This window comes from Neoarius graeffei, chromosome 13 (assembly GCF_027579695.1).
Source record: "Neoarius graeffei isolate fNeoGra1 chromosome 13, fNeoGra1.pri, whole genome shotgun sequence".
In the NCBI taxonomy this organism is placed as follows: domain Eukaryota; kingdom Metazoa; phylum Chordata; class Actinopteri; order Siluriformes; family Ariidae; genus Neoarius; species Neoarius graeffei.
The window spans coordinates 59979863-60124041 of NC_083581.1; the positions used below are offsets into that span (position 1 = coordinate 59979863).

Here is a 144179-nt window from a genome sequence, read left to right on the forward strand (position 1 = left end):
ATAGACACAGACAACCATTCACACCTACGGTCAATTTAGAGTCACCAGTTAACCTAACCTGCATGTCTTTGGACTGTGGGGGAAACCGGAGCACCCGGAGGAAACCCACGCGGACACGGGGAGAACATGCAAACTCCGCACAGAAAGGCCCTCGCCAGCCACGGGGCTCGAACCCGGACCTTCTTGCTGTGAGGCGACAGCGCTAACCACTACACCACCGTGCCGCCCTAAATATGTCATATTTTGGAAATTTTTCCACGCATCGCACCATTTTTTTAATTAGATATCAGGTGTCTTTATTCTGTATACAGTAGCTTTGTCTGATCATTTGTACTTCACAATCTCTTAGTCATTGTGTAATTAGTGCAAGAAATGACTCCAACCTCACATTCAGATGGAATCATTTTCACAATAAATGCCGCCATAGATTTTTCTCATACATATATTATAGTGTAAAATTAATCTGTTTGTTAATTAAATCTGTAAGTTGCCAGTGGAAACACTGACCACTGGGATGTCAGGTGAAATGGCAAAACAAAAAGAGCGCATTTTATTTGCACATACAGTACCAGTCAAAAATTTGGACACACCTTCTAATTCAAAGTTTTTCCTTATTTGTATTAATTAAAAGACACTTCATGTGTTAAAGTAATGATGGATGTCGTTTCTCTTTACTTAGCTGAGCGGTTCTTGACATAATATGGATTACTACAGTTGTGGAATAGGGTTAGTTACTGTATTTTTATTATTTACTATTTACTGTTTGATCTCAAATCCATTAAGAAGGCAAGAAATTGCACTAATTAACTTTTGACGAGGAATGCCTGTTAATTGAAAAGCATTCCAGGTGACTACCTCTTGAAGCTGGTTAAGATAATGGCAATAGTGTGCAAAGTGTCATCAAGGTAAACAAGAGCTACTTTGAAGAATCTAAAATACAAAACATATTTTGTTTTTTTTAGCACTTAATTCCACATATGTTCCATCTGTTATGTCATAGTTTTCATGTCTTCAGTATTGTTCTACAATGTAGAAAATAGTCACAATACAGAAAAACCTGTGAGTCCTAACTTTTGACTGGCACTGTATGTAACTTAATTCTATCAACATTGTTTGACCACCAAAGGTAGTGAATATCACATGGATAACATTTCATAATGTCATGAGGAACCAAACCACCTTTGTACTGACTGGAAAGTTGATCAGAGTTGACCTCAACACTCACGCTACTGGGAGGGGTGATGTTAACCATACGGAAAGAACCTGGTGAAGGTGCATAGGAATGTCCAGCCAATTTAATTTACTAGTATTCATTTGTACACACATATAATGAATACACATATAATGAATCTAATATTTGAATTTTTAGATTACGTTCGTAAAATAAATCTGTCTCTAACTCAGAAAAGTTTGAAAACTCCTGGCACAGAAACATGCAAATAAGTATTAGTGAAAAAAAATGATTGCAATTGTATTTACAAAATATAGGTTTAAAGCAAGACGGCTTTTCGAGTTCATAAAATTGGTGAAATTTAGTTCCCTCTGAAATTTGGTCATTGTGATATATGTTTATTTCTGTAATATCTAAAAAAAAAAAAAAAAGGTCATTCTGTAGCTGGGAAGTTATTTAATTTGAGGGGATTCCCTAGCAAATAATGTGCATGAAATCGCTCACTTCATGCAGTCAAGCAGACAGAGAAAGTCCGGTGTGCGCATGCATAGGCTTACCTTCATTGTCTTCTTCTTCATCATCTTTTGGGTTTTACAGCAGCTCGTATCCACAGTGTTGCATTATTGCCATCTACAGGTTTACCTTGACCGTGCACTGACAGTTACATCATTCTGCCGCTAAATGAACAGCTGATCGTGCTCGCTGACCACTGATATTTATTGCATTTCCTTTCCTTTGTATATAACATAACGTCTTTTCTTCTCGCTTTCCGTTACTGTAGTCGGTCTTTCAAGTTTCATTCACACACTCACGTCCTCCATTTTTCTCTCCTGTCTCCAATTTGTATCCCACAATGCCTTATGTGAACAGGGAAAGCCCACCACGTGATTCATGACATAGTATCTTGAATTGGGTCATGGTGAAGCAGAAAATATAGGGGTGAATTTAGGGCCACCTGGCCCTAAATTCATTAATTGTTCTATTTAAAAAAAAAACTAATAAAATTGGAAGTCTGTGATTCAAATTCAGTAGCTTTCAGTCCACTAAACAAAAATAACTGGGTGTCGGGGGAAATTCTTTTTATGACCTACACTTGAAAAATCTGAAAGCCAGTCTACCTTTAAATGATTTATACTGGATTAGATTTCTCGTGGCAAGTTTTACCTGATTTTTAAAGGATTCTTTGTGTGTGTGTGCTAAGTAATCCCTAAGAGAATATAGTAAACTGTTTGTATTGTCTATATCTGTATAAAAAAGTCACTTGGGTTGTGTTTAATACCTCGTTTATGCTGTGTAGCAGAGAGCTGTGCTCTCATCCTGCCCCTTGTGTCCCAGAGCAGTGTGAGCCAGTGGCTAAGCCTCCAGCAGGAGCAGGCTGAATTCCACCAGTTCACAGCAGCCCTGCTCTTCACTCCTACTCTTTGTGGCTCACAGTGTGCAAGGGGCCAGAAGAATGCGGCCAAAGGCAGGCGGGGCCCAGAGCTGCTGCCTTGGACAACTTCAATGTTAATTTCCCTTTCATCTTGTGTGTGAAATTGGTGCTGGTGTGGCGCTGACCTCTGGCATTATGAGGTCAAGTGTTGAAATCTGATGTGTGCCTCTCAGACAGACTGGAATCACACTGACAATGCTCAGAGATAGATGATGAGGAGGGCAGTGGGAGAAAGCAGGGTCACTTTACAAGTTCTCTCACAGTATTATTGAGGAAATGTGGCTGGATTTCACAAATGGAAAAAAAAATACACATCGTAAAATAAGAGCATTGTGGTCAGTCATAAAGACTGAATATATTTTTTTTCTTCTATCAGAAAACTACAGTTATTTACTGACTACTATAGTAATGATCCAAAGCAAAAATCTTGAAAAATAAATGCAAAAACTCTTTATTGTGTTTTCACCTTTAGTGTGCTTTAGTGTGTTTTTGTATAAAGAAGCAAAGCCATCAGCATGCATCCTCATATCGTTCATAGTCTCTAACTTTTGAATTACATGCTTCTCCTGTGATGCTGTCTGCAATTCGCTACAACTTCTAAACTCAAACACACACGCTAGCATTTCTTATAAATATATTCATAACTATAAACAGAGTAATAAATGCAAGTGAAGAGTGGAAGTAAAGAGAAAGGGAATAGGGGAGAGAAAGAGAGAGAAAAAACATCAGAGCAGATCACTATTAGATATGATTTTCTAGATAACGCTCAATAATTTGGCTTTTACAGATAACTCCAGACGCTGGCAGGCTGAACAGTGTCAATTTACTGTTTGTATTTTTCTTCATCTTTTTTATGTTTTTTTTTTTATCTTGCCTGTTGAAGGGCTTTTCATCTCTGCTGATTTTCACTCTTTTATTCCCAGAAGGTGAGATCACAATCCAGCAGAAGGCAAAGCGGCATGCTTTAAAGCAACGGGCAAAAAAAAAAAAAAAATACAAATATTTCAAAATGTATTTCATGGTAATTATGTCAAGTTTCATGGCCTGAGCAGTGCACTGAGGCACCGCCTAGATGCCTTAATTTGTATAGAAATTGTAATCATTTGTTCATTTCAAGGTGAAAATTGCATTTTTTAATTTAAATTGTATCCTGCGTGATAGGCCATTATCTAGCAAAATTGTCTCTGTGTATTAGAGTCTATGCCCAGGCGTCACGCGTGTTAGGTGCTGACTGGTTTTCAAAAGGAGACTTTTATGCGTGTATCTCCTCATAAAAATGCGCTGAGGCTTGCGCATTATTCAGCGTTGCAGGTCATTTCCATTTTTTGCTATTAACATGAATTAGTCTGGAAGCTAAGCAGTTTTCTAAAGTAAACATACAAATAGCCTTCATGATTTATGTCAAACTCATGTCTCGCATCGACAAGCCCACCTTCAGTTTCCTTTTTTTCCTCTCTCAGGTGAAACGGAAAGAATGAGTGATAGGATGCAGGACATGAAACGGCCAGCGAGAGAGAGAGGTCGAGGTCATTCATTCAAGTGTGGATTGCTCTCATGCAGGAGAGTGAGACTTTTCACTAGGGTGTGTTGAGTGGTTTTGAGAGTGAGTAGCGTTAGCAAGACTTCCAGTTTGCTCACAGCTTAATTTTGAAGTGATGCTGGCTTGTGGAGATTAGAGACTGGGGGCAGGGAGGGGCACATGGAGGAGGCTGCCTACGGAATAGCAGGGTTACTATGGAGGACTATAATCTTGTATTCCAGTGCCTGGAGACGGCAAATGAAAGGCTTGGCTTAAGAGGAAAAACTTCCTGAGAATTGAAGGGAGGAATAAAATTGTCTTAGCCATATTGACATCGACAGTGGCGAGGAAAAAAAAAACTCCATTGTGTAAGAGTATAATGTGTCAGAAAAAAGGAACATATCTAACAATGGTTTGGGTTGAAAAGATACATTCTTTTGCAGTAACAATCTCCTACTAAGTAGTCGACTTACCAATCCAGGTTATTAGGCAATCATGCGATCTGTCGGTGTAAGCTGATTGTGGGAATGTAGAATCCCCTCAGTAGAGATCAGACAGGCAGGCTCAGGTACATAATGTATCCTGGAATAATTATGGGATTTAAGGAGATGTTAGGCTTTGTAAGTGCTTTCTTTGTGACATTTTCAGTGGTTGACATAGCACAGTCTCTACAACACAATAGCCTGAGGCTCTGTTCAAGAGGAGGGCTGTCAGACTTCTTCAGACATGTTTTAATCTATTCATACCTTGTGGCATTTTCTCCCTTGTAATGATAATGTTTCGGTGACCCAAAATACTGATTATTAACTAAACATCAGGCCTTTGAAATGCTTTTAAATGTGTTATGTATTCTTTATAATAAGAAGAATAAGAATCTGTAATTATTATTATTATTATTATTATTATTATTATTATTATTATTATAAGCAGTTCAGTTTTCTCCTTTTTTTAACTATATATTTAACAATTATTCCACTCAATCTCGTCGTACATGGCTTATAGCCGATGAGGCGCTATGCGCCTCGTCGGCTATAAGCCATGTACGACGAGATTGAGTGGAATAATTGTTTTGTTATATCCACATTTACTGGATTTTGAGAAACAGAGCATTTTTATTTTTATTTTTTGCAAATTCCATGAATAAAAACTTTATCCAAAATGTCCAACAAAATCATTTCCACTTAACAAACAGGCAAAATGACAGTAGCAATTTGGGAATGTTATCATAATTATTCTTGAAAAATTAAAAAAGATACGTCCTTACCATCAAATACTTTCATTCCATGTTTTGTTGCTCTTTTGTATTTTGGGAGGTTTTGCTTTAGAAAAAAGTTTTTATTTCGTCCTCGGTTGGTTCAGTAACAAGTGCCGTCATTTTGTTTTTCTCTACTCACGGTATATTAGCTGATAGCCTAGTAGTAGAGTAGCCAATCAGAGTGTGCGATTGCTCGTGTGTGTGTGTGTAAAATATATATTATGTTAACACTACTGGATTATTTTTCTCCTGAATATATGGTGCACCATGACCACTGCTGGTGTAATTGGGCCCTACTTTTTTGACACCTCAACAGTGACACCAGACGTCTACTTACAGATGGTGCAGTAGTACGCCATTGATGAACTTCCATGACAGATCCAATTGGCGGGGCATTTCCAACAGGATGGTGCACCGCCACATTTTGGCCGTACTGTTCATGCTTATCTTGACCACACATTTCCAGGTTGATTGATAGCTTGCGGTGAACTGTTGCCGTGGCCTCCACACTCCCCTGATTTTTACGCCCTGTGATTTCTGGTTATGGGGTATGGTGAAGGAGCATGTGTATAGCAGTAAAGTTCGTGATATCAATGACCTCAAGGACAGAATAAGGACTGTGGTATCAGCTATTCCCCATGAAATGTGTGTCCGGGCTTTAAATGGTACTCTTGCTCGCTGGTTTTTGTGTGTTGAACACGATGGTGAACAGGTTGAGACCGTCCTGTAAATCATCTTGCACATATGATGTATGTTTTGTGAATAAATGGTTTCTACCATTTAAGTGTTAACATAATTTTGACTAACCCTGTATAGATAATAGAAACAACAGCAGCAACAAGTTATTATTATTATTATTATTATTATTATTATTATTATTATTATTATTAATAAAATAATCCTGCATAATTCATCATTCAATTTTCCATCATTCTCACTCAAATTCTCATTAGGTGTGTGTGTGTGTGTGTGTGTGTGTGTGTGTGTGTGTGTGTGTGTGTGTGTTTTGTTGTATTTGCTGTTCCCTGTCTCTGTTTTTTAATGACATTTCTTAAACACATGATAGAAAGAAATAATTTTTAAACAACACAACAGCTGTTTTCTTGATAGCAATTTTGCTCACATGTGAAATGACTTTTTATGACAGCTAAAATACCATGGACAGCTGAATCATAAAGAGGGACTCCTCAGCTCAAAACCAAATACCAGTGACATTTCATCATCGCACGCAACTGCTGTAGGATGCACAACTGGCTCCTGACGGACTGTTCATGATACATATTTTCCTGTAATTCTGATAATCACAAAAGGAATGTTTCTCTGTGGTGTTCAAGGTGTTTGAAGAAGTGGTCATCGCATTGCTCACTCTCCAGGCTCATGAGTCTCAGGCCATAAACAGCACACATTGGCATGTGTTCAGAGGCCTTGTGCTCAGGCGATGCCCTCATGGTCAGGTCCGAGGCACATGGCCTGGGGCTACTGAACCATTACACAAGCCTTCTGTGAAGGCAGTGGCACTGAAGCATCTGTGTTGTGACACTGCTTTTAAGCTCTTCTTTATTCCCTCATAGCTCGGCTCAATTACTGCCAACTATTTTTAGTATCTTAAATCACTCTGACTGTCAAGATGCACTTGACTTCAAATATGCTGAAAAACACTGCATTGTGGAGAAGAGGATTAAATCATGATTGCTGTTTGTAGCGAGATCAAACGGCTGTATGTATGTATGTATGTATGATACATGCCAATAAATCTTTCACCCCTTTAAAATGACAGTTGAAATATCAGTGATTAAAACATACATGTAGGCTGTGTCAGCTCTGCATGTGCTCGGGAAAATATGTAGTGGAATATTAGTATGGGAATTGGAAGTAAAAAAAAAAAAAATTACCCAAGATTTTCAACAACTGCTAATGTATTATGGTTCATGCGAGCAACATAATTGCAGAAGAATTCACAAAGAATTGCTTGTCCAGTTTTCAAAACTTTAATCAATAACAGTGCTACAGTAAAGACACCAACAGGCTGAATGTAGGAAAACCAATACAAGTTCCCATTATGCTATTGTTTCATACAGCAGAATAAATTATGCCATGATAATATACATACATGCTGAACAGAAAGATAAAGCAAATTACAGTTGCTTAAGAAAGAACTATATAGGAATGTGACGGGGGGGACTGATGCTAGAAAGAAAATGTTGGAACTCATATAGTGCTTTCAATATCCAAAAGGTCGACTGTGTTAGAAATGAGTGCTACACACTAAAAACTTTTTACAGTCCTTCTTTATATTTATTTCTTCGTTTATTTTTTACAAAATATTTGAAGTGTTAAATGAAATGCTATCAGTCTTTAATGGCACATGGTCACGTGCCTGAGGGAGTTTGTCTTGTTTTCTGTTTGTCCTGCCATCTATTCAATTTCTGACTCCTAATATATTGGTTCTAGAAAACCACCACCTTCATTTCACCTCATTATAACGTCCTGACGGAATGGTGTATGTATACATCCAAACTGTGGAATGAGATGCCAAACAAGACAGGAATAAGCATAGGTCCTGGACAGCAGATAAATATTATTCTTGGCTCATCATATATTTAGTGGTCTTTTGGTTGATGGAATGATTTGTAAAGAGTAAGACACTCCATTATGGAGAGACGAAGGGAACAGTAAATTCAAACCACTAATTATTTATGTGAAGTAAAATTACTTTCTTTACATTCTTTACATTACATACTCGCTGCAGTTGAAACAAGAAAATTTATCAAAAGAGGGGAAACAGAATGCATTATATTAAAATGTACGCATTATCATTTCTGGTCACTCCACCCACACTTTCTGTTTCATACACAACAAATTCGCCCTGTATAGTATAATACGCTTCATTCTTTTCAGTGACCAGTTATCAACAAGTGCTATGACATTAGTGTAGCTCAAATATATGCTTGTTACTGCAATATGCACCAAAAGAATGTGTTTTCAAAGGCTGTTACAAAATTATGGCAGTATTTAAATGAAAATTGCGAGGTCATCCCATTTTTAACATTTAACTTGTGAAGTATCGAGACTGCATACAACAAAAAAGAAAGAAAAGGAAAGTGCAAGACAATGGTGGAATGCTAAATAATACACTGTATAGGTCCCAAGACATAGTAAAGTCATGTTGTGGAATGTAGCACCTTGAAGTAATAGAGACAATGTTTAAAAAAAAAAAGAGAGAGAGAGGAACTATACTGACTGTCCTGACACAGCTTGAAAAGTACCATGTTTTTGTAAACTATTCCACATTACTATAAGCTCATAGTGGTAATACGTAAATGAAATGGGTGGGTTTTTCAATAAAAACCTGCATTTAATGCTTCAGGAATGCAATATTATCTTACTGCATTTTTAAAAAAAAACACAAATAATACTGATAAACGTCTCTAAAACCTGCTTATGGTGTAAATCAAGGGGTCGCATTAGGACTGTTTTCATTTTTAACTGTTGTGGTGTTTCTTTTTTTTTTTTCTTTTTTTTTTTTGTGGATAATCCATGTGGGAACAAAGGGGCAAGGATTGGAAACTCTTGGTGTCCTTTTTGACCAGACCTTCCCAGAAGACTCCGCTGAGCCAGACACCCCACTGACGGGTCCAAATCTCTCTGGCCATCAAACTCAGATTAAAAGGTCAAATAACCTGCAATGCGGACAACCTGAACTGCTACCAGCCTCTCTGTGTACGTGTGTGTGGCTGAGAAACCAAAAAAGGCAAATATAAGATGTAAACAAAATGTTCTAACAATAAGAACTGCAGCAGTAATAGAAACAACCACAATCATTATATCAAATATAAAGGTAATACCATCATTTTAAATCGTATTAAATTTTAACATGGACCAAATCATGTCCAAATAGGACCGTGGCCTGTGTGTTAACATTTACTGCTGAGATGCTTGTTTTCCCCTCCGAAATCCTGAAAGAGTCTCTTTGTGGAAATGATCACTGGGGGACGAGAAATGGGATGGACAGGGAGAGAGATGAGAAGTGGCACTATAGTGTCTGTTTATTAAATGGCTTTTGTATTCACTCAGCCATAGGTTAGGGGTCTAAGGCTGTCTATGAATTTTGCTACTTCTCTTTTCTCTCGCACAGCACAGTGGATGGAGGGATGCTGGTGAAAAAGAGAAGTGATGTTCCAGAGGACGAGTCTGTCAATAGGCCTGGCCCGTCTCCACTTGTAGCAGTCCCAAGACGGCTGAGTGTTCCCCGAGCTTCATCCTCCTTTGTGTGGACAAGCTGACGTTCTTAGCCAGGTAGTCTACGGCAGCTGCAGGGAAAAGCCAAACAACAGGGATGTCTTTAGGATATGAATTCTGAGTCCTAACATCTTGCAGTTATTCAGAGCAGAATTATTCAGAGCATCTCTTGACTACTAATATGCAGCTGATGGTTGTTTGGGGAAATAAATGAGCCACCTGTTCCCTGCTGTCATTCACTCCTGTCATACAGAGTTTTCCTCTGGGCATCTCTTATTATCTCTGTCATATCGATTCTCTGCATTCCACACGCCATCATCTAGTATCAGATCTGGACATACATGGCATTTTGAAAGCAAGACAATTTTTGCCACTTCCTCTTAAGTAAGCTTATGAAATTAGAATGGCACTGTGGCACAGCGGGTAGCATTGCACAGCTCCAGGGTTCCTCTCGCCGCAGTTTCCTCCAGGGCTTGATTCAGAGTTTAGCTTACTGTCTGGGGGAAGCTATGGCCTAATGGATAGAGAAGCAGCTTTGAGACCAAAAGGTTGCTGGTTTGATTCCCTGGACCAGCAGGAATGGCTGAAGTGCCCTTGAGCAAGGCATCTAACCCCCAACTGCTCTCCAGGCTGCTCTGGGTATGTTGTACATCGCTCTGGATAAGAGTGTCTGCTAAATGCCTGTAATGTCATGTCATATCTGTATGGAGAGTCTGTACAATGTGCACGTGGGTTTCCTTCACATTCTTTGGTTTCCTCTCATCTCCCAAAAACAGGTGGCTTATTGACCTGACTGCATTGTGAATGAGTGTGTTCATCAGGCTCATTCATAGTCTGTTTCCTGTCCAGGATAGAGCGGTTACTGAAAATGAATGTTATTTACAATCACATAAAATTGATATGGATAATAACTCTTGTAATTTTCCACAGCAAGTGCAATAATGTACAGAGGGGGGAGATTTCTGTGAGATAGGTGACCTTATACACCCAATCTGGTGTGACTAGCACAGCACTGGAGGGCACAAGCTCTTTGGGCTGATCCACAGATATGCTTTGCTTGGTGATCTTTATCAGGATCATGTGTGAGGACTAACCTGCACACCCATCCAGGGTCAAAAGGTGCAGAAAGTCTACCTGAGACTGGAGTATTGATCAAGCTTATACTTCATAAGGTTTCGATTTAACCGCAGAAGCCAAAAACATTAAAAGCATTGGGTTTGTGTAAAAAGGCAAAAGGAACTGGACAGGAGGTTGTGAGGACAAACTAACGGCAGTGTTGAGCTAGTGTAGCCTGGGGATAAAACCAAGGAAACACCAATTAACCCCTTCTAGCTACTTCCCATTTAAAACAGAAAAACTACCCAGGCCTCCCTCGATGCTTAACCCATAGTCAAAGTGGAAATGGGTATTATTAAGTTAGCACAAGGCTGGGCTAGTGAGGACTTTCAATGTAATTATGTACACATAAAGCCTCATTTGAGCCCTATTTTTAAAATTAAAAAAAGAAGAAGAAGAAAGTGGAGCAAATGGTATATTTATGAGCCATTTAAGACGTTTACACACAATAATTACTGAATCAAAATGACATCTGTAATCACAAAGGCTATATACCTGGACAAGAGGAAATAAAAAACAGAAGCCTTCATTATTAATGATCAAAAAAAAAAAAACCCTCTCCCAGTTATGAGAATTAGCACGTTGGCATTATCTGCTGGCCTGTCAAGTGTGTCAGATGCTTGGCAGGTCCTTTGATATCACTGGCTGGTGAAGGTAATTTTCACCTCTCCTGCTTCCTTTGTGGTGTGTAGCAGCAGCAGGGTGGGGCAGAAAGATGTTAGACGTTGCCAGGCATCTGTCAGTGTGACAGTAAGTGAGGTTTAACATGCGCTAGCGTGTGTTAGCATGCGGAGAACTGAGCCTGTCACGAGCAGGCAGTGTGCACGGTAGCAGGCGCATACCTGTGGGTGGGCCAACTGTCCTTACTGTAGATGCTTAGCCTGACAGCTGGCAAAGTAATCACCAACGATTTAACTCTGTGCTCTCTCTTGCTCTCTTGTCGGAACCCTTTTGCTCTCTGTCATCCCAAGTTTACTCTTTAAATCTGCCGCAAACATATACTTTGTCTCACCTCTTTCTCCAAGAGATGCTCTATCTGGCACTTCCAGGCACGAAACACAAATGAAAACACACTCATCTCCTGGCAGCATGCACACGCTAAGCTTCCATTTTCCCCAGTGCATTTTTGTGAATAAGACAGGTTTTCTCTGGGACAGGTAAATCCCTTTTTTTTCTTAATTTAATTTTTTAATCACTTCATTTATGTTAGAAAGATTTTGACCTCAGAGTAAGAGTTCATGCAAGAAGTTCATCCTTCAAGCATGGATTGGAAAGAGGTTGCATTTGTGTGTTGTTCATTATTTTGGTTACACTGATGAGGAAAATATACATTAGGTATTTCAAAGTAAATATTTTACAGTTAGATTACTAGAAAACCAAAATCGATAGCCTGGGTCAATGGGATGTCCAATATCCACTGTTAAAAACCTTAGGGCTGATTATGAGTTTGGGTGGGTGGGTGATGTACTCACTCTGGCCATACTGGCTGTACTGGTAGCCAGCTGTGACAGGGTCCACACTGTAGCTGGTGGAGCTGTAGGTGGGAGGGCAATAGGATTGAGATGAAGCCAGACTTTCTGCTGTCTTGATGGGCTCTGAGCGCTGACTGCAGCTTCCTGAGATAGGATTGGAAGCCTCGAGTCCACTGTGTAAGGGTGAGATGGAGAAGTCGTGCTGCGGCTGAGGAGCCATGGTGCTTGGGTTGCTCAGGATGCTCATAACCTGCAGGAATGACAGATTTGGCTTACGATCGACACAACCCTTTATTTCACGTTGTTCACTGGATATTACAACAAGCTCGCAAGGTACAAGGCCTCAGCATTGGAAAGGGTTAAGTGGATGTACAACAGCCGCCTTTCAGGGCATCCCGAGGGAGTGTTTGGTGGCTTGAAAACAGCTGTCAGAGTAAATAACACAAATGGGTAAGATGGAGGATGGAGAGAAGGGACCAGAAAAAGAGACAGTATATGCACAGTCCAGGTTTGTGTGAGCTGAGGCTGACTACATAACAAGCTCTGAGGGAGGGTTTAATCAGAGGCCTCCAGCCATCAGACCTCATGAATGATTAAAATGTTTCAAATAATAGATGCTCACATTAGGCATCCCCGGAGACCAATGCCAGCTTGGAGTATTGGTCTCAGGGTGCAGGCTATCATTTGGGTTTAACTTAATATTTGTCGCAAATCAAACTGTACAGAGTTCTTCATTCTTGCTTTGTCCAACCGATCACAATTTTAACCCGACATAACCATGTTCTCAAAATGTCAGGGGGAACTTGGCTGGAAGGAATATGAGTAGAATAAATGGAGAAAAATGAATAAAGGAGGAGGAGAGAGGTGAGAGGTACTGTAGGAAGGCATGGGGTGGGGGTAGGAAAGTGCACACAGAGAGAGACAGAGAAAGAGAATAGAGCTACTTGTAGAAGCTGCTCTGTCTGCCACATGCTCCCCATCTACAGGCCGACACAAAGCATCCTCCTGAACATCAGGTTCCCGTTGCGTCTCGTTACGCCCCACTGGCCTTTGGCCATCTCAGGCCCCAGCCTGCTAAACCAATTAGCCCTTCACAGGGCTGCAGAGAGCAAAAACCAGGCCCACATGCGCAGCTCTGACAACATCCATGGGCTATTTGCAAAAGGTCCATACAACCTGCAAGTTCATAAACTAATTTTGAAAACTTCTCTGCGTTAGCCCAACCAATGGGCATATGGAGAGGTTAATGCAAGACCTAAACCTATAAGTTAATTTAGTTTAATATCCTCCACCCAAAGGTTACAGGAAAACTTACATCGGTGGAATTATATTGAAAACATAAAGCAACAAGCAAGTTCCTGGTGTGCATAGAGGAAGGAGGATGATTGTGTGAAAGTGGTGGCCTATGGGCGTCTCAGTCTCAATGACGTTGCTGAGAGCTGAACCTCATGTATGGGGCTGTGGGGTCGTGCCCACTCATCCGATCGCCTGACCGAGGGGAGTAGAGAGGTGGTGGTGGGGGGTTTCAACATACAGATGAGGTTAAACCTGACTGAGCATTATGTTCAACTGTTTTGTATTCCTATTCTTTTAAATAACATATAATTCCACAAATAAATCCCTACTACCATTATGAACTCCAGTTATATACGCTTTTTAGTTTTAGAGTTGCATATTTTTTTTCACAGGATATCAACTATAATAAAGTCGTGAAACCCCATAATCCTCTGTGTTCCCTTAAACCTGCATTTGGGTGTAATTGGAGGTAATTTTGGGTAATAGCAAAGCAGCAGCGTGTGTATTCTCAAACTCTCGGCAGGAGTGGAGTTTTAATCAGATGAGCAAAAGCTGCAGCACAACGGGTGTCGAGGCAGAATGCCGGGGCGAGAGCTGAGAGAGAGCGCCGGGCGTCTGACACCTCTATTCAGCCCTGCGCTTAAGCAGCCTGTAACCTCGGTGATGGCATTATGCTTCTGAAAGATAAATTATTCAAATCTTCAAATTTAGCATAACCTTATTGACATCAATTAAAGTGGCGAACGGAGAATATTCCAGCATGGCAAGAGGTAGTGAACAACTTTGAGCAGGATCAGAACAGGGTAAGGAGAAGGCTGTGAGCTCAGGCTTCTCATCATGCCCAGTGTGCTGGTGCCAGGCGTGTCATGGGGCACAGAGCCAACCAGATGAAATTAGCACAGGCGATATAAAAGCTGCACAATAAGCCCGAAGAAAAAAAATCAGAATCACCAAGACAGGCTCTGTTAGACGCATTTACACTCAATACAGTCTTCACTGCCTATTACTGGAAAATCATTAGAATAATTACAAGAATCACTGCTTTTTAATATTATAATGTTACATTTAACAGTTATTCCACAAAATCTAATCATACATGAGCTGATAGCCAACGAGGCACGTAGCACCGAGTCGGCTATAAGCCATGTACGACGAGATTGAGTGGAATATTTGTTTTATTCCATCTACATTCACTGGATTTTGAGAAAGAGAGCATTTTTATTTTTTGCAAATTCGATAAATAAAAACTTTATGCAAAACGCCCGACAAAATCATTTCCGCTTAGAATGTAAACAAACCGGCAAAATGACAGGCGCAATTTGTGAAAAATGTGGTAATAATAATTCTTGAAAAATAAAAAAGGATACGTTCTTACCATCAAATACTTTTATACCATATTTTGTTGCTTATTTTTTTTATTTATTGGGGTTTTGCTTTCAAGTAGAGTTTTTATTTCATCCTCGGTTGGTTCAGCAACACGCTCCACCATTTTGTTTTTCTCTACTCATGGTATATGAGCTGATAGCCTAGTAGCAGAGTAGCCAATTGGAGCATGCGATTGCTCATATCCAGTGAATGTGGATAGAATAATTTCTGATATTGAATATAGCCATGATAGAAAAACAGTATTAGATGTGGAATTTGAGACGAAACTGAAGATGAATATAAGATGACCTAAGATGGTGAGGAATGAACAAGGTCAAAAGCTTGTTCAGGCTGGAGGTTATAATCTATTACTTCCTGCTGTACTCCCATCACTAAGTTAAAATCAATATTCTTTCCACATGTGTAACCTTCGTGGATCTGATATGGAGGTGGAAGGAAGCGAGAACTTTTGTCAATCATGCTTGATGGCAAACAGCATCCCCGGGCAGTAGAGCTCTCAAACCCCATGAGCTCTAGGTGACAACTCAGACCGTACTTGTGTATAAACATGCACATTCTCTCTCTCTCTCTCTCTCTCTCTCTCTCTCTCTCTCTCTCACACACACACACACACACACACACACACACAAATACAAGGCAGTCTGAAACACACTAAACTTTATTCCTTTCAAATTTTCCACCCCTACAACCCTCCAATCTTCTCTCTCTCTCTCTCTCTCTCTCTCTCTCTCGCTCTCTCTCTGCAGTAGCTGGGTTTTCACTCCTTTCATTTGGAGAACTGCAGGAGTAGATAATGCCATGCAAGATCCAGTTTAAAAGACATAGCTCCAGGCATCCCTCTTCTCTTACCCTACTCTTTCCTTTTACTGAGTGATTTCTCTCCAAATAACAATAAAACAATAATTAATGCTCTAAAGTCAAGGCTGTGGCTTTGTAAAATGTAAAATTGGAAAACGATACAATGTGCATCCTTTCAGATTAATGAATGGTGCGCTCATTTTTTTTTTTTTTTTAATTTCCTTAACTGTCAAATTATAATTTTTGTCTAACTAAATGTTTGACGCAGGTTTATTTCTTGTTGAATTTTATTAAGTGTAACACAGACAGGCTCAGGCTTAATGGCACATGACTGATATGACAATGTTTCGTTAGTCCTTTCTCTTTAAAATGAGAGGAATATTAACTGAAAGTATAGCTTCCCATGGTAAAGCATATGCTTCCTTTATTCCAATATTACAAAACTGGATTGCAGCAAAAATAATTTTTGAAGAAACCCCCCCCCCCCCCCCCCCCCCCCCCAGAAAACTCATATTAGTTATCGTCCTTCAGGCAGAATACATAATAAAACTCTAACTATGCTTTTCCTTCAAACGCTTTTACCAACCGAGCACTTTGAATAAATGATGAACAAATGGCCTAAGTAGACGATGTAGGAGGTTGTCGCAGGCGTGGGTGAGCACCCTGCAGAGCTCAGTGCTACAATGGCGTTAATGATAATAAAGAAGGCCATAAGCATCTTCACAATCGGCCTGTCCACCTGCTCTGCATCTCCTTGCGCTCAAGCAGAGAAGAGGACAGAGACAGGCAGAAGAAAAGACTCGAGGGGAGGAGAGGGGGAGACAAAAACTCCTGGAGGACTGTGCTTGCCCGAGGGTATGCCTGCCTGCAGAGAAGATAGCACTTCTCTGTGTTAATTCTTCAACACACACACACACACACACACACAGACAGGCTGGATTTGCAGGAGTGTAGGAGTAGGCTCACATTTCACTCAGAGGAAGATGTTGTGTAGCCAAGCAAGGGTCATCTGTACAAAGAGCAGCCTTAAGCAGCACACAAGGTGTGAGAAGGTTATCTCCACAGCACAGAGCTCTATCCTCCCTTTATCTACATCCAGACACTTTATACCACACCCACACAGACTCTACACGACCGAATATGTGGAATGATCATTTTCAGTAGAAATATATTTTAAAAATGACACACCTCCCAAAAGATATGGGATTTGTCGGATTAGGACGCCTGACACATTGTGCTCCTAAGAGACACAAACACAAGAACATCTCACTCATATACAGCGACATTTCGTTTTCGGCAGGAATATCTGATGCAATGCAGCTGTAATTAAAGCAGAAAATAATGCCATTCTCCAGCAGGCAGATGCATTTCAGAGAGCACCCATAATCCTTCTGCAAATCCCAACACCCCCATCTACCAGCAAATGATCTCAATTGGAAGGACTGTGTGCAAGCAAACACATTTATGGCCAAGAAATGTAAGATTCTGATGTCATTTCGGTCTGATCTGAGAAAATTTGAGGGGTCATTAGTCTTAAAGGAGAACCAAAGGCAATTTTTTTATTATCAAAATTCTATTTATCTCATTTTATTAAATATAGGAATGCATTTTTGATAGCTATTTTGTCACCGCTATAGCAAGTTATGAGTGTTTGAAATATGCTCTGTAATATATCAGTCCATATGTCAAAGCGATGGCCATAAACGAGATGCGCTGAGACCTGTGCGAGACATCGTAGGATGGAAATAAAACGTACAGCAGAAATCAAAGTGACCAACATCTGCCAACGTTGTCAAAAGATGCGCGCGCCCTCTTTCGAATGCTGATGTAATCAAGCCGGAAGTTTTGTTTGTTTTGATAGCAGTCAGGAAAGTTTGAAAAAAGTAGGCAGTAATCATCATTTAAACTCATTTTTGTGCAATATTTCATTTGGAAAACAGTTTTCAAAATGGCGGCACTGACACCTGGCTGACACTTCACGTTTCGAAGTCTCGCACAAGTCTCGTGAAGATCGCACAGATAAGTGACGCCTGCCGTGGACCAAATGAACTAAATTCAACATGGCTGAAAACCAAATAGGCTGATGAGTATAATATTTAATTGCAATTAGTTGCCAATACGAGTCACGATATAAGGTTACTAAAACCGAAAATGTAACTGAATAACACGTTAATTAAGAAATAAAGCAAGTTTAAAAATGACTTCAGGTCTCCTTTAAATATCATGCACTATGTAAACATCATGTGAATGCTTACCGTAGATTGGAATGTGGATTAATGAAATTAGACTTAGCACTGGTCTGACGCAAATGTAAAGAAAGTACACGAAGCAGCTATATCAGCCATATGACAACATGTGTGTCCACTCTTCTTTTCCTTCCTGATATCGGACTCAGTCACTGAGGTGGTCATCTCTCAGAGGAAATAAACCCAGTTGCATACATTCAATTAACTGTTTTGTCATGGCTGGAGCTAATTAGAAGATCCATCCTCCGTCTCTCTTTCATGAAGTCAATATTTCCTTCACTCTCTCTTCCTCTAACACAGTGGTAGGGATCAGATGACAGAGATGATTTCTTCCCTTACCCATGTGTCATTGCATTAATGGGCCACTGCACATTAATTGAAAGTGAAAAGGGGCATCAGCCAAAAATAAAAAATAAAATACCCAGTGAGGGGACAGGGGTGATACAGGAGGAAAGGGGGAGAACGGTTGGTCTATGAAATAGACAAGAAGGAAATAAAATGAGACGAGGGGGAGGAAAAGAGGAGAGAGGCGCTTAGGGAGACTTTAATTGTTTCAAATTAGGTACGTGATTGACAGTGACAGAAAGTGGGCACTGACAAGCTGGGCCCTGATGAGAACGATTAGCATGCAGCCAAACAAGCTGTCACTTTTAGCAACACGTTAGCTATGGGAAATACTGGGCATATGGCTCTTTTAACCCTGTATGGTAACACAGCCTACTAACAGACTTAATCCATGACTGATGGATGAGGAAAGACTGGGTGGTCACACCATAGGGCATAATTCATACCAACTAGATGTGACTAGGGTTACAGTATGAGGTGAAAACTGATATTTTTATTGCATATTGTAGCAGTCACATGTCTACATGGACCAGCAAATGTTTAGCTTGAAATAAAATTTGCTCATATTTCCATATTCATAATGTACTATAAATGCATTTTTGCACAGCTATGTATGCTCTGTAAAATATTTATATGTAAACTTAATTATGTGTAAAAATATTTATAATGTAGGCATATCAGGTGAAAATTCAAATTCAATCCAAATTGCTTGAAACGGCTCTCACTGAATACAGAATTGAATGCAGAACAACATACTTTTTACAGAACTAAAATATGTTTATCTGCTCTTGAGACATTACAAATCAAAGATTGAAAAAAAACAGCTTAATTTTTAGAAAAATGTTGTAATATTATGTATGAGGATCACAAGGTCCAAAATGAGCCTCATTAACGAATGAGATCAAATGTTTTTTTCTTAATAACTTTTTTTATTTTTCCAAGATATTCACATGGAAATTGGCAGGCACATAGATGGTTGTATACTGAATACAAAGTTTGAAAAATTAGTAAAAACAAATTATGCAAATTAGCCTTTAATTTGTATTAATTATGCTGAATAGGTGAAAAAAATATCAAATCGGTACACTCAATAAAAAAGTAATGAAAGAATATTTCTATTACCGTCTTTGTGCTCTGTAGGCCTTTGTATTTCTCAAAAGTAGGACCTACTAGTGTTTATATGAAGGAATATAAATTATTATTTCGATTAATATTCACAGCTTTCAAGGTGAACCTTGAAAAAACTGTGTGAGCCACATCCAATAAACAATCCCAGTTAATTGAATTGAAATTGACACTCGTGTTTCTGACTTCTGGTTTTTTTAAATATCATTCCGACCACTAAGATCTCAATATTTTTCATCAAAACAACTTCAGTTACATCCTAAAATGGTTATTTATTTACATGAATCAGTTTGATTTGAAAAAAAATAAGTAGGTAAAGCTATGAAAACTCACTTCAAAGTCTCCTGTGAATCATAACATTAAAAGTAGCTGACGGAAAATTTTGCTGAATACTTCATCAGAAACAGTGAGAGCGAGAGAACATCCCTATAAAAGTTATCTGATTGATATTCATGAGTAATCCAGTCAGAAACTGATCAGGAGAGAGAGAGAGAGCCTGAGCACTTTCCCGTGACTCAAAAAGCACCAGCGGTTTCCCAACATACGAGAGCAGAGTTTTTACTTTGTTGTACCAACTTCAACCTGTCATTACTCCCAAAGTACTGAATAGAGGTTAACAAGATAAACTTCTTTGGAAAGCAGAGATTATAAGCTTTTTACTGATAGTATTCACAATAGAAAATATTCAAGAGTTAAGCAATGACAGATTTGGAAACTAAAATGAGTGTCTGCATGCACAATTTTCACAGCACGGCCAGCGAGCATCTGATATGCTTATACAAAGCATTATAAATGCAGGATTCATAGCAACTACTACGACGTATTAGGTAAAATAAAGACCTTTCTATCCCCTCAAACATAGCAAATAATGCACTGCAAACATCATCTTAGTAGCAACAGCACTTCCTAAATATCTTAAAGTGCTACGAGGCCTCTCGCTAACCAAAGGTTAATGCACCCTACTGGGTTGATGTGCAGGGCAAGAACGCACTGCAATCCGATTACTTTTTCCAATATGTTTGCAGCAGTGTGGGATGAATTCAGGCAGAGGAACAAACATCCCCCTCTGACCTCCAAGCTGCTTCAGTCTGTCTGCTTCGCACGGCCGCCTCTGCTAAATTAAACGATTGCTTAAAATGATTTCATAAGAGTGGATGGGAGGGCAAGGCATGGTAACTGGCTCCAAGAATAATGCAAGGTGGAGGCAGGAGTGAGGGGGTGGTGGGTGGGTGGATGGGGGCTGTTTGCTATAAACAGCAGGCAGCAGGCACAGTGAAGAATGTCAGGTCAAATTGTTCTTGACAGTGTTAATATCGGCACCTCATAGAGATAATTACATGTAAATAAACAGTGAAATAACTCTCAGCTGGAGACCGGGAGCGAGAGCAGAACAGTTAGCGGAGGCCAGATGGGGACTCCAGCAGTGCTTAGTGTGGGGAAAGAGAGATAGTACAGCTCAAGCGTGTAGGCCATAAACCTATTGTAGCAATATATATATATTTTTTTTTTTTTAAAAACCACAACAAGCATCCAGTGATACGATAAACCATCTAAATCCAGTCAGCAAGACTGAAATAAGGAAGACTGTAGTGAAAAGTTAGTGGTTTGTAAGGTTGTAATAATAATCACAGATTCACGCCTGTCAGGATGGTATCTGGAACTAACACACTGCATGCACACTGAAGCAACCTTCCACATGGTGGCATGTGCACATCCATAATTGTTGTAAGTGCTTTCCTACTGTTCAGACACAGTAACCCCACAAACTACCCTAACAAAAAAAAAAAAGAAGCAATATTCTTAATATTAATTACTGAATGTTCTGAATTTCACTGTATTTGAACAATGATGATAAAAGTATTCATATTCTAACATTACATTCTTGACATTACTTCTTGTTGATATCATTATAAACACATGGAGATGCAATAAAATATTTACAGAGCTCCTGTAATTAGCATGAAATGGCCATAGATGAAATCTAGGATGAGGAATCCATATAGAGCACCTTGATGGTATCCTGTGTATATATATATATATATATATATATATATATATATATATATATATATATATCCTGTATATATATATATATATATATATATATATATATATATATATATATATATATATATATATATAAAATATAGGATATTACCTGGTTCCACAAAGATATGAAGTTTATCTTCAAGTGGTGAACATACTCACGAGTGAGCGAAGCAAATGAGTGAAAATATTTTCAACATGAGAAGATAAACTTCATATCTTTACACTTCCATGTAATGTTGTTTATATTATAAGGACACATACACACACACACACACAAAAAAACACAAGTTAATGAAATGAATTTTAATTTTGAACCGGTTCGCCATTTTGACAACGTGCATCTAGTCAGCGGGAAAACATTGGGAGCGACATCATCAGAGTGAAATATTAGGAAATATTCTATCCACATTCACTGGATATGAGCAAATTCATGCTCTGATTGGCTACTCTACTACAAGGCTATCAGCTCATATACCATGAGTAGAGAAAAACAAAATTGGTGGAGCATGTTGCTGAACCAACCAAGAACAAAATAAAAACTCTACTCGAAAATAAAACCCCAAAAAATACAAAAAAAAAAAAATATATATATATATATATATATATATATATATATATATATATATATATATATTCCATATTTATATTTTTTATTATATTTTATTATATCCATATATTTTTATTCCATATATATATATATATATATATATATATATATATATATATATATATATATATATATATATATATATATATATATATGGAATAAAAGTATTTGATGGTAAGAATGTATCTCTTTTTCCCAAGAATTATTATTATCGCATTTTTCACAAATTGTTGGTGTCATTTCGCCGGTTTGTTTACATCCTAAGCAGAAATGATTTTGTCTGACATTTTGTATAAAGTTTTTATTGATCAAATTTTCCTAAAAATAAAAATGCTCTGTTTTTCAAAATCCTGTGAACATGGATAGAATAAAACAGTTATTCCACTCAATCTCGTCGAACATGGCTTATAGCCAATTTGGCGCTACGTGTCTCATCAGCTATCAGCTCATGTATGACTCGATTTCATAGAATAACTGTTAAATATGTCACTCAGATCCGTGATGTATTTCGTATGAAAAATGCAAGTTTTTCAACACGAGAAGATAAACTTCATATCTTCAAGCCAATGTGTGATGTTCTTTTTATTACAAAGACTAATTCACAAACAAAAAGTACCCAAATTTATCAAAACAATTCATCAATATCCTCACGAATGACATATAGAGATTGATGTCACGATTTTGGTTCTCAATGTCCTGGATGTAGCTTGTATGAAAAATATGAGTGGTGTATTTCTCAGTAAAACACTCGTTTCCATATAATATAAGTATATATTATCTATATAACTCAAGAACTTGTGACATACAGAAAATACATCTCATGGAAAAAGCCATAAACTGCACTGATATGTCGGTAACCATTCAGGAAGACAACAGCAAAAGTAATCTTGTGCCTTTTACAGTAATAAGAAGTAGCCCTGAATCTTACATCTACTTTTTAATGCACGTGATGTGTAATACGCCTCTTTTAGGATTTGGTGAAATTTATATAAGCCACTTGTATGTGATAAATATAAATTGCATTCCAATATATATTTCTTATTTATCAGGATGCAACAGCTCACTTTTTGCAGGATATATATCACACCCACACAATCACCCACACTCTCGAATTTAAAGAGTGGTTTCACTGTTCGCTGTGGACTTTCATCTACGTATGGGGAATAATGTACACTCTCCAGGAAGAGATGGAGAGAATGACAGAGCCGAGGACAATGAAAGGGCAACTAGAGAAGGAGGCTAGAAGACAGATCACTGAGGGAGCATTTAAAAAAAAAGTGGAAATACTGCAAAGAGGTATGAATAGAGGAAGAAGGTGATGTAGCATCATATGAGAATTTGAGTACAAAACAGTCATCACGTGCAATTTCCTTCATCAGACATGTTGTCAGCCTATCATTAAGACATCAGAAATCTCATGAGAATGCTGACTATGCCTGCACTCTAAAAAATGATTCTTCAGCCCAGTAAAAATTGAAAAAGAGAAGATTTTACCTAAAATGCTGTTATCTGAACTCGGCTCAATTAAAAGAATAAGTACAGCTCATTATTTTGTGTTAAGCGTCTTTAAGATTTTGCATAACCATTATCATTTTTAGCAATACCTACGTTCAGGAGATTTGGGAACACTAAACTAAATATTTTTGAGATCTTCTGACACCACACCATTAGACCATACTCCGTCAGCTTCGAAGCATTTAGAGCGTTTTCCACGACACCGAAAGTAAGAATTGCATAGGTAAGAGCACATCAGACTGTTAATTTTGACGTAATGTTTTACAGGGTGTTGTTTATCTCTATCAAAAGGTGTTTTGACTGCAAGGCTGGCTTGGCAGGGAACATGAGGCAGCCTCGGCTAGCAAAGTGGAGCTAGCGCTGATAAATTAGCAAATCTAAGTGGGGTCAGTTTTTCAAATAATTAACTCAGTCTTTTACCAGAGATGTTCTTAAATACGACCGTGTTAAAACTTCTCGGGTTTTATTTGTTTATATCGTGAAGTCGGTCAGTTTGCACGTATGTGCTTTTGCTAGTTAACAGTACTGTTGATCTAGTTTTCTGGACATGATGATTTGAAAGTTATTAAGTCTAAATGAAACAGCTTAATTGTACTGGCTGGAGAAACCCATATTTTTAAGTAAATACATGAAGTGAAATTCAGATTTTTTTTTTTTTTTTTAGTAAAGTTAGTTTAATTTTATGTGTAAAAATGACCCCAAAATGTATACATTTTCTACATAAAATTATGGATGCAAAAATGTTGCACTAATTTTTTAAGTAAAATCAGCTCATCAATTTTTACGGTGTGCTTGCACTGTATATTGTACATAATATATTGATATAGCCTTCATTCAACAGCTACTACAGAATGATTTCGATAGAAATAAACCCTTTAAACATTGGGCCACCAGTACAGCCCACAGCGTCATTACAATCCCATAGGGAGTCAGTCTGTGTGACCTGAGAACTCTATGGGCACGAATTCCACTCAGTCCGAGTGAAAGCATATAGAGAAAGAACATGTGTGAGAGAGAAGGAGGGAATAAATTTGTGCAGAAAACATTCTGCCAGTGGGCATGATTTTTAAATTCTCTGATTTTTTTTGGCAGCTTCCAAGCAGGTCTCATCTTTTTTTTTTTTCTTTCTAAAGCTGCTTACTTTTTAATTCTTGCCAAATTGAAACAGCATCCATATTTAAGACAAGTTTTAATTAATGAGCATTTTCCTTCCTTGCGCTCAGAATATGGGAGTGATGTAAATATGTGTATCTATTACGCCTTTTGATTTGTGGATGAAAAACCGTGACAGCTTTCCGGTGAGAAGTTTAAAACACCACTAACTGGAGACAAACTCGCCCACTGACATGCAGGTGCACAATGTCTCATCAGAAAGATGGAAGCTACAACATGAGCGGCCAAAACTCAATCATACAGAATTTCGTTCTCTCCCTATACACCCCAACCCCCAGCACATAACAGTTTCCTTTTTGGCAACCCCTGTGCGGGCTTCTTAAATATAATTCATCCAGTTTAAAGTGGCAGCGGTGCTAATGGGAGAGGCGAGCGAGGTTTGAGTCCCCCCTCCCTTATCTCTAGCTGACAGTTGTCAGGAATCACTGGAGAGGCCTGGGCTAGTGTGTGTGCGGCTCAGGCGCTGAGGCCCGGGGATACAGATCAAAGGGAGCGCGGGTGAACGCTGCTCTGCCTCTGATCCCCCAGCGCTGAAACCCAGCCTAGGCACTCTCCCTTCCCAACATCAAATGCTAGCCAGAGTTCCTTCATTCCAAAACACAAATCTTCCTACTGCAAAATTACATTCTCTTCTACCACATCCCTCCTTTCCTTCCACATCTACTGCAAGTCTCTATGTATGTTTATTCGTCGTTGTTGTTGTTGTTGTTGTTGTTGTCTTTTTTTTTGGGGGGGGGGTCTGTGACAGGTTCCTTCCTGTATGGTGGATATAAATGTTTCTGAGAACAAGAGGTTTAATTGCATAAAATGTGGATGACTTGCAGCATTTATTTCACACTTTATACACATTATATCGCACCAAACCCTGAACTTTTATTCTAATCATTTTTGTACTTTTAGAAGAAAAAAAAAAAGATTCAAGTCAAAGGGTAATTGGGTTAGATGTTAAACGTTAAAGGTTAGAATCCTACAACAGTGGTTTGTATCAGAGAGGGTTCAAAATAAAAACAGAAATAGTATTACAGTAACAAGACCACAACCGTAAGTACCAAGGCAGTCTCTGTGTCTTCTAGGACGTCAGGAAATTGAACTTAAAACAATATAGTGGAAGTATGGAAGAAATTATTAAGAGCAATAAAAGTGTGTGGGTCATACCATGTTTTCCAGAAATGTAGTGAGAAAGTGCATACTTGGCAAAGGCTAAGTGTTATGCGTGAGCCGATAGCATGCACCTGTTGGGGTAGTGAGCCCAGTAGGATTAGGTTACAGTCTGGCAAACCGCCACCTCTTTACCATGGAGCAGACGTTTCCCTCCATTCCACCCCGCTAACAAAGTGGTCTGTCTGCACCTCAACAAGAAAGTGTTGCCCATCTGTGTTTCAGCATGGACGTTCTCTATGGCAAGAACTTCTGAACAAGGCACTTCCACTGTTACAGCAACCACAGGAATGAGGATATCAACTTCTTCATGGCATGAGTCAAGAGAAATGTTGTTTAATACATTAAAGTCTCATTCAGATATGTCATAACCATTTCTCTTTTCAAGAGGACACATGTTAAATAAAATCAGTGGGCTATTTTTTTTTTTTTTTTTATTTTGACAAGAATAACTTTGGGGTACAAAGTTTACTCTGAAAGGACTAATTTGCTGAGATATTGCAAAAAAAACACAATTTAAATAAGACCAAAGGCTCGCTGACATTTATATAAACTGGTGACGATTGACATGAGAAACTTCAATAAATGAGTGTAGGACTACAATGAGGGCATATTAAACAGCTTACATGCTACCATGCTCTGCGGCGTGTATAAAGGTGAGCGTACCCAAGCAACTGCAATTTTCAACCAAGATAGCAAGACAAAAAAGTCTATGTGCTTTTGAATGTGGGAGCTTTGAAAAAGCTCACCTGGCAAATGTTTTAGTAGGAACAGTGAATAAAATGACATCTATGAGTAAATAGGACTGAAAATTGTTAACGAGCATGCACATTCAGTGACCCTGATGCTTGTGCGTTAATGTGATGTGTAAGGAAGAACAGCAGAGCGAGTATTCTTAAGTTGCCAATGTGAATGCAAGACATAACCAGATTGTCAGCTAGAGCAATCTTTCTACAGCTACATAGACAAGGATATAGTAGAAGTAAAACACTGGCTAAACTATTCATTAAATAAAAGAATGTGCATTTGAGAGTTCAGGGGATAAAAAAAAAATCCATAGGCATTGGTCTACAGAGACAAGGGAAAGAGAACGGTAAAAGTGGAACTGGTGCTGCTGTTATTTAAAAGGCCTAATTTGGCTGGCATGGCAGTACTTTGGGTCCACTTCTCCTCTTAGAGGGAAAACACTGCAAATCACTACAAAGTTATTCTAACTGATCACCTTTATCCTATAATGAATCATCTATTCTGATGGGAGTGGTTTCTTCCAGGATGACCCCACCCCCATTCACAGGACAAGAGGGCTGAACAGCACTCAATTGAGTCGCAACCCAATTGCACATCTATACGAGTTTTCACAGTTCTCTCCACCACCATCATCAAAACACCTTAGGTGATGAAGACTTGGGGTTCATCCCTTTAGTGCAATTCCAAAAATACCAAGGTGCATTGATGCTACGCTGTTCTGGTATCTCGTGGTGGCCCAAGACTTTACTAAGCGGCTTCATGGTTGCATGATTATTGAAAGACACTATTCATGATCCCTTTCATTTGTCTGTACATCCCTAAAACACAACTACTAAAGATTTTCTTTGTTTAATGCAAGCAATTTATTAATTTTTATCTATTTATTTAATATTAATAAATGTTTATATGCACAGTACCAGTCAAGTTTGGACACACATTCTAATTCAGTGTCTGTTTAAAATACACTTAATGTCTTAAAGTAATAATGGATGTCATTTCTTTTTACTTAGTTGAGCGGTTCTTGACATAATATGGATTACTACAGTTGTGGAATAGGGCTACATTACATTACAGGCATTTAGCAGACACTCTTATCTAGAGCAATGTATAACATACCCAGAGCAGCCTGGGGAGCACTTGGGGGTTAGGTGCCTTGCTCAAGGGCACTTCAGCGATTCCTGTTGCTCCAGGGAATCAAACTAAAGACCTTTTGGTCCCAAAGCTGGTTCTCTAACCATTAGGCCACGGCTTTCCCATGTATTTTTATTTACTGTATTTTTTTTATTATTTACTGTATTTTTATTATTTACTGTTTGATCTCAAATGCATTAATAAGCCAAGAAATTAATCAACTAATTAACTTTTGACGAGGCACATTTGTTAATTGAAAAGCATTCCAGGTGACTACCTCATGAAGCTGGTTAAGATAATGCCAATAGTGTGCAAAGCATCAAGGTAAACGGTGGCTACTTTAAAGAATCGAAAATATGAAACATGTTTTGTTTTTTAACACTTTTTTTTTGTTTAGCAAATAATTCCATATATTATTTCATAGTATTGATGGCTTCAGTATTGTTCTACAACCCCAACTCCAAAAAAGTTGGGACACTGTAAAACGTAAATAAAAACAGATTATGAAGATTTGCAAATCATGGAAACCCTATATTTCATTGAAAATAGTACAAAGGCAACATATCAAATAATGAAACTGAGAAATGTTATTGTTTTTTGAAAACTATATGCTCATTTTGAATTTGATGTCAGCAACATGTTTCAGAAAAGTTGCAACAGGGGCAACAAATGACTGAAAAAGTTGTGTAATGCTAAAAAAAAAAAAATTTAAACCAATATGTTTAACTGGCAACAGGTCAGTAACATGATTGGTTATAAAAAGAGCATCCCAGAGAGGTGGAGTCTCTCAGAAGTAAAGATGGGGAGGGGTTCACCTCTCTGTGAAAGACTGCATGGGCAAACAGTGCAACAATTTAAGAATAACGTTCCTCACTGTAAAATTGCAGAGAATTTGGGGATCACATCATCTGTGGTCCATAATATCATTAAAAGGTTCAGAGAATCTGGAGAAATCTCCGTATGCAAGAGACAAGGCTGAAAACTGACATTGGATGTTTGTGATCTTCAGGCCCTCAGGCGACACTGCATTAAAAGCAGACACATGTCTGTAGTGGAAATCACTGTATGGGCTCAGGAACACTTCAGAAAAACATCATCTGTGAAAACAGTTCATTACTGCATCCACAAATGCAAGTTAAAACAAAATATAAACAATATCCAGAAACACCGCCAGCTTCTCTGGGCCCGATCTCTTTTACGATGGACTGAGGCAAAACAGAAAATTGTCCCGAGGTCTGATGAATCAAAGTAGAAATTCTTTTTAGAAATCATGGACACCACATCCTCCAGGCTAAAGAGGAGAGGGACCATCCGGCTTGTTATCAGTGCACAGTTCAAAAGCTAGCATCTGTGATGGTATGAGGGTGCATTAGTGCACATGACATGACAAAATCTGGGAAGGCATCATTAATGCTGAATGATTTATACACATTTCAGAGCAATATGCTGCCATCCAGACAAAATCTTTTTCAGGGAAGTCCTTCCTTCTTTCAGCAAGGCAATACCAAACCGCTTTCTGCACATATTAAAACTGCATGGCTCTGTTGTAAAAGAGTCCGGGTGCTAAACTGGCTTGCCTGCAGTCCAGACCTGTCTCCCATTTAAAACATCATTTAAGACTATACTTTCAGGGATCATTTCTATAGTCACCCATTTAAAACATTTGGTACATTATGAAGCACAAAATATGACAAAGGAGACCCCGAACTGTTGATCAACTGAAATCGTATATCAGGCAAGAATGGGACAACATTGCTCTTTCAAAACTACAGCAATTGGTCTCCTCAGTTCCAAAATGTTTGCAGAGTGTTGTTAAAAGTAGAGGTGATGCAACGCAGTGGTAAACATGCCCCTGTCCCAACTTTTCAGAAATGTGTTGCTGACATCAAATTCAAAATGAGCATATATTTTTCAAAAACCAATAAAATTTCTCAGTTTCAACATTTGATAGGTTGTTTTTGTACGATTTTCAGTTAAATATAGGGTTTCCATGATTTGCAAATAATTGCACTCTGTTTTTATTTACAGTTTACACAGCGTCCCAACTTTTTTGGAATTGGGGTTGTACAATGTAGAAAATAGTCAAAATACAGAAAAACCTATGAATGAGTAGGAGTCCAAACTTGACTGGTACTGGGTTGTTTTTTTCCCTTACTAGGGCCGTACAGTCTATAATTTGTCTATAAATAATGCAATATTGGCTTTTTCAATACTGATATGGTAGAAACCAACAATATGTAAATTAGTATTCAAATATACTACAACATACATGTTGCATCATTGTGTTTTGTGAACATCCAGAAATGTTTTCTCTGTGTTTAAGTTGATAAAATAATAATAACAACAGTAATAATTTATGTTAGCCCTGTGATGACCTGGCGACTTGTCCAGGGTGTACCCCGCCTTTCTCCCGTAGTCAGCTGGGATAGGCTCCAGCTTGCCTGCGACCCTATAAAACAGGATAAAGCGGCTAGAGATAATGAGATGAGATGAGAATAATTTATGTTCACTGAATGCTGGATTAGTAAAAGAGATCCATTTCTTTTACTAAATCTAAACTACGTCACACTGCAAACACACTGTGTAGCAATGTACTTGCAATGTGCTATTTTTGTTCATATTGTGCCACTACAGTGCACTAAAGTTGTGTTGCTGAAAATGGAGCAGAAAACGATGATGTAGAAAACCAGAACATACAAATACTAATGTGTTCTCTGTATATCTAAAAAGAACAGACGTGTTTTGGTGTTGGGAGGCACTGCTGGGTCTCTTATGGCCACTGACTCACTGTGTGATGGTTGGCTGAACTATGATACTCCTGTCATAAAAGACATAATTTTTCTCACAATAAGGGCCTAATGGACTTGCCACATGTGCCATGTGCAGGAGGGTGAAAGGGTAAAAAGTGGAGGGAGGTAACATTCACAGCATAGAGATGGAAGGGAGACAAACCTCAAGCATACTCCAATTCTAACTCAAAGAACATGAACAAGACTCCTTATTTTAATCATTTGTTGGGTTTACAACAATTTTACGTAAGTGTCAGATTTACCGAGGTACAACTTTGAATATGGATTCGATTCGATTTCAGCCGAGAAAATATTAAACAGTGTAGAATGCTATCTTTAGTCCAGTGACGATATTGATTCAGTATTTTCAGCTGCCAAATTTATCCTTTATTTTCTCCTGTAAAATGTTTAAAAATGAATTCTAGAGTATAGATTCACAGTGAATCTTACTTTCCAATCTGTTTTATATGCATCTTGATGGTATGGTGGCAGCAAGTGGCACTAAAACGTGTGTGAATGAGGGGGTAATTACAGACAAATAAGGCACTGAATTTCAATTTCATGTTCTGTTCCTTATACACCATTTCAATCTTATTTTATGCTTATTAGTCCGATCTTGCTGCTTATGGTGGGCAGAACTGTCCAATGCTGGTGCATAATTGTATATAATTTACTTTTTACCAGTGATTAGCATCAACATAAGCCATTTTTTATTACTGAGGAATTAACCACAATCAGAGCGCTTCTTTCAAACACATATTGTTCATGAAAGAAGTAGGACACAAGGCAGAATACATGAAACATCCTGTCATGCAAAACCACACGAATGGACATAAAGCAGACATCAGATTCAGAATAAAATAGAGCTAAATTTGCTGTATGTACTGGCTTCATGTGTATAAAGAGGCAAATGCTCATGAAAGAACCCTGCACAAGCAGCGTCGAGGCCCGCCCTCATCTCAGCCACACTGATTCGTTTGTTACACTTAATTCAAGCATCTTGACTTTCTTAAACATATATTAACTCCGGAAAATTACTTGCATACAATTAGATGAATAGGCTAATTAGTTTGGAGCGATTATTCCTTTTCTCCGTGAGCCATGGCACTGTTCTTTCCCCTGCTTTCATTATGCAGCAGCGGATTTGTTCTCTGCAGGGTATCCACTATTGTTTCAAATTGAAGCTTTAAAGTATTTCAAAGCAAACTATTATTGATTTTTTAATTATGAGAACGTGTAAAAGAGAAGAAAATTAATAACAAAAATCTTATCTTCAAAACACCTAGACGGGAAAACACAAGGGAAAATCTTTTGCTATCTAAACGCTACTTCTTTTTTTCTTTTTTTTTAAAGAATCTCTTTCACACCCAAGAGACGCATTTAATCACAGCACAGACATGGCAGCATACAAAGCGCACTCTCTTTTATCATCACAGAGCTCTCGTAATTCCACTTGAGAAACTCCTTGACGTCTGTCTATAGAGCGGAATATTTACACACTTTGGTCAATGACCCTTACTAACCTGTGGAGAGAGGCCATTGTTGACGGGGTTCATGGGGTTGCTGGATGCTGACTGGCTCATGAAAGTGTCAGTGTAGTTGGAAAAGCTGTGCCGATTGGACGAGAGGCCGTAGGCGGTGTTGCTTTCACTGGAGAGGCTGCTCTGATGCATGGTGGAGGGAGGCAAAGGCTGCGGCCGGTGCACTGTGCTACTGCCATCTGCACAAAACATTGATATCATGAACATCTTCCTTGCACATATCATGCCAGCCTCATATTAAGGGGTTGATTTTGGAAACGTACCCTGCGATAGCGTGCTAGCAGTGTAGCTGGGGTCAGGGAGCTGGTATGTGGGCAGAGTTGGCATGCCTGTTGCTGGAAAACCTCCTGGTAACAGGTGGTTGAATGCAGCAAGTTGATTGGCTCCAGCTTGTTTGCGCCATCTGGCTCGTCTATTGCTAAACCACACCTGCCAAAGGAGAAGAACAAGAAGAAGAACTTAGTCATATAAACCCTTAACTTTAAAATTAAAAAGGATAGTTGTAGATGACAGGAAAAGTAACTGGTGTTTAAACAGAGAGACGAAACAAATTTAACACAGAAATTCACAACTTCAGTGGTTCGTGTTGGGAATTTAAAATTAGAGCACTGCTAATAATCTGTCTATGGCAAGGGGGACAAGACCCTGCCCCTGTGTATGCAAAAGAGTGAATGACATTGCCTTTGAGGGGCCATTCTTCAGACTTTAATACACTGGCAGCGCAGTTAATCTACTGTTGTTTTTCAAATGTGCTCGGCCATTGTGAATGGTGTTGAAAGAGGGGGACAATAGCTTCCCGATGAATCGGACACAAAGAGTGGGTGTCCCTTTTAAACAGCTCCTTCAGAATGATGCTTTCAGCCAGGACATTGATCAAGGAGCTCGAGCAGACATACTGTATGTGCACACACTCTTTATCTGTTCCTGACAGCCTGTTTGGCTCCTTTTGAAGCTTTGTATGTAAAAAAGCATTTTGTTCGAGTGTATTTTTTTTTCAGCTGCACTCTTTGTAGCAATAAATTGTGTTTTTAAGGTAAAAAGGAAAGCGGAAAAGCATACAGTACATGAGGACACATTAAAATCAGCTGGAGTGCTTCTGAAGTACCAAGACATTAAAATTGATTTTTCAGTCATGCACTATAAGAAAAATAAACAACAAATCTGTACTCTTTGTTAAAATTAAAACCAAAATCAAATAGTTCACATTCTTTCCAGTTCTAGGTTTAAACTGAAGCACTGGGTGGACATGCAGTATGATTGACCTGTAATAAGCATGAGCCTAAATCCTCGAAACACCCAAATCCAGAGGCATAAATTAGTGTTATTAACCCACCAGGGAACTAATCAATGGTTATTATGTGTGCTTAGGAATTATCCACCTAAATACCTTGACCACACCACCAAGCCTGGACATCTAAAGAACTTCGCACCTTCCAATTTTCATGATAATGTTTGTCTGCTAATTAATAGTCAAGTATGTTGGTTATAAGTAATTTCTGGTAGAGACCTTTCATATTGGAAGTTAAAGTACATAATTATTCATATCTCTTTTCTAATCTTTAAATTTAATATCAATTTAAAAGTTGAATATGTATGTACATAGTAACTAATCGGGAAAATACAAAGTACAGTTCAGCAGTTAATGTTAACATAATAGTGCCAAATACAAGCAAACTGCATCTTTAAACATGTACTGTATATATAAGTACAGGTAGCAAATATTCATTAAGGGTTTTAATTATCAATATTTAATCAACAGTCCCCTGAATATAAATAGAACAATACTGAATGTCCAAGTACCAATAATAGCATCAAGTACTGCTGTATAACTGGTGCTTTGTATCCCTCTGACATATAATGCGACAGGATATAGCTATCGCTCTGTCTGTCCATCCATCTGTCTGTCCGTCTGGAAACATTTAGTTTCCGGAGAACTCAAAAACTATTAGGAATTTTTTTTCACGAAACCTGACAGTTATGTTAAGTGGCTAGAAGAGTTGTGCTTTTTGAAATTTTGGGATTTCTGTGATTTTTTTTTTTCCATATTTCCATGGCAACCAGTTCAACTTAGGAAAATTTGGAGTGGGGTTTAGTGTGGGGGGCCAGGGGGGATATGTCATCTCCTGATGACTCTTGTTTTTTATATTAGATACCAGATAGTCACATTTTCAGCTTGCAAGGACTGCACCAAGTATTTTACCAAATCAAGCGTGAGTAATTGTTCTTCTGTGCAAACTTGAATGTCCAACCTGTACCAAAATTACATGTAATCACTACGTATTTATTCATTAAATACTTGGTAGTTCCTTTTCTGTAAAATTAAATACAACCAAAACAAATCATAGAGAAATGGGTTAATGATGATGTAGTATCTCATTATACTGCTTACTCCACTATTTTGGCACTCCTTCGCAGGTGTTAGCCGTTACAGCACTAAAACCCTTTACGCAGAGCGACCACTCCCACTTACTCAGGTTTCATTTACTTTACATGCACTGCTAAGAAGGGATCTTTGTGATACTGAGGAGAGGGCCCAGGGCATTTGGATGTACATATCTCTGTATAAGAAGCTAGAATGACTACCCCGGCACCTCAAAAGAAGCCTGACGGAAGTCGAATGAATGCTCCATTCTGGACCCTGGTGACAAAGGCACCTTGAGCAGGGATTTTCTCTCTTTTGCTGTCTCTAATTCCCCCTCTGCTCAGAGAAAGAGCACACCGTGCTCAAGATGGCTATGAAGGAGGCCCAAGCTCGAGAGTCATTTCATATTTCTTAGAATTTTCCTAAGAGCAAAAGGGAGGTGTGAAGCACGACATTTATGAAGAGATATAGCTCTGATTGGAGCTGAAGGACATATCTGTCGTCAGTGAGTATTGAGGGAGTATAAGTGGAAAAATTCAATATACCTCCTTTCATTTGGCTGAGCAGAGCTGAGTGAGTGGAAAGACAAAAAGAAGGAAGGTAAATGGAAGACAAATCTGATTGTTCTGTGCATTTCTACATTAGAGGTGGCAGCCGAAGCCAGCTGAGGTACTCTGGCCCCAGGATAGCACCATCCACTTTCATCCTGTATCAATCAACCAGGACTTCCTATCAATTCTTCTCTGTCTCATACACAAGCCAATGGCTTGGGGTCTACGTATCTTTCTAGGATTGCTATGGCACGGGAGCAGTGGGGGGGGGGGGGAGTGGGAGGTAGCAAGTGAGGAGTAACACACACACAGAGAGAGAGAGAGAGAGAGAGAGAGAGAGAGAGAGTCCAACTCTGCCATTTATTTAAGGCTTTCCTTTGTAGGATGTTCCCATTCGCCATGACTTGTTAGGATTAAGCACAGGTCTATTGGCTCCAGATTTTCCTGGGACCAATTGTGGCTCATGCAATATAATTCCCTAACACAGGAGCTTACACTCATGACCTGGATGTCTTATATCCGGAGTGGATCAAAGGCTATCAGAACAGACAGGAGAAGTGAAAACAGCCCTACGCCTGTCTCTGTAGAACATATGAAGTGACTAACATCTACTACTCATGCCATTTTTCTAAATAACACTGCTATCCAGTATAATGAAATATAAAGAAATCCAAGCATGATTCTTGAAATAGAGGCATATTGTGTAAGCAATGCTACATATTAAAGCATACTATGCCAAAAGGTTGTAAGACAAATGCTAAATTTCAAAAAAGAAAATATTTTATCATGTTTAGAGCTGGCTTGTTTTCTCTCTTTCGCTCCTTTCTGTGAATGTAAAGAAATTCATTTTTCATTTTTAATAGTTACGTATAGCACCAAATAATTTCTTACTGTATTTAAGTGTGTTTTCAACTTTACCTGAATATAAATTTTTCTGTCAATTTTACTCCACTTTGACTTGGAAATGGTGACTTTTTCCCCTGATATATTTCACTGGGACGGCACGGTGGTGTAGTGGTTAGCGCTGTTGCCTTACAGCAAGAAGGTCCGGGTTCGAGCCCCGTGGCCGGCGAGGGCCTTTCTGTGTGGAGTTTGCATGTTCTCCCCGTGTCCGCGTGGGTTTCCTCCGGGTGCTCCGGTTTCCCCCACAGTCCAAAGACATGCAGGTTAGGTTAACTGGTGACTCTAAATTGACCGTAGGTGTGAATGTGAGTGTGAATGGTTGTCTGTGTCTATGTGTCAGCCCTGTGATGACCTGGCGACTTGTCCAGGGTGTACCCCGCCTTTCGCCCGTAGTCAGCTGGGATAGGCTCCAGCTTGCCTGCGACCCTGTAGAACAGGATAAAGCGGCTAGAGATAATGAGATGAGATGAGACATTTCACCGGACACTGCATATTCCAGATGTCACATTTTAATATTAAAAAAAAAGACAACAGACAGTTTTGACCATTATTTCTATACAAATTACTTAAATGTTTACCTGAAAGCACTAATTCAAAAAGTCAACTCATTCATGGCACATTTCAGCTTATTCATTCATTCATTCATTTTTACCTCAACAGAGGAAATACCAAAGATCACTGGGGTAAGAATGAACACTACTATTATTTTTAGTCTGTCAATTTATCTTCCCATATCTAAAATAGCTGTAAAATTGCATATTTATATATAGATGAGAAACGTATTTGGTTATGTCACTGACATATATAGAGCCTACCATGTCTTTTGATACCCACGTACAGTAGTTGTTTGATATGCATAATATCAAATATTTTAAAACTTTTACTCAGTTTTTTTCACATGCTACTTTTCTCATATTTTATTTGAGATGTTACTCAGTAATTTATTCAAGTATGACTACTGATTACTTTTTATATCACAACTGTGGATGAGAATTTTTTTAAATCCTCAGACTGACTGGAGAATAACTTCAGTTCCTACAGATAGATATTAGCTTAAATCTCCATCTGGTGGTAGTTGTGTAGTCATGTTTTTAGAGCAGTGAGGGGAAAGACAGGTAGCCATGTCATAAGACCCAAAACCCTGTGGTTAGTCAAATATGGATCACTTCCTATCATTAGTCCTTTGGGGCTGTAAATCAGATATATCATGAGAAACAAGAATGACTCAGTGACAGTGGCTAGTGATGAACACAAGATAAGAGAAGAAAACTTAAGCTAGAGGTCAAAGCACTGCCAAAACACTACCCCCTCAGTTTATCACTACACCATGTCTGTCTGTCTTTTTTGTAGGCTACACCCCCTTCCTTCCAACCTTCTCCCACTGTCTCATTCCTCCTGACATCTGGATACTGTGTCAGCACAGCTGTGTTCAAGTGGGTTGACATTCAGGCCATGGGGTCTGCCAAAAGCCAAGAGGGTCAGACACCTTCCTCACTACAAAAGGAGTGATTTTAGAAGCCTGGCATCTCCATTTGAGTTTGTTCCAGCCAACAATCCAACTCTCTCACACACACACACACACACACACACACACACACACACACTCTCTCTCTCTCTCTCTCTCTCTCTCTCTCTCTCTCTCTCTCAGATAATCACTGCTTTATAGATAGATAGATAGATAGATAGATAGATAGATAGATAGATAGATAGATAGATAGATAGATAGATAGAGCAGTGATTATCTTCTGTCATATGACTGTTTTCTCATTCTTCAGCACAGTAGAACTATTAAGCAAAGCTTATAACTATGATTAAATCATCATTTTGCATATGATATTATTTAGACAGAACACTAAAGGCAAGTTGTTCGCACTAATGTTTGCCCACTTGTCTAATTTGCATCAGTTACCATAAAAACACAAAAGGACCACATGCATCTTTTCAGTGACAGAAAATTTGGGCCAATTTTGGCAGGGAGACCAGCAGGGTCTGTAACGATGCCAACTGGATCGTTGTCTGGTAAACAAATCAACTCCCAACTGTTATTATTAAATCCTGTTGTACAAATATGAGGCATGTTCTGTATATTATATAGCGGCGTCCTGCAAAGCCACTGTCTTTATCTGTGGCCTAAACCTGAATTTTATTTTCATTAAATGTGAATCCTATCAAATAGAAACACTGGAAAACACTAGAAAGAACAGTGCTGCTGGACAAAACGGTACTTCTTCATTCACAAAATATAATGAAATACAATTTTTGGAGACCCCAGCAGAGTGTGTCATCTGCATGAGCTACATGCAGTGGCGGCTCTGCTGGGAAGCGATGCGTTTTAAAAGGGAAATGTTCAACTGAAATTACATTTCAGCCAAATAAATATAAATGTATTTCTTTTGTGATTGTGGGCCAGTTTGAACAGAAATGTGGTTTTATTTTGAAACTCAGTGCGGCACTGGTGAGGTGGTGTGGCTGGAGCAAACCACTATTAAAAAGTGTGCTTCCAATTCATATTGCTGTGTTATCTCATCTCATATCATCTCATTATCTCTAGCCGCTTTATCCTTCTACAGGGTCGCAGGCAAGCTGGAGCCTATCCCAGCTGACTACGGGCGAAAGGCGGGGTACACCCTGGACAAGTCGCCAGGTCATCACAGGGCTGACACATAGACACAGACAACCATTCACACTCACATTCACACCTACGGTCAATTTAGAGTCACCAGTTAACCTAACCTGCATGTTTTTGGACTGTGGGGGAAACCGGAGCACCCGGAGGAAACCCACGCGGACACGGGGAGAACATGCAAACTCCACACAGAAAGGCCCTCGCCGGCCCCGGGGCTCGAACCCAGGACCTTCTTGCTGTGAGGCGACAGTGCTAACCACTACACCACCGTGCCGCCTGCTGTGTTATCCTCAACAGCATATACACTACCGTTCAAAAGTTTGGGGTCACCCAGACAATTTTGTGTTTTCCATGAAAAGTCACACTTTTATTTACCACCATAAGTTGTAAAATGAATAGAAAATATAGTCAAGACATTTTTCTGGCCATTTTGAGCATTTAATCGACCCCACAAATGTGATGCTCCAGAAACTCCATCTGCTCAAAGGAAGGTCAGTTTTATAACTTCTCTAAAGAGCTAAACTGTTTTCAGCTGTGCTAACATGATTGTACAAGGGTTTTCTAATCATCCATTAGCCTTCTGAGGCAATGAGCAAACACATTGTACCATTAGAACACTGGAGTGAGAGTTGCTGGAAATGGGCCTCTATACACCTATGGAGATATTGCACCAAAAACCAGACATTTGCAGCTAGAATAGTCATTTACCACATTAGCAATGTATAGAGTGGATTTCTGATTAGTTTAAAGTGATCTTCATTGAAAAGAACAGTGCTTTTCTTTCAAAAATAAGGAAATTCCAAAGTGACCCCAAACTTTTGAACGGTAGTGTATGGAGGCATATTTCACTATTATTTGTTATAAAAGTATGACGCCCTGAGTAAATAACATTGTATATAGCTAACTGTCGAAAATTCACTTCAAATCAAAGCTGGTTTAATTCAGCTCCAGAAATTAGCAATGCAATTGTCAATAATTGTCATTGTACTGTATGTGAGAGAGGTAGAGAGGCAAGAAATTCCTAAATATAAAGAGAAAGAAAGTGGGTTGGGATCTAATTTTGTTTAAGAAATAAAAAAAAGAAAAGAAAAGTCAAATGATTGAAAGGGACAGCTGCAGTTTAATTGCGGGTATGTGATAATCACGACAGTCTGCAAAGTTCTTTTCCTACATGCTCGACATCACATACCATGAAATAAAATCCCTTTAACATCATAGTCTGGCAGATTATAGGAAACAGTGTACCGTCGTCTTTAATTATAAACTGTGGTAGGTTGTATGATGTAACTAAAAAGAGTGCTGTTTCAGTACAATGCAGAACTGTAGAGGTGTTAAAGAAATCACACAGCTGAGGTAAGCTGCCATGTTTTTCCTTTTCGTGGGTTTTTTTTTTTTTCACAAGCTCTTGATTGATAAATGTTGCTGGTGTAGAAGGACTTCCCAGGAGAGCAAGAGGGATCCACTCTGATATGCAGCAAATTTTATAAGGAGCAGCGGTGGGCTTGAAAGTGGTGGGAAGAAACAATCTCAGCCAAGAGCCGGAGTGAGAAATCCATCAGGAATGCACTTCTTCTCGTTTCATCCCCCTCCCCACATCAACCACAGCTGTTGCTATAACTCTACTGTAGTTTCCCTCTTTACTGTTTCAGTTATTTATGTGAGGAGGGATTGTAGCACAGATGAGATTTAAGAGAGATCTGTTTAGTGATGGTAAATGCTTCACTTTACGTTCATGTTTAGTAGTAGACACACAAAACCCTTTCATAAAACAGTGACAAGTTGCAAACGCAGTTTCTTTCTACCCAAAAATGAAGAACTGAGCTCTCAAGGTTTTTATTTCTCCTTTAGTTTCAGGGTCTCTTTTTCGGTCCTGAAGATAACTATTGTTTAAAATCAGTATTCATAAGTGATTAAAGACATGTATGGTAATGAACAAAATGTATAGTCATGTTTCTGTATTCTCAGCAGGCCACTGAGATAAGACTGAACGTCCTAATGGATTTGTCTACTATTTTAATCCTTTAAGATGAATTTCTATCTCACTATAACCAGCATTAATAGCACACCTGTGCAGATTCACAAATAAAGGAATATTTACTCTTCCCTCATATGGTTCCCCACGACTGTAGTTCTGCTCACTTTCGACATCTCATGACACAATTCTTTCATAATATGATATTCTTAATGCAAGCATGCACACAGGATTAGAAACCAGTGATGGAAAGAGAGTACCTGTACTCGAGCCTCTGTGAGTTTAGTCCTCTGAGCCAGCTCCTCTCGGGTGTAGATGTCAGGGTAGTGTGTCCTTTCGAAGGCCTTCTCCAGCTCCTCCAGCTGCTCGGCGGTGAACGTGGTTCGACTGCGTCTCTGCTTCCTCTTCAGCGGCAGGTCTGGCTCCGAGTCCACGTCTGAGCCCTCGTCTACACGACTCCCTGTTATCGCCAGAAGGGAACAGAACTGAGTCATTGTAAAGTTAAACTCAAAATTTTAAAATGATAAATATTATGAAGCACTCACAAGCAACTCAAGGCTGTTAATCATAAATAATTTCAGGTCAGATCCCACCTCAGTGGGAAGATGGATGGAGAATGAGTGACAAGGAGATGAAAATGATGATAACACGAATTTCAAGCAAATATGATCACACCGTTTGATTATTTATGTGAAAAAAGTTAAACTTTTATGAATGTGATTCTGTGTTAGGACAAATCCTAACTGGCCCCGAGGCCATGATGGAGTCCTGGGGGCGTTAATCTTAGCAGACCACCTTAGCGAACCACTATTGTTCTGCAATGAACTTCCTTAATATCCATAGAATTGTATTATGTTGTCTTTAAAGCAGGTACACAATATATCCTCACTGTTTTTAAAATGCAGCCAGCAGACTATCTTCAACACCACAGCTATCCATGTCAATTACAGATAACACACCGCTGTTGTTGAGTGACTCAGTGGAGGAATGTTTTTCAAATTACTGGAGAATGAGATTAAATCCATCACCTAATAGAAAGGAAATATGTGTAGATTATAAATGAAGCAGGGAATGGATGCACAAAAATTACCATTATGGTATGTGGAACAATGAGCATATGTGTTTAATTTTTCTAAATGTTTTAAATTTCACTGCAAGTTCTTAGGGTTCTTAATGTAATGTAAAACATTAACAAAGCACATCAGTACTATCAGTAAAATATCATTTGTGGAAAAAAATTATATATAATACAGTATCTAACTATATCACCCTTGTTTTTTGTTTTATCTTGTTCAAAATTGTCATCAAGCCTGCAAACAGTCCGTTCAAAGACAGATAAAAGATAAATCTACTTTTTGCTTTATTCTTTAAGTCACATCAAGAGCCTTCACCCATTCCACATTAATGGTATGATAAAGATAGGCTCTAAGAGCTTTTCTGCCTTGAGTTTATTCCTTATTTATTTCCAGTTTGGGCAGCACTGGGCTGATCCTCTAAAAATCCCCCTGGCAGTATCAGGGGCCCAGTGCTGCAGATGCAGGCCTTAATCCAGGCCATGACTTCCCCACAAATTTAAGCCATTCCACATTAGGAACGGCTGAACCCTGGCTCCTCATTGGCCAGTGCTGCCAGGGGCTTCCCAGCCAGCTTCCTCTGAGAAGGGGGCTGATTTTGGAGGAGATGGAACAGACCATGAGCCACTATATAGCAAGTGAATCAGGCTACTCCTCCAGTCTCCGATACTCAGCCCTGAGCCTAGATCTCATCACTCGCACGCCTACTCTCTCATGATTGACACTTCCACTTTAATGATAGTTATTACTTTTATCACTTTTTGTAGTGGTATTTGGTTTGGAAATGCATAGCAGGAGGATGGTTCAGGCAGACGGCTCGATTAGGGTTTATATGAGCTTGCTATATATTAAAGAACGATAGGGTTTAATTAATCTGGGACATAAACTGATAGCTTTGACCCACATCTGACCTGGTCAACTCAGTGTTTGTGTCCTGGTTGGAATGACAGATTGCTCCAGTGTCAAGATAAAAATTCAAATGAGAGCAGTGAAAAACAGCTGAAGCTGTTCAAAGCAACCTTTTTGAAATTTACACTAAATCCAGCCCATGCAGCCTGTCAGTATGAAATGTCCTGGCTGCTCTGGATGAATATGTTGGATAGGAATTTGTGAGGTACATCAGTGCTAATGATGACAGCAGCTCATGTTCACTCGTGCTCTGATTCACGACATGTGCTGCCAGAGGGGACGGCAAAGAGTTGAAGGTAGTTGGAAGCAATGCAGCTAAATACAAATATCACAGCAAAACATGTGCTTATCTTATGAAGCATAAGAGTGATATAACTGCTAATTCTCAAGAAGTCAGACAGGGTAGGCAAAACATAAACCACTAAGCCATGCACTATGGCCCTCTGGTATCAATGGCTGATATCCCTGGCCAACTCTTTACCTCCACTCCGAAGTGTAAAGTGTATTAACGATGTGCATGGCCTTTACAATTGTTGCTACGTTAGAGCATGTTTTAGACAAACCAACGGAAAGTGATTTGTATATCTTTTCTGCAAAAAACATTAAATTCTGAAAAGAATTATAGCAAAGAAAGAAAATGTTCAATATCTTGAATATTCAATATTTAACTGTTTTAAATTTAATCTTTTTTTTTTATTGACCATGTTATCTCCTGTATCAAAAAGCTACAAAAGGTCAGAATTATCCCTTCCACTGAAGTATGTGTTCAGACGACATGCCGATGAATTGGATCTAACATGGATCATCAGGTTTTACACAAACTTGTGGAGTCTATGCACACTCTCATTCAATTCATATTAATAATTTATTTATGTATTTATTCATGTAAATATTTCTGTGATTCTACTTTTCACTCAAGTTGTTGCTGATAATACACCGATCAGCCATAACATTAAAACCACCGACAGGTGACGTGAATAACATTGATTATCTCATTACAATGGCATGTCAAGGGGTGGGATATATTAGGCAGCAAGAGAACAGTCACTTCTTGAAGTTGATGTTTTGGAAGCAGGAAAAATGGGCAAGCATAAGAATCTGAATGACTTTGACAAGGGCCAAATTGTGATGGCAAGATGACTGGATCTGAACATCTCCAAAATGGCACATCTTGTGGGGTGTTCCTGGTAAGCAGTGGTTAGGGCCAACCAAAAGTGGTCCAAGGTAGGACAACCGATGAACCGGTAACAGGGTCATGAGTGTAGAAGGTTCATTGATTCGCATGGGGCACGAAGGCTAGCCCATATGGTCCAATCCCCCAGAAGAGCTACTGTCGCACAAACTGCTGAAAAGGTTAATACTGGCTAAAACAGAAAGGTGTCAGTATTAACTTTTTCAGCACTTTGTGCTACAATAGCTCTTCTGTGGGATTGGACCATATGGGCTAGCCTTCATGCCCCATGCGAATCAGTAATGGTGATGATACATGGGGCAACTTTTTGGGCAATGTTGCCGAGCAATGTTGCTGGGCAATTGCGTTTTGACTCTTTTCTATTGAGATTGGGCAACATTGCTTCTTTCTGAATGGTTTTGATAATCTCTGGCAACTTTTTGAGATAAGCCAATCAGAACGCGAGTATCGAGTCATGTGACCTCCGGTGAGGTTCGGATCAGAAATTTCAAACAAATATGGCAGCCGCTCAGTGTCAGTGGAGTGAAGAGATGGAGAGACTCCTCATCTGTTTTTACACCGGTAAGTTGTTATTTTAATATTCTATATGGAGGAATTTACCTCACCAAAGCTCTAAAAAACAACAGACAGCTTGATTAAATGGTCACAGCAAAAATTAAGACATCGATTTTTTTTTTTAGCTAACTGTAAACTGCCGTTGCTAACTGTTGTTGCCCTGAAAAGTTGCCCTGTGTCTCACCTAGTTGCCCGTTGCCAGCAACTTTGCTCGGCAACATTGCCCAAAAAGTTGCCCCGTGTATCATCACCATAAGCCTTCGAAACCCATGACCCTGTTGCCGGTTCACTGGTTATCCTTCATTGGACCACTTTTGGTAGGTACTAACCACTGCATACCGGGAACACCCCACAAGATGGGCCATTTTGGAGATGCTCAGACCCAGTCATCTAGCCATCACAATTTGGCCCTTGACAAAGCCACTCAGATCCTTACGCTTGCCCATTTTTCCTGCTTCCAACACATCAGCTTCAAGAAGTGACTGTTCTCTTGCTGCCTAATATATCCCACCCCTTGACATGCCATTGTAATGAGATAATCAGTGTTATTCACTTCACCTGTCAGTGGTCATAATGTTATGACTGATCAGTGTATAATTTGTAATGAAACATTTAATATTCAATTTAAAAAGAATGCAAAAGGGAAACATTTTCACTAACAGTCTCAGACTTTTGAACTAGCTGTATATCCTCTACTGTTGTTGTCATGATACTGATGTAGTCAAAATAGCATTTGCCCCAAGATTATGGAATTCATATGCATTCTGTTGGTTTATTTTTTTTATTACATAAATGTATGGGGGAAAAAACCCTGAAAAGTCCAAACCCAGCCTAAATAAAAGTGCATTAAAAAAATGAAAGCAAAGCCTTCAAAGTGGTTCCAACTTCAGGCCAGCACCACAGTTTAATTAAACAAGGAATTACGGGATTACATAGAGACTCTCATTACAGGCCACTTGAGGAGTCTTCTGGTGGCTGTCTTTTTGTCTCCCAGAGCTCACGCTGCACAGTTCTCAACGGATTACATGTGGCCGTAGGACATGAGGCCGCATTAATTAAATCAATTCCTCTGCCTTTTCTCTTTACAAAGATTCCTTCCCCCCCCCCCCCCCCCCCAAGTGCCACCTCCTGTGAAAAGGGTAAAAATATACTCATATACAAACAGCTCTGTACATGTAGCAAATATCTGTTTGTTGATTTTAGGGAAGATTGAGACAAAGCTGTTTGGGTTTAAGTCGCCGTGACAATACTTGAGACCAGTGCAGAGGTCCATGGATCACCTTCCAAAGGCACCTTCTGAACCCTGGGGTGGTTACAGCTTTCATTCCGGAGATAGCATGGAATTTATTTCTGCTTTCCTACATGCTGTTGGATTTCAAACAGGAGGAAGAAAATCCACCAATATCCAGTCTTGCTTTGCATCACCAAACCACACAGTTATCTGGGCAGATTCAGGCTGAGCCAGATCATGGGTCCTCTTAACGTTTCTGATTGCCATTCTCAACTACCCCCCTACAAATTGTCCACCCATCCAAATACCACCTTGTTTTTTTTTTCTCTCCACCAGCTGCTGAATAAATAAAAGCTGAAGAGATCAATCTAAGCAATGCATTTCGAGAGGCTAGAAGCTTGAGAAAGAGGTGCATGCATGACTGATGAGTATGCATCCTGCCACATCTCATTCTGCCCTGGTCACAACAATTACAACGTCATTTAGCTGCCACATCACAGCACACGAGCAACCACACAAGAGAAAGAGAATAAGTTTGACAGCATGCTCTTGTTGAAGGTCAGTGTCTCTCTCTTCTGTCTCTCACTATAATGAAGAAGGGATTATGGTAATGAAACAGATGCTGGCTCGGATACGAAGCCCGAACCTGAACCTTATCTTTGTCTCAGAAAAGAGATCCCACAATTGGCATGCCAGGTCCCTTCACACAAATGGGCCTATGGCAAGTTCGTGGATATGATGAATGTGTTACAGCATTAATGGAATAGAGTAAAACATATGCTGCCTTGAAGCTCGGCACTGCTATACGGTAAATGGGGCAAGAGATATCTTCTTTTAAAATTTCGTCAGGAGTACTCCTTGAGCTGTTCATCTGTCTCTGTGATAATGAGGAATGTCCTGACTGTAATAAAATGACATGTAATTCTATTTGAAAGTTCAAGGGATGCTGATAAAATGTTCTTCTTTGTCATTAAATTAGAGCTTAATTAAGAATTATTGAGAAGGCATTACTCCTTGAAGAAACATGGTTTCACTATTTTGTCACAGCCCTAATGTTGGTGTGAACCTGGTTGGAAGCCTAGTGAGTGATTAAGAAAATAATTTAAAATGACACTTTTATTTTCTTATCAGTTGGAACAAAACAGAAACTTCAGATTAGACTCCCGAAGGACAAAATATACTATTTTGTTGCACCGAAATCATTTGACTCCATGTTCAGGTTGATTGCTCACACTACTTGTTGGATTGCACAGCACAATTAATCATAGCCTCGAACCAGCAAGGATTTTGATTATTGATTCATACCTTCAAGATCAAGTGAGCCCAAAAAGTATTCAACTGGAAAAATAAAAAAAGTACAGCAATCCTTTCAAAGCCTTTTCGCTACATAATGTGTGTTATTGAACATCGTCAGCCCTAGGCTGTAGAGCCCGTTCAAATTGGCCAAGTCCAGGATGGTGATTAACTGCTATGGGTGAAGTGTGACTGAGGCCAAAGAGGAGTCATGACCACCCAACACAAGCTCCTCTCTTCTATCTTTCCCATCAACTGCCAGCACCGTTAGTGAAGCAGCAGATGGGATATTCATCATCACAGCCACACTTTCCTCCTCTCAGCCCTCTTTTCATTCTCGCTCTCCTTCAGCCGCTCCTGCCGGCAACTAAAAGGGCCTGAGGAAATGTGGCACTCCACAGCTGCACATTCTTGAAAGGGCATTGCACTTAGCACGGTGGCAAACATTTACACATTTGTCTTCATCAGGCCTGGCAGTCTAAACAACATTATAGCTTGTGTCACACATTAGCCAGGGCACATTATTGCTTTCCTCATTTCTAACAAGCGACGGTTAGCAAATTAGAGCAATATATTCGGCCTCTGTTGGCCATGGAAAGTAATGAGCCATGGCATGGAGCCTCTGTCTATATACTCTATGTACTACAGAAACTATTATTTACAATCTAAAGTGATTCTTCAGAAGGCCACCCCTGTTTTTTAAAGAGCTAATTCTAATGCAACGATTTGTTAAGGAAGAAAACAGATGGGTTTGGGGTTTTGGGGTTGTTGGGGTTTTTTTTTTCATTCTGCGCAAATTCACAGCACAGGAACGTCCATTCAAATCACCCTCAGCCCTGCCTCACAATAAACGTAAACCAACACTATCCATTTCACTTTAAAGAAACTACACCAAACCTGCCAAAATATGTGTTCTCATCAACCACTGTAATCCAACTCCACCCTCTCTCCAGTTTCTCTCTTGTTTTCACAGTTGTTCCAGTGTCCTCTTTGTAGGTCAGTTGGAGAGCAAGGAAGAGGGAAGAAATACTGTACAAACAGACTATTATAATCTCCTATCTCTGATGTGCATCTGCTACAGAACAGTCCATGTGGCTTGAGGGTTGGATTTAAGCCGACCTGTCGATTCTAACATCTGCGCAAAGAACTGAAATACAGCAGCAGAAGGAGACAGAGGTGCAGACTGACTGAGGGATTAAAAAATGTAGAAAAACAGCAAATGAGACATTAGAATCTGGCTGAAACCAAGATGGGGATTTACGTATGCAGAAATGAGGTTTGCTGTACTCTATAAATGTAAAACCATTATGCAGTATGTACTGGAGAAGGGCAAACAGTATACACTGAGTGATTGCTTGGACACAGAGTTTGTTTCATTTTAATATTTGACTTTGATTTCTCTAACTACCCAACCTGCAATATTTTATTTTTATATTTTAAAAAAAATCTAAATTTTTCAAACCTCCATAGTACGGCTAACTTTTTTAAAATGAACTGACAAATTGTAACGCCAGTGTGTTTAAGGGTGATACTCCTTCAAGCCAATGTCCATTCCTTTCATTCCATGAGCTAAAAGTGCATCCTCAAAAAAATGAAGAAGAAGAAGAAGAAGAAAACAGAAAAAAGGAAGAAAAGGGGGGGGGAGGCTATAATCTCCAGCTCCCACAACAAACAATTAGCTCTCTTTTCTTTCTGTTGCTGTGCACAAAAAAAAGTTTGGAGGGAAAAAGGGAAAATGTGAAGGAGAGGTGATGGGTGATGCTCTTTTATAGGTCTTGTCATGTGCTTGAAGGCTCAGTGGTCTTTTTGTCCATTGCCTGTGTGTGTGAGCGTGCTCACCTTAAACAACAGAGAGCCTCGGGGGCCTCCCTGGCCTTTCAGGCCCAATAGAGGCAGCACCTTAGGGGACCATTTAAGCCTGAAAAGAAGGCTGAAAACCCTGCACAGCTCTGTGGGGCATCAATAAATGCTGACATATTGACTTTCTGTGCCCAAGCGCCACTGGAAAGTGCTGCCTGCATATTAATCCATTAAGGGGTTGGGGAGAAGGCCGGCACCATGGGGAGAGGGGGGCTGGCCAAGGATGGCTTGTGTCTCTTAGGTTTTGAATGTCCTGGAATGTGGCAGCCGCATGTTTGGTCTACGAAAAGGTTAAGAAATGAGCCGTAATTTACAAAACTTTGAGTAAAGTCATCTGTGTCTGGCTTGAATTGTAGGAACACATGAGAGAGATTTTTTTTTTTGCCTTGTTTGCATAGCCTCCTGACATTTCATCACCACATTTTAAGTGAACATAAAAATGTCTGAGCGATTTGTCCAGTCCCTGCTCTGAAATTTCAGTCTGTGCTTTAAGAATCAAATTTCTTAATATCACTTCAGGCCTTATGAGGTGATGGTAGAATTTCCTTTTGCTCGTTACATGAAAAGTGGACTCCATTTGCTGGGAAATGCTGAGGCAGTCAATATAAAACAGAGAAAGTTGTAATTCAGTTTCTACCTGCCAGCACTGTTCAGACTGCAGGTGAAAAGCAGGTGTCCATTTCCGCCAGCCTCATTTGCTCTTTTTTAATACTGAATTCATTTCCTGGGATATGGATCTTGGTAATTGAGGTCAAAAGCAATCAGAATGCTGGAACTTAATCAAATTTCTAAAAGCAGGAAGAGATTCAGAAGAAAATCAGACCTTTAAACTTTCATGCCTTAATTGAATTCCACTTTAATACATTCCTTAGAAAAGAGCTTACTTGCACGCGTGCTTGGAAAATGTTTCCAAATTTTCAGAACAGCACCACCAGAAAGGTTTTCTGTGTTTGGATATTATAATGTGTAATGTATATTATATAACTGTATTTGGTACATTTAAAATACTCCTACACTAGATAAGAAAATCAGTGCGAACATATTCATGTCGAACACACTGCAGGCACACATAAGCTAAAACCTTTTACAAAAAAAAGAAAAAAATCTAAAGCATTCTAACCTACAACGATGGAAATTCCAGGGAGCTTCCTGAACCTGAAGCGTTTTGGATAATCACTAAAATTTTAAACTGATAATAACTATTAAAAATACATTTGTTGTGAAGGTATTATGTCTTAGAAAGTCATTATCTGCACATTCCTATAACTGCAGTATTTGTGACTCTCTCTCTCTCTCTCTCTCTCTCTCTCTCTCTCTCAGGGATAAATAAAAAAAGAAGTGCTGACTGTCAACTTTACCAGCGATTTAGCTTTAAGATTTAAAAATAAATCTTAAAATATAGATGCATGCACAAAGTGGACAGCCTGAGGCTTAAATCTAAAAAAAAAAAAATTTATTCAATGTATAATATTTTAAAGCAGATTAATAAACACGATATTTACTTTTTTCCCCTTTTTGAAAGAATGCAATTTGGGCTCCTTAGAGATTATAGTGCTTTATAATGTAGCCTGATAGAAATGCATGAAACTAAGAAGAGGTTTCCTTTAACAGCCTTTCAGAAATCTAGAGATCAGCATTTGAATATAAAGTCAATATTAGTTTTTAGTCAATATTATTAACACAGCATACTAAATACCAATATTATCTAAGCACTTCTATACACAGTATAAACCATCTGTGAAATCAAATTCAATCTTTCTTACTCAAACATTGAACAACAACAAAAAATAAATAAATACAGCTCGTACTGCTTTAATAATAAGGGGTATTTCAGAGCCGTTATTTAAAAGAGTAACACAAATGAGGGAGAAAATCGGTGTAAAAATAGCCTGAGCCCATTTTGAAGCTGCATGGGGAGACAGGAGCAGGTCTTTTATCACTCTCACACTGCCCAACGCGTTCACATTTTAAGATGGTGGAAAAAATCTGAGCACATTTCTGATTTGTAACACTCTAGGAACATGCGTATTGTCTTTGTGTGAGCGCACAACTTATAAATAAGGCTAATGAAGAATCTTGTGGTGAAGCCACTAAAGAGCATATAATGGGAAATTTTATGGCTTTAAGTAGCGTGGGCTAATGCTGATTTTTAAGCTATTGGACTATGGTGTTAGCTGCTAATCATAGGACTGATGCAGGACAAATGCCTCTCTACATAATTAGTGTTAGACATTACATGGGCCATGCTTCCACTGTCATCTCAATCGAGCTGAAATTTTAGTCTTTGCAAACTAGAGGCATGCAAAGTTGAACATTTTTTTTATGAATTAAAAACACACACAGAGCTGCACAAATTGGAGAGACTTTTCATTGAGGACAGGTCTGATAATCTTCCGTCAGTCATCATCTTTTCGAAGCATTTAGCTTTGGTCTATTTTAATTTGAACCATAATGGTGGAATGATTTTTTTGGTGACATTTGAAAAATAAATATTCATTTCTTAAAAACAAAGATTACATTTTGCATGCGCTAAATGATGTGAAAAAGCATAGCATACAATATTTTCAACATTTTTGTCAGATGAGAACTGGAGCCGTGTAATAAATGCAGCCTGAGGCTTCAATTCAGCTTGGCCCTGCTGTAATAACTCTCAACATCTACAAGTTTCCAGAGCTTTGGAGACTCGTGCGCCCAGATGATCCAAGAGTACACGCTCTATAAACAATACCTATTTATCCAATTAACAAAACCTTTTTTTTAAAGTGTTTCTATACTCTCAGCTTATAAAACCAACACGGGAAAAAGAATGCCAAGCACTGTCAATGCCAGTGTCACGCACTGCCAATTTCATTGGCAAACAAACATATAAAATAAAAAAAGGAAGTGGACATTGACTTTGTATTCAAGTTATTTAGCCAAAACTTTGGAGTTTATCTGCACGTAAGGTTTGTGAAAATTGATAAAACATTGCTTGGACACATTGTTGTGTCCAGATTCTGATAAATACAAACACATAACTGGGCAAAACGTCTTTGGTCAATTCAAATATTTATTGAAATCAAAATTTTGAATTTAAGAATGGTCAAAATATTTTGCTTGAAAAGACATCATTGTGCTGTATTGTCCTACACTGTAATGTTCACATCATGCCACTTTCTGTATAATAGTTCTGTTGTTGCTTTAATCACCTTGCATGTACATCTTTACTTTGTTAAATCTGTTCACATCATATCCAAATAGCAGCAAAAGTCAGGGTGCCATCCCGGCCGCCATGTCCCGCCGGACACAACTCTTGTGAAAGTGTTACAAATCATTCCCCATTCTTCTTTAACAACAGCACGTTTATGCACACAAGGACTCTTTTGTTTTTGGGTATGTTTTTCTTGTTTGTGATAATTGCTTAGATCTGAAGGCACTCTAATGGGTTCGAAAGTCTGAGTGGTCAATGAAAGCAAAGTGCATACTTATTATATTGCAGTATATCTGTACAGTAAAAACCTAGATGGTAACTGACTAGTATGCCATAAAATCACATACTATTTAATACCCACCAGTAACATTTTAATGACCTCACCCATTTGTTGAGTCAAACTTTTTTTTTTTGCCGAAATATAATCTAAAGACGTTATTACTGCAATATGTAAAATTAAATATTTATTTTTCCTATTAATACTGTCCATGTAGTGAAGATCACTTCAGCTTAAATTATAACATCTCATAATTTCACGAGAGAAATAGCTTTGACAAGCAGCAGACAAACATTTTGAAACCTTTAAACCTTTCTGCAGCAGTCAAAGAAATGCAAATCCTCTAACTTGCATTAAGACAACATCCAATGCTACAAAAAGCCAATTCCAAGTCACTCACTTGGAAAACAGTCTGTTTAGGGTCTTTAAAAAAAAGGGTTGACCCTTTTCTTTTTGCACTTGAGATTACCATACTTCTCCCAGGCCCATGACACCTGCTGCCCACTGTGGGCGTGCAGAACACAGACTTTTACTTCAAGCAGTCTAAAGACTGCGGCTCAGCGTATTGACCAAGGGCAAGAGTGCCCAGCTTGGAGCCCTCCTACTGCAGATGTACATTAATGCAGGAAATATACTGATCCCTGCAGTCAAAAAGAAAAGGCTCTCCTTTTAACATGCTGTTGTCTGACTTGATCATGTCAGTTTGATAGAACCCATTGAAACTTATTCATGCACCCGCCTTTGAGGAACAATGGCAGCCAGTTTATAAACTGTCCCCTTGCTTGCCTAAAGGCTTTGGGGCCTTTTGTTTCGCTCCTCTTAATAAACTTTTGGAGGAGTTCATCAACCTGCCTGTGAATGGTCAATGTAGAAAAGCCAAAAGACACCAAACAAGAGAGTTTCCCCTTCTCTCTCTCTCTCATTTAGAGTGACTGTATTTAAGTCAGCTGTGGAGGCTTGGAGACAACAGAACGAGCTTTGCTCAAACAAATGGTTAGACCATTGAAAGAACAAAAGTTGTTTTAGAAAAGAATAGAACAGTGTTGACTTTTTCATTTCTTTAAGCTGGGGGGGGGCATTTTTGTGAATACGAGGCTAATACAGTGCTATAGAGCCTGATGTAGTCCTGTTTTTTATTTTGTGCGCAAAATATTATCTTGTGGGAACAAGTTATTATCTTATACACAGAAGTTTTTTTTTTTTTTAAATCACCTTTCTGGACTTTAGGGGCAGAAAAAATAACATTATTTTTAAATTAAACCACTGGCTACTGAGTTTAAATTTAATATAATCTTATGGAAAATATTAAATTGTAACACATTTCTATACAGGTTGACATTTTATAGAACAAAGTGAAATCAGATGAAGGAGTCAAATGGGATCGTTTTACAATGTTGAAGTGTTTGAAGTGGACTACTGGCAGTTTTTTTCTTGACAGGAAAATGACTTTCAGGTAAAAATTTCAGGGGTTTTGTTTGTTTGGTTGGTTGGTTGGTTGGTTGTATTCTTGCACCTTGGCCATTGTGTGGAGTAGTGATAGAAAAGTGGTCATGATGGATGTAGGTTCCTGTTTCAGTTTCCCTAAACGCAGCTTTGTAAACAAAGATGATCAATTCTACATGTATCGGCTAAATGCTACTTTTCACTCACAGACACACTTGGGTTTTATAGCTGCCCTGAAGCAGCTCTTCGCCTGGTCAGTCTTGTGGAAGAAGTGCCTTTTGTTAGCTGATCAGCGTCCCATCGGCTCTCCACACAACACTCTCGGCATTTTGTCGGCGAAAATGAAAGCGGGATTAACGACTGGCTACTGAACTCTCCATGGCAAAGGAGCGGGACTCGACCCACCCACCCACCCTATCCCTCACCCTCATCCCATTAAAAAAAAAACTTTCCACTTTGGTAACTCCTCTTTTTGGTATATTTGTATTCCCAAAGAGACCATTAATGCCGTTAGAAAGCGAACCGAACAATAGGCTAACTTAAAAAAAAATCAACAAGTTTTCCAAGCTCTTTGCTGCAAAACTGGCTTCCACACTGTCTCTTGGCTTCAAATAAGCTTCTGGCTAATTACAAATTACCACACACTCTTTTTTTTTTCTTTAAAGAAGCACAATTGTCTCTGTGATGTTATAACGACCGAATAATTAGCTGACATCAATAGCCTGGTCAATCTGGTTCATTATTGATTACTTTAATAGCTGTTTGTAGCTTCTTTAAGCGACAGTATCGAATATTCTGGATGGGTAATGGTGCCTGTTCTCTGAGGTGCCTGAAACAGAAAGACTATTTCAGCTTTTATTCGGCTCGGGTCACCAAGAGTTCTCTGCGATGCCAGTTTTATGGTTCCGCATCCAGCACTGAAGGTGACTCAGGCGATCAAAACCACTTTTGTGCCACTACATAGGAAGCCCGAAGGCCAACACTTTTATTGCTGTCAGCAGGAGTTTCCCTTGTCGTTTGTTCATTCTGGGCTTCAGAAGGAGGAAGACGTGGTGCACAGCGCGGTGCCAGTCTGCCTGAAGTGTTTCAGACCTGTTCCTACTGAAACACCAGCCTTCAAAATACACCCACATCAATTACTGCTGCTTACATTCCAGCTTCAACGTTTAGTTAAATTACAGTGGCAGCGATGTGGTATCAGGTCTTTATGTTCTTCATGGCAATGACTTTGTGCTTAATATTACTTGTGACGCAAAATCCCCGGGTCCTTAAGCCCAGACTTTAAACCCAAACCGAATGAGTCTATTACATACAATGTGCAAAAGTCTGAGGCAAGAAATGCTTTCGAGAACAGATGCCTTCAAAAGTAAAGAAGTGAAATGTTTCTAAATGAAACAAAGTCAATCTCTTTTCTTTCTTTTTTTTGCTTAAAAAACAGTCTCAGGTAGCCTACAATGTGTGCAGGAAATTGGTTGACAGGTTTTACTGAGCATCTTACAAAACCAGCCACAGTTTATTTTTTCTGGACACTTTGACTGTCACACTTGTTTCTTATTTTTGCACCAAAAACCCAACAACCTTCATTATGTTTGTTATGCATATGCTGCTTTCTTTCCTACAAACTTTTTTTTTCTGTAACATTTAATCTCGTGCTGTAAAAATAGTGTTTGGAAATCTAAAATGTTTTTATAGCCTACTGACTCAAGAATGTAGAAGTCATCCAATAAAAATCTATAACAAAGTTTGTAATAAGAAAAGACTTTTAGACAGTACTGTACATATAAAAAAATAAAATAAAATTCGATACAAAACCTTTTATATATATATATATATAAAATTTCAGTGAGATAGCACCTAATCTCACACAGCAAGAACATGTTTTAATTAATAGACAGGCAGATTTGAAGGCAGCCGTGGCACTCTGTAATATGATGAACTCTCATTGTCGTGGTGTCACCACAAGTGTTTCTGATAAGCAAATGCGCCCAAGGATCAAAAGACTTTAAGCCTCTCGATTTCCCCCACAACCTCGTGTCTGTTTCCTTCCCTCTCTCCTGACTTTGACTATAAGGAGTTTTTGCTGTAAATACAGGATCTGCTCCAGGTAAACAGACAGCAGACCTGTTTAAAATAGGAGCTATAGCTTCTATAATATTACATTATGCAATGATGAGTGGGTCTTGTAACTGATAGTAACTCTGGCTGCTTTAAAATGCATCAAATTCTATAAAATATACATGAAATACATTGTGCTCATGTTCCAGGAGTGAAAGTGGTAAGTGGGTTTTACTATGTATAGTTACAAAGCAGCTACATTAATGAATAAATATTTGAACTACTGGGCAACATCGAAAATGTAAACTTTTTTTTTTAGATGGAAGTATGTTTTTTATTAAGTAGGTCTATTAACCAAGCGCAAATCTTTTGCAACATTCTTGTTAGAGTGAAAAAAAAAAGCATCTAGAAAGCTTATAAATTTGGGCCAGATGTTTCAAAAGGTCTGAATTTAAAAAAAAAAATGCAGTGTTAAGAAAACAGTAAGAGAAACTCTGTGTGTGTGCGTGTGTGTGTGTGTGTGTGTGTGTGTGTGTGTGTGTGTGTGTGTGTGTGTGTGTGTGTGTGTGTGTGTGTGTGTGTGTGTGTGTGTGTGTGTGTGTGTGTGTGTGTTTTGTTCTCCACGCGAACACATACAATGCTGCAACCTGAAGATGTTCCACTTCAAAATGATGGTCACTTTTAATGGTTTGACTAATTTGATTCGTTCCACGAATTACGTCACTGGGTTGCTCTGGATTTAGGAGGTCAGGTTTATTCTGTGAGCCCTAGTCCTCTGCAAAGACCACGACTAAAATTAAACAACATTTATTCTGCAAACTGTTCTGGTTAATCAGTTCTGAATAGTTGCCTTTTTGCCCATCATCTCTTAATTATTATTATTATTAGTAGTAGTAGTAGTAGTAGTAGTAGTAGCATCTCTTACTTCTTATTATTAGCAGTAGTAGTAGTAGGAGGAGGAGGAGGAGGAGGAGGAGGAGGAGTAATAGTAGTATTCACCACGACACTGACAAGGATGAAGCATTTATTGAAAATGAATTATTATTATTATTATTATTATTATTATTATTATTATTATTATTATCCTGTTTATAAATCCATTTTAGACTGGACTGTATCTTTCCCAACCCCAGAATTCCAGTGAAATGTGATGGGAGTCAGGCGGTGAGGTTAATCCGAGTTTATACACTGATGCTCAGCACAGGAGCGCGGCTCTGATGATTGTGTTATCTCTGCCCAACATTTGGGTCTCCCTCAATCTGAACCCAACCCAGTAGCTGCGAGAAGGTGCAGATGGAGTGACTCTCTGTGCCTGAGGGGAAAAGGTTATTAATAGCGAAATAACTTCCCCATACTTTCACTAAACCTCTGTCTGTCACCACTCCAGATAGAGTTGTGTGAAGTGCTCTCCTTCTCTTATTATTATTATTATTATTATTATTATTATTATTATTATTATTATTTCATCGAAATGTATTTCGGAAACCTGCTGCTAGTTTTCTACAATCAGGAGTCTTGGACCGGTTGCTGTCTCAGCCATGCCCTTCAACTTCTTATGAATGACTATATATATATTCGCGTTTTACTTTGATATTTATAAATATAATTGCGCTGCAGCCCTATTACTTGCAGCCTGTGTATGATTCTCAAACTCGTTTACATTCTTGAACATTAATTATTATTTACTCCAAGCCACGCATATCCAACATGGTAGTTTTGCGGCAGGTAACTTTGATCTTTGTCTTTTGTGTCGCCTGTGATGAGATGTTTCATGTATCATCAGAAATGAATGGACTGACATTGCAGACTTCTGGCTCGTGTAGTCCAGTAAGGTTCACTTAAGTAAGGATGATCTTAATGGTTCACTGGCAAGCAAACACGTAACCAATAAGTCGGATTTATTATCATGGATTCTACCTATAATTGAAGTAAGAATTGCGATTGAATGTAAATGCAGTGTAATTAGGTTACAACGAGCAGTAGATCTAATGTGCTTTGATTAAATGTAGAAGTGATTACAGTCTGGTTTGTCCAGACGTTATAAGGATTCGTTTGGTCTGTCTATCACTTTCCATTCCTTCCAGCATCCGCTAAAGCAATTGGAAAGTAGTCTCACAATAAAACAAAATAAATCAAATATCAATATGAAACCCTAACAACTGCGCGAGAAGCTAAAATCTCATGAATTTGTGCCCAAGGCTAGCCGGCGAGAAGCGTTTAGAGATGAAAGTGGAGAGAAATAAAAGGCTCAATTTAAGCTGCTTTAAACCCCTTCATCGTAACGTTTGTGCTGAGTGCTGGGGAGTGAAGGAGCTAAATACACTGCGCACTGTGCCTGAGAGCTATTACACCCCTGCCCAGTATCTGCACATTCACAACACACTTTCCATTACCAGCTCTAATAAGTCTTGACGTTATTAAATGCCAGCAGGATGATAGAATGAAACAAGACCAGAGATGAATATTATTTTAGGTTGGGAAGAAAGACTCAGTGTGTGCTGCGGCTTTGCGTTCATGTGCCACCGTGACAGCTATAAGCATGGGAAAGAATAAACTCCAGCAAATAAACTGGAGACAATCTTTTCAAAGGCAGTGGGGTTAAAACGCAAAATGTAGCCTTAATTACAACCCAGCAAAGTTAAACATTCCCGAATGAATGAATGAATGAATGAATGAATGAATGAATGAATAGTCCATGAGCCTCTCCATACTGAAAAATAATCAGTTCTAATAATCTAATAATAATCTAGTACTAATCTAGTGCTTTCCACTGGCCCACCAGAAAAACAAAATATCACAATAATTAATTTTTATTTTTCTTGAAAAAAATGTATTTATTTATTTATTTATTTTGCGTACTTTGTCTCCAGTGTTTATTTGTTATAATTCATGGGGATGCCTTAGCAGTGAAGTCAGATTTTTTGAGGGACCATTGGGGGAAAAAAATTATTCTGCGCACACTAAAGTTCAATAATGACGCGCCACCATAGGTTACCATAGTTACCCCGGGTGGCATTGTATTTTCACATTGCCTACTATTTATTACAGACGAACAGGGTTTAGGACGCAGCCTTAAATAGACTATGCAATAAATCTAGTGGTAAGTTTGAAAAACCCTGCCTTAATCGTGTACATAGAGGGTTTGGTGAACCTCAGAAAATACAGACCCGAAGAAGACTCAACAACCAAAATGCAGCAGCTTGAAAACACACACACACACACACACACACACACTAACATCCTGCAAAGGAATAGTGCGCATTTTCAGGCGAGAATCAGAGACCGACTCTCAGATATTCTGCCCTCTCGGTCCAAATCTTATTCTTATCCAGCAGCAGATTCCATAAAATTACAAAACTATCTATCAGTGGGGTGTATTGAATAATTCATCTGGCTTTAGTTCTTTTCTTGGTCTTTTGTTTAAAAGTTTTCTGTCCTCCTTTACGGCGTTTTGAATGTGAATGCACGGATCTAGTCCTCTTTTCCACGCCTCGCTTTTGGATCTTGCTTTTGTAACGCAGATTCTTTACTTTCAAGCTTTCAATAGAATGAAGGCTTCTTTTTTTATTTTGGACTGAAGTTCATCTTCAAGTTTCATGAATGACTGTCACTGTGAAGAAAAAAAAAACATTTTCTACCGTCGTTTGAACGCAGAGAGAGGGGGGAAAAATCTGCAAAGTGCGCAAAGGTGTTATAATCATGTCTTTAAAAATCATATGGCACACCAAGGATATAAGCCTGTACAGTATGGTCTATAGTAACTGTGATGCAAAAATAATCATGGGAAATAGCTAAAGCACGCAAGATCACATTAACCCATTAGAACTCATACACGCGTTAGGTCGTGGCCTAAAACTGCGTCAAGGTGAGAATGAGAGTGACACATGATGGCGTGCACCAGCGCGCAAAGTGCTGGATATACTGAGGGTAATTGAATTTGATTGCCACATCGGTCATCTGTCAGGCACCACTTTTCTACAGAGCATTTACGCAGCGCCGGAGGAGTCTGTTGTACAAACGCGGCAAGCTCCAAATACCTCCCGTCAGGGCCAATATAAATAATGAAGTAGGCCAGATCAAATGGCGCAATGACAGCTCAACAGCAGGACAAATCTGCAGCGTCGCTCAGACACCGCGCATTAACGCCAATAAGCATGCATTAACCTCATGCACTGCACAACTCAGCTCCACTGAGGTAAGACCCAGAGAGCCGAACCAAAACAAACTCCTGCACTGAGTCTAGATTCGTCTCCAAATCTGCATCCAAGAGAGAGAGAGAGAGAGAGAGAGAGAAAAGGATCCATGCTTTTTTTTTTTTACCTTTGTCACCCAGTATGCCATCAATGCTGTGTTTTGTTTTCTTCTCCCCACTTTCATCTTTTTTATCACAATCGTCTTCATCTTCTTTCCTGCCAAATCGGGCGCGAAGCACTCGGCTTATCGAGCTCACTTTCAAAAGAAGCATATATACATTCAGATAATAATAATAATAATAATAATAATAATAATAATAATAATAATAATAATAATAATGTAAAATTGCTGCATTCAATATCTTATTGAACAGTAAAAATACAGCCCTCGCTGTGGAGCTCAGAGGTGTGTGAATATGGTCATGGGATTAAAAAGGGTCGCTTACCAGGTGAGGCCTCACCTGAAGGAACTGTGCTTCTGTCACACACCCCGTCCTTCAGCAGTTTATCGCGGATTTCCCAGCTGAACATGCCAGGATTCTCGCGCTTGTACTCCTCTATTCTTTTCTCCACGTCCGGCGTTGCCACCTGCTTTTAGGATTAAATAGGAATGTCCAAAAAAAAAAAGAGGGACATGAGGGACACAGGAGACAGAAAGAACGAGAACAAAATTAATTTCAGTTGTCCACAGTTTGAGTTGAAGCAACATGTAGAATATCTGTGTGAGATTATATATTTAAAAAAAGAAAAATTACCATGAATTTAGCCTTATTTCCATCCATCATTATTGTTGGATTAAACAGGCATAATACTCATAATTATTGGTGTATAGAATTATTATTATTATTATTATTATTATTATTATTATTATTATTATTATGTGGATGCAATAATAATAATAATAATAATAATAATAATAATAATGTTTTATTATAGTGCATAAAACAATAATAATAATAATAATAATAATAATAATAATAATAATAATAGAGCAGCCTACTTACCCTGGGTTTACTCCCCCCTATAGCTCCAGGTCGGATGGATCCTGTCTCCTGATACCTGCACAGGATTTTGGACACACACCCGTGGGAGACCCGCAGCTGGCGCGAGATCACGCACGGCCGAATTCCGTGATGCGCCATTTCCACTATTTTATGCCGGATATGGTTAGGCAAAGGCCTGCCGTTAATAAAAACGCCGCCAAGCTGATTCACGCGCCCTTGACCCAGTGGTGTGGAAACTAGGGGAGAGGGTCAAAAAAAAAAAAAAAAAATATATATATATATATATATATATATATATATATATATATATATATATATATATATAAAAGTATAAAATATAAATAAATGTTCATAAAGAGGAAACGGAGCTAAATTTTTTCCTCGTAAAAATCTTATTACGAACTCCTATAGGAAAATCAAAGTCGACAATAAACCACTCGTTAATTGTAATGATCACAGCAACATGTTTTGGGGGGATTTCTTAAATATGCAGCTTATATTTTATATTTTATAACGGACATCCACAGTATTTGGGTTTCCGCCTGTGCATTTCACAAAATTAAATACAATACATAGTGTACATGCATTTTCTTGTCATTTAAAGGAAATAACCTGGTTGCAACACGTTAATCAAAAACAGCATTTATTATTATTATTATTATTATTATTATTATTATTATTAATCAAGGTATCCTTGAAAAACCTCGACAGCGTATGTTGGCTATCTAAAAAAATTCAAATGACGATCCTCAAAACCTAAAATTTCGTCCGAGCTGAACGATCCAAAAAATTTGCCACAAAATTAGGCGACAACACTTATTTTGTGTTTATTTCTTTGTTTTTCCCCCTGCTACTTTGTTTCATTAAATTACCCTACATTTACCAATATTTCCCAGTGCTGTATATTATTTAATAGGCAGCCTAATGTCTGATTTCTTTAGCCATGAGTGGCTGCATGGGTTTTAGGACAAGTTGTACATTCAGAGTCCTGCTTTATAAACACACACTGATGGGCAGTTTTGCGTCCCACCTGCACCAACTGAACTCTTGTTCAATGTGACATGCCGGATCACTGGGTTTTAAGTTTTATTTCAAACACTTGGTCACGTACCATTTGCTGGGCACATGGCAATCAGGAGCTAAATAAATACAAACTGGGAGCTTTTTGATTTTTATACATAATCTATGAACAGCATATATCGATATATTTAAAAATAATAATACTAATAATAAATAAATAAATAAATAAATAAATAAATAGGCTATAAAAGTAAAACTAAAGCCAGTAAATAAAGTCGTTGAAAAGAGGCGCTCTGATCATTATTTTGTCCAAATTAAAAGTTCGAATCCTCAGCCAGATTTAAAGCGAACCCACCTTCTAAGGGGAAGCCGGTGCGGGGATAGTTCTGTCCTGGTGCTGGCCTCATCATCCGAGGGACTGATCCCGGCAAAGACGACATTGTGGTTATGTTTAGGAGGCGCAGTTTAGGCCAATATTCAAAATCTGGTGTCCAAACTCGATGAAGAGATCCGACTCAAAAACAAAACAAAACAAAACAACAACAGATGTTATCCAACCAAAGCGCTGAATGGATTTTAAAACTCCTAAACTGATTTTTTTTTGGGGGGGAGGGGGGAATAAAGCTTGTCCTGTTTGGGGGGAGAAGGGCATGAGCAAAAAAAAAAAAAAAATCACAACTGCCAAAGAAATGTCGAGTGCGCGAAGTGAGTGAGGAAGGAGGGGGGCGACTCCTTAACTCTCTCTAAGTGGACAAAGGTTACTTAATTTCTTCGCAGCGTTTTTTTCCCCCTGCAAAGGTCCGGCAGGTTTTGATGACAAAGTGCGCGCAGAGCTCCAGTAGTAGTTTAAGTGGACAACTTTTTTGGCGCACGGTGCAGGAGGGAGGGTCGCGCGCGCCAATAGGCTCGTTCCGCTTTCTTTTCTTCTCGGGGCGCAGCCGCGCTTTAATGGACCAATCAGAGCGCAGCGAAGCACCCGCTCGCACACTCACACTTTTCATTCACACCACAGCACCGCTCTTCCTGAACACAAAACAAACAGAACACAACACTGCTCATGCAGCTTCCTTTTCAGAACAGCACCAGAGGGACATGCAAGACAAACAAAATGTTTTAGTCAACACTGCAAATACTCCTGATCCCTGCTCACGCATCAGCTTCAGCCCTGTGGATAGATATGACCCACGGATGCGGATCACTTGGATATGAGTTTACAAATAAAGCAACGTCGAGTAATATATGTATAAGTAACATACATTCCGTCAAGATAGATAGATAGATAGATAGATAGATAGATAGATAGATAGATAGATAGATAGATAGATAGATAGATAGATAGATAGATAGATCGATCGGATGTACTGGTGTTGGGTTTTTGCAGCTTACTTTAGCCAACGTGGTATCAGTGTGTAGATCAGTCTCCAGCAGAATTAGCCTAAATGTTTCCTTTACTGGTGATGGAAGGATCCACGGAGCAAATATATCTGTCTAAATCTTCTTCGCACTCAAACTACAGGAAAAGAAAAAAAAAATCCTGTGTATCCTGCCATCCTGCTCCTTATAGTATAGCGTCGTGATGGGTGTGAGAGTTAATAGTGACTCGAAGGCTCACCTGTGGTGAATGTTTAGAAGTAGAGCGTGTAGTTCATGGTAACAGGTGCGCAGGCTCAGGATATTAGTTTGTCTGCATCGCTTTCTGACAGGTTAAAGGTCACACTTGGTCATCTGAAGCAAAACATGTTTAGCAATTTGCATAAAGACATAGTTCTGCTAAAACAGTCTTATTGTTATTTTCCTTGTTTGTTTGTTTGTTTGTTTGTTTGTTTAGAAACAGGAAAACTGAACAGAAAATTTGATAATGACCAACACTTTCCTAAAATTGTAAAATCCTAGTCTGTTAAATTAATTAAACAGTTATAAATCCTTTATAAATCCTTTCCAGCAGAATTAGCCTAAATGTTTCCTTTATTGGTGATGGAAGGATCCATGGAGTAAATGTATCTGTCTAAATCTTCTTCGCACTCAAACTACAGGAAAAGAAAAAAAATCCTGTGTATCCTGCCATCCTGCTCCTTATAGTATAGTGTCGTGATGGGTGTGAGAGTTAATAGTGACTCGAAGGCTCACCTGTGGTGAATGTTTAGAAGTAGAGCGTGTAGTTCATGGTAACAGGTGCGCAGGCTCAGGATATTAGTTTGTCTACATCACTTTCTGACAGGTTAAAGGTCACACTTGGTCATCTGAAGCAAAACATGTTTAGCAATTTGCATAAAGACATAGTTCTGCTAAAATAGTCTTATTGTTATTTTCCTTGTTTGTTTGTTTGTTTGTTTGTTTGTTTGTTTGTTTGTTTGTTTGTTTGTTTGTTTGTTTAGAAACAGGAAAACTGAACAGAAAATTTGATAATGACCAACACTTTCCTAAAATTGTAAAATCCTAGTCTGTTAAATTAATTAAACAGTTATAAATCCTTTATAAATCCTTTCCAGCAGAATTAGCCTAAATGTTTCCTTTACTGGTGATGGAAGGATCCATGGAGTAAATGTATCTGTCTAAATCTTCTTCGCACTCAAACTCCAGGAAAAGAAAAAGAATCCTGTGTATCCTGCCATCCTGCTCCTTATAGTATAGTGTCGTGATGGGTGTGAGAGTTAATAGTGACTCGAAGGCTCACCTGTGGTGAATGTTTAGAAGTAGAGCGTGTAGTTCATGGTAACAGGTGCGCAGGCTCAGGATATTAGTTTGTCTACATCGCTTTCTGACAGGTTAAAGGTCACACTTGGTCATGTGAAGCAAAACATGTTTAGCAATTTGCATAAAGACATAGTTCTGCTAAAACAGCCTTATTGTTTGTTTGTTTGTTTGTTTGTTTGTTTGTTTGTTTGTTTGTTTGTTTAGAAACAGGAAAACTGAACAGAAAATTTGATAATGACCAACACTTTCCTAAAATTGTAAAATCCTAGCCTGTTAGGTTAATTAAACAGTTATAAATCCTTTATAAATTAGCTAAACAATTCATGCTTTAAACACTTTATCAAGCTTGTCAATTAATACACATTTCACAGTAAGGTTCAGACATGCTAAGAATCTGGATGTTCATCATTTAGCTTTATATCCTCTTATGATTTTTAAAAAAATCTTCACAGTTCCTCTGAGCACCAATCAAACATGAGGTTCATTATTACCAGCAACATTTTTGTATTATTATTATTATTATTATTATTATTATTATTATTATTATTATTATTATAGATATTTGGCTTTCATAAGACTCTTCTCGACACATCTTCTCAGGAAATAACAGCAGAACAGAAGTCACTTGACATCGTATTAAACTTAGTTGTTGGCAAGTCTGATAAAAATGGATTGCAAATGAAAGGACCTGATCAACAGGGTCAATATTTGGCTTACTCTGCGCATGCGTAAAAAGCTATTCAATACAGGCTGTGAAATTTCAATTAAAAAAATTAATTAATTAATTTTATTTTTTTTTTTTTAAACAGAACTGTAGAGCGTTTGCATTGCTTGCTAGAGTCAGGGTGTTGAGTTATTCATATACATGCCTGTGTTAACAACAAAGTCGTCAGTAATTTGGTGTAACATGAGATAGTATTGCCTCTGCAAAGCTCACACGGTCTCAAGAGACCAAAATAATTAATGCCAGTGTGATACCTTACTATGAGCATGATTGCAAAACAAACAAAGTTTTACAGTTTTACGGTATAAACCTCTCTCTCTCATATATATATATATATATATATATATATATATATATATATATATATATATATATATATATATATATATATATATAAGCCAGTTATTCCCAGCCTGACTCTGAGATTTCTCAGCTTCACTTGTCAAGTCAAAGACCATTTTCTCTAATATTAAACAAAACAATAAAACAAAACAAAATTCAATTACAGCTACATGCTTTTTAAATCTCCAACTTTCAATCAATGTAGATAATATTACACTAAACTCTAACAGAGTTCAAGATGTTTTGCAAATAATCTTATAACAGGTAATCCTGTGTGTTTTCTTTATCCTATAAAACAAAACAACTGAAATAAATTTATACAATTACAGTTATAAACCTATGTCCCGGCATGCTTTCTTTCCCCCCACAATGTTTCCATTTCTTCTTTGGGCACTACAGCTAAAACTAATCAGTGGTCTTTATTTCACCACTGTTTCAAATCACTCATTTTGTGGATAACCAAAATTGCTCCAGCATTTTGTTTATTCTTTCTGGATCTTGTAATAATTACCTGCAGTGTTAGCCAAACCCTAAAAGCAGAGAAAACTCTGAAGAAAAATACATTTTGGAATAATCTTTTAATAGGCTAGAAAGGACAAAGTCAAAACCAGCTGCTGGAATAAACTCACATTCGGTTAGAGGATCAAACACCAAAATGAGAATTACGATAGCATGGATTATCCATGGAGATGTTGTCCAGATCATAAAATTAGTGTCCAAATCAGTTCAGAACCTAGTTTAATCAATACTTAATCTCTGGGACTAATATTAAGAATGTTTTTAATCTAAACTAAGTTGTCAGCAAGCCTGTCCTTTTCAGAAGGGTTTGATTATTTTCTTGAGTGAGTACATCTGATTGCCTGTCTAGTAGATTATGTGGATCCGGTGTGCTGAATCTCAGCTGATGGAAGGTAGATCTCCAGGAACCAGGTTGAGGTTGGTGAGCATAGACTGAAATAAGTGATTTTCCATTCCAGTTCTTATAGCACTGCACTTTTTCTGTGAATCCCCTTGTTCCTGTAATTATCAAAACATCTGAGCTCATTCAGGTGAGTTTTAGTGTGGTAACCACTAAAATATACAGAGTATGAGAATTGGCTATTTGCCTAAGCTTTAAGAAAAAATGGTGTATTTTAGGGAGAAGAAAAACATCCACTAGATGGCAATAAAGCAATAAAGCAACATGTTTAATGAGTTGTCTTGCTGTGATAGGGCCAGTATATCTCATCTCATCTCATCTCATCTCATTATCTCTAGCCGCTTTATCCTTCTGCAGGGTCGCAGGCAAGCTGGAGCCTATCCCAGCTGACTACGGGTGAAAGGCGGGGTACACCCTGGACAAGTCGCCAGGTCATCACAGGGCTGACACATAGACACAGACAACCATTCACACTCACATTCACACCTACGGTCAATTTAGAGTCACCAGTTAACCTAACCTGCATGTCTTTGGACTGTGGGGGAAACCGGAGCACCCGGAGGAAACCCACGCGGACACGGGGAGAACATGCAAACTCCACACAGAAAGGCCCTAGCCGGCCACGGGGCTCGAACCCGGACCTTCTTGCTGTGAGGCGACAGCACTAACCACTACACCGCCGTGTCGCCAGCCAGTATATTAATCACAAAATATTACAAACAAGGCACAGTATTGTCCAAATCATTACAGCGCCAGAGTCCATGATATGATCCTGAGTTACTATCTGTGTGCAGTTTTGCATGCGTTCTCCATGTCAGTGTGAATTGTCTCTCAGGTCTTCCAGTTTCCTCCCACCTCCCAAAAACAGGGTGGTATAGGTGGAATGGTAAACTGCCCCTTGGTGTGAATGAGCAGGTGAACGTGCGTGTGTGTGCATGCCATTCACCAAGACAAAGCACATACTGAAGATAAATGAATAAATAAACAATTAATAACAAGCTTAGTTTTCTGGTTTGGGTAACATGGAGATATTTCATAAGCAGGTCAATAATTATTTGAAATATTATTATTTTTATTATTATTGTTGATGATGATGATGATGATGTTGTTGTAGGAGGGTAAGTCAAAAAGTTCTAAGATAAATGAAAAAAAAATTTATTTATGAAAATAACAAGGCTATTTCTCGACATATCCTCCATTTAAGTCTAAACACTTCTGCAAGCGACGTTTCCATCGGAGAATTCCTTCTTTGTATTCCTTTTTTGAATTCTTTTGAATTCCTTTTGAAATTATAACATCTGTCTTAGAACTTTCTGACTTACCCTCATATTTTGTTTTTTGCATAGTTGCATAATTTGTTTTAAGTCGTTTTAATATATTTCTTCCTATATGTGAGAAAGGATGGTAACTGGGAGAAAACCTATAATGCTAAATGTCTTTTATTTTTCTGCAGCATATCATTTAATATGTATAGTATAAGTCATTGAGGTTGATTGTTAAACTTCTGGTGATTAAATATAAAGTCATACAATAAAAGTTTCACTTGCAGTCTGGAGTCTACTCATATATTCCACCTTTATGCTAGAGGCTGGATCAGTTATACATGAAAAAATGTTTCATATTTAATATTTCAAAACTGATGTAAAATATCCTAAACCAAAGATTTTATCTTCATTCATTCATTCATTCATTCATTCATTTTCTATACCGCTTATCCATTGTGGATCACAGGTGAGCTGGAGCCAATCCCACCTGAAACTGTGTGTGTGTGTGTTACACCCTGAACAGGTAGGTTTGATCTTATCTGATCATATCTATAAAGCTAGGTTATTTGACAGTTGTGAGTTCTAAGTTGCCGGAGTGAGAAACAGACTGCCTGCGGTCCTGTGCTTACATTTACTGTATGGGTTTTTTTTTTTTTCTAGAAACAAAGGAACAATGTTCAGCTCATAGTGCAGAAAGGCAAAGCATCTCTGCAACCAGAGACCGAGACCAAGACAGCAGGTGCATCTGATCATATAAAGCCTGTCATCCTGATGTCGACTTCCTTGTGACACGTTTAGCACAGTAGTGCAGCTGGAAGTGGTTAAGAGTGTTAAATCATGGGTCTGGTAATGGCATCTTGTCACTATAGATCACTGCAAGCAGAGGAAAGAATGTCTGTGAGGTACAGTACATCCGTCTCTCTCTCTCAAACACAATAAACTACAGACACACATCTTTGCCAGGACCTTTTGTTGATTTATTTATTAATGCAAGTAATTACTGCAATGCCTACACCTAGACCTAACGCTAACGTCAGTTACGAACTTCAGTGACCAAAAAGAAAACTTTTGTCTTTCAATAAAAGCTGCAGTTTCTTAAAAAATAAATAAATGAATGAATGAATGAATGAATATAAATAAATAAATAAATAAATAAATAAATAAACTTTCCCAGTTTCCCTAACAGTTGTCTAAACTGACAGATATTCCTAACCTTGTGGGGATATTTGGTCATCCACCATGATATAAACGTATGTTCATATAATTTTCCAAAGTAGAAGAAAGCAGTTTCCCTCATGGAGACCAGAAAAATACTCCAGTGAGTTCAAAACTGACAGATAGTCCAGTCCTTGTGGGGACATTTGACATCCTGTTTTAATTGTAAGTTGATTTGGATAAAAGTTTCAACCAGATTTTAAATAAATAAATAAAGAAAGAAAGAAAGAAAGAAAGAAAGAAAGAAAGAAAGAAAGAAAGAAAGAAAGAAAGGAAGAAAGAAAGAAAAAGAATCATAAAACAAAGGCTTTCCTTTTCAGAGAAGGTTCCATATAGAACTATTAAGCCTCAAGAACCTATTTTTCTAAGCGTGTCAGTTAGAAGAGCAGACCTGGGGTTCAGCACAGTTTGCTCATTTCTTCACTCAAACACTTGATAGCTAGCAGAGGCAAATTTGTCAAGTATTGTTCTAGTTTGGGTGCAACGGTGGTGTAGTGATGAGCACTGTCGCCTCACAGCAAGAAGGTCCTGGGTTCAAGCCCAGCAGCCGGCGAGGGCCTTTCTGTGCGGAGTTTGCATGTTCTCCTGGTGTCTGTGTGGGTTTCCTCCAGGTGCTCCGGTTTCCCCCACAGTCCAAAGACATGCAGGTTAGGCTAATTGGTGGCTATAAATTGACCGTAGGTGTGAATGTGAGTGTGAATGGTTGTGTGTCTCTATGTGTCAGCCCTGCGATAACCTGGTGACTTGTCCAGGGTGTACCCCGCCTTTCGCCCGTAGTCAGCTGGGATAGGCTCCAGCTTGCCTGCGACCCTGTAGAACAGGATAAAGCGGCAACAGATAATGGATGGATTGTTCTAGTTCATATACCGTAAGTTTTACATGATTTATAGATCGATATTGTAGATGTATAGATAGATTTGTAATAGATGTTTTAGCCTATGATAAGGCTTGACAAAATAAGTGTCACTGCTCTGACTTCACAGGAAATGTCAGTTGAGAGTTCAACACTGCAGTTATATTTGAGAAGGAAAATTATCAAACTGTAAATCAGCCATCCAGAACCAAATGCCTTATGATAGTTGTAGATCCTAAAGCCAGGTGACGCTTAAATGCATCTCTTAAAAAATACACTAACAAATCCTGCTGAATATTTTTTTATACTAGAATCAACAATGGGGGCGGCACGGTGGTGTAGTGGTTAGCGCTGTCGCCTCACAGCAAGAAGGTCCTGGGTTCGAGCCCCGGGGCCGGCGAGGGCCTTTCTGTGCGGAGTTTGCATGTTCTCCCCGTGTCCGCGTGGGTTTCCTCCGGGTGCTCCGGTTTCCCCCACAGTCCAAAGACATGCAGGTTAGGTTAACTGGTGACTCTAAATTGACCGTAGGTGTGAATGTGAGTGTGAATGGTTGTCTGTGTCTATGTGTCAGCCCTGTGATGACCTGGCGACTTGTCCAGGGTGTACCCCGCCTTTCGCCCATAGTCAGCTGGGATAGGCTCCAGCTTGCCTGCGACCCTGTAGAAGGATAAAGCGGCTAGAGATAATGAGATGAGATGAGATGAGAATCAACAATAATGTCCAATTAGCTCAACAATACAAACAACAATACAAATTCTACCATTTGACATTTTAATAAAGACTGTAAATGATACCACTTTCTCATGTCTGAACATAATGTATAACATTACCTGAAAAACTAAAGACTGATGAATAAGTAGTAAGCATGTGTTTACTGAATTTTCAACCATTTCAATTTTGTTCTGATACTTATTGTTTTCTGGTAACTTCTGACTTTTTTTTTTTTTTACTAGCTTCACCAACAGCACTAAAATTAATAAAAAGAAATATCAATTTTTATAAGGTAAATACATTTTATATATATATGGCGGCACGGTGGTGTAGTGGTTAGCGCTGTCGCCTCACAGCAAGAAGGTCTGGGTTCGAGCCCCATGGCCGACGAGGGCCTTTCTGTGTGGAGTTTGCATGTTCTCCCCGTGCCCGCGTGGGTTTCCTCCGGGTGCTCCGGTTTCCCCCACAGTCCAAAGACATGCAGGTTAGGTTAACTGGTGACTCTAAATTGACCGTAGGTGTGAATGTGAGTGTGAATGGTTGTCTGTGTCTATGTGTCAGCCCTGTGATGACCTGGCGACTTGTCCAGGGTGTACCCCGCCTTTCGCCCATAGTCAGCTGGGATAGGCTCCAGCTTGCCTGCGACCCTGTAGAACAGGATAAAGTGGCTAGAGATAACGAGATTTTATATATATATATATATATATATATATATATATATATGGCAGGGTGTGACCACAACAGCATTAGCTAATTACTGTGGGCCCACAAAAAATAAAAAAACTATATTTTATAAACAAAGTAGTCTACCGACAACATAAGACAGGACATGCAAGACTAAGGACTAAATTACATTTCAAACATATAGATTTAAAAGTGCGAGGGTAGTTGCAGTCATAATTATTTAAAGCAGAAAAAAATACTAATTCATAATGGTAGATTTCAAAGAGCTAAGATTATTGCCCATGTTTAAATTCAGTTCATCAGAAATAGTGTTCCAAGTTCTTGTAGTTCTAACAATAAAACATTTCTGGTATGTTGTGGTTTTACATTTACGGACATTTTACTTAACAATATTGCTGCTCGAGGGTCTGGTTGATCTCGAGCAGTGAGTAACAGGTTGCGCTGTAGGAGATACAGTTACTATACCATGACACATTTTAAAAAGAAAACCACATGTAAATATTCGTGCCAATAGCTAATAGGAAGTAGATGTAAAACTTTTAACCTATCCACCATGATACTGAACCCCAAAATGGCAACCTTAGGATGTACTTAGTGGCACGCCTCTGTGTGCGTTCTATTCTAGAAATAAGTTCTACTGATTGTGGAGCTCAAATGTTTGTGGCATACCCAAAGAGAGGCCTGACTAGTGTGAGGTGTACAGGTCTTCTAACATTCACAGACTGAATATATCTAGTGTTCCTCTTAATGTAGCTTAGCAGTTTGTTGGCACGAGAAGTCTGTTCAAGCACTGGTTGTTTCCATGTGAGATTGTTATCACGCTCGTATGACTCCACCTCTAGGAATTTACCCGTAAAGATGTATGAAGACTTTACTGACTTGATCTTCCTGGTGATGATCTGGTGCTTACACTTGCTCTCATTAAACATGAGGGCAGAGTCTGTTGACCATGTGTCTCAGCAGTCCAGGTCAGCTTGCAAAGAGTCAAGATCAGCAGGGCATTTGATTTCCCTGTAGAGTTTGGTATCATTGGCGAACATGGCTACATGGCTTGCTAATAACAGCATTCGAGAGATCATTAACATAGAGGAGAAACAAAGCTGGGCCCAGAATGGAACCTTGCAGGACTCCTGAAGAAACAGGGAGTGAATCTGATGTGGCAACGAGCACTGTCACACGCTGATGGCGATCTGTCAAATAGGAACAGAACCACTGGAGGAGGCTGCCCAGAGACGGATGTGCATCAGTCACAAATATATGTACACCACTTGGCATCGGTCACGGGGCGTTTGTTTACTTTATCGCTAGCTGGCTGCATGGGCTATAGCCATGCTCAGCCAACAGACCAATGGTTCAGGATCCAACCACCTGTGGTAAGCGGTGATGCTTACCTGACCTAGTTACTTGTATTCTCACAATGTTTTGTATAGCATGACCTGAGACAAAGAATCTAGGTCAAACCAGTAAACTGCTCCAGAAAGAGGTCCATCCATCCATCCATCCATCCATCCATCCATCCATTATCTGTAGCCACTTATCCTGTTCTACAGGGTCACAGGCAAGCTGGAGCCTATCCCAGTTGACTATGAGCGCGAGGCGGGGTACACCCTGGACAAGTCGCCAGGTTATCACAGGGTTGACACAGAGACAAACAACCATTCACACTCACATTCACACCTACGGTCAATTTAGAGCCACCAATTAGCCTAACCTGCATGTCTTTGGACTGTGGGGGAAACTGGAGCACCCGGAGGAAACCAGAAAGAGGTCAAAATTCAAAATTCTCCACGAATAATGGGCCGAGCCATAGTCATAGTGGGCTGAGTCTGGGCTGTTTTGAAAGGTCTCAAGGAGAGGGAGGTGCCTGTAAAGTTTGGTGAGGTGAGGACTTTCAGTGGCCGAGTTATGAATGTTTAAATCCCGGCATGGACGTGTAGCTGGAGCCAGGGCTCATATTAAAGTTTTCAGCAAGCCACGCTCGTGCAAGGTTTCGGGGGTGAATAGTGGACTGAGCTGCAGTCATAGCGTGCCATGGCTGCCATTTTCGGAAAGGGCTCGGCATGCTCTACGCCCCTGTGAAAATCCGTAGCGATCTGGTAAAATCAATGAAAATATTTCTGCAAATGTGCATGTCGGATTCTTGGGCTGGATCCGTCCCTACTGCCCGCAAACCCAAACAGGCGAAGTTTATGTAACAGGCGATGATGACAAACTTTATTGAATGCTTTCGACATATCCATGTAGACCATGTCAGACCCATGTCAATCTGCTTTCCATATTTCATGAAAAATGTTTAAATTTCAATTCAGGATCAATAAAGGTGTATTTCATGTTGTGAAAAAAAATCTGCCATGAAAGCACTACTGTATTTGGAGTGTGTGATCACAACACTAAAGCCAGGTGGAGTAGAACCGGGATTAGTATATATACATACATACATACATACATACATACATACATACATACATACAACTCATCCTTTCACACCATGAGAGCCTTTTTGTCATGCTCTTTCATGTGCCCATGTGTGAGTTCAGGTATGGTATGTGTGTGCATGAGGGAGGTCAGGACCTAATGGAAGGTCATGTTGTGTGGAACATCACCGCTCTCATCTCTCAGTTGAGACCATATTGACCCCGTTAACCCCTTCTGTCAAGAAAGGGCATTGTAGCTCCTGCTCCTAAATCAGCTCGACTGTCTTTAGGGTTAAATTTATCAACAGGTGCTTGAAAGAAAAGTTTTTGGAGACGAGCTTCAGCAAGAGGACATCATATGTCACATCACCCAAAGCCCTTCAAATGATAAGTTTAATATTACTCTTTTAGATTGATCAGACTGTTATGTGATCTCGTTTCGCATTTGATTAAAATCTAATACAAAAATCTAATTTTTATGATCTACAGATTCACATCAAATCTATTTGTACAATTGAAACAATATGGAATCACATGAATATTTTCCTAGAGCGTAACCAGATTGCCTTTTTCTGTTCTTAGTGGAGTGAAAGCTTTTCTCGCAGACATCCTTTAGGCTTTATCAGCATGTGATAGACTGCTTTAATCAGTTAGTGCAGGCTTTCTTTTAAAATGTCACAAAAGAAAGAGGCCTGTTTAATGTAGATGAAAGTAGCGGAGTCGATTTTACATGCTGCCCCGATTGGTTGCACTAAATCAATCTGAAAAACTAGCACACAAGGAGAACTTGAACTCTCCTTTATTGTGACATCTGCCCCTTTACTAATGTCCTTATACTTTTTAGACAAGCAAAAACAAAAAAAAGATACATGTAATAGGCTATATCTGAATATACAGTTTATAGATTGATGCTAAGTCTAGGTAGCAAGAGGTCGACATCGTTTAAAAATAAAAAGCCTTCATGTTTCACGCAGCACAATCCAAGTAATACAAATGTCAGAATAACAAAAAAAATAACAGGATTACTGCAGACCATCTAAATAGCTTCAATATCAATTTAATCCCTTAATGGGCTTTCTAGGTCATCAACCCTTACACAGGATATCCAAAAATCATGAGTCAAATCAAATTATTCACCATGGAGTTGTCATCTGTGTTCTGTCAGAGTAAAGGTTATAGTAAAATGGTGAAACAAAAAACATTAGTTCAAATTCCAAAACATCTTAAAACGGATTATTGGGAAATACTATAACACACTGGATGTACTATATGTGTTTGTTTAAGGCCCGCATGCAAAGTTGAGCATGTAAAACTATATTTCATTAAAAAGATGATCATAAAATTGTTTTCTTTATTTTTCAACACCATAATAGCAGTGTTTCAATGCATGTCAGATTATTCTGGCCTTGTATGTTTGGGTTTTGTCACACAGCTGTGTTCTGCCACTACCAGATGTGGAAGAAACATAATGAAATGGTTCGTCGAGGAAACTGTTTCAACAAGACGATGCAAAATCACATTCTGCACACATTACAAAGACATAGACGAATATGGTGCCTGTCCCCTCTGTCCCCAATAGAAAATGGGTGGCGAATTTTGAAACAAAAAAAATATGACGACGACGACGAAGCTGTACTGTTGCACAAATTAATACCTGTTTGAAGGAAGAATGTGGTAAAAAAAAAAACACCTAAAACACTTGGTGTCAATTCATGTTTTTCATCCATTATCCATAGCCACTTATCCTGTGCAGGGTCACGGGCAAGCTGGAGCCTATCCCAGCTGACTACGGGCGAGGGACACCCTGGACAAGTCACCGGGTCATCACAGGGCTGACACATAGAGACAAACAACCATTCACACTCACATTCACACCTACAGTCAATTTAGAACCACCAATTAACCTAACCTGCATGTCTTTGGGGAAACCAGAGCACCCGGAGGAAACCCACGCAGACACGGGTAGAACATGCAAACTCCGCACAGAAAGGCCTCTGTCAGCCACTGGGCTCGAACCCAGAACCTTCTTGCTGTGAGGCAACAGTGCTAACCACTACACCACCATGGCACCCCCCATTTCATGTCTTTTGTCCCTAAATATCTTTTAAGTGTTGTCAAAAGGAATAGCAACATTATAGTAAAGTGGTAAATGCTTTACTGTCCCACCTTTTTTTTTAATTTATTGCAAGAATCAGAATTGAAATAAGTGTTTATTTTGAAAAAACAATAAAATTCATGAGGTAAAAGATCAAATAATGTGCTGTTGTACTGTTTTGAGTGCAATACAGGTCAAAGATTATTTACAAATCGATGAGATGAGATTGTTTTCAGTTTTAAATTCAATTTCAACATACCATCCCAATGTCAGAATCAGAAGCACTTTATTGCCAGGTATGTTACACACACGAGGAATTTGACTCCGGTTCGACTTAGCTTTCATAGTACAGACAGAAAAAAAGTATAGGGAAAAAAAACCACACGAGAGATAAGAGGAAAAAACACCCACACATTTCGCTCCTATCAGGACCAGAATGTGTAGGCATTTTAAAAAAAACCTAAGCGCAGCATTCCGTGAAGCATGGAGAAGAATTAACACAATTACACAAAAACATAGAAAGTACGAGAAAGCAAAGTCTCGTGGCAGCCGTCTGCGGCTCCATCTTGGATGGAATTCCATGTTTTCTGATTTGTGGTTATATGTAACTGTAATTGATTACTGTAGATCACTTGTGGTGGTTTTCCATCTTACTTGCTCTTCTAATGCTGTTCATGAAAAACTGCATAAACAAATGTGTTGTTCAGGTGTTCATCCTGAGAGATCTCGACTGGCCTCCGGGTTCAAGCCCCGTGGCCGGCGAGGGCCTTTCTGTGTGGAGTTTGCATGTTCTCCCCGTGTCCGTGTGGGTTTCCTCCGGGTGCTCCGGTTTCCCCCACAGTCCAAAGACATGCAGGTTAGGTTAACTGGTGACTCTAAATTGACCGTAGGTGTGAATGTGAGTGTGAATGGTTGTCTGTGTCTATGTGTCAGCCCTGTGATGACCTGGTGACTTGTCCAGGGTGTACCCCGCCTTTCGCCCGTAGTCAGCTGGGATAGGCTCCAGCTTGCCTGCGACCCTGTAGAACAGGATAAAGCAGCTAGAGATAATGAGATGAGATTATATATATATATAACACAGTACTGTGAAAAGTTTTAGACACGTGAAGAAATGCTGTAGACCAAAATGGCTTAAAAAAAGTAATGAAATGAAATGTTTCAAAATTAAAAAATATTATAAACAGCATGAGCCATAATAAATGAAACAAAGTCAATATGTGGTGTGAAATGACCATTTGCTTAAAAAATAGTAGTCTCAGGTACAATGAGTGCAGTTTTATAAGGAAATGAGCTGTAGGTTTTACTGAGCATCTTGCAGAACCAGCCACAGTTCTTCTGGACACTTTGACCGTCACACTTGCTTCTTAATTTTGCACCGAAACCCAGTAGCCTTCACTTCTTAATTTCCCTGAGGGAACCCTCCCAAAGGGATCAATAAAGTTTTATCTAATCTAATCTAATCTAATCTAATCTAATCTAATCTAATCTAATCTAATCTAATCTAATCTATGTTTTCTTTTTTTAATTTGAAAAGTGCTATCTTATCAAATATGCTGCTCAGATACAAACCTTTTTTTTCTGTAGCATTTAATTTTGTGCTGGAAAATGAATGTTTGGACTCTAAAATGTTTTTGTACTGACTCGATAATGTTGAAGTCAGAAAATAGAAATCTATAACAAAGTTTGTAGAAAAAAATAGTGCGTCTAAGACTTTTGCACAGTAATATATATATATATATATATATATATATATATATATATATATATATATATATATATATATATATATACTACCGTTCAAAAGTTTGGGGTCACCCAGACAATTTTGTGTTTTCCATGAAAAGTCACACTTTTATTTACCACCATAAGTTGTAAAATTAATAGAAAATATAGTCAAGACATTTTTCTGGCCATTTTGAGCATTTAATCGACCCCACAAATGTGATGCTCCAGAAACTCAATCTGCTCAAAGGAAGGTCAGTTTTATCTCGTCTCGTCTTCTTCCGCTTTATCCGGGACCGGGTCGCGGAGGCAGCAGTCTAAGCAGGGAAGCCCAAACTTCCCTTTCCCCAGACACCTCGGCCAGCTCCTCGGGAAGAACACCGAGGCGTTCCCAGGCCAGCCGAGAGACATAGTCCCTCCAGCGTGTCCTGGGTCTTCCCCGGGGCCTCCTCCCGGGGGGACATGCCTGGAACACCTCCCCAGGGAGGCGTCCAGGAGGCATCCGAAAAAGATGCCCGAGCCACCTCAGCTGATTCCTCTCGATGTGGAGCAGCAGCGGCTCTACTCCGAGCTCCTCCCGAGTGACTGTGCTTCTCACCCTATCTCTAAGGGAGCGCCCAGCCACCCTGCGAAGGAAACTCATTTCGGCCGCTTGTATCCGCGATCTTGTCCTTTCGGTCATTACCCAAAGCTCATGACCATAGGTGAGAGTCGGAACGTAGATCGACCGGTAAATTGAGAGCTTCGCCTTTTGGCTCAGCTCCTTCTTCACCACAACGGACCGGTAAAGCGACCGCATCACTGCGGAGGCTGCACCGATCCGCCTGTCGATCTCACGCTCCATCCTTCCCTCACTCGTGAACAAGATCCCGAGATACTTAAACTCCTCCACTTGAGGCAGAACTTCTCCACCAACCTGGAGAGGGCAAGCCACCCTTTTCCGGTCGAGAACCATGGCCTCGGACTTGGAGGTGCTGATTCTCATCCCAGCCGCTTCACACTCGACTGCAAACCGCCCCAGTGCATGCTGAAGGTCCTGATTTGAAGAAGCCAGCAGGACAACATCATCCGCAAAAAGCAGAGATGAAATCCTGTGGTTCCCAAACAGGATTCCTTCTGGCCCCTGGCTGCGCCTAGAAATTCTGTCCATAAAAATTATGAACAGAACCGGTGACAAAGGGCAGCCCTGCCGGAGTCCAACATGCACTGGGAACAGGTCTGACTTACTGCCGGCAATGCGAACCAGACTCCTGCTCCGTTCGTACAGGGACTGGACAGCCCTTAGCAAAGAGCCCCGAACCCCATACTCCCGAAGCACCCCCCACAGAATACTACGGGGGACACGGTCAAATGCCTTCTCCAGATCCACAAAGCACATGTGGACTGGTTGGGCAAACTCCCATGAACCCTCGAGCACCCTATGAAGGGTATAGAGCTGGTCCAGTGTTCCGCGACCAGGACGAAAACCGCATTGTTCCTCCTGGATCCGAGGTTCGACTATTGGTCGAATTCTCCTCTCCAGTACCCTGGAGTAAACCTTCCCTGGGAGGCTGAGAAGTGTGATTCCCCTATAATTGGGGCACACTCTCCGGTCCCCTTTCTTAAAAAGAGGGACCACCACCCCAGTCTGCCACTCCAGAGGCACTGTCCCTGACCGCCACGCGATGTTGCAGAGGCGTGTCAACCAAGACAGCCCCACAACATCCAGAGACTTGAGATACTCAGGGCGGATCTCATCCACCCCCGGTGCCTTGCCACCGAGGAGCTTGCAAACCACCTCCGTGACTTCGGCTTGGGTAATGGACGAGTCCACCTCTGAGTCATCAGCCTCAGTCTCCTCAGTGGAAGACATGACGGTGGGATTGAGGAGATCCTCAAAGTATTCCTTCCACCGCCCGACAGTGTCCCCAGTCGAGGTCAACAGCTCCCCACCCGCACTGTAAACAGTGTTGGCAGAGTACTGTTTCCCCCTCCTGAGGCGCCGGACGGTTTGCCAGAATTTCTTCGAGGCCGACCGATAGTCCTTCTCCATGGCCTCCCCGAACTCCTCCCAGTTCCGAGTTTTTGCCTCCGCAACTGCCCGAGCTGCAGCACGCCTGGCCTGCCGATACCCGTCAGCTGCCTCGGGAGTCCTGGAGGTTAACATGGCCCGATAGGACTCCTTCTTCAGCTTGACGGCATCCCTTACTTCTGGTGTCCACCACCGGGTTTGGGGATTGCCGCCACGACAGGCACCGGAGACCTTGCGGCCACAGCTCCGAACAGCCGCGTCCACAATGGAGGTAGAGAACATGGTCCACTCAGACTCAATGTCCCCCGCCTCCCTCGGAAGCTGGGAAAAGCTCTCCCGGAGGTGGGAGTTAAAGACCTCCCCGACAGAGTGCTCGGCCAGACGTTCCCAGCAGACCCTCACCATACGTTTGGGCCTGCCAGGTCTGTCCAGCTTCCTCCTCCGCCAGCGGATCCAACTCACCACCAGGTGGTGATCAGTTGACAGCTCAGCCCCTCTCTTCACCCGAGTGTCCAAGACATAGGGCCGGAGATCAGATGAAACGACTACAAAGTCTATCATTGACCTCCGACCTAAGGTGTCCTGGTGCCACGTGCACTTATGGACACCCCTATGCTCGAACATGGTGTTCGTTATGGACAAACCGTGACTAGCACAGAAGTCCAATAACAAAACACCACTCGGGTTCAGATCGGGGAGGCCGTTCCTCCCAACCACGCCCCTCCAGGTGTCACTGTCATCTCCCACGTGAGCATTGAAGTCCCCCAGTAACACAATGGAGTCCCCAGTCTGAGCACTCCTCAGTACCTCTCCCAGGGACTCCAAGAAGGCCGGATACTCTATACTGCTATTTGGGCCATAGGCACAAACAACAGCAAGAGCCCTCTCCCCAATCCGAAGGCGCAGCGAGGCGACCCTCTCGTTCACTGGGGTAAACTCCAACACATGGCGGCTGAGCTGGGGAGCTATAAGCAAGCCCACACCAGCCCGCCGCCGCTCACCACGGGCGACTCCAGAGAAGTGGAGAGTCCAGCCCCTCTCGAGGAGCTGGGTTCCAGAGCCCAAGCTGTGCGTGGAGGTGAGCCCGACTATCTCTAGCCGGTACCTCTCAACCTCCCGCACAAGCTCAGGCTCTTTCCCCCCCAGCGAAGTGACATTCCATGTCCCAACAGCCAGCCGCTGTGTCCGGGGATCAGGTCGTCGAGGCCCCTGCCTTCGACTGCCACCCAATCCACATTGCACCAGTCCCCTACTGCTACCTCTGTGGGTGGTGAACCCACAGGAGGTCGGGCCCACGTCACCTCTTCGGGCTGAGCCCGGCCGGGCCCCATGGGCAAAGGCCCGGCCACCAAGCGCTCGCATACGAGCCCCAACCCCGGGCCTGGCTCCAGGGTGGGGCCCCGGCTGCGTCATCCCGGGCGACGTCACGGTCCTCGGATTTTTCTCCATAGGGGTTTTGGTGAACTGCTCTTAGTCTGGCCTGTCACCTAGGACCTGTCTGCCTTGGGAAACCCTGACAGGGGCATAATGCCCCCGACAACATAGCTCCTAGGATCATTCAAGCACACAAACCCCTCCATCACAATAAGGTGGCAGTTCAAGGAGGGGGGTCAGTTTTATAGTTTCTCTAAAGAGCTCAACTGTTTTCAGCTGTGCTAACATGATTGTACAAGGGTTTTCTAATCATCCATTAGCCTTCTGAGGCAATGAGCAAACACATTGTACCATTAGAACACTGGAGTGAGAGTTGCTGGAAATGGGCCTCTATACACCTATGGAGATATTGCACCAAAAAACCAGACATTTGCAGCTAGAATAGTCATTTACCACATTAGCAATGTATAGAGTGGATTTCTGATTAGTTTAAAGTGATCTTCATTGAAAAGAACAGTGCTTTTCTTTCAAAAATAAGGACATTTCAAAGTGACCCCAAACTTTTGAACGGTAGTGTATATATATATATATATATATATATATATATATATATATATATATATATATATATATATATATATATATAAAAGTCTGATAGCATATTTTATGGCAGTGATTCTCAAAGTGGGGTCAGTGAAACAGCCTATGGGGGTTTTTTTTGTTGTTGTTTTTTTCAAACTCAGGATCATCAAAGTTTTAATTGTTTCTTATTGAGTTCTAATGGTTATTGGCCTGATTTTGTTCACTTGAATTGAATGGGTTTAGTCCAATATTTTAATTTAATAACTCAAACATGTCGTCTATAATAATGGCATCTTGGACCTAATCTGTTCTGTCAATGGAAATTTCAGGAATAAAACACTCCATAGCTATAGATATAATAATACATAGACAAATATTATTGTGAACATTGAAATAATATTCATGAAATAAATCTGTACTGATGAGTGTTTACAGAATTTATTTTACAGTTAAAGGGATCCCTGACTACAAACCTCATGAGAGTGTCGTGAAGGCATTGTGAAACTGAGAACTGATTTAAAATGATACTGATATTTGTTGGAAATTTATTCTCATCAAAATTGTGACGGACTGTTTCTGACTGCAAAATTCAGAATGGATTGTCGACTTGAAGGTTCATAATCAATACAACTTGCATGTAACTGTAAATGAGTTAAATATGAAGGAAAACTTTTCTTTCAAACTGAACTTAAGCCAAAGTACTGCCTATGAAATATTTTGAGAGCTCAGTGCTGGAAATCTGTGTAAAGAACAAATTATTATTAAAAAAAATAAAATAAAAGCTCTTTCAACTTACACTGAAAACATTTGTACTTCAAAGTTCTACACATTTACTTTGTTAGCACAGTCTGAGGTGGCTAATGGTAAAATTGGGGTAATATTAAATAACTGGCAATATAAATACCTGGAAAATCCCCAATGATCTTGTCTTAACACCATACAACAGTATTTAATCCTGTAGTGCCACCTGGTGGACAGTAATGGAGGCGTTAACGAGCCAAAACAAAACAAAAGTTAAATCAGAAAGGGGTTTTTTTTTCCTTTTCTTTACTTTTTTAACCCCATGACCCCATGTAATGTAGTTTTTTTAAAACACTTTTTTTCTCTGTTTGTTTTAAAAGGTACTGCGCTGATTTTCTACCAAGGTGGCAGTGTTAAAAGCTCCAGAGTGGAACACAGGAGTAGTTTGAGTTTCGACATGCTAGCATGATGTTGCACCACGATAAGGAAATGTGAAAAAGTTCTACTGACGTCATGTCATTTTGGTAAAGATAACATAATGTCATGTCATTATTTCCTTTTAACTAATATTAAAGGTAGTCTAATATTTATAAAGCAACATGCCACGCTCAAATGAGATAAAACGTAATTTTGTTTTGTTTCAAAACTTATTTTTTGCGTATTCCTCACTAAATACCTTGATGGGGCCAAGGTAAAATTTGGCCAAGATGGTTTAAGGCCAAGTTGGATTTAACTGGTCAAGTTGGTCTGGTTTTAGAGGGGTTTGAGACACTTTCAGCCTGGTTCTGGCCAGTCAGGTTCACCAGTGTGGTTGTTCAGCCTGGTTCTAGCCGGTCAGATTAATCAACATGGTTTTTCAGCTTGGTTGGTCAGGCTGGTTCTAGCTAGTAAGGATGACCAGACTGGCTGGTTATGATGGTTCTTGCTGGCCAAGATGACCAGCCTTGTTGGTGAAACTGGTTCTAGCTGGTCAGGATGACTAGCTCGGTTGGTCAAGCTGGTTCTAGCTAGTAAGGATGACCAGACTGGCTGGTTATGATGGTTCTTGCTGGCCAAGATGACCAGCCTTGTTGGTGAAACTGGTTCTAGCTGGTCAGGATGACTAGCTCGGTTGGTCAAGCTGGTTCTAGCTAGTAAGGATGGCCAGACTGGCTGGTTATGATGGTTCTTGCTGGCCAGGATGACCAGCCTTGTTGGTGAAACTGGTTCTAGCTGGTCAGACTGGTTCTAGCTGGTCAGGATGACTAGCTTGGTTGGTCGAGCTGATTCTAGCTAGTAAGGATGACCAGACTGGCTGGTTATGATGGTTCTTGCTGGCCAAGATGACCAGCCTTGTTGGTGAAACTGGTTCTCGCTGGTCAGGATGACTAGTTTGGTTGGTCAAGCTGGTTCTAGCTAGTAAGGATGACCAGACTGGCTGGTTATGATGGTTCTTGCTGGCCAGGATGATCAGCCTTGTTGGTGAAACTGGTTCTCGCTGGTCACACTGGTTCTAGCTGGTCAGGATGACTAGCTCGGTTGGTCAAGCTGGTTCTAGCTAGTAAGGATGACCAGACTAGCTGGTTATGATGGTTCTTGCTGGCCAGGATGATCAGCCTTGTTGGCCAAACTGGTTCTAGCTGGTCAGGATGACTAGCTCAGTTGGTCAAGCTGGTTCTAGCTAGTAAGGATGACCAGACTGGCTGGTTATGATGGTTCTTGCTGGCCAGGATGACCAGCCTTGTTGGTGAAACTGATTCTAGCTGGTCAGACTAGTTCTAGCTGGTCAGGATGACTAGCTCGGTTGGTCGAGCTGGTTCTAGCTAGTAAGGATGACCAGACTGGCTGGTTATGATGGTTCTTGCTGGCCAAGATGACCAGCCTTGTTGGTGAAACTGGTTCTCGCTGGTCAGGATGACTAGCTTGGTTGGTCAAGCTGGTTCTAGCTAGTAAGGATGGCCAGACTGGCTGGTTATGATGGTTCTTGCTGGCCAGGATGATCAGCCTTGTTGTTGAAACTGGTTCTCGCTGGTCACTCTGGTTCTAGCTGGTCAGGATGACTAGCTAGGTTGGTCAGGCTGGTTCTAGCTAGTAAGGATGACCAGACTGGCTGGTTATGATGGTTCTTGCTGGCCAGGATGATCAGCCTTGTTGGTCAAACTGGTTCTAGCTGGTCAGGATGATCAGCCCAGTTAGTCAAACTGGTTATTTTTGACCAGCCTACCACCAACTAGTCTAGTAGGAGACCACCAAAACCAAGCTAACCATTTTAGGCTTGTATTAGTTGTTATTGTTTTGTTTTTAAGCAGGGTATCTAATGCTTCCATTGCAGCTAAAGTGTTATGTAGTATATAATGTCCTCTTTAAAATGTTCATACTATAATATTATAAACAGATATAATGCAAAACCAAAATATAATACTTAATGTGGTTATATTAATATTAACCACATTAAAAAAAACTCTAAATTGCTTTATACTTTCTTCCAGGGAGCATAACAGTTATTATACAGTTGCTGCTTTTCTGATTTTAACAAAAAGGGCAAAAAGGGATATTTCTAAAAGAAGAGTGATATGTAGTACCTTTAGCATTTGTTTTTTGAACAGGTTAGTGTCTCATAGCTGGACACTGTTTAGAAAGGGGCCACCCAAACTGGCTAAACATATGCATTGGATCGATAGCACTGAAATGAGTATAGCCTGTGTGAAAGACACCACATCTTTGTGACATTTGTCACTTTGGTGTGCTGGAAGTCAGAGCATGTGAGCCAGGCAAGAGCCAGGAGTTTAACAATCTGTTCATTATGACTGCTCAGAGCAAACAGCAGAGATAATGCCACACTGCATTGGTAACAGCGGATATGACCTCTAAATACATCCTATAAACTGATAAGGTATTGTGAGAACTCCCATGAACTTAACACAAAAGGTCAAAGCACAACATGTCTCTGTGGACAGTAAAATTGACATAAACAAGGATTCAGGAAGCAGTGTTCTCCAAATATTTAGATTATAAGCAGCTGCAATGTTTCCGCACCGTTCTCAAACATGTTTTGAACAACAAAACAGCTACTGTAATGTGTCATGTTATTGTAGTACAGAATATCATTATGGCCTGTTCACTACCAACTTAGGAAAGGGAAAAGGCTTCTTCAAGGGTTTCTTAAGAGGTTCTTGGCTTCGTGTGTGTGTGTAAATTTGTGATATAATCTTCCTTTACTTTTACTAAGACTTCACAATGGGTCATTTAGACCTAAACAGTACAGAAAATATTTCTATTAGACAATATCACTCTATCTTACTTAGTGAAAGTGAAGAGAATGTAAATAATACAGAAGACAGCATAACTGGATCTCATTTACTGATAAATAAGTCACTTTATTTCTTTAAATAGATCATAGGTGCAATGTGAAAAACTACAAAAATACTGCACGTAAAGACAAGTGCAATGCAGTGCAACAACAGCAATAACAGTTAATGATCACAAGCCTTCATATGTGAATAAATAAGCCAGGGATAAATACATTTTCACCTTCTGTTATGAGGAAGATGGCAAAAACGGACAGATTCCAAAACAAAAATTCATGTAAACAGATGTGACGGCACATGACTGACTTGATTTGAGAATGAACTAAGAAAAAAAAAAACACAGTAGATGGGTGGATAAATACATGACATGTACGTGTGAAAGTACAGGTTGTGTCAGAGTAATATGGAACATTGACCTTTTCTCATTTGGCTCAAACAGGCAGGTTGATGCCGACACACTAAGAGTTTAACCATCATTGCTTACGCTGTCAGAAATAAGGGTACAGTAGGAGTCCATGTCTGGCCCCCAAGGTACAATCTACAATAATGTATTCCCTAGGGCTCATTATTGTACCTCACCGTATCTGTGTGTACCTTTTCAGGACCAAGAAGGTGCATACATGTTCCCGAACAGGAAATAAACGGTACAGATAAGTACTGTAAAGGGTACCGCCCCAGTGACAAGCCTTTGTACCCCAATAATGTACTTTACTTTCTGAGAGTGTGGTTGCTCAAACAAACAAAAAAAATATATATATATGATTCAGATATGGCGTAATTGTTTCTTTTAGCATAAACAGAACTTCTAACTGTAATAGCAAGCAACTAAACATGCTTTTTGTTAAAAGGACATCAAAAAATTAGCTCAATATTTCAGAGCCATTCTGTTTAGTAAAAAGTCATTTCATTATTAATAAACTTGTTTTACGTTTTCTTGAACATTAAAAATGTGTAAAAATAAGGTCCCACTGAACATACTGTGGAACAAAAACTTTAGCAATCAGTTAATGAGTGGAAATACTAGATCGATCAGCAACACAAAACAACTGAGGATAGAATGTGCAGTGCTGAATGATAAAATGGCACTTAAAATGCTTGGGGATAATTATATGACAGGGATATGATCAGGGCTGCTCAACTCCATTCCAATGCATTTTGGTCATTTCTCTGCTTGAACACACCTACTGAAGCTAGCAATTAACTGATGAATTACGTGTCTTTGAGAAGAAAAAAATAAAAATAAAAAAAAATCACCAGACTGACCAGATTGTACTGGAATCTGGTCTTTCCCCAACATACAGTATAAGACCAGCTTATACAAACCAGTGTTACATGTAAACCATCAAAGAACAAAGATGTTAAACATGTTGAAAAGGAATACTCGAAGCAGGAGAAATAAAATAACATGTAATTATGACACTGCATGATTAAAAAAAAAAAAAAAAGCTCCACTATGTCCAGCATTTATGACCTGGCCTATTTTCAGTACTCTGGGTTCAAGTTGAGGTGGCACTGCATAGCGATGAACAAATCTATAAGCACCTGAATACTGTAAGTAAGTACATTTGTAGTTAGCCTAACACCCGTGCTTATACTTAACATCCACTTTGCACAGCTTCGGAATCAGATTCCTTGAAAAATCTTTCAAATCTGTCCAAGTATCCTGGCCGCTGTGGAAGAAGGAAGTAATGTGTCGCACTGGCCTTCTTTCCATCTTCCATGATGGGCAGTATACATGGTGTATGTGAAGCAGGCAATCCTTCACACTTTGGCTTGCCCTGGGATTTACTCACATACTTGGGATTGGGGGCGAAGCTTTGTGTAGGAGGCATCACTCCATTGACATAAATGGGAAGGCTTTTAGGACTAGGAGTGCGTGGGGCCATGTAGTAGATTGGCCGCCTGGGTGGAATTTCGGGAGGCTCTTCAGTGCCTTGATGGTCAGCACTCTTTTGAGGACGGGACGGAATGGGAGCGCGAGGAGGGACCTCAGGCTTCTCCTGTGTGTGGTTGTTTCGGAGGTTAGTAGGTTTAAAAGACGCCGCGGGTCCCGAGTTGGAGCGGCGCAGCCTGCGCTGGGGCTTTTCTTGTTTAAGGCTGTCCCTGTCTCTAAGCACCACTTGTTCCCTTTCAAACTTCTGTCCAATTGTATTCTTCTGCATAGCATCATAGTATGCATAGTTGATCTGCCCACAACCACGGAAACTCCGCCTGTTCTGCACTCTGTATTGGAAGACTGATGTTTTAGAGGCACATTCTGGTATCAGTAGCTGGCTTTCACTGGTGCTGGAGAAGAACTCCACTTCGCTGTCTGCTGCTTCATCAGAAGACATATCCCCCATGTCCGGGAGAGGAGGCAGAGGTTTAGAGCTTCTCCTGGGAGAATACGGGGGTGCTTGTTCATACACGGAGAGTTTCTGGAAGGATGGAACGACCTGGTCTCCTTCAGGCGAGCTGTGCAGGGAGGAGAGGAGGAGCTGTGCAGGATCAACTGGCTTTAAAGACCGACAGTGGTCATTAGAGTTGCGGGAGAAACTCGAGCCAAACATCTTCCCTGGAAGATAATGGGGAAAAGTTGCATGCTTTTGGAATCATGTGTGGTCCATACAAGTTACAACCCAAAATCAGAAAAAAAAAGTTGGGACAGTATGGAAAATGCAAATAAAAAAAAGAAAACGGCAATTTCTAAATCAACTTTGACTTGTATTTCATTGCAGACAGGATGAACCCAAGATACTTCATGTTTTGTCGGGTCAACTTAATTTAATTTTCTGCATTTCAGGCCTGAAACACATTACAAAAAAGGTGGGACAGGCAATGTATAGCTAGTAATGAGATAAAACAATGAAATAATAATGATGTGATTTGAAACAGCTGATGTCAATAAGTGACTGTAATCATGAAAGATGGACTGAGGATCTCCAGTTTGTCAACAAATGCATGAGAAAATTATTGAAATGTTTAAAAACAACGTTACTCAAAGAAAGATAGGAAGGGATTTGGATATTTCACCCTCTATGGTGCATATCATCATTGAACAATTCAAGGAATCTGGAGGAATTTCAGTGTGTAAAGGGCAAGGGCACAAGCCTAAGCTGAACACCCATGATCTCCGATCCCTCAGGTGGCACTGCATCAAGAACCATCATTCATCTATAACTGATATAACCACATGGGCTCAGGATTACTTTGGCAAACCTTTGGCAAGCACGACAATACAATAATATGGATACATCCACAAATGCCAGTTAAAACTTTACTGTGCAAAAAGGAAGCCTTATGTTAACCGTGTCCAGAAGCGCCGTCGACTTCTCTGGGCTCAGAGGCATCTGGGATGGACCACCACACAGTGGAAACATGTATCGTGGTCAGAGGAATAAGTATTCCAGGGCTTTTTTTTTGTCAGAAATGGATGCCATGTGCTCCAGGCCAAAGAGGAAAAGGACCATCCAGACTGTTACCAGCAACAAGTCCAAAACCTGGGGTCTGTCAGGGTATGGGGTTGTGTAAATGCCCTTGGCAAAGGTAACTTACACTTCTGCAATGGCAGCATTAATGTAGAAAAATACATTGAGATTTTGGAGGGATATATTCTGCTTTCAAGACGACATCTTTTCCAGAGATCTTTCAACAAGACAATGCCGATCCACATTCTGCGTATACTACAAAGGCATGGCTGTGGAAGAAGAGGGTGCCTGTCCCCTCGGTCCCCAACAGAGTGTGTGTGGCGAATTTTGAAATGAAATATGTGACCTCAACGACCCCGTTGTGTTGCCACCCTTAAGACCCATTTGTAGGAAGAATGGGACAAAATAACACCTGAAATGTTTCATCACTTGGTGTCTTCAGTCCCTAAACATCTTTGTGTTGTGAGAAGGAATGGCACCATTATAAAGTGGTAAATGCTCTACTGTCCCAACGTTTTATGAAACGTGTTGCAAGAATCAAAACTGAAATGCATTTATTTACAAAATAAAAAAATTAAAATCATGAGGTAAAACAACAAATGTGCTGTTGTATTGTTTTGAGTGCAATGCAGGTCAAAAGATTATTTACAAATCCTAGTTTTCAGTTTTAATTTAAATTTCAACATATCGTCCCAATTTTTTCTGGTTTCAGGTTGTACATTTACAAACAACATAGAGTATATTGTAAGATAAAAAAAAAAAAAACTCAAGCTGCTAGCAATAACTGTTTTTCCTTTATCGGTAAAGCTGATGAAGCTCAAACTTCAATCTTAATGGATAACTTTAATCTTAATGGGAGGGGGAAAAAAAGCAACAGGAAGTGCAAGAAGGTGACAATCTTCTTGCTTCCCATAACCTTCTATATCTCTTGAAAAACATCTGCCTCAGAGGCAGAGAGCACACAGTGACCAGACTGCGTGATAAACTCCTTCCCTCCCTCAGTGCTGGTACATTTCAGAGTCATTCACTTACTTTCAAAGCCTACAGAGGTCAAGTCTTGCTGATGTGTTTTCACTGCGGAGTCAGCTCCGAAAGAAAAGTACATGCTGTAACAAATAGGAGAGGAGTCCTTCAGTACAAACTGGCCAAGCCAGTACATTTTGCAATACATCAAAACTATGCAATACAACAATAACTATACAAGCATGCTTTTAATGGCATCCAGCCCACTGGCTTGCTCATATGTCCATAGTTTAATGGAGTGTATTTAAAAAAATAAATAAATAAACTATTTTCACTGCACAATCTAGTTTAATAAAGCCTGATGGGTTTTTGGACTTTGTTTTGTTTACCTGAAATTTGGTTAACATTTGGTGTACAACTGTGTGCCTGTGTTGGTACTCACCTGTTCACATCATCATACTGGTCCCAGTATGGTTGGGATGAAGCCATACTTTGGAAAAACAAATTTAAAAAAAAAACCAAAGCTGAAGAGACATTTCACATTATCTCAGTCGTGGGGAATTCATAATCCATCAGCCTCCATGTTCCATGCAAACCAAGAGACCATCTGATTCTGTGCTCTGCAAACACAAGAATTTGAAAAGTTATAGAATTCCTTTCCATATGCCAGAGCATGTTCAAAGTGATCATTGCTGGGGATGTGATTAATGCTTTAACTTGTAGCTCCTTTTATGTACATCAAACTGAGGAATGCTTGTTTGAAGTGTGGTCATTTTTCACCTCCCACTCCACCAGTAGGCATGGCCTATGAAGCCTCGCTCGTCCCTCCTTCAGTGCCCCAGCAGCTAAAGTTTTCCTTTAATTACAGAGTAGCACCCTGCTTTAATCAGCTCTGCAGACCGAAATCCTGCATTCCCTCAGTCTGGGAAAGAATGCACGGTGATCTTTAATACCACTATGACTACTACTACTACTGTCAGAAATAGAGGTACAGTCGGAGTCCATTTCTGTCCTCCTCGGTACAATCTACACAAACGTACCCCCCAGGGCTCATTATTGGACCTCAAGGTAACTAATTGTACCTTTTTAGGGTCAAAAAGGTACATACGGTATATGTTCCCAAGCAGTATATAAAGGGTACAAATAAGTACGTTAGAGGGTGCTGCCCCAGTGACAAGTCCTCGCTCAGTTTTCTGAGAGTATACTACTACTACTAAGAAGTTGATGATCATCCCAGTCAGTGGGGAGCCATTTTTCATCCTCTGCCAGCCTGTAATTTGTTGTCCCTAATGTAAATTTCTTTAAAAAATAATAATAATAAATTTAATTTTAAAAAAAAAGTGGCACAGTGGTGTAGTGGTTAGCGCTGTCGCCTCGCAGCAAGAAGGTTCTAGGTTCAAGCCAAGCAGCCAACGGGGCATTTCTGTGAGGAGTTTGCATGTTCTCTCCGTGTCTGTATGGGTTTCCTCCGGGTGCTCCGGTTTCCCCCACAGTCCAAAGACATACAGTTAGGTTAACATGGGGCAGCCTTGGGCTGAAGTGCCCTTGAGCAAGGCACCTAACCCCTAACTGCTCCCCGGGTGCTGTAGTATGGCTGCCCACTGCTCTGTGTGTGTTCACTGCTTCAGATGGGTTAAATGCAGAGGATGAATCTCACTGTGCTTGAGTGTGCATGTGACAAACAAAGGTTTCCTTTGTTAATAATAATAATAACTATAAGAATTCTTCAAAAATCATGAAATCCAAGATAAATAGATTGTAAAGACACAATAAAAACACAAAAATAGATAAAACATTTCATATATATTTTATATATATATATATATATATATATATATATATATATATATATATATATATAAACGATCAATGTTGATGAATGGAATATATTTTTATGAAAGACTACATTTCTTCATTAGACTGTGAGAACTTTACTTATAGCAAAATATGGCATATGTACTCTTTAAATGTTGTATTTTGTGTCTCTTCCCTTCAATAATGCACAGTTAAGAAGATATAAAATGAACAAAAATGTTATATGTTAAAATGAAATCTGCCTTTAAAAAAAAAAACCTTCTGTGTTCTACAGAAAATGGAAATGAACCAATATTAATATACTAGCAGGTTACCTGGCATTGCCCGGGTTTTGCAAAATTCTGGGTTGCCCCCAGACTTCCATGTCAAATTTGGTGAAGATCCGTCAGGAAATGGTGATGTTAACCCAAGACAAAGAAAAATCCAAACATCCACCACCACCCAGGGGCCCACCGGGGACCCCCTGAGGCCCAATTTTGCTTATATATGCAAAATTCCGGGTCATCCCCGGACCTACTTGCCAAATTTGGTGAAAATCCGTCGAGAAATGGCGACGTTAGCTCAAGACAAAACAAACAAACAAAAACTTTGCCGCTTATTATATAAATTACTGCCAATATTGAGATCCATGTTTCAGACAACACACTTTTTTCTTACTCATTAATTTTAGTTGTTGTTCTAATTTTCTGAATCCTGTCACCCTTACTAACAGAATTAATTTTTTCAGAATAAACAAAAGACCCATACATAGCTTCATTTAAGCCCGTAGGAATACCAAACACCTCATTCAGCCAAGGCGCCATGACATAAGTGCTTTAAAACACAATAACTTGTCTGTTTTATATATATATATATATATATATATATATATATATATACACACACACACACACACACACATATATATATATAAAATCTCATTATCTCTAGCCGCTTTATCCTGTTCTACAGGGTCGCAGGCAAGCTGGAGCCTATCCTAGCTGACTACGGGCGAAAGGCGGGGTACACCCTGGACAAGTCACCAGGTCATCACAGGGTTGACACATAGACACAGACAACCATTCACACTCACATTCACGCCTACGGTCAATTTAGAGTCACCAGTTAACCTAACCTGCATGTCTTTGGACTGTGGGGGAAACCGGAGCACCCGGAGGAAACCCACGCGGACACGGGGAGAACATGCAAACTCCACACAGAAAGGCCCTCGCCGACCACGGGGCTCGAACCCGGACCTTCTTGCTGTGAGGCGACAGCGCTAACCACTACACCACCGTGCCACCATATATATCACATCTCATTATCTCTAGCCGCTTTATCCTCCTACAGGGTCGCAGGCAAGCTGGAGCCTATCCCAGCTGACTACGGGCGAAAGGCGGGGTACACCCTGGACAAGTCGCCATATATATATATATATATATATATATATTTTTTTTTTTTTTTTTTTTAAATCTAACTCATTCAGGAAAAGCAGTGTTGGCATTCTCAAGTGAAATGCTTAGTAAAATCAATGGAATACCAGGTAGGCCACATTGTGCAACTTATCACATGTTTTGCTTCAGGCTGATATGGGAAAGGCTGAGGCTACGACGATCAGTAATTCTCCCACCACGCATGTACATGAATGGAGCTGCTTTAGTGCCTGAATAGTGCTTTGTGTGTTCATGATGGTGATCAGGATGGATTCATGCATGAGGTCAGGTTTCTGTGTGACACACAGGAGCAACGTATGAATGCTCTAACACACGTCCATTATCATAGCCATCCCGTAATAAAACAAACAATGAGCAAGGCTGTGTGACTCCACACTATGATCCAACATGGGCATGGATCGGGTGTAGAGCCTCACCGTGATAAAACTGCATCACGGATACTTGCTTTAAGGAGTTCCACCCTGTATGACTTGCATGTCAATATTTATAATTAATATGCGAGCTTTAGTAGTGCAGAATGTTTTTTATATATTTAAATTCTGAGCTGAATTTTTGTGGGTTTAAATTTCCTTTATGAACATCACTGTTAATTACTTGACTGATTTATTTTCATTACCCACAATGGCGTTCGAATGCCTGCTGAAATGGTGCCAAGAGGAATTCATTTCTACCTAAAGAGACTGCTGCAGCAGCGCTTTAGTGTTTCAGCCTCTCCAACTCTCTCACCACTTTATCTGTATATTCTGCCTCAAGCACAAAGAGTGCCAAAGCTTCAACATTCACGCTAATACTACTGTCTTCCATTAGCGCTGTCATTTTGGTCACCTCACAGATCACTAACTTGCCAAGCTCCTGCTGTAAATCAGCACAATTGCATCAAATACTGTACAGTAACAGACAAAAGTTTGGACACACTTTCTAAATCAGTGTTTTCTTCATTTTTTTTTCTTAATTCACTTTGTCCCTTAAAAGCAATGATGGACGGTCATGATGACTTCCCAGGGCTCGAAATTCTTTTTTTTTTTCCACCAGCCAGCCGGACTAGTCACCTTCCAAAGTAACTAGCCAAACAGAAAATCAACTAGCCAAAATTTGTTCATGTATGAATTTTACTTCTGTCAAAAATAACGCAAAAGAGAGTAGTTACCATTGTTCATAACTAATGTGCATTTATTTCAAGACCTGAGTATTTTGATACTGTTGTTAAATACATAAATGAAAACAACACAGAGCACCATAATATAATATCAACAAATAATAATATATTGGAAAACTTGGCAACTTGGTGTATGAGTGTTGAAAACAAATATACTTACTATCATGACTATAGCACCCAAAATATGTCCAACATGCTTTCTGTATTTAACCATTTATGAGAGAGAAAGCATTAGGAGCTTCATATTGACTAGGAATCAACTTCTCTCATCTCATCTCATTTTCTCTAGCCGCTTTATCCTTCTACAGGGTCGCAGGCAAGCTGGAGCCTATCCCAGCTGACTACGGGCGAAAGGCAGGGTACACCCTGGACAAGTCGCCAGGTCATCACAGGGCTGACACATAGACAGAGACAACCATTCACACTCACATTCACACCTACGGTCAATTTAGAGTCACCAGTTAACCTAACCTGCATGTCTTTGGACTGTGGGGGAAACTGGAGCACCCAGAGGAAACCCACGCAGACAATATGCAAACTCCGCACAGAAAGGCCCTCGCCGGCCACGGGGCTCGAACCCGGACCTTCTTGCTGTGAGGCGACAGCGCTAACCACTACACCACCGTGCCGCCAGGAATCAACTTGAAAAAAATTAATTATTCCATAAAAATCGTATCGCAGCCAAGGCCTACCCTGCTCCCATGTTTGCTTATAAGTCCTGTGTCGTTTCTCCTCTTCAGACCGAGGTCGCTTTGTCCCCGTCTCTGGCGGTTTCTGTACACCTTTCAGAAAATTCCACATCGCAACGTAGCTTTGGCAGATGTAGATGTAAACAACAACAAAAACACGTGTTTAAATGGGCGATAATGTGGCCACATCTATTGAATTTTATAACGTGATGTGGCAGCGGGGGCGTGGCCAAGCGTCGGTCTGTGAATGGAGGGTGGAGTCATGGAAGGTAAGTGTTGGAATCATTGCACCTGATGGGGATTAACCTGTGTTTGTGTATCTTCCCCAGTGACCGCGCCCTTTAAAAGGAGAGGAGAGCAGAGAAAGGGAGCTCTCTCCTCCCAACCAGAACACGTGCATGTATGTATGTGTGTGTGCGCGCGTGGGGCTGGGAAGTGATAAAAGGCTGAAAAGCTAGCAATAAATAGTTCATTGAGAACTCAGTTCTGGCCTGCCGTGCTTCTGTGCTCCACCCACCTGGTCCAATACTACACGTGATTACCGCGATATTCAACAAGATGCGTTATATGCATGCGCAGTAGTGAAAAAAACGACAGCCTGACTCATACACGATATGATTCGGAATTCTTCGGTACAGTAGTTTCCGTCCTGCCGATAAACACATCGATTAACACAGACACGGCACGCGCTTAATAAGTGGCGGCTTTAGTTGATGGTGTGTCTGAATCTTCGCTTCACATATATTTTTTATTTTCAACTAGCCAGCCGGGCTGGCTAGTGACAGGAATTACCCGCCAAATGACAAATTAAGTCGCCTCGGGCGACCGGACCACTGCAAATTTCGAGCCCTGCTTCCTCTTTACTTAGTTGAGCGGTTCTTGACATAATATGGATTACTACAGTTGTGGAATAGGGCTATTTACTGGATTGTTATTGGGTACATAGCGGGAGTCTCTTCGGACAGCCCGTGAGGAGGTGTGAGGCACTCCACCCCTATGCAGCCTTGGAGTCGGCCTTGAGCAAGCAGAGCAACCCCGCAGCTACCCTGCTACAGTTACGGTGAAAACGTCGGACAGCAGAACATTGGATGTTCCAACAAGGTGAAAGAATCTCTATGGATTAATGGCTTGTTGGACATGGTGGCCAGGCAGAAGATGATCAGTGTTTTGTCGGACAACGGTTGAACAGTCAGTGACACTGCGGAGGAGCCGGAGTCCCTTAGGCAGTTTGTGTGCACTCATGTTCATTCTGGCCACTCCTGTGACATTGTTGGCACCAAGCATATTGGCTCTGCTTTTTCCTTGGGTTCGTCAAGCAACTGCTTGTTCTTCAAAAGTCGGATCTCTTGATCCCCTAGCCCAGGCTACTCTGGTATGGAATCAATTTTGTGCCAAAATGTTCATACAATACTTTTGAAATATCAAACAAAAACGACAAATCAAGATACAAAAAAAAGTCAATTTTTTTAGACTGGCAAACAAATTATTCGTGTAATCGTGCAAAATATCAGTCTATTACTCTTCAGAAACCTTTTATTTTTGTTCCGCGTCTTTCTCAGTTTTGTTTGACGTAATTTATTTTGGTTGCGATTCCAGCTCTCTCATTTGCGCTCCCTGACTTTTTGCTTGCAGTTTTGGCACAAACTTCACGTGTGGGTGGGCTAACTTGTGTTTGACTGACAGCTACGCTCAGCCATTCCCTACTCGGATTTTGGCGGACTGTTTGACGAGTGACCGATCCATTGACGGTAAACAAGGATCGAGTGGACTTCAGTGGCGACTATGATATTGAATAATTCAATATCATAGTCGCCACTGAAGTCCACTCGATCCTTGTTTACCGTCAATGGATCGGTCACTTGTCAAACAGTCCGCCAGAATCCGAGTAGGAAATGGCCGCAACAGCCTCCGGGGGAAATCGCTGAGCGTAGCTGTCAGTCAAACACAAGTTAGCCAATGGGAATGCATTCCTGGACAGCCCACCCACACGTGAAGTTTGTGCCAAAACTGCAAGCAAAAAGTCAGGGAGCGCAAACGAGAAAGCTGGAATCGCAACCAAAATAAATTACGTCAAGCAAAACTGAGAAAGACGCGGAACAAAAATAAAAGGTTTCTGAAGAGTAATAGACTGATATTTTGCACGATTACACGAATAATTTGTTTGCCAGTCTAAAAAAATTGACTTTTTTTTGTATCTTGATTTGTCGTTTTTGTTTGATATTTCAAAAGTATTGTATGAACATTTTGGCACAAAATTGATTCCATACTCTGGAGGGGAAGTCACCGTTATGATTTAAGTGTGGCTCAACCTTCAGAAATCAAAGGGTCTCTCAAGACTGAACTTGCCTACTACTACTACTACTACTACTACTGTATTGCTATTATTTACCATTTACTATTTGATCTCAACCATTAAAAAAGGCGAGAAATTCCACTAATTAACTTTAGACGAGGGCAGCACGGTGGTGTAGTGGTTAGGACTGTCACCTCACAGCAAGAAGGTTCTGGGTTCCAGTCCAACAGCCGACAGGGGCCTTTCTATGTGGAGTTTGCATGTTCTCCCCATGTCTGCATGGGTTTCCTCTGGGTGCTCCGGTTTCCCCCACAGTCCAAAGACATGCAGGTTAGGCTAATTGGTGGCTCTACATTGACCATAGGTGTGAACGTGAATGGTTGTTTGTGTCTATGTGTCAGCCCTGCGATGATTTGGCAACTTGTCCAGGGTGTACCCCGCCTCTCGCCCATAGTCAGCTGGGATAGGCTCCAGCTTGCCTGCAAACCTGCACAGGATAAGCGGTTACGGATAACGGATGGATGGATCTTTAGACGAGGTAGGTACGTCTGTTAATTGAAAAGCATTCCAGGTGACTACCTCATGAAGCTGGTTAAGATAATGCCAATAATGTGCAAAGCGTCATCAAGGTAAACGGTGTATACGTTGAAGAACCTAAAATATGAAGCATATTTTGTTTTTTTAACACTTTTTTTTTGTTTAGCACATAATTCCATATCTGTCCCATATGTTATTTCATAGTGTCGATGGCTTCAGTGTTGTTCTACAATGTAGAAAATAATCAAAATGCAGAAAAACCTATGAATGAGTAGGGGTGTATATACTTTTGCCTGGTACTGTAGCTGCATTACATTCTGAAACCTTAAGTCTGGTGTTTGTTGTCGCCACTATTTCTACTGACGATTTCTCATTAATATGACTCTGAAGGTCACTGGAGCCTGGTGAGTGAGAAAAGCAGGTCTTGTTCTTTTATATTTAGGCGCTAACAGCAAAACCTGATCATTATCCTTTATCTTTGAGATTGTTTAATATTTTAAACATATATTTATAACTTTATGGGCGGCACGGTGGTGTAGTGGTTAGCGCTGTCGCCTCACAGCAAGAAGGTCCGGGTTCGAGCCCCGTGGCCGGTGAGGGCCTTTCTGTGTGGAGTTTGCATGTTCTCCCCGTGTCCGCGTGGGTTTCCTCCGGGTGCTCCGGTTTCCCCCACAGTCCAAAGACATGCAGGTTAGGTTAACTGGTGACTCTAAATTGACCGTAGGTGTGAATGTGAGTGTGAATGGTTGTCTGTGTCTATGTGTCAGCCCTGTGATGACCTGGCGACTTGTCCAGGGTGTACCCCGCCTTTCGCCCGTAGTCAGCTGGGATAGGCTCCAGCTTGCCTGCGACCCTGTAGAAGGATAAAGCGGCTAGAGATAATGAGATGAGATTTCTAACTTTATATCTTATAACTTTAGCTATGTGCTCATGAAATTGTCATATAGTTACTTTACACTCTCCTAAAAAAAATAAATAAATTGTGCCAGGTTCAGAAGTGACAGTAAAATACAAAACTCCTTCTTCTTTCTTCACATAAGTGAACGTATTATTGTGAAATGTTCTAATCCCTTTGTTGTGCCATAGTGGTGAGTCAAACTGACCTAAGCCCAAGTGTTTGCTTTACTACGAAATAGCTGTGATAAAGGACATACGTTAGTGCATTCACACCTCACGTTCGTGTGCTGAGCAGACGCCAGACATCATGCATGAAATCCTTTCTGATTTAAATACACAAGTTTTGTGTCATATAGTTACACCATCACAACACACGAAGCATGCAGTACTGATGTAAATGCTTTTCTAAAATTAATCTTCACACAGAACACAACTACAGTTTGAATTATTACATTAAAAACACCGAAAGGGAATAAGAAATTGGCTGGAGTCATGATCTGACAATAGTGGGAAATTATATGTATAGTCATTGTATAGTGAGTTTACAAAAGCCATATGCCATGAATTACGGAGTCACAGGAGTGCCATAAAAAAAAAAAAGAATAAATCTGCAAAAGAATAAGAAAATAAATGTGGAAAATAATGAGAAAATGAATCAAAATAAAAGAATAGGAAAATAAAGGCTTTTCTTTATTGCTTTTGCTATTCCCTATTGCGTTTTCAAGTCACTTTACACAGAAACACAATGTGGAGGAAATGGGACACGGTCATAGGAGTGCCATAAAAAAAGACAAACTGTAAATGAACAAAAGCAGATAATAGCCGGCATACAAATAAAAGAAGCCAATCCTCTCCTTCCTTCCCCGATTCAAACCGCTAACGCAGTCACACTGCGCAAAACAAGATTCATGTGCGCAGGAATTGATTACTCAGCCTGGGCAGGAAGGCCAGTTGATTGACAGCTTGGCCCAACAAAAAAGTAATATGGAATAGCAAAAGCAATAAAGAAAAGCATTTATTTCCTTATTCTTTTACTTTTCTTTTTAGTTATTGTCCTATTATTTTTTTAATTTTCTTATTCTTTTATTTATATTTTTCTGCATTTATTTTCCTACTCTTTTATTATTATTCTATTTCTTTATTCTTTGTCAGCATTTATTTTCTTATTCTTTTACAGATTTATTTATTTATTTTTTAGTTTATTGTAATTTGTCACAGGAAATATATACACAAAATAACATATAATATTAAAAAAAAAATTTTATGGCACTCCTGTGACTCCATAATGAATGTCGTGAGGGACACTGCAGAGTGACAATTGAGTGCAAATGTTTGCGTCCCTCTTGTTTTCCGGATCCTTGTTTTTAATAGTTTATCCACACAACTTAATTTTATCTTTATTGATTAGTAGTAGATTAGTTACAACAGAAATATTACAGTCACTGAGTCTTAATCAACAGTTATCTGTACTAGCAAGCTCAAAAGATTGCATCCCATTTGACATGGTCAATATAACGTCTTTAAATTGGCCTTGATAAGGTGTCTAAGAAGAGTAAACATGTTTTCTTTGTTAAGGCATGAAATTCAAACAGGCTCAAAGTCTCAAGCACTTTTCTGTCAAATTAAGGCTCGGTGGAAATGAGGGAAATGACATTCACAAGGCTGAAAACGGAAAATATATCACTGCTGAATTTCAAGTGTTTAGGGACACCATTAATAAGACTAAAAATCACAAATTCAGAAATGGAGTGCTTAATACAAATATAAAAGACAAAACTCTACCAAAGCATGGAAGAAAGATAACCAGAGTCATTCCTAAAACAAACAGCCAGAGACCTGAATAATTCCTTAGTCGTATGTGGAATAAAAGCCAATTTTTATATTACACTTTGAAATATGATTTGTTTAACTAGTTAACTTAATTCCACGCTGGTTGTTTTGGTTGCTTTTGCTAAAGGGCCCCATACACGTTCAAAAAAGTCGTCAAAATTTTGTATCAAAATTTTGATATCTTGATGTAAAATGTCCACACACGATTCAATGTTTTTTCTATCAAAAATTCAGTATTGTCAAAAACTTTGACATGGACGCAGCAGTGGCCGTAGCACTTGTGTTCGCTTTGGACAATGAACCGCCTCGGCATCGACGGAAATGGTCGAAAGACTGGTTTTTGAAACGGCGAACGTACGGTCACGTCAACCTCCTCAGAGAACTTCGTCTCAAAGAACCAGAGGACTTCCATAATTTCCTTAGGATGGATGCCCCATCCTTCGATGAATTATTGGACCTTGTCAAGCCATTGATATTGAAAGAAGACACTGTGATGCGTTCATCTATACCACCAAGTGAACGCTTGTCCATGAAGCCCCCCACACACGCATCAATAATTTGACGACTCTTCAAAAAATATCAAAGTGATTTGATATGTCAAAATTTGGGTTCAAAATTTTGACATCAAATTTTTGACATCAAAACACCCTACACACGATCAAACTTTGTATCAAAATTTTGATACAAAATTTTGACGACTTTTTTGAATGTGTATGGGGCCCTTAAGGAGCATCTGCAAAGCCAAACTGGCGTTAAATGCCATGTTGGTTTTGTCATTTTGGAGAAACTGTTTGAAAACTTTTGCACTCAACTCTGTCAATTAGCGCCATACATATGTAAAACTGTAAAGTTCAAGTTAATATTAAGTTTTCAGTTTCACTTCATAAATACACATGAACATCGACTCTGTCAGTCCTAGATGTCCACTGTTACCATAATATTCTCTCTGTTCAGCTTGTTTGTTAAGAGGCTGGGGTGTTTTTTTCTCTCCCAAAAACCTCTTGCTGAGAATAAAGCGCTAATATCCATTTCAACCAGCATCACATGCTCTTGTACCTTTCTCTGTATCTCACATGGCTCTTAGCGTTATATTGCTCTTCCTAGCCTTCTTCCTTATTATCCCCTTTTTTCTTCTAACCGATTTTCTGCTAATACTTCCTCAAGAACTGCTTAACGTAGAAACGTCCTTCAAACTTTGTTGTGTAGTTCTTGCAAATTAAAAGTGTTTCATTTCTCTACACTTTAGACTTTTAAGATATTAAATATATTATAAAAGTAGTAAAAAAAAATTCCCATTAAAATGAATGGTGGAATTTTTGTGACTTTAACATTCTATAATTTTCATTTGTCAACTGCTGCAGACTCTACAGCTCTCTCTCTCTCACACACACACACACACACACACACACACACACACACACCTCATTTGTCTATCTATTTTATGTTAATGTCTTACTTTCTGATCTATTTTCTTTCTTTCTCTCTTTCACACGCATTCTCCAGCTATCCATTTATCCATCTTCATTTCTGTCTGTCTTAATATCTTCATCGACTTCCCCATCTTTTTCTTAATTTCTTTGTCTTAACTCTGTATAACCCCTTTCTTTCTCTATCTATCCATCTATTCTATCTACAAGCCAGAAGAAGCCAAGCCAAAAAGGCTTTATTTGCCACACGTCCACTCAAGCACAGACTTAAGCACACAGTGAAATTTCACCTCTGCATTTAACCCATCTGAAGCGGTGACACACACATGCACACACAAGTGAGCAATGAGCGCACACACATACCCAGAGCAATGGACATCTATCTATCTATCTATCTATCTATCTATCTATCTATCTATCTATCTATCTATCTATCTATCTATCAAATCCAGATTCATTTTATCATTCAGCAACAATCTGTAGAACTACAACTGTAACAACAACAAAAAAAGCCCTCGGTCTATTCCAGTGGTTTATATTCTCTGAATTCCGCCCACAGTAAGTGACAGCTCCCAGGATCCAGCTGTGACTCAGGTGCGACTCATCTCTCACACACAGTCTACACTCTACTCTATACTCTCTGAACTACATTCTATACTCTCTAAATTTTACTCTATACACTCTCTAAACTTTATGCTCTCTAAACTCTGTACTTAGTCTATAAACTCCATTCTATATTTTATATTCTCTAAACTTTATACTCTGTACTCTCTAAACTCTATACTCAGTCTATAAACTCCATTCTATATTTTATACTCTCAACTCTACTACTCTATACTCTCTAAACTCTGTACTTAGTCTATAAACTCCATTCTATATTTTATACTCTCTAAACCCTATACTCTGTACTTAGTCTATAAACTCCATTCTATATTTTATACTCTCAACTCTACTCTATACTCTCTAAACTCTGTACTTAGTCTATAAACTCCATGCTATATTTTATACTCTCTAAACCCTATACTCTGTACTTAGTCTATAAACTCCATTCTATATTTTATACTCTCAACTCTACTCTATACTCTCTAAACTCTGTACTTAGTCTATAAACTCCATGCTATATTTTATACTCTCTATACTCTGTACTCTCTAAACTCTATACTCTGTACTTAGTCTATAAACTCCATTCTATATTTTATACTCTCTACTCTATACTCTCTAAACTCTGTACTTAGTCTATAAACTCCATTCTATATTTTATACTCTCTGAACTCTATACTCTGTACTCTCTAAACTCTATACTCAGTCTATAAACTCCATTCTATATTTTATACTCTCAACTCTACTACTCTATACTCTCTAAACTCTGTACTTAGTCTATAAACTCCATTCTATATTTTATACTCTCTAAACCCTATACTCTGTACTTAGTCTATAAACTCCATTCTATATTTTATACTCTCAACTCTACTCTATACTCTATAAACTCTGTACTTAGTCTATAAACTCCATGCTATATTTTATACTCTCTAAACTCTATACTCTGTACTCTCTAAACTCTATACTCTGTACTTAGTCTATAAACTCCATTCTATATTTTATACTCTCAACTCTACTCTATACTCTCTACTCTGTACTTAGTCTATAAACTCCATTCTATATTTTATACTCTCTAAACCCTATACTCTCTAAACTCTACACTCGACTCTGAGCACAAGGGAAAATGAGACAAAAGAGTCAGGAGTTTAAGATGACGTTCTCGTGTCAATCACCGACATTCTGTTTTCCTCACCCACTTTAAGCCCCAGTCTTCTGTATAAATACGTAAAAACCTACGTGATAAACGATTCTATCAGCTTTACTCACAGGTTTAATTACTTCTTGTTGTGATCTTCTTTGAAATTCGGCCTTTACAGCGAACCAGCCGTTTTGGGAATTTCCAACTTCGGTATCAGTGAAATAATGAACACGTCCGCTGAATACAATCTCTCTGCGCAAACCCAGCAGGGCTCGGGAGGCTGCGGACTCTGGAGGCGAACACTCACTACACGTTATATGGATTGGTGACGCCTCACTCGTAGCCCCACCCTCTTAAAGGCACAGGATATTCATCAAGTAAAACGTCACTTAGTCTTTAGAGGGACACAAACAAAAGTAGGGGGAAAAGAAACTATGTCCCTTCATTCATCTTCTGTAACCTCTTTTACTGATCAGTCTATCCTGACAACACGAGCTACAAGGCAGAAGAATACACCCCAGATATCCCATGTACACTGATGCCCCTTTTCGTCCAGCAGGGAACTGGTTCTTGAACCGGTTCCGTTCAGGATTCTTTGAACCTTGGTGCCAGCTAGCAAACCGGCCCGCATTTTCACCAGTATTGAGCAAAACTCTTGGAATCAAGGATGTGTCATGAAAGCAGGGCATTGCATAATGCACAACGGAAGTAAACAGTGGTATCAAGATGGCAGAGCGCATTGATTACCTCCAAGCTTTTGTTCTGTTATTGCAGATATTTGTTTTTTTTCTTCGTCTTCGTCTTCAAACTAATGACACATTCACTGATGTCGTTACAGTTCGCGCTGGAAAAACCAGCTATATTTTGGGTCCAGCTGGGAACCAACTTTTCAGTTTCTGAACAAATTTATTTTTGGTCGAACTGCTTTGAACAGGTCAAAATTTGGTGCGTGAACAAGAATGGAACCCATTCCCTGTTGGTCAAAAAGGGATATCACATATATTTACGCCTAGGGGTAATTTAGTGTACATAGCCAGTCCACCTACTAGCATGTTTTTTGGAGCTAGGAGGAAACCTGAGAACCCAAAGGAAATCCAACCAGACTAGGTGCTAGATCTGGGCTGGTCCTAGTGCCAGTTCAGAGTTGGTTCAACTTCTGAAACTTTTAAGAACCCATTCGCTTTTCCACAGATCCACCATAGAACAATGTCATTACATCACTGTATATGCCTGAATACAGCTCCACTTTCCCAGAAACATCAGCACCAAGCACAACAATGACAATGGCAGATTACTGGATTAGTCAGGCTAAAAGCTACACTAGCTCTGTTTTTTTTTTAATGTTGATCACAAAGTTTTAGCTGGTCTTGTTGGTTGATAATCCCACCCCAGCTCCTGATGTAAGTGGTTCTTGGTTCTAGACCAGTAAAGTGTTGGTGCCACTCTCACACCAGTTTTCCTGGCCAAGAGCCAGTTCTTTTGCTGTCAAAAGATAAAGAACTGGTTCGAGATTAGGCACTGGCTCTGAACCAGTCCTCAAACTGCCTTGGTGGAAAAGAGATAGCAGACAGTCACCTGAGCACAGGTTTGAACCCGTGAATTCTAAAACAGTGCAACACCTGTTAATACCATGCCTTAAGCCTAGGTCACAACCTGCCGTATGTGCTCCTACAGCCGGTCTACGTGCAAAAAACACAAGAAACACACAGAGGGCGCGCGTGTGACGTGCTGATTTTCGAGCCATAGACTGGCCGCAGACCAGCCGCAGAGGTTTTTTGTCATGTCAAACAAACTCTACGGGTGCTTACGTTTTTTTCAGGTTGCAAGACAAACTTACAGCCAACGTGCGTCTTTCTCCACGAAAAAAAAAACGCAGCGATTTGGGAAACGCCAAAAATCGCACGGCCAAAAAATCGTACGTCCGGTTGTGACCTAGGCTTTAGTTAAATGTGATTTAAAAAAAAAAAAAGTATATACTCGTACCGGTATATGTTATTTACCAGCTGGGAGGTCCGTATCATGAAATACCGTGACCAAGGTCTTGAAAGTACTGACCAAGGCCCTCTGGGCCGAGGTCAGTATTTAAGGCCAAGGTCACGGTATTTCAACATACGGACTGACCTTAAGCTGGTAAATAATATATTTATTTTTTTCTTTACCAAATTCTAACAGAAAACGAGAACACCCGAAAGGGAAAACCGAGCTGAGCCGCCATTTTGAATCCTCATTCACGGCTGTAATGCAAATGGCTTCCTCCTCGGTATACAAGTGCACTTCCATGGCAGGAAAAAAACTACATTTTGCTGCCTATGTAGTCCCCTATTTATACAAAATTGAGTCATTCAGGATTCAGCCATGTTTTTGCTCAGCGTTAGCAACAGTTACAGGTTTTTAGCTTTCTCTTGAAATGTTTTCTTTTATTTCTTCTTCCTCAGGGGAGTAAAACTCGCTTTCGCTGTGAAGACTGTCGTTATCACTATCCATGATGTAAAATTAATGCTATTGTCCTGAGAAATATTGGCAAAAATGTATAAGATTTTTGATAATCTTATAAATAAATCTTATTAAAAAAAGCTAAATGTTGACAAAAAATGCTACTATGTTTGTTGTTGTTGTGAATGAGCGAGTCGCCAGAGGTCCGTAACCGGGGTCCGTAACTGGGGTCCATATCGTAGGATACAGGCCCGCTCGCCAACCAATCAGAGCGCAGGATTTGATGGAAACTGGACCACAAAAAAAATCATTATTACTTATTATTGCTGATTTATTACTTATTATTACAACTGGTAATTAAGTTCCCTACCAGAGAGTATCTTTATATAGCCGAAGAAAATATGACAGCAAGAATGTCGACAGATTTGCGCTATTGTTTTAGAGTATTTGAATCACAGATTTTGTTGAAATCTGTCTAAAGGAAACTATATGTCTGCTAAACCATTTTAGTGAACTGAAACTGCTGGATATCAATCCTTTTCTTTTGGTACATAATATTCTTTTAATGATATGTGAGAAAATCATCTCACAGTCATCAACACAAGTGTGTACACAAGAACGCTAAAGCAGCAGAATTACTGTAATTTTCATTCCATTACAATTTTGCAACAACAAAGGCTTCTGAAATAACAACATATCCACAAGTATATAATATGTATTTTTCCCTGGGTTAGTAAACTTATAATAGGTCCTAAGTTGTTTTCTGTGCTTTTTCTGTCATTTTAATTATTGCTTTAATCAATCCTTTTCAGCAGTTGTGCACAGCAGGAGAATGTTGAGTTGAACTGTTTTGTCACTGTATGTGGGCGTAGGAAAGCAGGAGTGAGGGGCAGCTCTGTGGAAGATTACGTGCTTTCGCAGAATCTGCAATTCATGTCCTGTTGACGCAGTGTGTGTTTTATTTTTCAGCCTGGTCATGAGCTGGTCGTGTTCCAGTGGCTGGGCTTCTCATTACAGCAGAAACACTGAAAGCAAAACCACTGAGAACATTAAGCTCATGGTGTCAATGTGTGTACGGGGTGACCGAAGTCCTTGTGAGTGAGTATATAAAAACAGCAATGAAGTATAAGATGGTCCGAAAGCACTGTACAGTGTAACTGTCAATATTGAAAAAGTCAGTGTTCAAAAAGAGATCAGACAAATAAATTGTAGGAATTACAAGTTGATAAAGATATATACTGCAGTATAATCTATCATTAGGTTTTCTGGAAATATTAAATGAAAGCATATTTCATCTCATCTCATTATCTCTAGCCGCTTTATCCTGTTCTACAGGGTCGCAGGCAAGCTGGAGCCTATCCCGGCTGACTACGGGCAAAAGGCGGGGTACACCCTGGACAAGTCGCCAGGTCATCACAGGGCTGACACATAGACAACCATTCACATTCACACCTACGGTCAATTTAGAGTCACCAGTTAACCTAACCTGCATGTCTTTGGACTGTGGGGGAAACCGGAGCACCCGGAGGAAACCCACGCAGACAACATGCAAACTCCACAAGGAAAGACCCTCGCCGGCCACTGGGCTCGAACCTGGACCTTCTTGCTGTGAGGCGACAGCGTTAACCACTACACCACCATGCTGCCCTGAAAGCATATTTATTATTCTTAATATAAGTTCAACCAGATCTCACACACAGATATACAGTGCCAGTCAAACATTTGGATCCTGACTCATTCATAGGTTTTTCTGTATTGTGACGATTTTCTACATTGTAGAACAATACTGAAGACAGAAAAACTATGAAATAACACATGAAACATACAACCCCGATTCCAAAAAAGTTGGGACAAAGTACAAATTGTAAATAAAAACGGAATGCAATGATGTGGAAGTTTCAAAATTCCATATTTTATTCAGAATAGAACACAGATGACATATCAAATGTTTAAACTGAGAAAATGTATCATTTAAAGAGAAAAATTAGGTGATTTTAAATTTCATGACAACAACACATCTCAAAAAAGTTGGGACAAGGCCATGTTTACCACTGTGAGACATCCCCTTTTCTCTTTACAACAGTCTGTAAACATCTGGGGACTGAGGAGACAAGTTGCTCAAGTTTAGGGATAGGAATGTTAACCCATTCTTCTCCAATGTAGGATTCTAGTTGTTCAACTGTCTTAGGTCTTTTTTGTCGTATCTTCCATTGTATGATGCACCAAATGTTTTCTATGGGTGAAAGATCTGGACTGCAGCCTGGCCAGTTCAGTACCCGGACCCTTCTTCTACGCAGCCATAATGCTGTAATTGATGCAGTATGTGGTTTGGCATTGTCATGTTGGAAAATGCAAGGTCTTCCCTGAAAGAGACGTCGTCTGGATGGGAGCATATGTTGCTCTAGAACCTGGATATACCTTTCAGCATTGATGGTGTCTTTCCAGATGTGTAAGCTACCCATGCCACATGCACTAATGCAACCCCATACCATCAGAGATGCAGGCTTCTGAACTGAGCGCTGATAACAACTTGGGCCGTTCTTCTCCTCTTTAGTCTGAATGACACAGCGTCCCTGATTTCCATAAAGAACTTCAAATTTTGATTCGTTTGACCACAGAACAGTTTTCCACTTTGCCATAGTCCATTTTAAATGAGCCTTGGCCCAGAGAAAACGTCTGCGCTTCTGGATCATGTTTAGATATGGCTTCTTCTTTGAACTATAGAGTTTTAGCTGGCAACAGCGGATGGCACAGTGAAATGCGTTCACAGATAATGTTCTCTGGAAATATTCCTGAGCCCATTTTGTGATTTCCAATACAGAAGCATGCCTGTATGTGATGCAGTGCCATCTAAGGGCCTGAAGATCACGGGCACCCAGTATGGTTTTCTGGCCTTGACCCTTACGCACAGAGATTCTTCCAGATTCTCTGAATCTTTTGATGATATTATGCACTGTAGATGATGATATGTTCAAACTCTTTGCAATTTTACACTGTCGAACTCCTTTCTGATATTGCTCCACTATTTGTCAGCGCAGAATTAGGGGGATTGGTGATCCTCTTCCCATCTTTACTTCTGAGAGCCACTGCCACTCCAAGATGCTCTTTTTATACCCAGTCATGTTAATGACCTATTGCCAATTGACCTAATGTGTTGCAATTTGGTCCTCCAGCTGTTCCTTTTTTGTACCTTTAACTTTTCCAGCCTCTTATTGCCCCGTCCCAACTTTTTTGAGATGTGTTGCTGTCATGAAATTTCAAATGAGCCAATATTTGGCATGAAATTTCAAAAGGTCTCACTTTCGACATTTGATATGTTGTCTATGTTCTATTGTGAATACCATATCAGTTTTTGAGATTTGTAAATTATTGCATTCCATTTTTATTTACAATTTGTACTTTGTCCCAACTTTTTTGGAATTGGGGTTGTAGATGGAATTGTGTGGTAAACAAAAAAATAAATAAATGTTTCATATTTTAGATTTTTCAAAGTAGCCACCATTTACCTTGATGACGCTTTGCACACTACTGGCATTATCTTAACCAGCTTCATGAGGTAGTCACCTGGAATGCTTTTCAATTAACAGGTGTGCTTCGTCAAAAGTTAATGAGTACAATTTCTTGCCTTCTTAATGCATTTGTGACCATCAAACAGTAAATAGTAAATATACATGGGTACTACGGTGGTGTAGTGGTTAGCACTGTCACCTTTTTAATTTAATAATTTATTTAGCTTTTGCCATAGGAAGATCTCTCTATATATATATACACATACATCATGGCATGGGAAACCACAACAGCTTGCACCAATTACAGTGGCCCCATTGTACCAAATTTGCATGTCTTTAAACTGTGGGGGAAACCGGAGCACCCGGAGGAAACCCACACGGACACGGGGAGAACATGCAAACTCCACACAGAAAGGCCCCTGTCGGCCGTGAGGTTCAAACCCGGAACCTTCTTGCTGTGAGGCGACAGTGCTAACCACTACACCACCGTGCCACTTCTTGCCTCACGGCAAGAAGGTTCTGGGTTCGAGCCCAGTGGCTGATGTGGGCCTTTCTGTGTAGAGTTTGCATGTTCTCCCCGTGTCTGCATGGGTTTCCTCCAGGTGCTCCGGTTTCCTTCACAGTCCAAAGACATGCAGGTTAGGTTAATTGGTGGCTCCAAATTGACCGTAGGTGTGAATGTGAGTGTGAATTGTTGTTTGTTTCTATGTGTCAGCCTTGCAATGATTGATTGATTTGGCAACTTGTCCAGGGTGTACCCCGCCTCTCGCCCATAGTCAGCTGGGATAGGCTCCAGCTTGCCCGCAACCCTGCACAGGATAAGTGATTATGGATAATGGATGGACATGGACACTAACAAAAACTCTCACGAAGAGAATCGATGGCACATACACTCGCATGCTGATAAAAGTTCAAACCGTTTCTTGGAAGGCAAACAATGCACTTCACTGATCAAATCCTCACATTTCTGACACCATAAGGCACTGGCGCCGGCTTGCCTTAGCTGGCCACGTGTCAAGACAGAATGAACTTGCTGATAGAGTTCTGCTATGGACCCCAGATGTGCATAGATGAGTAGGGCGACCAAACATCACCTTGAAGAAAGTCTTTGAGAATGACACTGGTTTGGAGGGAAAAAAACTTCATACAGCTATGTTGGACAGGGTGAGCTAGAGGAAGAATGTTGTCATGTCCGTCAGATGCGGTTAAGTCAAGTAAATAGCTGTATTCCACAACTGTAGTAATAAATATTAAATCGAGAACCACTCAACTAAGTAAAGAGAAATGACAGTCCATCATGACCAGTGTATTTTACTGAATAAAAATAAAGAAAAAACACTGGTTTAGAAGGTGTTTCCAAACATTCGGCTGGTACTGTATGTATTTGAATGTTATATGAAGAATTGAGGGTAACAAACAAACAAACATGATATATAGCAGTATATGCATGATTCTTTGTATACCTATCTCAATGACAACAACCTTCTCTACTCCAGGCAGTCTGGTTTTAGGAAACATCATAGTACTGAAATAGCTCTAATCAAGATAGTGGACGAACTCCTATTTAATCTTGACAATAATATGGTGTCGGGTTTGGTATTCGTGGACTATACCAAGGCATTTGATATGGTGGATCATGAACTGCTGCTACAGAAGTTAAAGATGTACAGGGTTGTTGACAAAGAGCTGGCGTGGTGTTGTTCATATCTGTCTAACAGGCGACAGGTGGTACAAGTGGACGGTGAAGTTTCTTCGGAAATGCATATGGATTACAGAGTTCCTCAAGGATCTATACTAGGGCCGCTATTCTTTTTATTATTCATAAACGATTTGCCAGTGCATGTTTCGACTCAAGTGGACCTTTATGCCGACGACACCATTGTCTCTGCTGCAGCTGATGTCACCAATTTGCACCTTCTGAATGACTCTCTCAATACGTCATTAAGAGAGATCGAGTCATGGGCTAATGCCAACAAGCTCTTCCTAAATGAGAAGAAGACAAAGGTCCTGACGATCATGGGCAAGCGCCTTGCTTCGAAGACAAGTGTAGAACTGTGCGTTAAGGCGGGCAATAGCGCCACAGCACTAGATAATGTCTCAAGTGCAACATTACTTGGACTTGATATAGATTGTGAACTTTCGTTTCACGAACATGTAGAAAAAAATATGTAAAAAAGTGGCCTCCCGTATTGCAATTCTAAGGAAAATAAGATCGTTTTTGCCGTTAGCACAACGTAAACAATACTATAATGCTTTAATTCAACCACAATCATTAATTATGGTAGTGCAGTATGGTCTGAGTGCGATAAAGAATGTCTAAATCGAATTCTTAAATTACAGAAGCGCGCTGCCAGAGTTATTCTTTTCGCAGAACCGCGAGCATCATCTGTGGAACTGTTTAATAGACTTGGATGGATTCCAGTACACGAACAGTTTAAGATAAACAAATGCGCTCTCGTTCATAAGCGGATTTATGGTAATGTTCCTACCTTTTTAAGTGAGCAACTTGTTCTAAATAGCTACGTCAATAAAAGACGCACGCGCTATGCTGATCTTAATCTTTGCTGCCCGAAATACAGAAGGGAGACAGAAGGCGGGCGCACTTTTTCTGTTTCTGCTACCCGCCTTTGGAATACTCTCCCTCTCTCTACAAGGCGAATCGAACAGCTTATGCCCTTTAAGGAATCTCTCAGAGAGCGGGCGTTTTCTGAGCAGCGTCTTTTATATCATTTTGTAATATAATTTTATAATAATTTGTTTCTTATTTATATCTATTAATATGATTATCGTATTGTTTTTATTGTAATTTAGTGTAAATAGTTTTTATAGTTTATATTGTATACATTTATTTTAGGGAGGGCCACAAGTTCATTAGCATCGCTATTTAGTGCTACCCTCATTATAAATAAAGTCTGAAAACAAAAAGTGGCATAACGTGTGCCTGAAAGATGAAAGTATCTTGTCAACAAGCGTAAATATTTCCTTCTAAGCTCCATGATTTGTTGCCTCTTGTCCCTGAGGACAGGGACAATAGTTCAGCAAGCCTGGGAGCTGTGGGGGTTATGCTGTGGTGGGCCAAACTCCCATTTGGAGGGTCAACTCATTTCCTGTCCATGGGCCTCAGTCCCACACACAGCTGCTAGTGCCATGAATCATATATCAACAACCTTCTTGAATTGCTGTCAAACTCAAAGGCACAATGTAAGTTATTCATCATGGGAAAAAATAAATAAATGTGACATAATCTGTTTCAGGTTAGAGAAGGAGTGGTTTTCTTCTGCTAATTCTTGCATATGAATTGCAATTAATTTGATAAATGACAAAAGCAAATGAACTGTAACATTAATATTAGCTCTGTGGGTTCTCTTTTAGAGTTTTAGAGGTGTCCTGCTTTCTGTTAGGGAAAGGCAGGAATGTTAGGAATATTACCATCCATCCAGAGTTACAGGGACATTAAACTCAGCAGATGACGCATCACATCTAAAATATTGAGCCTCTCTTGGATTGACAAGGTCTGTGGTCAGAATTGAGTGATTCTAGCTAGTGGTAGATCAACATCTGAAAAACCACAAATGGTTTTTGCAGTAAACTCGATGTTTGATTGCTATTTCATGACATGAATCTGAACAAATACAAAAACCATACGACTCAAGCTGTTCCTTTCTTCTGAGGCGCCCAGAGATCTTTTTTTCTCCTCAGGGCAAATCTGGAAATATCAGCACAACTGTATAGGAGTACAAATGATTTCACATATGTAGCCTAATATAGTTTTTATGCAACTTAGTAGCACTATACAGTTCATATAGTTACCAAAAGTATATCATAACAACCATTATAATGATATTCATTTAGATTTATATTACGCATTTGCCAGACGCTATTATTCAAGTGAAGGCAGAGATCATAGAAGTCAACTAAAAACTCACACACAAACAAAGACAGATTTGCAACTAAGTACACACAAGTGTCACATCTGGAATTATGATCAGAGATCAAGGATAGCTTACTAAACATAATTAATTCATCACTCAGCTTGGGCCATGTCCATAATCTTTTAAAGATAGCCATTATTTCTTTATTTAATGTCTCCAAAATTGTCGTTCCATCTCCAACACATTCTTTTCGATCAAAGAATTCTGAGAAAGTTGTTACCCGAATGTTCTGTTCTTTTCTAAGTATGAAAAACAAGCATGTCTGGATTCCTGAATTATCATAATGCAGAATCATCACTACTGACCTGATATTATAAGCGACATTTTTGTAAACATGATCAGTTTAAACTGACAATATCTTTCCTGGTTTAGAGTTTTCCTGACCAACCTGCAGATTCTAAAATGGTTGGTTGGTTGGTAGGTAGGTAAGCAAGTAAGTAAGTAAATAAATAAAGCTGGTGTCCTGCAAGGTTCTGCTGTAGGCCCCCTAGTGTTCTCCAATTGTACCCTGCTTCTTGAACATTAAATCTGTAAACATAATCTTGGCGTTCACGTTGATGAATATATTGTCTTATATTTTATATAAGATCTTTTATAAAAGACTCAGCAGCATAGCTATACAAAATGGAAGTCTGTGTAAAATATATAAAAGCTTAGATAAATAGAAACCTCCTTTTAAACTTCTAATAAAATAGAAGTTTTGTTTGTAGATATTGAGTCTACCTTCAATAAGGTTACTGATTTCACCCTGGAGCTTGACAGCTATTCTGTGGAGCTAAAAGCTACAGACTGTCTGTTCCTGCAGTCCTACACACCGTGTTATCATTTGATTCCCATGTAAACAACATCTATAACACAGCCAAAATAAGACTTATGCTGACCATACATGATACTGAGACACTAGTGCACACTTATACAGTATATACTTGTAACCTCTAGACTGGTCTACTCTAATGTGTTACTGGTTGTTTCCCTTCTCGAAGTAAGCTTCATCAAATCCAGAATGGAGCAGTTCACATCCTTATCCAAAAAAGCCAGATCTACAGTGTATACCTGTTAAATTAGTTATTGGCTATTAAATTCTGCTCATGAAATGACAACTCCAATGATCCCAAGTGTTTCGCTCAGCTGGAGCTGGTCTGCTGTTAATCCCAAGCATTTTTCAGCTTAGCCAGTGGAAGATGTTTTTCCTTTATCACCCCTAGATTTTAAATCCAGATCAAAAGGGCATTTGTTTATAGGTTTATATATAATATATTTAAATATATTTTTCATAAGTAAATCTTATGAAATTGATTGAGTCTGTGTATTCATGAACGTAGATTGTTTCATTAATGTCCCTTTCTCATACTTTGTTTTAATCCTTTAAATGTGAAATATTGAGAGATTTTGAACGCAAAATTTCCTTTCCTGGGGGAGGAAACTAGAGCACCCAGAGGAAACCCAAGCAGGCCCCAGTTGGCCACGAGGTTATTATTATTATTATTATTATTATATCCACATTCACTGGATATGAGCAATCATAGGTGGGGTTTACATTAGACCGTATCAGCGGATCATCAGATTAACGTTTTTAAAAACGATTAGCGTGCACACAGCAACGCCAATACACGATTCGAGTGCACACAGCAATGCCAATACACAGATACGCTAATCACATGACTAATTCGGCACGTAAGTTGAAATGTGTCAGTGCGGCTCATCGCTTTCTCCTCAGCGGCTGTGCTCCAAATCACTCCGCCCTGAACAGCGAGTGCCCTCTGGAGGGTGCGCACTCCGGCCCTGCGCAGCTCACAGAGCGCGCGAGTGAAGCGCACGAGCAGTGATTCGGGACTGAGCCGCTGTGCGCAAGTCACTTACCACTTGCAAGTGGAAGGATGGCAAGCCTAAAGACAATCATAACTACACAATGGGCAGTATTTGCATCAGTATTTGCAGTATTTTCATACTTTTATACTCTTTAATGAAAGGTGATACAAGGCGGATGTCCGCGCCGTTTTTCAGCAGTCGCGTCACATGACCAACGCCAGCGAATCAGGAAGGTGGATGTCACAGTGACGTTGTCCAATGACGACGCCAGCTAGAGCTCAGCACAGCGTATCCGCGTATTCTCAATGTTTACACACCACCGGATCAGACACGATCTGGATTGAATACATGGACCCTGGCGGATTCCCGTTTCCCGGCGTTTTAATGTAAACGGACAGTGCATCCGTGAAGAAAATGAGACAGATACGGTCTAATGTAAACTTGGCCATAGACTCTGATTTGCTACTCTACTACTAGGCTATCAGCTCATATACCATGAGTAGAGAAAAACAAAATGGTGGAGCATTTTTCTGAACCAACCGAGAATGAAATAAAAACTCTACTCGAAAACAAAACCCCAAAAATAAAAAAAAATAAAAAAAATATGGAATAAAAATATTTGATGGTAAGAACGTATCTTTTTTATTTTTCAAGAATTATTATTATAGCATTTTTCACAAATTGCTCCTGTCATTTCACCGGTTTGCTTACATTCTAAGCGGAAATGATTTTGTCAGACATTTTGTATAAAGTTTTTATTTATCAACTTTGCTAAAAATAAAAATGCTCTGTTTATCAAAATTCAGTGAATGTGGATGGAATAAAACAGTTCTTCCACTCAGTCTTGTCGTACATGGCTTATAGCCTACTTGGCACTACGCGTCTCAAAGGCTATCGACTCATGTACGACTCAATTTCATGGAATAACTGTTAATTATACCACAATACACTCATATAGACACAGAGAGAGCCGTGATTCAACAGAGACACACCAACATGCACACAAATAGAGTCACTTTGTGTGTGTTCTGATTCTGTGTCCGAGTGAGTTGGTATATGTGTTTGTTTTCTGGTCAGTTGGTGCAGAATTTGTATCACTGGTGGCTCCTGGAACAGCCAGAAGCTTAAATGATATTGTTGTTCACGTGTAAACCAGTTTGGAAAGAAAAAAAGGGCCTGCCAAAATATATATGCAAATGATTAATACTATTGTAGGTGTAGTTTACTAGAAGTTATTTATTAGAAGTCTCCTTTATCTTAAACAATATCCTTCTCATTCTTCTACTGTATGACCATGAACTGATTGGTTGAATGACAAGAACACTGAATACTCAGTACATGATTTGTACAAACCCTCTTTCAGTCTTTCTTTGCATGATTGAATTTAGGTGGTGAAACCTGACTGGGCTGTTGAGTAGCTTTGGCTTTTATTGCTCTAATAGGCTGTGATGGCTCAAGACACCCACTGCATTTTTCCACTGAGTAAGCTCCTTTGTAACCAACAGCACCAATCAGGACTCAAGGGTTGGGCGACACACAAACACTGGTTGGTCCTTTCACTTCATGGCACCGCGAGATCAGGAAGCCTTTGACACGAACCCACACACACACACGCATGGGTGCACATACACACACGTACAAGAAGAATGAATATGCGATCAGATGCAAATGACTGCAATGTGATTTCCATGTTGTTCTGGAAACTAACCGTGTAAATGATTTCTAAATGTATTTATAAAACAGAGGTTTTCCATGGTGCACCTTAAACCTGAAGATCAATCACATATAAGACAGTTTCTTTTCATAACTTGAGAAAAAGAAATTATTAAAATGAATTGCAAAGTTATCTCAGGATGCCTAAGAATAGATGGAAAGATGTCTCCCAAAGCATCAAACAAACAATTTATTTCGATTTTATTCACATTTTATATTTATTCATTGGACAGATATTTTTTCCAAAGAATACAAACACAATTATAGTGATGTATTGATAATATTCATTTTTATAACATGCTTTATACGGTAACATGCTTTTTTATAACATGTTTTAAAGGGATAAACAAGCACACAAAACAAAATACTTCCAATATACTTTCAACAGTGTAGATTATATACTTCTTTTTTTTTTTAAATCACGCATTTTTAAACAAAATCAAGTCTATCCTTAAGGCACATAGAGTTTCCCAGGATGCTACAAAGTCATTCAACTAAATTAGTGGGCGAGGAAGTAGCAGGGATTAAAGTGATTCGGGGTTGAAAACAAATGACTTCATAGAAAGCAGCAACTATAAAAGGCAGTTAGGTGGGGGCTTGGAAAAGAAAGGCATAATTAAGGCAGTTTGCCTGGGATACAGCAATAGAAGGATAGGCAACTCAATTACCCACAGTTCCAGGCTACAGAAAGGGCATGAGGTTTACACGGCCAGCAGGGTTTCTTCCGCAGTGGATTGTGTGGAAAAGGCCAACACATTAATCTACTCCAAGATTGATTTTTTTCCCCCTCTAAGCGGACGGGGTCAGCGCATAAAACACAGAAGCTGTACAAAAGACTGAGATGCTGAGCACAATATGGAGACTAGTGAGTTAATACTGTTGTGTGTGTGTAGATTGCTAAACATATAAGTTACCACTTGGATAACAAAGAATATTTCCTAACAGATAAATAGCCCCAAGGAATTTCACAAAGTTACTTCATGAACACTGGGCCAAAAGGGGTTCATGTATTTCAATCAGTGGTGTAGTGGTTAGCACTGTTGCCTCACAGTAAGAAGGTTCCTGGTTCGAATCCTATAGCTGACAGGGACCTTTTTGTGTGGAGTTTGCATGTTCTCCCTGTCTGCATTGGTTTCCTCCAGGTGCTCCGGTTTCCCCCACAGTTCAAAGACGTGCAGGTTAAGGCCCGGTCCCACTGCACTTACGGATGTAAAAAAATCTTTGCCATCCGTTGGAAAACGCTATGCATCCGTTGTGTACTCATTGCATACGTGCTTCATACGCTCTATCCATCGAGCATCCGTCCACTGTGATTTCATCCGCACAAAAAGTTTTGAGCTGCACAAAACTTTTAGAACGGATGAACTTTCCACCGTGTACGATGTAAATCCGCGACATATACGAGCAACAAACGTTCTATGTCCGTTATCATCCGTTAAACGTCTGCTGTATCCTCTCTGCATCCTCTGGGCATCCTCGCAACTCACATCCGCTGCAGCTGAAAACGGAAAGAGGGAGGAAAGATAAGGTACATGAAACGTCTATTCATCGTTAGTAGCACGGAAATAGAAAGGATATAAGCGTATGCATCTCGTATATAAAGTATTCAAAACGGACAAAGCGTTTATATCTGGGATGTATCTCGTATATTGAGGATGTCTGGAGTATGTCTAGAGTATGTAGAAGGACAACTAGCGGACAATCGGTCTGCATCCGATATACATCCGCGCAACATCCCCTTTGTTTCCGTTAGGCGTACGTGATGCATCCCCTTAATCCGCTATGCATCCGCTCTTTCTGCTATGCGTCCGCTTCTCAGTTATCACTGGTAACCCCTTCAGAGCTGTCATCCACTTCCATCCGCTTTCATCCGCTAGGCTTCCTATGAACATGCGTTTAACATCCCCGCTATATACTACCCACGTCCGTTCTTTTCCGTTCTGTTTTCGCAAATTTTCGCCAATTTTGTCCATTTCTGGAGCGGATGAAAACGGATAGAGCCACCCCCGAAATTTTGCTCATCCGCTGTGTCCTTTTTGCATACGTTTTGTGTCCATCGGCCAGTGGGACCGGGCCTTTAGGTAAAATATCCAGCCACTGGAGTTGCACAAGCCAGTGCATACTTAGTGTTGGTCCCAAGCCTGGATAGACTGGGGAGGGTTGCATCAGGAAGGGCATCCCATTTAAAACCTATGCCAAATCAAATATGCAGAACAGGTCCACTGTGGAGACCCCTAATGGGAGCAGCCAAAAGAAGATTGCTGCTTGAAACTTGACTTTTCTATCATTTCAGGATCACTGCACAGATACAGCCAGAGAGGTATACAACTGAAGGAAAAAGGTTTGCTTTTTGAACTGATAAAAGTAAAACTCATTTTGTACTTGTAAACATCCATCCGTCCATTATCTGTAGCCACTTATCCTGTTCTACAGGGTCGCAGACAAGCTGGAGCCTATCCCAGCTGACTATGGGCGAGAGGTGGGGTACACCCTGGACAAGTCGCCAGGTTATCGCAGGGCTGATACAGAGACAAACAACCATTCACACTCACATTCACACCTACGGTCAATTTAGAGCCACCAATTAGCCTAACCTGCATGTCTTTGGACTGTGGGGGAAACCGGAGCACCCGGAGGAAACCCACGCGGACACGGGGAGAACATGCAAACTCCACACAGAAAGGCCCTCACCAGCCGCTGGGCTCAAACTCAGAACCTTCTTGCTGTGAGGCGACAGCGCTAACCACTACACCACCGTGCCGCCCTATTATTATTATTATGTTCAAACCTAACATAGTAGTTTCTATAGTAATAGCTTAAATACAGGGGCCTGTATGGTGAAGGTTCAATTCTTATTTAGCAAAGAAAAAACATTTAATTTTAGATCTGGTGGTCAGTACACTTTCCACAATGGGAGAGTCATTAAGACAGAAGAGTTTTCGGCTTCTCAGTAACATGTCAAGCTGCAATTTTTTTTTGTCTTATTAAGTTCAACATTGAAAACTGAGAGTTTGTTGAGCGGATGGTTGTTTATAGCTGCTATAACCTGATATCAGGAGGTAAATCATTTTGTGGATTTTACACAATATTAAATGCAACCATAAATGCATAAAACCATGATGTGTCAATATAATATAATATAATATAATATAGGCGGCACGGTGGTGTAGTGGTTAGCGCTGTCGCCTCACAGCAAGAAGGTCCTGGGTTCGAGCCCCGGGTCCGGCGAGGGCCTTTCTGTGTGGAGTTTGCATGTTCTCCCCGTGTCCGCGTGGGTTTCCTCCGGGTGCTCCGGTTTCCCCCACAGTCCAAAGACATGCAGGTTAGGTTAACTGGTGACTCTAAATTGACCGTAGGTGTGAATGTGAGTGTGAATGGTTGTCTGTGTCTATGTGTCAGCCCTGTGATGACCTGGCGACTTGTCCAGGGTGTACCCCGCCTTTCGCCCGTAGTCAGCTGGGATAGGCTCCAGCTTGCCTGCGACCCTGTAGAACAGGATAAAGCGGCTAGAGATAATGAGAATGAGAATAATATAATATAATATAATATAATACATACAGGCCACTTTTTCCATGGAATATAAACATGTATTCTATTCCCTTCTAGTGGTTTATTGATGGCATACAATATTATCATCATATCGCTTATTCTCCATGTATTACGCCACTCTCTGGAATGGAGAATGAGTGTGCAATATTGCACGTTGTCAAGACAAAACACCGTCACACATCAGAGCTCATGCAAATATCCAGTGACAAAATTTTTCTGCTGTGCATGCGCACAATCATTTCTTTATCCGTTGGGAAAGAGAGAAGATGAGGCTAATCCAGCGCTACTGCTAGGATTAGCTATGCTATAATTAAAACTGTGACAGTTTGTAAACAAACATGGCCGTGAGGTTTGCTACGTTAAAAGCAGAAGATTTTGAGAGAATTTTGGTTGCCAGGTCACTCCATTGTGTGTAGTTGTCGATGTTGATTTTAAAAGCAACTAAGTAAATTACATCGGGAAATGAATACTTAAGTCTGAGTGAACAATGCTGTGGCGAGTGTGCGTGGAAGAAGAATCTTGGGACAGAAATCTTAGTTTCTTGATCGTTAGCCTGTGCTACTGACGAACACTACAGCGGCTGGAAGGTGAATTCACTGCTGCACTGATGAATGCTACAGTGGCTGTAGGTGACTTCACTGCTGTGCTAACAGTGCCAACTTGCAAGTAAGCTAGCGTTGGCCTTCAAGAATGCTGATATGAAGAGATTGTGTATGCATAATAATAATAATAGGGTGCACGGTGGTGTAGCGGTTAGCGCTGTCGCCTCACAGCAAGAAGGTCCAGGTTCGAGCCCCGTGGCCGGCGAGGGCCTTTCTGTGCAGAGTTTGCATGTTCTCCCCGTGTCTGTGTGGGTTTCCTCCGGGTGCTCCGGTTTCCCCCACAGTCCAAAGACATGCAGGTTAGGTTAACTGGTGACTCTAAATTGACCATGAGTGTGAATGGTTGTCTGTGTCTATGTGTCAGCCCTGTGATGACCTGGCGACTTGTCCAGGGTGTACCCCGCCTTTCACCCGTAGTCAGCTGGGATAGGCTCCAGCTTGCCTGCGATCCTGTAGAACAGGATAAAGCAGCTACAGATAATGAGATAATAATAATAATAATAATAATATTGGCTGGCTTTTTTCATGGTATATCAGATATATTCCATTCAGCTAGCATGATATTGAACTGGTCTTTCACTCATTCAATATCATGCTAGCTGAATGGAATATATCTGATATACCACAAAACAAAGCTAGCCAATATTATTTAAATATAATATAATATAATATATAAAACTGGTGGCAAATTCCTGCAGTTCAAGTAGACTAAATAACGTTGGGACATAATATATAATAATCAGCTTTGGGATAGTCACTTTAAATCGAGTCGCACCACAGCACCCCTCTTTGATTCCTTACTTATTCATTTTGTCAGATAGATACGAACGTTTGTGCTTAACTATAACATATAACATTTCTTTATTAGTATGTGGTATATTATGGAATTCGTTATGGCATATTATTAAATAGTATCAAAATGAATTACATCGTAAGTAAATTTTACAACTGTATAGCTTCCTGGCCAACAACATAACTTTCTTTTCTTTTCTGAATGTTTTCATCATTATTCACGGCCAGGGCAGGGAGATAAAGCAGCATGTGTGAAGGAGTGCTTAGTCATGTGTGGATCTGGTGCAAGTGCGGAAGCAGTGGCCGGGACGCCTGTGGATTTTAGAGCTGCACATTTCCACCCTGATCATTGGCAGGAGTTTGTATTGGCGAGCAGTGAGGCTGCTTCCTCCTCCATTCCAGCCTGCGCTTCATGGCTTACATCCTGTGACTCATGCTTACTTACAAAGCCATGTTTTACAGTAACACTCATACATACACATTATTAAGCTGAGCTTTTTGTATCTAAATTCATTTAATTCTCAGCATGAAGCAATTAATTGCATCATGAACAAAGGTATCTGACTATGCCATTCAGCAGTGTAGACAAATGTGACTATAGGCTCAATCATTCCAATCTGCTGAAGTCATTTGGATTGTTCCCAAAATAGCCATAAAATGGATAATAAAAGATGATTTTATTTGATCAAACATGTACTCATTGATGATTAATTGCTTGACATTCTAACTGAAATCCTGAATGAAATACAATGTTCCTGTTAATGATGACACACACTTGAATGACACACATCATTTCCTCTGTGCCCTGCCCTTAAAGCTCATTTGGTTAAACTCTTTGATTTAGAATAATGAATAAGAGCTTGTTTATAGTGATGATCAATTTTCTCTATGACAGTTTGTGAACGTTTTCCATGTGAACTATTGGGTGGAGATCTAAATAAGTCAGGTCAGTGAAATGCTTTCATTAAATTGGAGGAAAGAATTGAAAGTGTTACATCATCAGTGAATACACCTACTTCCCCTCCTTCACAGTCATGAGTGTGTCATAGTGAAGAAGGTGTGGCAACTTCTTGACGCATAGAAGTGATCAACATAGTGATTATGGAATATCAACAAATCAGTAGAGAAGACTGAATAGATATTTAAAAAAAGAAAGGAAAAAAATTCATCTGCCAAAATAAATGTACACTTGACCTGAAGTGGCTTTGAAGGTCGATGTATTTTTAACTTGTGGAACCATAGACAAGTAACCCATGCATCCTATTTTGCATTTTGTCAGAATTCTGCAATGTTTTGTTCAACGCAAGTCAAGATTCGATATTATTTTACATACAGGACACTTTTTCGATTAAATAAAAACATTTATTTTTTTCGCGGTCCAAATCCTGCGCTCTGATTGGCTGGCAAGCGGGTCCGTATCCTACGGTACGGACCCCAGTTACGGACCTCTGGCGACTCGCTCGTTCACAACAACAACAAACATAGTAGCATTTTTTGTCAACATTTATCTTTTTTTATAAGATTTATTTATAAGATTATCAAAAATCTTATAAATTTTTGCCAGCATTTCTCAGGAGAATAGCATTAATTTTACAGCATGGATAGCGATAACGACAGTGTTCACAGCAAAAGCGAGTTTTACTACCCTGAGGAAGAAGAAATAAAAGAAAACATTTCAGGAGAAAGCTAAAAACCTCTAACTGTTGCTAACGCCGAGCAAAAACATGGCTGAATCCTGAATGACTCAATTTTATATAAATAGGAGACTACATAGGCGGCAAAATGTAGTTTTTTTCCTGCCATGGAAGTGCACTTGTATACCAAGGAGGAAGCCATTTGCATTACAGCCGTGAATGAGGATTCAAAATAGCATTAATTTTACAGCATGGATAGTGATAACGACAGTGTTCACAGCGAAAGCGAGTTTTACTACCCTGAGGAAGAAGAAGTAAAAGAAAGCATTTCAGGAGAAAGCTAAAAACCTGTAACTGTTGCTAACGCCAAGCAAAAACATGGCTGAATCCTGAATGACTCCTATTTGTATAAATAGGGGACTACATAGGCAGCAAAATGTAGTTTTTTTTCCTGCCATGGAAGTGCACTTGTATACCGAGGAGAAAGCCATTTGCATTACAGTCGTGAATGAGGATTCAAAATGGCGGCTCGGCTCGGTTTTCCCTTTCGGGCGCTCTCGTTTTCTGTTAAAATTTGGTAAAGAAAAAAATAAATATATTATTTACCAGCTTAAGGTCGGTCCGTATGGTGAAATACTGTGACCTCGGCCTTGAATACTGACCTCGGCCCAGAGGGCCTTGGTTAGTACTTTCAAGACCTTGGGCACGGTATTTCACGATACGGACCTCCCAGCTGGTAAATAACATATATGTATTCTATTCCCTTCTAACAGGTTTCATTCATTTGGTTTGGCAGCATACAATATTGTTAGCATATCGCTCATCCTACGTGTATTATGTCACTCTACTTAATGGAAATTGAGTGTTGAATATGGTTTACGATAATGCATGGTCGTCAAGACAACATGATGTCACACATCGGAGACATAAAACTTCTGTGCTAGTGAGTAATTGGGACAATTTGTAAACAAACATGGCTGCCAAGTTTGCTTTGTTAACTACCAAAGATTTTGAGAGAATTTTGAAAGAGAAAGACACAGTGAACCCCCAAAAGGAATGTATAATAATAATAATAATAATAATAATAATAACATTGGCTGGCTTTTCTTTATGGGATATCAGATATATTCCATTCAGCTAACATGATATTGAAAACATCTTCAACTCGTTCAATATCATGCTAGCTGAATGGAATATATCTGATATCCCATCAACGCCAGCCAATATTATTTAAATACCACATTGGATTTATGTAGATAAAAATCATAGAGACAAGCACTATCAAATAGACATGAATCAAAACAGAACAAACACGGCAGGGATGTTTTGCATTGTGGAATAGACAAGTACCCCTACCATAAAATCTATAAATTATGGACACATGGGAATAAAAACCACCAAAAGGTTATGTTAGAATAGGTTCTGTATAGCAGCTTATGTCTGGAATGTTTTAGAAAGAATTTAAACAATTGGATTAAATTGGGTTAGCATTGTTGCCTCACAGCAAGAAGGTTCTGGGTTCGAGTCCAGTGGCTGACGGGGGCCTTTCTGTATGGAGTTTGCATGTTCTCCCCCCATGTCTGTGTGGGTTTCCTCTGGGTGCTCCGGTTTCCCCCACAGTCCAAAGACATGCAAGTTAGGCTAATTGGTGGCTCCAAATTGACTGTAGGTGTGAGTGTGAATGGTTGTTTGTCTATGTGTCAGCCCTGCGATAACCTGGTGACTTGTCCAGGGTGTACCCAGCCTCTCGCCTATAGTCAGCTGGGATAGGCTCCAGTTTGCCCGCGACCCTGCACAGGATAAGCGGCTACAGATAATGGATGGGTTAAATTGATTTGGATTCAAGCAGGAATAGAGAACATACCTTAAAAAAAGAGAGATGGTTGGGTTTTCATTCGCATCCTACAGCCAGTGTTTTTAGGCCCATGATTTTCCCTACAGAATTTCTTGTGAATTTAACACAGATAGTGGGATAGTGAACATTCATTCATTCATCTTCCGTAAGTGTTTAGGGTCAGTTGGATATCCTGCAAGCGCTGAGCACGAAGCAGAAATATAAACACTGAATGAGATGCCAGTCCATTGCAAGGCACCATGCACACCACATTCACGCATGGGGAGATTTCGCACACCCAATCCGTTAAGCATGTTTTTAGGAGGTAGGAGAAAACCAGAGAACCCACAGGAAACCCATATGGACATGGGGAGAACATATAAAACTCTATACAGATAGTAATTCAGAGCTCCGAATCAAACTGAACCCTGAAGCTACAAACCAGCAACACTACCCACAGCGCCACCAGCTGGAGGACAATTAACACAAACTCTTCATGGACAAAATAAGCTAGTCTCTAATTATACACCTATAATGTAAACTAAATGGTGTGTCTAATAAAGAGGACAGTAAACATGCTGCTTCTGACACACATACACTAACAATCTCACTTGAGCTGAAAAACACCCAAATCATATCTGGCCAGATTATATAGTGACAAATTTCAACTAGAACTAATGACAGTAAGTGTAGACACAAGCTAATAAAGCTGATATATAAAGTGGTTCAAAGGCATCCAGGATGAGAATATTATGTTTCCAGGCAATTAATATTTTTATATCCCTCGTCAAAAATTCCCATGCAGGGATTGGCTAAGGATGGCTCACATGACATAAAATAGTTCCACCATTGATTAAGCAATGTATCTTGTGACATAAAAAAAAATTGATATGGTGTGAGTCAGTCATGGTATATGCTGGACCATAAACTGATGTCACAATTTCAAGCTGTACTGCGTCACAGCCATGGCTCCACAAGCATTTGTGTGTGTGTGTGTGTGTGTGTGTGTGTGTGTGTAGATCTACATATCATGATCATGCCTAGCGATTTGATTTTTATTATTATTTATTTTTTAGATTTATTTCTAATTCTTTGTAGTTAACACTTTTGGTTTGGAATTTTTGATGAGGGATATAAATCAAATATATACCATGCACTGAGGTACTGGTAATTATGGATTCTCTTCGGTGACTGGCACAGTACTATTTTCTGAGAGGCTATTTTCCCCCTCAGAAAATAGTACTATGCCAGTCACCGAAGAGAATCCATATAGCCTAGACCATACAGTGGTGCTTGAAAGTTTGTGAACCCTTTAGAATTTTCTGCATAAATATGACCTAAAACATCATCAGATTTTCACACAAGTCCTAAAAGTAGATAAAGAGAACCCAGTTAAACAAATGAGACAAAAATATTATACTTGGTCATTTATTTATTGAGGAAAATGATCCAATATTACATATCTGTGAGTGGCAAAAGTATGTGAACCTTTGCTTTCAGTATTTGGTGTGACCCCCTTGTGCAGCAATAACTGCAACTAAACATTTCCGCTAACTGTTGATCAGTCCTGCACACTGGCTTGGAGGAATTTTAGCCCATTCCTCTGTACAGAACAGCTTCAATTCTGGGATGTTGGTGGGTTTCCTCACATGAACTGCTTGCTTAGACTTAAACAACCTTTATTGTCATTCAGTATGCAACAAGTGCACACCAAATGAAATTTCATTGCAATTTGGCTCAGCACAGAAATAAATATGAAGTGTATTAAATTAAATTATGCAGCAGAAATATTATAAAGTGCAATAGTATAAAGTGGCCTGTGGAATTTGGAATGTTCAAGTTATAAATAGAAGTTTAGAGTTTGGGTTTGGAGTTCAGTAGTCTGGTGACCTGCGGAAAAAAGCTGTTACAGAACCTGGTGGTCCTGAACCTAATCCTGCTGAACCTCTTTCCAGAGGCCAGAGGGGAGAACAGTCCATAATGAGGGTGTGAGGGGTCACTGATGATGTTTCTGGCTTGAGACATGCAACGCCTTGGTGCAATGTCCTGAATGGAGGGAAGAGAAGTCCCAATGATTTTCTCTGCTGTCCTCACCACTCTCCTCACATTCTTCCAGTCAAAGGCAAGCCGTCCTGGCCCAGATGCAGCAAAACAGGCTCAAACCATGATACTACTACCACCATGTTTCACAGATGGGATAAGGTTCTTAAGCTGGAATGCAGTGTTTTCCTTTCTCCAAACATAACGCTTCTCATTTAAACCAAAAATTTCCATTTTGGTCTCATCCGTCCACAAAACATTTTTCCAATAGCCTTCTGGCTTATCCACGTGATCTTTAGCAAACTGCAGACAAGCAGCAATGTTCTTTTTGGAGAGCAGTGGCTTTCTCCTTGCAACCCTGCCATGCACACCATTGTTGTTCAGTGTTCTCCTGATGGTGGACTCAAGAACATTATCATTAGTCAATGTGAGAGAGGCCTTCAGTTGCTTAGAAGTTACCCTGGGGTCCTTTGTGACCTCACCGACTATTACACGCCTTGCTCTTGGAGTGATCTTTGTTGGTCGACCACTCTTGGGGAGGGTAACAATGGTCTTGAATTTCCTCCATTTGTACACAATCTGTCTGACTGTGGATTGGTGGAGTCCAAACTCTTTAGAGATGGTTTTGTAACCTTTTCCAGCCTGGTGAGCATCAACAATGCTTTTTCTGAGGTCCTCAGAAATCTCCTTTCTTCATGCCATGATACACTTCCACAAACGTGTTGTGAAGATCAGACTTTGATAGATCCCTGTTCTTTAAATAAAACAGGGTGCCCACTCACACCTGATTGTCATCCCATTGATTGAAAACACCTGACTCTAATTTCACCTTCAAATTAACTGCTAATCCTAGAGGTTCACATACTTTTGCCACTCATAGATATGTAATATTGGATCATTTTCCTCAATAAATAAATGACCAAGTATAATATTTTTGTCTCATTTGTTTAACTGGGTTCTCTTTACCTACTTTTAGGACTTGTGTGAAAATCTGATGATGTTTTAGATCATATTTACGCAGAAATATAGAAAATTCTCAAGGGTTCACAAACTTTCAAGCACCACTGTAGTTGCCCAGCAGACAAGTAGGCTCCATTTTTTTTTTTTTTTGTTTCTTCTGTTGTTCAACAACCAAACAAAGAAAACCCAACTATTAGCTAGCTATTTTCTTTGGCAAAATAAAAGTTTTTATATGGTATGTATATTTAAACAAAATGTGGTATTAACTCATATTACACATTCTGCTCATTCTGCAGAACTCTGCTGCATTGCACACATTGAGCTTAAATAACCAGATCAATTAGCCTGCCTGCACATAGCCCTGACCACTTTCAGAATGAACTGGAACACATACTATGCCCCAGGCCTCCTTGCTCAACAGTGCTCGAATTCATTAACGTTCTTGTAGCTGACACACTCCAAAAGCTAGAGGAAAGACTTCCCAAAAGAGCGGAGGTTATTATAACAGCATAGGGAGGAATAAATCTGGAATGGGATGTTGAAGTAGTACATATGAGTGTGATGGTCAGGTGTACACAAAATTTTGCCACATTTGCCTGGTTAAAAATTTTGAGATAAAATAAAGATGCCAGCCAGATTGGACTAATATCTTTTATGTGCAATGTGAAGAGAAAACACTGCAGATTATAGCTAAACATTGGGTAACAACTTGTTGAGGGTGCAAACGTGATGTGCTGCTCAGACACTTTCTTACAAAAGGAGAATGACTATGAATGAGTTGTCCACTATGGCGGAATTTATATACTCATTTTTGTTTATATTAATGTCCTTAACTCGCCATAACTAACTAACTTGCCAGAGATTATTATGTCAGCCACCATTTTTAGCTTAGTTTTTTTTTTTTTTTGCTTTCCAGGCAACCTAAACATGTGGCTACTGAGTGTATCACTTAAACATTTGGATTGTGGCTTTGATAGTAGTTTGATGTGTTTTTGTGGACACCATAGCTGGGTTTCTTCATGCTTAAGTAATGTGTGCTATGCTCTGTGCTCTGCTCAGCTGAAGCAGAGTTAGTAAAATCTGAAAGGCAGATTTACCATAATTATTATTATGGCAGTGTACGAGGGTAAGTCAAAAAGTTCTAAGACAAATTGAAAAAAATCTTTATTTATGAAAATAACAAAGCTATGTCTCTACATATCCTCCACGGTGGTGTAGTGGTTAGCACAGTTGCCTCACAGCAAGAAGGTTCCAGGTTTGAACCCAGCGGCCGGCGAGGGCCTTTCTGTGTGGAGTTTGCATGCTCTCCCTGTGTCTGCGTGGGTTTCCTCCGGGTGCTCCGGTTTCCCCCACAATCCAAAGACATGCAGTTAGGTTGACGTGGGGTGCCCTTGGGCTGAGGTGCCCTTGAGCAAGGTACCTGACCCCTGACTGCTCCCTGGATGCTCTGGTGTGGCTGCCCACTGCTCTGAGAGTGTGTGTGTGTGTGTGTGTTCACTGCTTCAGATGGGTTAAATGCAGAGGATGAATTTCACTGTGCTTGAAGTGTGCATGTGGCGAATAAAGGTTTCTTTAAGTCTAAACACTTCTGCAAGCGATGTTTCCTTTGTAGAATTCTGGGGGATGTCTTTCACATCTTTTGAAATAACATCTGTCTTAGAACTTTTTGACTTACCCTCGTACATACCCCCCCAAAAGGTAATGCTAAGGAAGCACTACATAAACTATATGAGGTTATCAGTGAGCTACAATCCTGCCACCCCGATGGATTTTCACTCACTGCTGGGGACATCAACCAAGCAAAGTTAAAAACCGTATTACCCAAAATTTTATCAATATATAGAGTAGGTGACCAGAGGCCTTAATACACTGGACTTGGTCTGCACAAACATCAAATCCTTATACAAAACCACCACCCCTCCCCCACCTAGAATTTTCTGACCACGCAACCGTAATGCTCATTCCAGCATACAAACCACTGCTGAAGAGAGCAAAACCAGGAGCAAAACAGGTCACAGTATGGCCAGAGGGAACCATTAAAGATCTGCAGGACATTTATTGGGAATGTTACAGTTATTAAAACCATTACCACATGTGCAAACCAGCAGCCATGGTATACAGCAGAAGTTCACAAACTTATAAAAAAAAAAAACAAGGATACTACTTTCAGAGTGGTAGATGCGGTTATGTTACACTTAGAGCAGCAAGAAACAACCTATCCTGTAGCATTAAGCTGGCAAAGCATGACCACACATGGAAAGTCAATGACCACTTCACTTGCTCAAGAGACACATGGTACATGTGGCAGGGCATCCAGGCCATCACTGACTATAGAACACCACCATGTGCCTGCAACACTGGTGTCTCTCTACCTGACCTACTCAATGGCATCTACACCAGATTTGAGGCCCAGAACCCAGAGCTAGTGAGGAAGGTGTTGATCCACCTGGAATATATCCTAGACTTCATAGACATGCTTAGTAGCTGATTGGAAAGCTTGACCTGCTGGGGCTCAACACCTCCATCTGCAAATGGATTCTGGACTTCCTCACTGAGAGACCTCAAACAGTCCAGATTGGCAGCATCAACATCACCATGCTAAGCACCGGCACCATGGGTGTGTGCTGAGCCCACTGCAGTTCACGCTTCTGAGCCACAACTGCACATCCAGCTCCAATATTACATTACATTAATGGCATTTACAATGTCATTGATGTACAATGTACCCAGAGCAGCCTGGGGAGCAGTTGGGGGTTAGGTGCCTTGCTCAAGAGCACTTCAGCCATTCCTGCTGGTCCAGGGAATCGAACCAGTGACCTTTTGGTCCCACAGCTGCTTCCCCATATTAACCATATCATCAAGTTCACTGATGACACCACCATAATGGGGCTCATCAGCAACAATGATGACACATCATACAGAGAAGAGGGGCAATAACTGGCAGGCCAGTGCAAGGACAACAATCTTTCTCTTAAAGTTGGGAAGACAAAAGTGATAACTGTTGACTTCAGAAGGTCCACTGCTGACCACTCCCCACTCAGCATTAATGGTGCCACAGTGGAGTGAGTGAAGAGTACCAAGTTCCTTGGTGTTCACATTGCAGAGAGCCTCTCCCAGATAACCAACATCAGCTCACTGGCGAAGAGAGCTTAGCAGTGCCTGCATTTCCTCCGATGACTGAAAAAGGTACACCTCCCTCTACCCATCCTCAGAACCTTCTACACGGGCAGCATCGAGAGTGTCCTGACCAGCTGTATCACCGTCTGGTACAGGAATTGCCACGCTTCTGACTGCAGAGCTCTACAAAGGGTTATGAGGACAATGGAGCAGATCTACAGGATATATTCACCTCCTGGTGCATTGCAAAACCACCAGCAGCATGGCTGACTCATCTCACCCTCCCATCTGAGACAAGGTTCTGCAGTATCAGGACTGCCAGACTGTGCAATAATATTTTCCCACTAGCAGTCTGGTTCTTGAACACCATGCTGTCCCCACCCACCCTTTACTCTCTTTTCCACACCCTGCACAGAATGTAAATTCTGTCTTATTTTGCACATTTTTGTCTATTTGCATCAGACACTTTCCAAAGATTCTCTTCTCCACACCCTGCTCCAACCATAAGTTTAGACTTATTTTGCACATTTCGTCTATTTGCACAAGACACTTTATGGAACACCAAACTTACTGTTGCTACACTACCTAATATTTGTTTCAGACACTTTATAGAACCCTTAAGGAACATTATGGAACCAATATACTTACCACTGCTACACTATCAGATTACAGTCTACAGTCCATATTCTGTATATTTATCCTGTGTATTTATTGCTCTCTGTAATCTTTGCCCTGCACTTACCTCCCAGTGTTGTGCATTTGCACCTTATGCAGTCGTGTGTACCGTTACGTGTTGCACCATGATCCTGGAGAAACAACATTTCTTTCTAATGCACACTAGCAATATAGAGGAATGACAATAAAAACCCATTTGACTTGACTTGAATTTTTGATTACAGTTAAACATATATTCAGAGTTAATGCTGTCACCTCATAGGAAGAAGGTTCTGGATTCAAGCCCAGCAGGCAACGAGGACCTTTCTGTGTGGAGTTTGTATGTTCTCCTCATGCCTGCGTGGGTTTCCTCCGGGTGCTCTGGTGTCTTCCCACAGTCCAAAGATGTGCAGATTAGGTAAATTGGCTACTCTAGATCGCCCATAGGTGTGTACATGTACCCGCTGTCAGATGAGGGTTTGGGTCCCTCTAGTGTGCTATAATCACCCAAGAGAATTCATGGAAGCTAGTCGATGGCTTTCTGGATCGCTGACCCTCAGCTATAAGGATGGCAGCAAACAGACAGACATATTCAGGACTAATATGTATCCGGGAAGCTGATGAAAATAACTCATCTCATTATCTCTAGCCACTTTATCCTTCTACAGGGTCGCAGGCAAGCTGGAGCCTATCCCAGCTGACTACGGGCAAAAGGCGGGGTACACCCTGGACAAGTCGCCAGGTCATCACAGGGCTGACACATAGACAACCATTCACACCTACAGTCAATTTAGAGTCACCAGTTAACCTAACCTGCATGTCTTTGGACTGTGGGGGAAACCAGAGCACCCGGAGGAAACCCACGCGGACACGGGGAGAACATGCAAACTCCACACAGAAAGGCCCTCGCCGGCCCCGGGGCTCGAACCCAGGACCTTCTTGCTGTGAGGCGACAGCACTAACCACTACACCACCGTGCCACCCATGAAAATAACTGACTATAAATTTTGTTTTGAATTTGAATTAAATACATCACATTAAGTATTTATTTTTCTGTGGTGCATTTAATGAATGTACATATTTGCCAATTTTTACAATATACAATTCAAAATTACAGGTTATATATACACACACAGACACAACTCTCAAAAATTCAAACCTTGAAAAGTTTATGTAAATTACACCAAAGATGAACCAGCTGGTATTCCCATAGATAAACAGAGACTTTCAGAGTGTCAAACTGATCAGCATTTAGCCAATCACAGTTGTCTACTATGTTTGTATCTATAAAGTGTAGTAAAAATATATGAAGTAGTGATAATTGGGGTCAAAACAGAAGACACAAACAGCAATGAGGTGCATTTAAACGTTTTATTATGTTCTAAACAAATTTCTATAAAGCAGCTAACTTAGCTGTTAACAATGGTCAGCAGACAAACATTAGCAGAGCTTAATTCGCTAAAACATGACCCAACACTGCTCATATACAAAAAGCACCGAGTGTTTAAACTCACTGTAACCTCACTGGTGGTCTGGGAAAATGCCTCAGATGTCTCTGTGGCTGAATTTTGGCCAAAATTGTATTTTTCTGCTTATAACACTTTATGACACCTCATTGTGAAACAATACATGTGTGTATTTTTACCAAAATTACATGGAAATGTCTCATCTCATCATCTCTAGCCACTTTATCCTGTTCTACAGGGTCGCAGGCAAGCTGGAGCCTATCCCAGCTGACTTCGGGCGAAAGGCGGGGCACACCCTAGACAAGTCGCCAGGTCATCACAGGGCCGACACATAGACACAGACAACCATTCACACTCACGTTCACACCTACAGTCAATTTAGAGTCACCAGTTAACCTAACCTGCATGTCTTTGGACTGTGGGGGAAACCGGAGCACCCGGAGGAAACCCACGCGGACAACATGCAAACTCCGCACAGAAAGGCCCTCACCGACCACGGGGATCGAACCCGGACCTTCTTGCTGTGAGGCGACAGCGCTAACCATTACACCACCATGCCGCCCCTACATGGAAATGTATTTATGTATTTTTATTCTTGCCTTGGCCATCTGTCTGCAAAGATCATGCTGGACATCTAAAACCTAGCCAAGTGTGTTTTTATCAAGATGTTAAATACATGTGCTATGGAACATATAGAACAGCTATAGAACATTTCTATTGCTGTTTACATTCTATTCTACCACAGCATCCTACTGAACCACTTCCACTAAGCATACTGCCTAGAATCTGTGATCATCTCACAATTGTCTTCGGTGAGGTGTTTTTTTTAATCTATCTATCCATCTGTCTAGCTAATCAATCAATTAATTACAAATCTTTCTTGCATTTGTGTGTCACATAAGCTACTGGATGCCTTAATTTCCTTCTGGAGGAATAATGTATGTATGTATGTATGTATGTATGTATGTATGTGACACTGTGTGTGTTTGTGTGTGTGCGTCACAACATGGCGGCAGGAACGAACGCCACTGCACCACACTAGACGCGTCCTCACCCGTCGTAACTGCCGGCGAAAACGCAGGGAAATTTAAACTGTAAGATTCGGTATGAAGATGATCAAACTTCTGATAGTCATGTGCGTCTGTGCGGTATTAAAATCTGCTTTGAAAGCAGCCCTACCTACCGGTAGAATCAGACAGCAGCAATGGCGCATCCATGACCCGACGCCCAAGAACCCTGGAGAAGAAGGCCTGTGGTTTGATTTCTCCAGATACACCCGGCCTCTGTCCCCAGAGGAATGGACAAAATTCCAGCAAGACGAGAGACTCTTCAGGAGAGGTTTGGATACCAAACGGCTTGAATCGGAATACAATTTTGTTTTTACTGGCGATACACCGGACAAATGGACCAAAATCATCTGCATTCTAAACGGATTATACTTCAAAAATGGAACATTCACAGCATGTAACAGCAATGGCAAACCTTTTGGATTACCTCTTTTAAAATACACTCTGAGGATTTTAAAAAAGTTTCCACGCTTCAACCAAACACTTCCTGACACAACATCCGTGACCCACCTCCTGGAGTGGATAGAAGCACAACTGTGCTTCATACGAGGTGTCATTCAACCTCGCCTTGCCAACAGGAGAACAGAGCATGAACAACAGGTGGGTCACAATAAACTCTCTTTCCTATGGCAGAATAGAAGATCAAGAGCAATTGAAATAGTCCTAAATAATGGGCAATATCCAAACCCGCCACCAGCCATTGACAATGTAGATATAGTCCAGAAATATTACGCTGATAAATATACTCAAAGTGACAGCGCGCCGCTAGAGGATGTACCGTGGCAACAACCTTTCGTGGCACAGCCCCCTTCCAGCGAACTACAATCGCAGCCCTTTACAGAAAGTGAGGTAGAGAAGGTCATATCTGCTCTCCCGAACAATAAAGCCAGCGGATCTGATGGAGTAACATACAAGACTTTTAAAACCACAAAAGAAATATCATGCTCACTCCTTACAAACATATTCAATACCTGTCTGTTAAACGGCAAAGTGCCTGAGTCATGGAAGGGTGCCCTTATTCACAGGATCCCCAAAAAAGACAATATTGCCGAAGACCCCTCCACATGGAGAGATATCTCACTGCTGCCCACAATATACAAAGTTTTTATGAAATGCCTACTATCACACATCCTGCCCTGGCTCACGGACAATAACATTCTTTCACCCTATCAAAAGGCGTACATCAACCGTCAGGGCATGCATGAACATGTGTTTTGCCTAAAGACGGGAATTGATGATTTTAAACACGATTCCAGTAAATTCTATGCCGTATTTCTGGACTTCCGTGATGCGTTCGGCACCCTGCCCCATAGCGTAATGCTACACGCGTTAAAAGAAATACATCTCCCCCAGGCTTACATAAACATTATTACAGATGTCTACAGATCATCCTTCACCCAGGTGATCTGTGGAAAGGCCCTTACTGATCCAATCTCATTGGAAGTAGGGATTAAAACAGGCTGTCCCTGGAGCGCCATCAACTTTGTTTTGGCCATCGACAACTGGCTGAAATGGATGGGCCAGTGCGCACCTGAAGGGGTGCGTTCACCAAGTCCAGTACAGGGATACGTAGACGACGTACAGATTGCCTCAAGACATGAGTCAGTCATACAACACATGCTCACTCACACGGAACATTTTTTGTTGTGGTCAAAGCTTCAGGTTAAGCCCACTAAATGCGCTGTTTTTTATGAGAGGCGCAGCGGAGGAAACCGCTGGTATCAGTCACAACGCGACAAACCACCGGCCTTTTCATTACTACAGCAACCACTACGAGTGTACTCGCGCAATGAAACCTACACCTACCTCGGCCATCAATTCAATGTCGCAGGCGACTGGGAACATCAACAGTCAGAACTCATCAGCGAGTACACTCGTAGATTGCAACTCATAGACTCAGCCCCCCTACCCGTATGTTCAAAGTACAAGCCATTCGAGAAATAGCCCTGTCCAAAATTCAACACCTTTTTGCAAATCTTCATCTCCCACAAAAAACCCTCACTGAACTCAATAACATAACTGTCCGAACTGTAAGACAATGGTTCGGGCTAAACACACACTCAACCAGGGACATACTTTTTCAGTCTAAAAGGAAGGGGGGGCTGGGAGTACCCAACATCGAATGGATCTACACCGCTTCCAGAACCAGCCACCTGCTCAACATGCTACACAGTGACGATCTACAGATCCGAGAAATGACCCGGGCTTCATTATTTCAACACCTAAAGCGAGGGAAGATTCCCGTTGCGCATGATGCCGACGCTCAATTTCTAGGATTCCAGGTGAAGAGCAACGGTAAACTGGATATTAGAGCAACCGGATTTGGTGTGAGGTCAGACTGGATGGATCTAAATGATCTTTGCATCCGCACAGGAATACATCTGCGATGGGGCAAACTAGACGGCACAAAAATTACACCCGATGACAATATAATCACAGACCCACTCATCTACCCATGCGCAACTTATGCGCAAGGCGACGGTGAGCAAGAGCTGCCCGCGAAACATGCGCGGGCCTTCATCCTCCAAATGAAGCTGTCAGAGAGCGCACAGCACTGGGCCAGTCTAAAGCTGCAAGGGAAATTGGCGGGTTTAGCCTTTGCAGATCATGCGTTGTCACACTCTGTGCTCTCTAACTGCTCCATTGGTGAGGACATATTAATGTTTACCATCAAAGCCCGCCTCCAAGTCCTCCCAACGAAGTATAACTTGGCCACCTGGTATCCCCATAATCATGACCCACACTGCATCCTTCACTGTTCTACTAGGGAAAATGAAACAACTGCCCATATCTTTAATGGCTGTAGTTTTTATAAAGGACTCTACATTGTAAGACACGACCGACTGGTTGACCTGATCTCAGAGAGCATTAAAGACATTCTAGATGCAACTACAAATATGCATAAACACAGTGCGGTGCAGATCAACTGGTTTAATACAGAAAATCATGACAATGTTCAATTGGATAATCTCCCAAACACTCCAGATATTACCATCATTGATGAAACAAACAGAACAGTAACCACTGTTGAAATAGGCTGCTCTTTTGATTTATATATGGACACTTGTTTTAATGCCAAAATGTTGAAGTACCAGCCACTTCTTGAATCAATCATGGGTCTTGGGTATAACTGCAAATTAATTGTTCTTGTATTTGGGAGCCTTGGACATATACATAAACTGGTCATGCGAGGCTTGCAACTGTGTGGATTATGCAAAACAAGCGCGAAGAGACTGGCCAGATACTGTTCAATTTCTGCCATAATAGGAAGCTTGTCCATTTGGAGACGGAGATGTCATATTTATCCATAGAGACTACTGGACTTATTATTTTTATATGATCACACTTGCCAATCTGCAGAATATTTCCAATAATGTTTGGATTTGTAATCCTTCCCTGTGCGACGATCCAAATAAAAGTATTAATATCTATCTATCTATCTATCTATCTATCTATCTATCTATCTATCTATCTATCTATCTATCTATCTATCTATCTATCTATCTGCCATAGCAACATTTGCATACAGTTAGGTCCATATATATTTGGACACTGACACAAATTGTGTTTTTTTTACCTGTTTACTGAAACATATTCAAGTTATAGTTATATAATGGACATAAAGTCCAGACTTTCAGCTTTCATTTGAGGGTATCCACATTAAAATTGGATGAAGGGTTTAGGAGTTTCAGCTCCTTAACATGTGCCACCCTGTTTTTAAAGGGACCAAAAGTAATTGGACAATTGACTCAAAGGCTATTTCATGGGCAGGTGTGGGCAATTCCTTCGTTATGTCATTCTCAATTAAGCAGATAAAAGGCCTGGAGTTGATTTGAGGTGTGGTGCTTGCATTTGGAAGATTTTGCTGTGAAGAAAACATGCGGTCAAAGGAGCTCTCCATGCAGGTGAAACAAGCCATCCTTAAGCTGCGAAAACAGAAAAAACCCATCCGAGAAATTGCTACAATATTAGGAGTGGCAAAATCTACAGTTTGGTACATCCTGAGAAAGAAAGAAAGCACTGGTGAACTCATCAATGCAAAAAGACCTGGACATTCACAGAAGACAACAGTAGTGGATGATCGCAGAATAATGTCCATGGTGAAGAGAAACCCCTTCACAACAGCCAACCAAGTGAACAACACTCTCCAGGAGGTAGGCCTATCAATATCCAAATCTACCATAAAGAGAAGACTGCATGAAAGTAAATACAGAGGGTTCACTGCACGGTGCAAGCCACTCATAAGCCTCATGAATAAAAAGGCTAGATTGGACTTTGCTAAAAAACATCTAAAAAAGCCAGCACAGTTCTGGAAGAACATTCTTTGGACAGATGAAACCAAGATCAACCTCTACCAGAATGATGGAAAGAAAAAAGTATGGCGAAGGCGTGGTACAGCTCACGATCCAAAGCATACCACATCATCTGTAAAACACGGCGGAGGCAGTGTGATGGCTTGGGCATGCATGGCTGCCAGTGGCACTAGGTCACTAGTGTTTATTGATGATGTGACACAGGACAGAAGCAGGCGGATGAATTCTGAGGTATTCAGAGACATACTGTGTGCTCAAATCCAGCCAAACTGATTGGTTGGCATTTCATAATACAGATGGACAATGACCCAAAACATAAAGCCAAAGCAACCCAGGAGTTTATTAAAGCAAAGAAGTGGAATATTCTTGAATGGCCAAGTCAGTCACCTGATCTCAACCCAATTGAGCATGCATTTCACTTGTTAAAGACTAAACTTCAGATAGAAAGGCCCACAAACAAACAGCAACTGAAAACCGCTACAGTAAAGGCCTGGCAGAGCATTAAAAAGGAGGAAACACAGCGTCTGGTGATGTCCATGAGTTCAAGACTTCAGGCAGTCATTGCCAACAAAGGGTTTTCAACCAAGTATTAGAAATGAACATTTTATTTACAATTATTTAATTTGTCCAATTACTTTTGAGCCCCTGAAATGAAGGGATTGTGTTTAAAAAATGCTTTAGTTCCTCACATTTTTATGCAATCATTTTGTTCAACCCACTGAATTAAAGCTGAAAGTCTGAACTTCAACTGCATCTGAATTGTTTTGTTCACAATTCATTGTGGTAATGTACAGAACCAAAATTAGAAAAATGTTGCCTCTGTCCAAATATTTATGGACCTAACTGTATGTGTAACCTGTTCAGTTCATGATCAGATATTGGCTATTAAATAGATTGTGATGCACCGGCACTGCAGTCGAAATGGAATCTTTGAATGCAGTTTTCTCCTTTTTCACTTCAAAATCCTGGAACTTGTGGATGAGGTACATGTAAAAGAGAAAACCTGAAGTTCTTGAAAATGCCAAAATATTACTATGGAAGGGTTATCCCATGGAAGGGTTATCCCAGGCTCTCACCAGGGGTGGATAAAATACTGAGAAATTATATTTAAGTAAAAGTATAGATCATAATATCTAAGACAACTGATGATGGAATTATCCAGCCAAAAAAACTAATTTTAAATGTACTCAAGCATTAAAAAGGAAGTTTTTAGCTGATGGAATTAACATGTCATGTCTTCATGTAAAATCTAACTTTGATTACTTAACTGAAAAAGCAACTACACCTTCTTACCCAAAAACATCATTCAATCTCTGTAAATTTGCAGAATCTGATTTGCTGCCAAAATAATTATGTTAGATAGTGGAATCAATGCTATTCAAACATGACATTAGCAATAAATGCTTTAAAAAACAAACAAAAGCAAACAAAGTACTTTATTAAATATAGCCCATTAATATTAGCAAATTGGCTAAATATATACATCTTACCTTTCACTTTTGCTGGGACTTGTGATCAGAAAGTCCCAGCAAAAGTGAAAGGTAAGATGTATAAGACAGTAGTGAGACCAGCTGTGATGTACGGATTGGAGACCGTACCCTTAACGAAGAGACAGGAGGCAAAGTTGGAGGTGGCGGAGTTGAGGATGTTAAGGTCTGCGATGGGAGGTTGGACAGGATAAGGAACGAGCACATCAGAAGGACAGCACATGTGGAAAGCTTGGGAATTAAGCTAAGAGAGATGAGACTGAGATGGTATGGGCACATCCTGAGAAGAGATGCAGAGCATGTGGGAAGGAGAATGTTGAGGATGGAGCTGCCAAGCACACGAAAACGAGGAAGGCCAAAGAGGAGATACATGGATGTGGTGAGAGAGGACATGAAAGTGGCAGGTGTGGTAGAGAAGGATGCGGAAGACAGGGAGCAATGGAGACGAAAGATCCGCTGTGCCGACCCCTAATCGGGAGCAGTCAAAAGAAGAAGAATATTAGCAAATTGGCTAAACTGATCTCAAATCTAACCTTTTCAAAGTAGAGGAGTCTATCAGGGAGGCAAAGATGCCGGCTCATTTAATAGGAATATTTGCCTAATCCAGCATACTGAAACATTTCACTGAGGTAGAGCCAAGGTTGCGCATTGTCAAGTTCCACACTGCAGTCTGGTGGTTTATACATATTCAAAAACACACAGAGCTACAACACTAACTACATTGTGTAGCATGAGATCATGGCGAAGGGCCAACTGGCATGATTCATGATAGTGTTTTCTACATTGATGAAGCTGATTGGATGCTAAACTGAAATGACTGGATGCTAAACTGAACCTGTTGAATTGAAATAGTGTAGTCATTGGCTTGATGAGAGAAGAGGCTAATTGTAGTGAGTATAATGAAGATCTAAATAAAAATATAAGGAATTTTTTTTTCTTGGAAATAAGACTACAATTAGGGTGGCACGGTGATGTAGTGGTTAGCACTGTTGCCTCACAGTAAGAAGGTCCTGGGTTCGAGCCCAGCGGCCGGCGAGGGCCTTTCTGTGTGGAGTTTGCATGTTCTCCCCGTGTCTGTGTGGGTTTCCTCTGGGTGCTCCGGTTTCCTCCACAGTCCAAAGACATGCAGGTTAGGCTAATTGGTGGCTCTAAATTGACCATAGGTGTGAATGTGAGTGTGAATAGTTATTTGTCTCTGTGTCAGCCCTACGATAACCTGGTGACTTGTCCAGGGTGTACCCCGCCTCTCGCCCATAGTCAGCTGGGATAGGCTCCAGCTTGCCTGTGACCCTGTAGAACAGGATAAAGCGGCTACAGATAATGGATGGATGGAAGACTACAATTACTCAATTTCAATCAATAATACTCAAGTGAAGCATAAATATGCTAAAATAATACTTAAGTATAGTTAAAATATATATACATACTTACTCATTGTCCACCCTTGGCCATGATACATATGCAGTCCATGGGATGAACAATAATAAGTGCTTTTACAGAGCTAGACAACTGATCTGCGATTGAACAGAGATCAAGGATCAACTTTAGATTCTCCAAGACTAATGACATGATCACAGAAGCTGGTGGACTAAAGAATCAATAAATTACTCACTACACAAGCCTTCCTCCACTCCAAGATAAACTGTGATTGACATCACAGTATTTACTGGCTATTGTTCAGGCCAGTAACCTTTTGTACAGTTACATAGTGTACTAGAGGGCAGATTTCCGTTTACCCCAGTCTTGTATTCATTCTGCCATCTACAGGATTTAGAATATGACTACAATTTTACATGACTACAGGATGTTGTTCCCTCTCATACCATTAAAGATACTTTTGATATAGTTGGCCCTAGCATCCAAGTTATCATTAATTCATGCCTAACCACCGGCACTGTCCCAGCATGTTTTAAGCATGCAGTTGTCCAGCCCATGCTTAAGAAACATAATCTTGATGCCAGGTGTCCAAAAAATTACCGTCCCATATCAAAGCTATCTTTAATCTCAAAAGTGCTAGAAAAAGTTGTTCTGTCACAGCTGTTACCTTTCCTAAGTTCAAATGAGTTACTGAAACCCTTTCAGTCAGGTTTCAGACCTCTCCATAGCACTGAAACTGCTCTGTTAAAGGTGACAAATGATCTCTTACTCACTTTAGACTCTGGTGAAAATGCTATTCTGATTTTATTGGACCTTAACGCAGCTTTTGACACAGTCGACCACAACATCCTACTGTCCCGCCTTGAACATTGGGTGGGCATTACTGGTACAGCGTTAGACTGGTTCATCTCTTACATCACCCAGAGGACTTTTTCCGTTTCTTTAGAAAATTTCTTTTCCTCCTCTGCCCCTGTCTTCTATGGGGTCCCTCAGGGGTCCATACTGGGGCCAATTTTGTTCTGCCTGTATATGCTACCTCTAGGCAACATCATTAGGAAGCACAACATCTCTTTCCACCTTTATGCTGATGACTCCCAGCTGTATCTCCCTTTAAAAATTAATGCTTCCATCCAACCTCTCATTAACTGTCTCCATGACATTAAGTCTTTGATGTCAAATAATTTTCTTCAACTAAACAGCGATAAAACTGAAGTTATCATTTTTGGCCCTCATAAATCTCTAAACCACTTCTCTAATAGCTTAGATTATCTCTCCCCATATGTCAAGTCCCACGCCAGGAACTTGGGTGTCATCCTTGACTCTGAGCTCCGCCTTGATAAACAAATCAGCTCTGTCGTCAAAAACAGTTACAATCGGTTAAGAATCATTGCCAAACTCAAATCCTTTCTGTCCTATCATGATTTGGAGAAAGTCATTCATGCCTTCATCACATCATGGTTAGACTACTGCAATTCCTTATACCTTGGCCTCCCTCAGTCTTTTCTATCACGTCTTCAATTAGTCCAAAATGCAGCTGCAAGACTGTTGACAGGCACTAGGAAGCGGGAGCATATTACTCCAACTCTTGCCTCCTTGCATTGGCTCCCCTTCAATTCAGGGTAAAATTTAAGGTTTTACTGCTTGTTTTTAAGGCTTTACATGGCCAGGCTCCATCCTATATTAGTAGTCTCATCCACACACAATCCACATCCAGATCCCTTAGATCTGCAAATAAAGACTTATTAATTGTGCCCAGAACACGCATGAAAACGAAAGGTGACAGGGCTTTCTCTGTTGCCGCTCCATGTCTATAGAACCAACTGGGGAACACAATTTTTGTTGAGTTAGGTCTGACAGCTGTTTTTAACTAATTTTTGGGTGCGGAATCCAAAACTGATCTCAGTTTTTCTCTATCACGTCAAGTTTTTGAACTATAGGATCCCCGTTTTCTTAAAAAATATGAAAAATACTGTACTTAACAGATATGTGCTTGTTTTATAAAAATTTACAAATATTGACATACAATGAAATATGAAAGAAACAGGCATGACTGCAATGTTTATTTAACACTATTATGTTTTTACAAAGGATATGGCTACTGTAATTATAATTGTGTGCAAGAAGAAGAAACCTTTATTCATGACATGCACACTTCAAGCACAGTGAAATTCATCCTCTGCATTTAACCCATCTGAAGCAGTGAACACATGCACACACTCAGAGCAGTGAGCAGCCACACCAGAGCGCCCGGGGA

The 144179-nt window shown here is 40.1% G+C and overlaps 3 protein-coding genes across 7 annotated transcripts in view; all 3 read right to left on the bottom strand.

The window, feature by feature from the left end:
* Positions 1–9359: 9359 nt before the first annotated feature.
* pax7b (paired box 7b) lies at positions 9360–62300 on the bottom strand. Of its 5 annotated transcripts, none has more exons than XM_060936948.1 (10): positions 62175–62300; positions 60800–61035; positions 60257–60386; positions 59923–60051; positions 53366–53371; positions 40785–40984; positions 32374–32539; positions 32093–32289; positions 12205–12454; positions 9360–9687 (listed from the first exon to the last, which is right to left on the bottom strand). In XM_060936948.1, the coding sequence occupies exons 1-10, from the start codon at positions 62257–62259 to the stop codon at positions 9572–9574; spliced, it is 1515 nt and encodes a 504-aa protein (XP_060792931.1). In that variant the 5' UTR covers positions 62260–62300; the 3' UTR covers positions 9360–9571. The 5 variants fall into 5 exon arrangements, with proteins under 5 accessions (XP_060792931.1, XP_060792930.1, XP_060792929.1 ...); XM_060936949.1 differs by lacking the exon at positions 53366–53371 and adding an exon at positions 11575–11620 and having other exon boundaries at positions 9666–9687; positions 60242–60386; XM_060936947.1 differs by lacking the exon at positions 53366–53371 and having other exon boundaries at positions 40785–40972.
* Positions 62301–85500: 23200 nt separating this feature from the next.
* LOC132896218 (ERBB receptor feedback inhibitor 1) lies at positions 85501–103913 on the bottom strand. The gene is made up of 4 exons (XM_060936950.1): positions 103766–103913; positions 90265–90442; positions 89892–89965; positions 85501–88006 (listed from the first exon to the last, which is right to left on the bottom strand). Exons 2-4 carry the CDS (start codon positions 90309–90311, stop codon positions 87048–87050), a joined length of 1080 nt encoding a protein of 359 aa, XP_060792933.1. The 5' UTR covers positions 90312–90442; positions 103766–103913; the 3' UTR covers positions 85501–87047.
* A 37938-nt stretch (positions 103914–141851) lies between these two features.
* Positions 141852–144179, bottom strand: part of zgc:154075 (uncharacterized protein LOC556929 homolog) — a 52151-nt gene continuing 49823 nt past the window's right edge. The window contains exon 14 of the mRNA XM_060936953.1: positions 141852–142062. Coding sequence (XP_060792936.1) covers positions 142042–142062 — 21 coding nt within the window. The 3' untranslated portion in view covers positions 141852–142041. The remainder of the gene's footprint in view (positions 142063–144179) is intronic.

Bases quoted from the DNA above. Each gene is read 5' to 3' on its own strand.
- pax7b (XM_060936945.1), bottom strand. From the start codon at position 62,259: ATGTCGTCTTTGCCGGGATCAGTCCCTCGGATGATGAGGCCAGCACCA. The intron at 61,036-62,174 runs GTGGGTTCGCTT...CCTCTCCCCTAG, and splicing joins CACCGGCTTCCCCTTAGAAG to TTTCCACACCACTGGGTCAA. The intron at 32,290-32,373 runs GTACGTTTCCAA...TGTTTTGTGCAG, and splicing joins TGCTAGCACGCTATCGCAGG to ATGGCAGTAGCACAGTGCAC.
- LOC132896218 (XM_060936950.1), bottom strand. From the start codon at position 90,311: ATGGCTTCATCCCAACCATACTGGGACCAGTATGATGATGTGAACAG. The intron at 89,966-90,264 runs GTGAGTACCAAC...TATTTGTTACAG, and splicing joins CAGTATGATGATGTGAACAG to CATGTACTTTTCTTTCGGAG. The intron at 88,007-89,891 runs GTAAGTGAATGA...ATTATCTTCCAG, and splicing joins GACCTCTGTAGGCTTTGAAA to GGAAGATGTTTGGCTCGAGT.